This window comes from Pieris brassicae, chromosome 8 (assembly GCF_905147105.1).
Source record: "Pieris brassicae chromosome 8, ilPieBrab1.1, whole genome shotgun sequence".
Classification (NCBI taxonomy): Eukaryota; Metazoa; Arthropoda; class Insecta; order Lepidoptera; family Pieridae; genus Pieris; species Pieris brassicae.
The window spans coordinates 19,152,630-19,274,525 of NC_059672.1; the positions used below are offsets into that span (position 1 = coordinate 19,152,630).

General features: G+C 33.2%; 1 protein-coding gene and 1 long non-coding RNA gene across 2 annotated transcripts; both read left to right on the forward strand.

The window, feature by feature from the left end:
- The first annotated feature begins 7,555 nt into the window (after positions 1-7,555).
- Positions 7,556-8,503, forward strand: LOC123713510. Its single transcript, XR_006754201.1, has 3 exons — positions 7,556-7,663; positions 7,739-7,964; positions 8,039-8,503. It is a non-coding gene; the product is annotated as an uncharacterized LOC123713510 (long non-coding RNA).
- A 7,828-nt stretch (positions 8,504-16,331) lies between these two features.
- Positions 16,332-121,600, forward strand: LOC123713450 (toll-like receptor 6). The gene is made up of 2 exons (XM_045667118.1): positions 16,332-20,586; positions 121,563-121,600. The coding sequence occupies exon 1, from the start codon at positions 16,718-16,720 to the stop codon at positions 20,567-20,569; it is 3,852 nt and encodes a 1,283-aa protein (XP_045523074.1). The 5' UTR covers positions 16,332-16,717; the 3' UTR covers positions 20,570-20,586; positions 121,563-121,600.
- The last annotated feature ends 296 nt before the right edge of the window (positions 121,601-121,896 follow it).

A 121,896-nucleotide genomic window follows, 5' to 3' on the forward strand; every position in this document is an offset into this window, starting at 1 on the left:
ACCCTCATGTTTATGTAACATCCTTTATATAAAGAGTAAACCATGTATATGTATAGATTTATTTGAATTTCGAATGTCAGAAGGATATGTAATGACGCGTTATATTCACATACACGAGTAGTGTGGCTAAAGTCTTACAACCCTGAGGTCGGGCGTTCAAATCACGGCTGTAGAATGGATTTTTCTATATATGTGTGTTTCTACTACTGGTTCATTCGGTAAAATCCAACTTACACACAAAAATTTACATTCATTACTTAAAAAAATTACTAAAGTGGCCAAGATATGACGCCACTGAATTATTATTATTCTATATTCACAGACTATCTAGAATATATAGATAACGATAAAATCACATTACATATCAAAGATCAATTCCAAGAAGTTTGCAATACCAAGGAGTTTTTATTTATTTGCTAGGAAGCGCGCAATGTTTAAGTCTAAATTTTATTTTGTGGGTAAGTTCTATTTAGTCTATCATTTAAATTTATGAATATAGATAATTTACTATATACAATGATCATAACTAGATATTAATATATTACATAAACGTTTTTATACGATGGTATTATAATCTATGGTCAATACAGCTTGAAGCCTGGTTGTATGTACAAAACAAGTTAACGATTTTAAAACAAAAAGTGACTTTCATCAGTATCATACCCGAAACAGAACTAATTTAAGCGTACGATCATACTCCAGAAGATAATTCCACTTCTAATATGGAAATTGTATTCGTATTTACAAAAAAATACCACTAAATAAATTCAAAGCTCTCGTTAAACGTAAATTAATTAATAAATCTTTTTATAAATTTGACGAATATTAATCCTAATTGGGATTGATTTGCTCCAGTTCAAACAATTTGTATGACTCAAAACTTAGCGTTTAAAAAGAGTGGCGGATTGTTTCTTGCCAGTTCTTCTTGCCCGCTCTACGCCCTTGACTTGCGAACTGGTAGTAAATGTAAATTTAGAATGAATTTATCTTCTTTTCTGAAGTTCATAAGTATACTTGCTTACCTATATAAATAAAGTTATTTTAAGTTTGATATATAATCTATGTAGCATGTAAGGCACTAGTCCTCGTTAATTTGTACAATTAGGTAAGTATGTCGAAAATATAGTAGGAACGCTGACCCCTAAGAAGAGTGATCACGAGCAAGTGTATTCATAACGATACCCTGTTTGTCCATCTGCCATTGTGTAAACACTTGTAGATTTAATTAGGTAGGTTAGGTCGGAGTTAACATTTATTCAAACCCGAAAACGTAAAAAAATCATATGCGTAAAACATTTATGAAAGTTTAACGTATTAATACATACATTTTATTACGTAAATAATACGATAATAATTTTCTAATCGAGCATAGTTTAACTTAGTCGTGCGAAATATTGTGAAATCAAGTGAACGTGATTTGTCGAAAACAGGAAAGGTTGGAGCGCTAGAAGATTTATTCCCGGATATAGTGAGGGACAAAGCTGGATTAGTAAAAGTAGTATTTGGCAGAGTTTGTTGGCAAATAACCCCAGGCATGTATGCCTTGGGAAACCCAAACATTTAATTAATATGCATTATTAACGTTGCAAAAGGTATAAAGGGTAAGCTGTGACTATTTTGTTAAACAGTTTACAATTAAGAAAACACTTTTTAAACGGATTGAAGCTATTTATTATTATTAAAAACTTATAATTATTTACATAATTTTAAATTTTTATTTCTGTCACCGTGACCACGCTGTTAAGCACGCGAAACGTCGGAATTTTTTTAAAATTATGCAAATAATTATAAGTTTTTAATAATAATACATAGCTTCAATCCGCTTAAAAAGTGTTTTCTTAATGTGTAAAAGCTATGTTAACAAAAGACAATGCTATGTGTACGGAGTTTACAATTAATTTAGTTCTATTTGTTAATTACGATTTTTTTTTCAAATACAATCATAAGCTTTGAAACCTTCATACAACTTAGCGTAATTAGTTATATGTATTAAATATATTTTATATTTTTCTTTTCGTAAATCTTTGAACCTTTTTATATATACATATTATGTATTCCATGTGTGGCTATATCTATATATATTTATTAATTTATACGCGAAATCCGTGTTCCATATTTTATATTGCAAACAATATATGAAGGTATAATAGTTCAGTTTGTCGTATACCCTCAGTAACAGAATTTAAAATATACAGGCATGTTTGGAATGCTAGCATAAAAAAATATCACTAAATTTTATCAAAAGTAAAATCACAATTTTTACTAAAAACAATGCTTTTTATTCTATACATTTTTAGTCGTGGCAAATATTTATTATGCTTGATGCATTTTTTATTTTATATGAACAATGCAATGTTATATATCATATATATATTGCGTGGTCGTAATATATAAGCGTTCTAGGTTTATTTCAATTTTTTCAGAATGATATGGTATATTACGTTTGAAAATCACTGTGGTTTGTAATAATGTAACGATGGCCATCTTGTTAGGAGTGCGACAAATGCATAAAAAATATTCTTCATCTCGATTTTTATGTTGCTTAACAGTAGGCAATCTAATATAAGCCGCAGATAAAACGTTAATCTATCTTATTGACAACAGTAAAAATTTGCTATGTAAGTGTGTATACGTAATATGTGTACGTATAGTGTGTGAGTCCGTCTCGTTTATGAGTCTTAAGATATTTTATAAGCCTTACCAGCATAGCTAATTTCACAAACAATGTATAGCAATGGTTTCCGTAATCTTGTAATACAAATGAAATCTGTCGTCGTCTGCTTTCAAACGCGATCTCACGCAAGATTGATTTCATCCACTTACCTGCCTTTTGTAATTTTAACAAGTTTCTCAAACAAAAGTGAAAGATCTAATTAGCTATTGGGATCAATGTCTGTAAGCCGCAAGTTCTTTATTTAACTTTGAAAGTTAATTTGACAGGTTTACTTTGAATAGAAATTACATCGATATTGTATCTGTCTTCGGTTAAGGATAATAATTTTCAAAAGACTTCGAAAAAATTATAATGATTACCCTATTAATAAATATATTCTTATTTCTTATTAGGTTTCTTATATCATTACTATGTATATATAATTATGACGTCAACTCTCTATCCATACAAATACGTATATATAAAGCTCTTCAGTATAACGTAGCTTAATGATAGTATATGTTACCATATGGAACTAGCGGAAATAAAAAAAAAACGTGGTTTCAAAGTGCGACTATCATTCGGTCTTAGGTTCGATCCCCGGCTGTGCACCAATGGACTTTCTATGTGAGCATATAACACTAGTTGTAACCTGTAACAAAAGTTGCAGGTGTGTGACAGTTACAGAAGGTACTTTAGCCTATTAGAAATGATCACGGAAATGATCTGAGGCCCTGACCTATAAGCTTGTAGCGCCTTTGGTGTATTATATATGTTTATGAAAAAGCCTTTTTCACTCAAGGATGTAGCATTCTAACGGTAAAATATTTTTGAAATCGATACCGTATTGTTTGTTTAAATCTCTCAGGACTTCGTAATATTTTTATAGATAATGCGTGTCACAAGACTGTGACACGTATTATTACAATTTCATACAAAATACAATAATTTAAAATCAATAATTTTTCAATTATCTGTATTTATATTACAAAATAGAATGTTAAAAAATTCGTTTAGTAAACGTCGATAAATCGTTAAGTGACTCGAAGAAATTCGATATATCGCGTCAAACGCTCGTGTCCCGCTGTGACTAGTATAATTTGCCTACACCGAGCCGGTGAAGGAACCATGCAGGGAGTTAAAGGTATGTCTACACTGGTGATCCTCTTAAGTTCTTGTTCTCGTATCTCGAAATATTGCCTTATTAATATAAGTTAAACATTACCTACCTGCCAGTTGACCGCATAATTTATTGATTTAAACTTCGTTACATTAAAAATAAAATAAATTATTAGGGATGCAACAGGCGGCCTTTTCGCTATCAAGCGATCTCTTCCAGACAACTCTTGTAAGGAAGAAAGAAGAAATACTAAGGGTAAAGTGCAAGAAATGCATAACCAAATCAACAAAAATATAGTTACAAGTAACAAATAAAAAATCAGTAACAAATAAAAAATAAGTAACAAATAAAAAAATCAGTAATAAATAAAAAATCAGTAACAAATAAAAAATAAGTAACAAATAAAAAATCAGTAACAAATAAAAAATAAGTAACAAATAAAAAATCAGTAACAAATAAAAAATAAGTAACAAATAAAAAAATCTGTAACAAATAAAAAATCTGTAACAAATAAAAAATAAGTAACAAGTAAAAAATATTATAATCAAGGAAGGGATAATTCTCCGTTATTTACATCCAGATAAAGGAATCTAATTAAATTGTACAATTTATTTCGAATTTAACAAAAATAAAGAATAACGGGATACCATACATCAATTAATAAATCTTTCACTAATAATAAAACCAAGAAACCTTATAGTGTACAAATAGCCTTACTCGTCCCGCGGCTCGTTGAAAAGGCCCGTGTGCCTATTAGTAACGAGTTAGAGCGAAGGCTAAATAATTGCCTCGTCGTGCCATACAGCCTTAAATATCCTTCCAATTATTTACTTCAACATTTAAAGGAATCTTGATTCTCTTATAGTTCTAGTAGTAGACTGTCAATATGACACCAGTAACGATTTTAATGACGCACCGGTGATGGTGCTGTCCGGTGAAGCTTTAGAAGCTGTCGAAGGACTAGCGAGTTTTTAGTTTTCCAACTTCATGGAGACATTGCGGTAATATTACTCATTTTAACAGAATACTCATAACGTCAAAGAGGCAGTCTCTAGCTAACCGCGATTTGTGAAAAGCACACGATAACTTGAGCTATAAAATTATAATTATCCTTTTATACAAAAAAATAAATTCGAAAGTTTAAAGAAATCGTTGTTAAAATTTTAAGACAATAGAAACAATTCTATTTAAAGAAATCTTCGGTCTGCATGTCCTCGATGTTAGGCATACATGTCGATGTTTTCCTTTACCGTACGGGCGGGAGTCCATTGGTGCACAGCCGGAGATCACACCTTCGACATCAGGGATGAGAGTCGAACGCTGAAGTGAGTAGGTCAACACTGTTTTTAATTTTAATTAATTACTTATTTAATTATAATTCGTAAATCACCATGCCGATCGCTGTGAACATTTTAAAATTAAGGTTTTTCAACATAATTTAATTAGTTGCCAAGAAGAGATCGCTCGAAAGCGATAAGTCCGCCAGTTGCCCTCCTTTTTATTTAATTAAGTCTACTATATCATATTTATGTATGCAACCAGTGTAAATAAATAAATATATATATATAAGTAAGGGGGTTGGGTTTGGATCTATGCTTCTACGGTTTCCAGCACGACATGCTTGCATTAGCATGGTAGCATAGGTGCAAACCCACCCTACCACATCCTTCTGATGGGTAGGGAGGCGTGGTCTTGGGGGTAGCGCAGGTCGCTGTGATCCCCAAGGCAAGTTTGGTGGACTAACCTTCCCGAGGTTGCCAACCCTGTTTTTGGTCTAATACCCTATGTATTAGACGTAACTAAAACCACCAAGCGAACTTTTGCAGGGATGTAGAGGTCATGTCCTTGCGAGTTCATCATCCAAAATAAAAGGACGGTGGACAGTAAATGACCTCCCGCGTGTTTGTGCCGTGCGCGGGGACCCGTACGGGGGGATGAAGGAGTCCTGGAGGTTGAGTGGAGTAGTGCGCCGGTACAGTTGTGCGCTGCACACAACACACCTCTTTGGTCTGGATTTCCCCTCACACGGGAGGCCGTGGATTAGCTGACCACGGTCAACCGGCTGTGGTATCCCGTAAGAGGGCTACCAAGCGAGAGTCGGGGTGTGGGTGGGGGGGGCGTCGGCGTGGCACGGGACTCGGGGTGAGTTTGCGTCATCGTCTCGGGATGCGAACAGCTCCGTACTCTCTTGCGGCATGCGGACGCGCCTGCCCCTCTACACGCTGACTCTATACCGAAGGAGTAGCTCTGACGTCGCTTGCTGAGCAAGGGACGTCCCCGACTTGAGGGCTCCGTGGCGGGTGGAGAGCTCCGACGGTGAATCTATTTCATACCACCACATGGATAGAGAGACAAAACACACAAACCAACAAAAGGCTGCATCCACAGATGCGCCTAAAACTAACATAAACAGGGTTGCGTCGCAGGACGTGTTGAGGTGCAAGTCACCAGTGACACGATACTCTGATGCCCCTATCTCGCAAACGGATGCACCCAATAGGGCAGCGTCCGAGGCACCAAAGGAGAGGGCAGCGGCTGAGGAAGCGCCAAACCGGGATGCACCCTTAACCGTGCTCACTCCAATGGTATCTCATACACCACCACACAAGGATGCGTCCACTGTTGCGGCCAGGCTAACTGCGTCGGTCGAGCAGAAGATAGCAACTCCGAAGGATGATACAGCAATGTCTGCGTCCATAGGGGGGGGCATCCGAAGCAAGATCGATGCGGAAGACCGAGGCTGCGACGATGAGCACGTCCAGTGCACAAACCTCGACCATGGACATGTCGGCCCTGAAATCAGCGATTCAGGAATCGACTCCCAGGATGGTCCTAAGCTCCTCAAAAAGGCGACGGCTCAGGAAGGCCAAAAGAGCGACGGAACAGCAACAGCTGATTACCGGCTCTCAGAGGATACCTGAGAACCCTGGAACTGCCCCCGCGGTTACCACAACTGCAGGACGCGGGAAAAGGCCACCGAAGCCGACTGGGTCCTCTGCCGCGCTCAAGCCTATTGGCTCTAGGTGCGGTAAAGGACCTAGAGGGGGGTACCAAACCAAAAACCCAAACCAAACCAAACAACAAACAAAGGGCCAGAAACGCGATCGGCCAGAGGAAACCGTGACACCGACTGGGGAGAGTAAAAGGGTTAAACCTAACAAACTCCGGCTGGAGTCAGGGACCTCGGCCAGTTACGCGGAAGCGGCAGCATCCTACAAAGCCAACGAGCTTTGTGTTGCCGTGATGACTGAGCCCTTTATAGACATGACACAAGAACAGGCAGATAACATCCGCCTACAAATCGAGGGTAAAATCCAAGATGAGCTCATGGCGGATCTTGAAGCTACCCTAGCAACTGAACCCAACGACATCAGATTCCGGGGAAGAGCCCACTTCTCAGATGGTGTCCTCAAAACTTGGTGCGAGGATACCTACACGCTGGGATGGCTTACCGGAGCATGCGATGTCATCAACAATCCGATACCGGACACCAAACTGGTGGTACGGCCTCAGTCAGACATTCCGAAGAAGGTGCCGTGCTTACTGCATGTTCCAGAGTTCACTGGTAGCACGGAAACTTTACGGAAACTGATCACCAGGCAAAACTGCCACCTAAACATCAGATCTTGGACCCTGACTCACGAACGTAGAACACAGGACCCGACAGGCGTATCTTTGTTCCTTCGTGTTCCGGAATATGAGATCTCAAAGATCAAGGCACACGAACGTCGCATCTACTATCTGATGGGGAACATCTATATCCGAATTCTGGAAAAGATGAACCCTCAGTGGTAGCTGCCGCCACAGTAACTACTGCCAGTACATCGGGGACGGGATCCTCGGGGCCAAAGCCGCCCTCGTCAACGACGGAGATAGCCGCGGTTGCCGAGGTAAACGTCCCCATGGAGACAGTTCAACAACCACCCTCACCGGTGCAACTAACCTCGGATGACGAGTTTTTTCAGGAGACAGGGGGGAGTGAATTCAGCGACAGCTGTTTGCGCTCCTCCCCCTAACCGGACTGACCTTATCCAGACCAACCTCCAGCACAGCCAAACAGCGTCGGCTTCACTACGCAGACTGCTGGAGACCAACCCGAAGACCATTGCCGCGATCCAGGAGCCGTGGATCAGGAATGGCAAGGTATGCGGCCTGGGTAACACCGGTGGTAAACTTTTGCTGGATACCTCAGTAAGTAACCCAAGAACCTGCATTATCATACCTAAACATGTACCAGCATACCTAATTAACGAACTGTGTTCAAGGGACCTTACAACCATTAGGTTACCTAGGGACGCACATCCAGACATCGTCCTGGCGTCCGCCTACCTACCGGGTGACGAGGACGTGCCCACTCCAGAACTCGGCCTTCTGGCTGACTACTGTGAGAGGGAGAAACTGGAGCTTATAATCGCAGCAGACTCCAACGCGCACCACACGCTATGGGGTAATGCAAATACCAACGCTCGAGGTGAGAATATGCTTAACTTCATTCTTAGCAATAATCTTATCTTAGCAAACAGCGGCTCTGAACCAACCTTTATCAACGCACGCTCGCAAACCATAATCGATCTAACAATGGTGACCTCTGGTCTGTCAGATCACATACAGGATTGGCATGTCTCCAGAGAGCTATCATGCTCAGATCACAGGTGGATCCGCTTTACAATCAAAGGGGAGCTACCTAAACCACAACCACGACGCATACCTCGGAGAACTGATTCAGTAAAATTTTACAATATAATCGGCTCAGAGGTAAGCAAACTAACAATACCAACCACCATTGATGTACAAGACATAGACAAACATGTAAATAACCTAACGTCCCTACTCCAGACCAGCTTTGAACGGTCGTGTCCCCTTACCATGCCTAGGTGGGGGAGTAGACATAACTGGTGGTGCCCCGAACTGGAGAGACACCGAAAGAAGGTCAGGAAGCTGTTCAATAGAGCAGGAAATACCCGTTTACCTGCCGACTGGGACAAGTACACAATCGCGAGAAGACGATTCAAAAAACTTTTACGCTCTAGGAAGCAAGAGTGCTGGAGACACTTCTGCACCAGCATTGAAAGCAACAACCAGGCAACCAGAGTGAAATCATGCCTCTCTAGTGAGCCTTATCACTCAATTGGTTGTCTTAAAAAACCTGATAAATCATTTACAAAAACCGATGCAGAAACATGTGAACTACTGATGGAAACACACTTTCCAGGCTGCATAATTGCCAACGACCAAGCATGGCAACCCTACTCAGAAAGTGCCACCACCGACTCAGACTGGAATGTAGCTCACAAAATAATCACAAATGAAAAAGTAACATGGGCAATCAACTCCTTCCTACCATTCAAAGCGGCTGGCCTGGATGGCATCTTCCCAGGCCTACTAAGATGGAGTGGAAACCTCTTGGTGGACTATCTTGTCTCAATCTTCCAAGCATGTATAGCCCACCGCTACATACCCTTGAAATGGAGGGAAGTGAAAATAATATTCATCCCAAAACCAGGCAGAGAGGACTATACCCAGGCAAAATCCTTCAGACCCATAAGCCTCACATCTTTCCTGTTAAAAACAATGGAGAGGCTTGGAGATCTGGAAATACGTAGCCAGGTATCGCTATCCAAATTCCTGCACCCAAATCAGCATGCCTACAGCCCAGGCAAGTCAACGGATTCATCACTCCACAACGTTGTGTCTCGCATTGGCGACTCCCTGAAGTTAAAACAGTCAACCCTTGGTGCATTTATTGACATCGAAGGCGCTTTTGACAAAACAAACTTCACGAGCATTACCAGAGCACTCGTTACATGTGGAGTATCATCAACCCTGATAGGGTGGATAAACAACATGCTAAAACAACGAGCTATACAGTTCACTGTTAATTCCACGACACGGGGCATTGTCAGCAGAGGCTGCCCGCAAGGTGGTGTCTTATCGCCGCTACTGTGGAACCTCGTAGTTAACGAGCTCATCACAGAACTCAACGCTGGCAACCTCTACACAGTGGGTTATGCGGACGACATAGCTATCTTGATATCGGGAAGCTTGAAAGTACCCTATGCGATCTCATGGGAAGGGCTTTCAAAGTAATTGAGAGATGGTGCAACAAGCACGAGCTATCTGTCAACCCATCAAAACAGAGCTAATACTCTTTACAAACCGGAGGGTTCTGGGACCACACAGGCTTCCAAAACTCTTCAACACACAACTCAAACTCAAAAATGAAATAAAGTACTTGGGTGTGATTCTGGACAGTAAACTGCTCTGGAACAAACACCTAGAACACAAACTGAGCAAAGCAACGATCGCCTTCTATCAATGCAAAAAGATGCTAGGCGTGAAATGGGGCTTATCGCCTAAAATAACATTATGGCTATACACTGCCATAATCAGGCCAATGCTGGCCTATGGAGCCCTGGTTTGGTGGCCAAGATCTGAACTTCAAATGGCGATCACGAAACTGGGACGCTTCCAAAGGCTTGCCTTGTCCGCTGCTAGTGGTTGTATGAGAACAACTCCGACCGCAGCAATGGAGATAGCCCTGCAAATCTTACCTCTAGACCTACACATACAGCAGGAGGCGGCACTTGCGGCCATCAGGCTTATGGTATTGGACCTATGGGGAAAAAACCACTACAGTTCACACACAGTGATTCTCAACAGGGCAATAGAGTACCAACCTCTTATAGCTGCGCCATGTGACAGAATCACTAATCAATTAATATTCAACAAGAAATATCTTATACAACTGAGAGAAGAGGAGCAAGATCAGTCGCCCCTGAATGAGCTACGTATATACACTGATGGCTCAAAAACAGGGTGTGGCTCAGGCGCTGGTATTTTCTCCTTTGATCTCAACATCAACATACACCTACCTCTGGGCACACAAAGCACAATCTTCCAATGTGAATGTGTCGCTCTAACCGAAGCAGCCAGAGCCGTACAGCGGATGGGAGTCAACGACTTTTACATTAAGCTCATATCGGACAGTGCATCCGTGCTGATGGCGCTCGGTAACGAAAACACAAACAGCAAACTAATACTGGAGTGTCACGAAGCACTGGAGGCAATAGCTCTAACAAATAGAGTTACCTTACAGTGGATTAAGGGACACAGTGGCTCTCTCGGCAACGATGCAGCCGACGAGCTTGCGAGAAGAGGCTCTGGTATGATACCTGCTGGCCCGCATCCGCTCCTCCCCTTGCCCTTCTCGCTAGTTCGAACCTGGATTCGCCAGAGATCCACTGTACTCCAGAATCAACGATGGTCGCGAAGTGTAGATTGCAAACAGTCCAAAATGGCTCTGCCGGCTGTGAACCCGCAACTTACTAAGCGACTTCTAAACCTGAACAGAACCAATCTCAAAACAATCATAGGGACAATCACGGGCCATTGTCTCCTTAACAAACATCTTTTCGTCCTAGGCGCAACAGACAGCCCCTTGTGCAGAGGCTGTTTCAGCGCAGAGGAATCAGTCACCCACGTAGTCCTGGAATGCGAGGCTGTGGCTAATCAACGTACAAAAATCCTCGGAACAGTGAGGTCGCTCCGCGAAGCCTGTGAAGTGCCCGGGAGACTTCTGTGCTTCTGGAAGGAGTTGGGCTGGCTAAATTAGCCAGGGCTTCTACGCACAACGGACCGACTACGTGTCTAAGTGCGGAAATTGAGTCCACCTACCTAAACCTAAACCTATATAAGTAATTATAAATAAATAAGGTTTTCAAAAGTATTTATTTTTCGATAAAATTATTCGGAGAAAATAAATATTATTTCCTAGCATTATAAGGTATACTGATACAATCTTTAAGTCGTCGAAAAGTTAATCATGACCAAACCAGTCTAAATATTTAATTCTGGCATTTCGAGACCGAGATCTGTTCACAAATTCCCACCTCGGTGACTTCGAATAAAAAATCGGTACACTTTTATAATTGGCACAAAAGATCGCCTATCGAAGAATGAATCGTCTACAAAATATCGCCTTATCTCTTTCGGAGATTAATATTTTTGTTCGATGCTTTTTTGCAGTCCGAGACCTTGCTTTTTTATCACTACGGACTATAGAGATGAATAGAGTACGAAAAATAACGTCGAAATTTTAGCTTAAAAGTTCGTAAAAATATGATGTGCATTCAACATTCTTGTTTTGTTACTGTTCATTATTTTACATAATGTTTTATGTTGTCTAGCTCAGGGCGTTTTTTAAATATCAACCAACGACATCGTTTCATAATAATTAAGTTACCACTTCATTGTGTATATACCTTATAACAGGGCCTAGATATAGTAGTAGTAGACCTCCTTCGATTGTTTGTTCTTTGTTTTCCATTACTAAAGCCTTTCAAGCAAGATATGTGTCTGAGTAACCCACAGTGGCGGTATCAACCACATTCTTATTAAAAACACTATCATAATTCACTTTAGTTCCAAACATTTTTACGGAACCTTTTTAACTGCTCCTTTGGTGTTAATCTTTGCTACCTGAGCGTGGGTGCACACGTGAAATATTGCTATCCAACCCCTGTCACATAAAATGAGATGATAATACAAAATCTCCCAAAGTGTGAAAGAGACAAAAATCGCGAAGTTAATTGCGACGATTGGATTTCAAGGGTATTAATTTAGTGATTCCCATAGGCCTCATATTTTTCGATTTTATACGGTTTGAGAAATGCCAAGTTATATTCACGTTTTGGTTAGGGCGTATTGTTATTGGCCTGAATGTCAACAAAGTTAAGACGGAAGTATATATTAATTCCTTCCTATATTGGAACGATATTTTAGGATTTATATGCGCTTAATTCAATTATGTAGGGGATCGCACATCTCCGGAACGTTAAAAAGTACAAAACACGCAAATAATAGATCAAAAAAATAAGGTAATAATAAAAAGGCTGCATCTGTCTTTTTCATCATACTTCTAAAGAGGCAAGTAGACCTTCAGCGCTTGTCACAGTTATACCGGTTTTGGTTCGAAGTTTTGGTTCACAATACAATAAAAGGGTTACTTCCAACACAAACGCATAGCCAGGACTCGAACCAACTGTACTCATAGACCTCTAGATTGATAATTGCATTGAAAATATAGGTACCTCTGAAAATGAAAGCAATTCTTCCATATAAGACAAGGACTTAAAACTGCTATATATCATAAGACGAAGTCCGTATTCCACGCTTCCCTTTGACGTAAGTCTCTGATTATTCATATATACGTAAAGGAAAAACACAATTTCAATAGCCACTAACACATGCATGATGATTTATTTATCATTAAATTTATTGCCGAACCTTTTTATCAATAGTTTTACACGAAAATACGCCTTTTATCTTTACGTAGTAAAATGTAATTTCTATGCAAACAAGTTTCTCGTTTTATCCATATCGGTTATCCTGCAACACATGGGGTGAATATATTTTACCGTGTTCTTACTTTTAAGTGTTTATAAATGTATCACAAATATGACTAGATAACATTGTAGTCGGAGTTATCTTTTATCCAAAGTTTGCGAACACTATAGTATTATAGATTACAAGTATTGATTGGTCCAAGCCAACCGCAAAGCCACGGAGGCAGGACACTCAATTCATATAACGATTGCTGGAATAAGGCTAACTTTAGATACAAGTGAGAACTGCCCCACCCACTTGTCAAATGGTAATAGGATTTTGACAGGTACAGTTCCCGCTATGACGATGAAACCTTACTCAGAGTCGCATTAAATTATTACTAAAGTTACATTAAACTAAAGAACTTAACTACGATATTAAACACGATTTGTTAACAAATTATTTATGGAAAAACATGAAATTAAAAAAACAACAAGTTTTTTTTTAATTTCTGTAGATCTGTGATGAACTTATCAAATCTGTACTAAATGGCTTAATGTAAACCACCCAACGAGTTTAAAGTATGATATTGGATAAATAGTACTTACATATAAACTGAGTGTTTTTTCTTTTATAAATACTGTAAGTAGTGTTATTGAACACTCACTTATGTTAAATAACCTAACCTGATTAGTAAATTAGGTAAGTTCTAATCACCTAATTACTACTGTGTGTTTATTTGTAGAGATAATTTATTAAAAAAAGTCTCTGGTCTAGTGACAGTTAAATGCGCGTTAATAGAATATTACTTAAGCAATTTTAAGAGTAAGAAATAAAATAAGAACGGCCTTAAATCATATATAGGACCCTAAGATAACCTTGAGGCAAAGTTGAGCGAAGAGATCGATCATTTTTCATTTTTACAGCTGACAGTATGATAAGTAAAACACTTCAACGTAATAACTTTAACACTTAGCCGCCGTAATAAATGTTCTTCGTGTAAAATAAAAATGTGGTGAATTTTCGCAATGAATTATCATTTTGTTTTTTGAATTATCATTTATAATATTTTCGTCTTTTTGTTCTTTGATCTATTATTGTATTACACGATAAAACAGCTATAGTACTATTGTTAAATATAAGATGTTATACGTTGTTAGTTTGCTTCCTGCTTGATTGGATTCGAACGCAATTATAAAGAAAGTCTTTCCTGCACATAATAATTTTCAATAATAGATCGTAATTTGTCAGTCACATGACCCATATTGATGGTCTCGAGGTGTTGAGGGAAACTGTAGGCATATATTTTGATTTTGAAATTCAATTTTAAATAAGTTTTACAAAAAAAATATGTTCAAATGTATATCTCCTAAAGGTATAATGGTCTGGTCTAGATGATGACATTTAGTACATTCCTTTAAGAGCGGAACATCCAAAATTATGTAAGGATTTAAAACACTTACGTTGATCAATTAGTGCAGACAATTAACTTTATACATAACTTATTTTAAAATTTTGTACTTTACGCATAACGTTGAAATGAATTTTCTTTATATACATAGACAATCAAATGTTATATAATCAATACTCAGGTGTGCCTCAAAATAAATTAAATGCGAATAATATTTGAATGCTCTGAGATCATTAGCATAAATTACGTATATAAAAATGACATTGACAATACAAATGAAAGCTCTTAGGAAAGCTTATTATATTTTGACAGCTTTTTATGCGTTCATATATTTATTGAATTACGTGTGCGAAGATACATTCCGTTTACATTTACAATTATTCTGTATTTTTATCTGGATAGCTACTGATACGACACACCGTTAATAAGCTATCATTGCAGGCAATCTATGCAGTAAAAAATCTAGGAACTAGTAATCGAGACGCGTGTTAAAAATATTCATTCTAAAATATCAGGCTTCTCTGTCATCCAAAATTATATATTATTAATTATCTTTCCTGGTTAAACACCATGTACATTCACAAAGCCTTACAGGAAATTTCCACTAGGTTAAAGCCTCATAGATTTTACATACGGGAATTTGTTATCATATTTTCATTTAACAGACAGAAAAATCTTTGATTCACAGTCTGGGAACGAATGCACGACCTTAGTGTCAGAGAGCTGCGCTTGGCTCAATACAGCCTTAAATGTCATCAAAAAACACCGACTTATTCAGTATTCATAGTCAACTTAACTAAAAGGATTAAAATGATTTCCTGACAGCGGGTGTGGTCCGCCAACCGTGAAAACCTTTGTTACCTTAAGCCTTTAATACTTTTATACCATAGTTGCTTTTTAATTTCGCCATTTGTAGTTTAAAAGGGTTGATTTTTAATCTCACTTTCCTTGAGTTGAAAGCGTTATACTCTTTGTTGCGTTCATGGTTCTGTGCATCTGGTGTATAATTCGTTTGGATATCTAAGAAATTCTTTAATGGAAATAGAAATGGTTTATGAGATTTATACAAAATCCTATTACTTGGGATGACATTTTTGATAAAAAGCGCTTGTAAGATTATAAGTTTTAAGAAGTAACTTAGTTCTGGAAGGTTACATTTTTAACCGATTTCAAATAAACAAAACAAAATTACCAATTCGAGGTGTTATCTTTTTTTTATGTATACTCCAGCATAGCACCATCCGTACACCAATCTCAATAATCGAGTTGCAAATGATTAGGGACAGTTTATAGATATTACGACTTATTCAAAATATATTGATATGATTCATATAAATAAATTCACAATAATATAATATATTTTATAATTTTAGTACATTCAATTCAATTTTAATAATCCCTTAATATGTTTTAGCTTTTATTTATTTGACCTTAGACGCAAAATTGATTGATCGATTGGATTGATTTGATCAAATTTCTAATTATTAAGTTACTTAGTTTATATATAGTAACATTATGTTTAAAATTTTTGAAAGTTATCTATATAAAGATACGCAACACTTCTTTAGAATTATACCTTAATTCCATTGTTTTCTCAAGGTCCCAAAGCAGCTAAGTTCTAGTTTCTACATTCATTCAAGCTTGACTACGCGCAACCTATCCTCAAAGCCCAGTAAAAAATAATTTATTGTAATAAGTCCTCGTGAACATTCGCTACCATTCGGCCGATCTCACCCCTCACCCCTCCCCCGGAACGTATACTCAACGACTGCAATGCCTCTAGAGTCTACGAGCATTCAGTTAACTCCCAGCAGTGTCGGGGTACGGTCGCGCCACTCGATGCTGTGATTTAACGCGAGCATTCTGTAAAACACGACTGTCGTTACGTACTCTGTTTACAGACTTTAAAAATTTGTACCGTTAACTTCGTTTTATAATAAAACGATACGTACATGTTATTTTAAATTGTTTTCGATATTAAATTATCCTGGACGTCTATAGTGAAATATGGAATTTGTGAATCAAGTTAGTCAGTGTTCCAGTGCAATTACAAGGACTCCTTATTAAATTAGAACCGATTGGATTATAAATTGATGGATACTTCACATCCGGCAAGGGGACACAGTCAACTAATGCCGACGGAAAAAACATGACACTACGTTTTCTCTCAGTTGATTTTCTTCTATCTTGATGATTGATTTTGATCACTATGGCTTTTCAAGAAATATACTTCAAGAATTCAGTCGTCGCCTACATAATATTTTTATTTATTTTGAGGTTAAATGTCGCCGATCAGAGTGCATTTCCGCTGAAATATGAAGCTCCTGATGATTGTCAATGGTGGCTAAAGGGTCCCAACGACGCCCATGAAGTGTCCCTTACGTGTAAATTACGGACAATTAACAGTGAATTCGATACAACCAACTTTAGTGTCATCCCTTCTGAGCACACAACTTCGCTCAGAATTGAGTGTAACGAAGAGATTATGTACAAAAGCTCTCTCGATGATCGTAGTTTTGCGCATCTAGTGAAGTTACGTGAACTTATATTGGACAATTGTAAAATTGGACGATGGCCTCCGGGTGTGCTCTCTGGACTGAGAGATCTTCGAAATCTTACAGTAAGAACAAAAAATACCGAATGGAGTGCAATGAGTTTAGAAATAGCGTCAGAAAGCTTTACAGCCGTGCGTCAATTAGAAAAACTGGATTTAAGTTTTAACAACATCTGGTCGTTTCCTGAAAATTTGTTTTGCCCATTAACGAATTTAGTTTATCTAAACGTTTCCTCAAATAGACTCCAGGATGTCAGTGATTTGGGATTCAGAGAAAGGGCAATGCATCAAGCTTTAATTAGTGAACACGAGGGACCACCGCCATCGGCATTGACTCCTCATGCATCGTGCTCCTTAGATATTGAAGTGTTAGATGCTTCCTATAATCACTTTGTGTTAATGCCCGAAAATGGATTTCATGCCTTACGCAGATTAAAGGAACTGCACATTCATGATAATGAAATATCGATGGTGGCTGACAAAGCGTTAGCGGGACTTAAACAGTTACAAATAATAGATCTCTCCAACAATAAAATTGTGGCCCTCCCTCAAGACCTTTTCAAAGATTGTAGGCCGGTGATAAAAGAAATATATCTACAAAATAATTCAATAAGTGTGCTTTCTCCTACACTATTCGCCAACCTTGATCAGTTATTGGCGCTAGATTTATCAAATAATCACCTCACGAGTACGTGGATTAATGAAAACACTTTCGCTGGTCTTATAAGAATGGTACTACTTAATTTATCTAACAACCGACTAACAAAACTAGATCCAAAAATCTTCAAGGACTTGTATACACTACAGATATTAAATGTCCAGCGTAATATGCTAGAGAGTATTGCTGCAGATACATTCGCTCCCATGAATAATCTACATACCCTGATTTTGTCATATAATAAGATATCACATATTGATGCCTACGCACTGAATGGTCTGTACGTATTATCTTTATTATCCATTGATAATAATCGTCTTGAAGAATTACATCCGGAAGCGTTTAGAAACACTTCTTCTTTACAAGACCTCAATTTAAATAGTAATCGATTGAAAAAAGTGCCTACAGCGCTGAGAAACATGCGCTTATTACGAACTCTCGACCTTGGTGAAAATCAAATTACCTCATTGGAAGAACCTGGGTTTGTTGGATTGCATAACGTATACGGACTACGTCTGATTGGAAATAAGATAGAAAACATAAGTAAGGATGTATTTAGCGATTTACCATCTTTGCAAATTTTAAATCTAGCGCGTAATAAATTACGCTTTATAGATATGAGTGCATTTGAAAATTTAAAGACGTTACAAGCAATCAGATTAGATGCCAACCAGATTACAGACGTCCAAGGGCTTTTTGTAAATATTCCCTCTCTATTGTGGTTAAACGTCTCGGATAACAAAATAGACTGGTTTGATTACTCTGTCATTCCGACGGGACTTCAATGGCTGGATCTCCATAGTAACAATATTAAAGAATTGGGAAATAACTACCGCTTAGATAAGGAATTACGATTACAGACATTAGATGCTAGCTTCAACAAAATGACAAAAATATTTACCTACTCTATTCCCAGTAGTATCGAGCTCCTCTTCTTGAACGATAATCAAATTACACAAGTTGAGGCTCAAACTTTCGTTGGGAAAACCAATTTAACGAGAGTCGATTTGTATGCAAATCAGATCACTAGTATGGATCTCAATGCGCTTCGCCTAACTCCAGTTGATCCGGGGAGGCCTCTGCCCGAATTTTATATTGGTGGAAATCCTTTTCAGTGTGATTGTACTATGGAGTGGTTACAACGTATAAATAAACTAGATCACCTCCGACAACACCCTAGAGTAATGGACCTGGAAAGTATTTATTGCAAACTGTTATATAATCGCGAAAGGACCTATATACCTCTAGTGGAAGCTGAGTCATCGCAGTTTTTGTGTACATATAAAACACATTGTTTTACGTTATGTCATTGTTGTGATTTTGACGCGTGTGATTGTGAAATGACGTGCCCATCGAACTGTACCTGTTATCATGACCAACCGTGGTCGGCAAATATAGTAGACTGTTCAGCTGCTGGGTATTCTGAAATACCTAACAGTATACCCATGGACGCTACGGAACTGTATCTAGACGGTAATAACTTTGGCAGCTTAACAAGCCACGCTTTTATAGGTCGTAAGAATTTAAAAATATTGTACGCAAATAACTCGAATATTGACGCTCTGTATAATAATACATTTAGTGGACTAAAACGCTTGACTGTATTGCATTTAGAAAAGAACAACATAAAGGAGCTGTTAGGATTTGAATTATCGCCCTTAGAGAATTTACGGGAATTGCATCTCCAAGACAATAAAATACATTATATCGATAATCGAACGTTCATCGAACTTATGCATTTAGAAGTTTTACGGCTCGAGGGAAACAACATTTATAGCTTCGCCGTGTGGCAATTCACGATGAATCCATATTTGGTAGAGATAAGTCTTTCACGCAATCCCTGGTCCTGTGATTGTCTATACATACATAAATTCCGAAATTGGTTTCGAAATAATCTCGGTAAAGTTGAAGATGCCAAGAAAATTACCTGTATCTTTGACAATATTACTAACGCAGTTGGACCTCACATGTCCGACTTTAACTCAACGATTTGTACAAGTCACGTCGGTGGAGTTTCATCGATTATCGAGAACCAAGTAATAAATGATTACCTACCATTATTGTTGATATCACTATGTGTATTTGTGATAAGCTCTGTCCTCATATGCGGCGTATTTTACTGGAGACGTGAATTGAGAGTATGGATATATTACCATTGTGGATTTAGAATGTGCTATAAAAGCACATCGTTCGATGACGAAGCTGATAAAGACAGATTATTTGACGCCTACATAAGTTATAGCGTGAAAGACGAGGCCTTTGTAGCTCAAATGCTTGCTCCGGGCTTAGAATCTACAGATCCTAGTTTTCGGTTGTGTTTACACTACCGCGACTTCAACGCGTCGGCCTACGTAGCAGACACAATTATCGAGGCCGTTGAATCCTCGAAACGAACAATTATAGTGTTATCTAAAAACTTTATAAATAACGAATGGTGTAGATTCGAGTTTAAAACGGCTCTCCATGAAGTATTAAAAGAAAGGCGAAGAAGACTGATAATAATATTGTTAGGTGATTTACCGAATAGAGACATTGATCCCGAGTTGAGGTTGTGTTTAAAAGCGAATACGTGTATAGAGTGGGGTGATAGACAGTTTTGGCAAAAGTTAAGGTTCGCAATGCCGGACTTGCGGAAGTGTCAATATCACCGATCGACGGTGAATATTTACGCGTCGGTGTCACCTCTGGGGGCAGGGCGGGCGCCGGCGCCGCCCCCGCCCCCGCCGCCTGGCAAGCTGCCCCCCTTGCTGGGTGATGGCCTGGCGGACCGGCTCGCTGTCTCCACGAGCGTCCATGCGCGTGACGCACACCCCCACCGCATACCGCCGCACGCGCAGCTGTGGGCGTAGCGTATGCTTCAACGCAGGTAATTTACATACGCTTAAGCGTTTTTAGTCCAAAACAGTGATAATTATAATAAGTAGATTAAGTAACCTGCATTTATTTGTACATGTATGATTTGTAAATAATTTATTTTATATGGATGAATTTCCTAATTTCTGCGATAGTAATTTTAAGTTCAACTTTTTATTGTAAATAGAATACGTTCAATTCAGTCTATAAATTAATTCTATTAAATTATTAAATGCCAAAGTTTAAAACTTATCATGTACCTTCAAACGCATTTAAAATATATTAATTTTATGTTTATAATCTATTCACAAAAGACTGTAAATAATTTCTTTATGTTTTATTTGTATTTTTTGTAAATAATGAGTCCGGATGAGAAGAGAAAAGTCGAAATATATATTATGAATTTTATTTGTTTTTGTTTCATTTCTTTTTGCACTATTTTATTAAAAAGAACATTGAAGAAGTGACAGATTATGAGCAAAATCTATAATGCATACGAATTAATAATTAAGGAATTTGCCAAGATTGTAATATTACAATAAAATATATTCTTCAATCACACTTATCTCAAGTAGACAATGAACATTCAACAAATTTGAAATAACGTCCATTACACAAATACAACACACAGTTCCGATAATCTTTCCCGAGCTATCCCAATTAGATTTAGCAAACCCTTCAAACAAAATTAATTTATCAAAGTAGATTGATAACATTAATCACTTCGAAAACTTTTCTCTGAAATAATAGGATCTAACGTCAAGATGGAGGGCAAATGTTTATAATTTTATAGTATTTCAGTGCCTTTTCATTAAGCAATACAAAATATATTACCACAGAAATAAAAATCTTAATTTTAAGTAAGATTCAGAAACGAGATAACGTAAACTGTGACTCCCGTAAATCAAATGTCAATTCGTTTATAACATAGGTAGGGAATTTTCTTAATAACACTGTAAGCGACTATTAAATAAATAAAAGAAATATTTGAGGTCACCACCATTTTTACATCACTTTTCACATCATGTTCTAAGTTGTTGTTGCTTTTATTTCAAGAAAATGCTAGCAATGTACTTTATATTGAAAAAGATCGCAAATACGTTGTTTTGATGCATGTAAACATCATACAGTCGACTGAACTTTCCTGTTAAAATTGATTAGTACTACTAAGTTGAAGCTAGACTTACGATTCATGAAGTGTAATTGTAAGCACTAAAAGCACCCTTAAATTTTAAGTTGCCTGCTACCAAAACTAATATAAACAATTTAGTTACAAAATACGAACAAATATGACAAGTTGTCTTAATTTTCTTGTTATAATCGTATAATTGAATAGTATAAAATACTAATTAACTGCATAGTGATAGTTAAGGTCTACCAAAACACGGACAGATGCAGAAAAAAAGTGAATCTTCAATTTACGATTCCGTTCATAATCAAATGTAAAAAGCAATCGTTGTCAAACTCTAATTAAGAAAAATTGTAAAATATTTTATGGTATATTTCTTGTAATTAAATAAAATGGAAACATAAAAATCACTTTGATTACAGTTTAACGTACTAAGAAAATAAATGAAATTAATTACTGGGGATATCATAAGTGTCCTATGTTTTTATTTTTGAACGTAACGTAACGAGCAACAAAAATCCATACGGCATGTGACAGTCAGTGTAAACTTGGCTTGTACAATTAAAAACACACAACTCAAATCTCCATTATCTATTTTGGACAAATCAAAACGAAATCAACATTGGTTATTCGGCGCTAGGACCCATATCAAAACGACAGTCGGGGTCAGCTGAGAAATAATGGGGAAACTTGTTTTTACGGTCGAGCTAAGGGATATGTCACGTGATATTATCAGTTCGTATTTATGTTTGTGTATAGAGATTAAAATTGTTTGGATCTTGTTAGTTTCTTGGTAATGGCCGAATCGTTAGGATTCGTTAATAGCTCTTGTACTTTTAGTTGGTTAATTCTTTATTTTAATTCTTAATTCTAAAGGAATACAATATTATTTATTTATTTATTCAATGACTCATTACAAATATATATAAAATAATAGAAGGGTCTTTCACAGATAAGTATATTATATAAGTAAGACTCAACTAAAATATAAACAGCAATTTAGAATACATACATAAATACATGACAATTATAACAAGATTTTAAATTTCGCTCAAAATCGGAATAATAATAATAATAAAATCGTTTATTTGCTAAGATAGTGGTACAATCGATCCACAAGTAACTATAAAAATCCGCACAATCAGCCATTTATAAATAGGCATGCAAATGTCATATTATTTTTTATAAGGAGCACGCTAATATAAAATAATAAACCTTATCATGGATATTTCGTGAACGTTCTGTGACACGAAAAACATTTTATTTGGCTATAATCGTAGGACAAAGACTTACTTGACTTGACATAAGTGATAAAGTATACTTACATATCCAATTCTCAAAAAGCCGGCAACGCGAGACCTCTGGCATTGAGAGTGGCCATGGGCGGCGGAATCTCCAGGTGAGCCTCCTGCCCGTTTACCCTAGCCCCTGTTCTATAAAAAGAACATGTAGATAAAACCAAGTTCGTAAACATTGATCTACAATGGGGATATTAACATTTAATTAACATTTATTAAAATTAAATAAGGATAAACAAATTAAAATTATGTATTTATCCATTTTTGAAACAAAATTTTCAGAAATCCCAATAGTTCGACAACTTGTATTAGTTTTAAATTAATCCCTGTTGGATAGACCTTTATTAACAGTTATGTTAGATCAGAAATTCCAAAACAAATTGTAACATGGAATATTTAGGCAACTCAATTAATATTGCTTGGCTTTTGGATTAATTAATGACTATTTAAGACTAAAGTATATATATAAATTTGCGTTTATATATATAGAAGTATCATTTAAATAGAATCGCATAAATAAAAGACAATATTAAAAAAAATACGGGAGTTTGTTTAGCCAACCAATGGCTGCTATATAGTTAGACCGTTTCTTTATTGAATTAGTATGACATCTTATTGATTAAATTATTATGCAGGCTGCCTTAATAGGTGATATACTTTATGCATTCTATTATTTTTATTAAATACATTTAGTTTTTTTAAATAGATTATAACCCTTTGACCTATGTAAGTTTAATTTGCTATATTTGTTTTAAAATAAGTATCGTTTGCCATTTTGTATGATGATTTTTTAAAAGGGAGTTTTTTATTCCGGCTTTTTCTATCGGCCTACACCCTCTGTCTTCTTTGCCGATGAGTAGGTATGTCTGCGATACAAATTTAATGACGTGGAATAATTGATACCTGTATCTTATATTCAATAATAAACATATTTTATTGAAGTGAAACTTCGTTATCGGCGTTGGAAACTTTTTTTTCACACGGACGTCACATTTTTCGGTTACGCGCCATTATTTTCTTGTCCCTACCACGGTTGATTTGAAGAGATTCGAGGCCATTAATAACAACAATATATAATAACGATAATAATGATAGTAATAATTCTATTACAATTAATGAAATTCTGTAGTAAACTTAGTAGTAATAAGGTAAAATGAATGAATTACATTATTTGTACTCATGTTTATGATAATAAAAGCCTTTTGTGAAACTTTAACTTTATGTAAAGTTGCATGTAGTAGATCATTTTTCGAAAAATAAATTCATAAAGGAGTGAATCTGCACACATTTTTTTTATTATAAGTATTACACCATTTCAATTTTAATAAATCTTAGATGATATGTATCATTTAGAGTTCACCTAACTTGAACAGTTTTTTAAAACTAATATTATACTAATAATATCGAAATAGATGAATAAAATGTGAAGGAGCTTCTATGAAAATACAAAATCAATTCCCGCTGCATAAAACTCATCCACCGTTTTGTCGATAGAGCTCTCATTAAAACGTCCTTAAGCATATTACTTTAAAACGGGAGGCCCAACAATGAAGCCATCTGGAAAATGCCATATGGTGCCACAAAAGACGTATGCGCAATTTAATAGCATCCTAGTCTCAAAGCAGTGCCGATTCAATGCCGTCTCCAAATACGAACATTATACGGAAAAAATGCGTATTGTCATTCGATAAGCCTTTACGAAGATGTCACCAAAAGAGATCAGCTTTCGCCTAGGCAACGGTATGGGGTTTGCGTAACTCAATATAAATGTTATTGCGTTATACCGTTCAAAACCCTATACGTTATGATTTAGGGGTGATTATTGCGTTCATAAGTCAAACATTCCAGCCGCAGACCGCAAAACAAGGACAATCGGGGACAAAAGCGACAGATAATGTGCCGTCCCTTAATCACATGCACCGTTGCTCTTGAAAATATTTTGTAGTAATGGAGAATCATTGAACGCATTACGATTCTATTTGCGGATGGGCTTAAATCGAATTTGTTGATATAACGATAGTCTAAATCGGGACAAAGAATGTTGTCGAACACGGATCGCTGGTAATTTAGGGATTACGTTACTCCCCGTTATTTGTGACTGTCGCACAAGGCCTGACCTACGTTCTGATATGCATTCCATGTTGAATGTACCTGATACATTAGCTTGGTATGATTTCCGATCTACTTCATTTAGTGCCGCTCCATTACTGGAGGTTAGCCGTGAGTCTCTTGTAATAAATAAATAAATAAATAATTTTCATAAATGTGTGTCCTGTCCTGTGCCAGATGCAGCAACTCTTCCGGAGTCGCAATACACGTAACGCCTAATGTTAACTATATGTAAACGTATATCAAGACAGAATACTTGGTCTAAATAATTGTTGTTTTAGTTTAGTACAATAAGTCATTAATACATAAGAAACATTAATAGTATAGTGTCTACAAAAGTAATAAATAAAGCCTTAAATCTGATAACAAAATTCCTGCAACTTTGAATAGAAGACCCGATCATATCAGTCCTATATATATCCAAATAATTAACATCTAGATAGTATGTCTATTTATTCCTACCCCAAGAATGTTTGGTAAATTTTAGGCAACTCTAAATAGCTTTATACTCCCGTCATTAGACTCGGGGCGGGTTCATGAACAAATAGTTGTATGTCATTTTACCTTCCTTTCTCCAATAAATCTCTTCTCTAATTAAACAATCTGACGTAAATCATTCTACGAATTAATTAAAGAAGTATTTACACCGTTTTCTTCTTATTTATACAATTTTAATGGCTTCATTACTAGAGACGTTTCGATACATAAATATAAATAGTATGTACGCTAATTAATCATTTTTGTGGTATATACGGATCTTGTATGGTATAGTTATCCAGGGCATCACATAGAAAGGATGTATCCTTATGTGTATGTAGCCTTAACTTCATGAATTTATATTTATTATATTAAGCGGATTTATGATACAAAGAATGATCGTAAAAAACGATTATATTGATGTCAACTAGTTTATGGTTACTTAGATTTTTACAGATTCGATTTGAGTATAATTTCCTGCATATCCGATTTGCTATATAATTTTTAAAATATTGAAATATCGCCACAGCTCACAGTTTTTAATACTTTTAGATTATTTTGACATGACAACATTATATATTATAATTTATAATTATCTGTTTCTACATTTAACGTAATATTATGTAAAACGCGATTATAAAACATTAACATTACATTTTGATTTTTAACAACGGTAACACTAATTAAATATTGAGGAAGCCGTCATAATTTACAATAAGCCCATGCTTAAACCGAGTTATGAAATTTTAATCAAAAACCTTACCCCTCGTGTATTGTAATGTAGCGAATACTTCAACAAAACAATTTTTAATACATAGTTCTTTTATGTTTTCTCCTGATTCTTTTTGGTAGTGTATGTAACTATAAAAACTATATTATTCTTTATTTGAGTTAATTAAATAATTAGTTCAAAAAACCAGTTTTGGTAGTTACATTGTATCTCTGCAAAATATCTTAGTCTCGACTATCTGTATTTTTTTCTTTTTAATTCTTCAATAGTAAAGAAAATAACTTCAATGTATTGCCATATCAAAAAAATACTTAGACGTACCAGTGACAACACAACTGATTCGACTTAAAATCTGGGTACATATAAGTTCCGGAAAATTTTAGGTCAAAACTTAGTACGTATGCTTGAAAGCCTAAATCATATACATATTCATACTGCTAACTACCCTTTTGTAGTTGGTTATAATCACATCATCGTGGCTGTATCGCTTATTACCAAAAAACACGAAATGCTCACATTGAGTCAACATTCCCGAAATAGTGCGTCAGTTTCAGTAGCTGTCGCGTTGACACGTATTCAATCATTAGGGACGAAGTCAGCGCCCATAAAAAACACCCCACCAAGAAATTCATTAATTTAAGTTTGTCATACGCCACTAATTTGTAAAATTTACAGCTACTAATGTCGTCTCTTCCGGCTACATATCACACTAATATTAAAGTTTTATTGGCTTCAGTACCTGCGAACATATTTATGTGTCAGTTAACAACCATTTTAGCTGGAAAAATCATCGGAGGAGCGCTTATATATTAAAATGTATACTTATAAGCGCTTAAGTGATGAATTAGATAATGGTTTTGGCGGATTTAGAAATTATATGTATGCGCCGATACATACAATTTCTCCTATACAGAGTAAATGCTACCCTGCTGAGGAGTATTATGAATGGTATTTAGAAATGAGACATAGTGCCAAGTGTGTTTTTCGTATCAGTCAAGTCTTTGCATATCAGCAGCTTGTAGTTACATATGTATTAAAGGTCGCTCCATGAAGCCTGAGAAGTACTTAGGAAACTTCTGAGCAGTTAGAAGAAGCTGGGTTTATTAGCCAGAACTTTACGCACAACGGACTAAATGGGCGTCTAAGTGCGGAAACTGAGTCTACACTTCATACATACACACATACATTTCGTCGGAAAGGAAGGGTACCTTTAGGTACCTTTATGTACTAAAATTTGTTTTGAAAGTGAAGTCTAAATCAATCTCATTATGATAGTACATAAACAGTACGATTTTGATTTATCACGATAGGAAAGGCATTTAGAAGCAAGATCAGAGACACAAATATTAATATAAATCTGAAAACAAATTAGAATTTCATAATTTTTTATTTGAATACAACAATTATATATTTCGTTCACAAAAGTCCCAAGTGCATAATTTGTTTCATAAAAAAAAATTCAATTTCAAAATTTGTTTCATAAAAAACAATTCTCTTAAAGCTTCTATCAACAGCTTGACGCTGATAAATTTTATAATACGCTAACAAATAAATAATCCCTTTAACCACAGCCTACAACAGCACCCGGTGTTTAATGTGTCAAGTAAAATTCTGTGTTAGCCATAAACACATCCTCTATATCATTGGTTATCTTTAATTATCATATGAGCGTAGAATTTGTATAGTTTCAATAACTATCCTTATAATAGTTATTTAGGCAAAACACCTATAGAATATTTTATTTGGGTAAAATGAGCTTAAGTTTTTTTATTAAAACCAAGGTTTTTTATAGGTTTATTTTGGTAACAAAGGCGATGTAAAGGTAAACAAAAAATCTATTTGTTTACGTTTACGTGTAATATATATAGAATATTAGAAATGTTTATTTAGTAACTGTTGACGACATTGAGTCGTCCTCGGTATATGATGCATCATGTTTGTTCCCTTCCAGTCTTTATCATCATGAGATCAGATGGTTCAAACTATGTAATATATTTTTAGTATATTTTGTATAAGTATCTATACATTTCTGTTTTTTTATGAAAAGAACTATATATATTCTTGAACTATTTAAACATAAAAAATGATTTAAAATTCCAATCTTTGGTTTACAATAAAAATAAAGGCACTAAGGTTTTAAGTTTACGGATCCAATTTTATTACAATATACGTTGTATTAGGGACGTTAAATAAAGAATAATGGAGATACTCCAAATATCATTGAGCGTTTAATTCATTGAGTTTTGTAGTCAGCTATAAAAAGAGAAATAATAAAAGTTTCATGGTCTCGGGTCTCCACGACTCCATTTTGTGTATTTGTTTCTTTCTATAGTAATTAAGCTAGGAATGGTTCGTCTCAGCTGGGACAATGCCTCAAGTAGACGTATTACTTGTGCGAGTAATTTAAAGAATTAAAACGGATTTAATTATTGAAATTTTGATTCGCGGGCTTCGTATGTTTGGTTAATGTTTCAAAATAACACAATTTATTTCTGTTAAATGTATTTTCTAGCAACGCTTTGTATCATTTAAATCAATTAAGAAACAGAATACCATTTATTCATATATGTAACACAACGTACACTTGTGAAGTACTAACTTCTTAGTTTTACTTACATAACATAACATTCTGTGGCCAGTGCCAGTTTTCTCATTTTATTTAATGATGTCAATTGTATTATATTTCTGCAATGAACTGTTATTAAATAAATAATAGTAAATAGAACGGACGAGAAGAATGAGTCAGTATGTAATAATTAATATCATATTTATATAACTATATTAATAAGATCAAACAACAATTTTTAACGATATTAAAGTTTTTATCTAAATAAAACTTGAGGATCTGGGGAATAATACGCTAGCTACGTGTACACTACAGTAATAATTATCATGCTCAGCTTCCTTGTAGCACTTACATAAAATTAATTAGTGTCTCTGAAAATATTATACAACACATGACGGAACTTTAATAGGAAATATGGTTTTAAATATCCTAGAACTTGGTCATAAATATAATGTAATACATTCGTTATGTATTAGCTGCATTCTATTTACACATATTAAATGTACTAAGGAATGTAAGGTATAGTTAAAACCGGCACCTGTTACTATTATTTATAATTAAAGGCAAATTGGCAAGTCTATTTACAATAACAATAACATGAATCATATATAACTACACTATAACAAGCCCTTTAGCACTGAATGTTTATAAGAAGCATTCAAAGCATCAATTTTTTTTATAGAACGCCCCTGTTCTATAAAAAAAACTACTACCAAGTGCAATTTTACTTTAAGAGCCAACCCGAGGAATGAACTCAAGACCTGCTCTTGGAATCTTGCATACCTCTACACCCAATAGAACAACAATAAAAAAAATATTTAAAAGATACTAGACGTTGAAATATAAAAAATGCTATCAAATTTTTATGGTCGTATTGCTAAAATGATGTGTGTGTAGGTCATTAACCTCATATTATTAAATTACTCAACGTCACTTCGTCACGATTGGGCCATGATGACTCGGTCACAAATGGCTTTTTTAGTTTCAATCATGAGCGCATTATATAAATTAAGAGAATTTTATGGTGTTACAGAATAATATGATTTTAACAGAAAAAAGAAAATTAGTATTGTGTTGTAGAAGTGTTACGTGTAACTTTTTTGTTAATTTACTGAAATTGTACTTTAATCTCAGTAAGTATTTTTATTTTATTTCTCCTTACTAGGGTTGCCTGGAAGATATCGCTGTATGGCGATACAGCCGTAGCTGTTTATTGACGTAAGTTTAACTTCGGTAACGAATTATAAAAAAAATAGCTGTTTAATCTGTCCAGCTAGATAAGGTTTTTATTGTATTCATCATTCATCATCAACATCATTTTTTTCGTTATTCTTCACTTATTAATTTGTCTCGTACGTGAATCTAAGAAACAAACATGTATTGATTGCAATATAATTTAATGAACTTGTCTCATTACAAAAAAATGTATTTACTTGAGAACCTTAATATATACGAACGAGATGCACCTCGCCATCCGCCGACCCGATTTTACTCTTCTGGGCTCATTCTGATATGTTCTTTAGTGACCTTTTGAATCAATTAAATATCATACTAAAAAGTGAATTTAACATCTCAACCAAAATCAGTATACACAGAACGTTTGTTTAAAAATGAGTCGTGTTGCGGTTCGGTTAAATAGTTTGCTAGTATTTAGTGGCTTTCATTAATGAAGTCCTTTTGCTTCCAAAAATTATTGTTTGAATATTTGCATACATATATTAAATATTTTGTAACGCGTTTGTAAAATGTTATTCTTCTAATGTTTTAGTGAATTGAGCGCTGTTTACATATTAACCAAAAGACTTTTGTTCTATGTCATAAAAGTGTATGCACGCGATAAACTTCAAAATAACTTGGTCAACAAATTAGTGTGGATACTTAGGAAGGTTGTTATTAATGTTGAACTATTTCAATCTATATACATTATTGTCGCAAAACGTCTTTCCAAAATACACGAAGGCGGAAGCTTTTAATTAAAAACACTTTTGTACTAAAATATTCACTTTTATTTCATAAATTTTCACCTACACGTTTTATTTTACATATGATGCGATGTGTATCTTGTATGTCAATTGTCATCAAATTATTTGTTCAGAAAAAAAATTGAACAAGTATTTCCACCAGATATTAAACTTCTACGGAATGCCTTTGGCAGCATCTGTTTGCTTGTATTGTTCGATAGAAGCCTTAATATCATAATGGTACCTGAAAAAATAACAAATGATTGGTGAAATTATGTCATTACTTAATTTAGTTTCATTTATTAACGGAGAGCAGTGTCGGCCTGTTGGCTTCAGCGAATGACACTCATCCCTGAAGTCGTAGGATTCCGACTGCGCACAATAGACTTTCTTTCTATGTGAGCATTTAACATTCGCTCTAACGGTGAAGGATAATATCTAGTGAGGAAACCAACATGTCTTAGACCCAAGAAGTTGCCTATTAGACTTACAAATGATCATGAAACAGATTCAGAAATCTGAGACCCAAATATAAAGAGTTTGTAGCGCCATTGCTTTATTCATTAACACTATTAATACTAGGTTATTTTTCTGTGAAACCAATCCAGAACGGTTAAACGTCTTATAAAGGCAAAGAGGAATTTTATACTGGCGACGAAGATTTTTAAAGGTGATTAAAATGATGATTTACATTAAGAACCTCACGCCTCTAATCAATTTTTACGGCCTCTCTAATGAGATTTGTTGGCATTCCTCAATTTATTGGTAAAACAATGGTAATTTTATATCCTCGTTATTTTTACATTACAGAATTACGTTTGGTTAAAGCTCTTATAATGTGGTATTGTATACTTTAAAATGTTGATGTTTTAAGCCTCTAATTTTGTTTGTAATAAAACATAATAATAAGGATAGCCTTATAGCTATTTCCAACACACAAATGTACAGTATATACAATATTCTTAACCTACATAGTAATAATAATAATAAATATTTTATGAATAAAAAATAAAACAAATTTAAAAAGTGTGGTCCCTGTGGTAGTGTACCTTTAATGCTGGCAATATTTCCTCGCTGTATTGCGATACTTAGTGTTTATTCTATTATCAAGAAAGTATAATCATGGTTAGTTAGCATTCTATTTTAATGGACTAGAAAGTGAAATTTTATGTCTAAATTCGCAATTACCTCTTGCTGGAGCGGAGAAGATAACGTCTTAATGAAATCGGTATTTAGACTCAAAAGCTCGTGTTAATCCGCTCCTTTTCTGGGGCGGACATCAGCCAGTTCGGGTAGAGCCTCCGCTGGTGTGGTGTTCACGGCCTGTCTATAGTTGGGCAGGACTCATCTCAATCGTTGTCTTGGTTCATCCCTTGTGAGGGCCGTCGGGCAGATTAACGACTCGCAGTCCAGGCCCGCGAGATGACCTGAGAAAAATAAAGCTGTATTATCTTTCCTTGCCGCGATGTCTTGTCCGGTGGTGGTACGGAAGTCTCGTTTCCGAAGGCCTACATCAGACCGAGTGCCACGGTGCGAGGTACTGACCAAAAGTGATAACGTTTGTATATCAACAAGAACCAATGAATCAGAGCCCATAAAATAGATTGAAGAGTACTTTCAGATCTTTTCATAAAATATTAAAGTAGGGCCAAAATATTGGTCCTGATATAAGTAGAAGGCACAAACAGGCGCGTGCGATTCTGTATGATTATTTCTTTGAAACTGGTTAGGCACGAGAGACCTGAGTACATTCTCATAATATCTCTGCATAAAAAGCGGACGCCAATTGAATGTTCCCATCGTTAAACACAATTTTATGTCGGCTCGCTTTGTGTTCGAGCTTTTGAATTCCTATCTTTTTACCTATTCTACAACTGTTATTATATATGTTTTTTTTTACATTGAGGAAACATATCTAATAATCTAAACTTGCACTCACTTGCGCGAATATATTGACAAGTAATGTAAGATATCTAATCTAGATAAATATAAATTTATCGAAATAAAATGCTAAACGAACGCATGAACGCGCGTACGAATGTTTGGTTTTCGTTAATATTATACATAACAAACCAGGCTGTAGGTATAAAATAATACAACTCTTCGGAAGTATTTTATTGGGTGGCAAATGTTGAGGCAGAATACGAAATTTCACCCGTATCACCTCTGTCGTTCGACAACTGAGCGTTTCCTTAGGGAGTTTTTGCCGTGCAGGATCACCTGCCTACTGAAGTATTTCCGAACCAATTCTTAAAAGACCAGCAACGCATGGCATTGAGAGTGTCCATGGGCGGCGGTGTAATTTAACTCATTCCCATTTGCCCACAGTTCTATAATTTAAAAAAAATGTCAGACGAATATTACTCCCATATTCTTGCAAATATCAGCGATAACATATGAAATTATTACCGCAAAATCGATTCCAGCCATTCATAAACATGTTTTATCTAAAACTATTAATTATGTAAGACATAATGTTTTTTTAAGCGCAACATAATAATAAAAAAATATTGATTGTAAAAAATTAAAGCATATTAAAAAGAATTTCGAGCAAATAGTGGTATCAGATGCGCAACATCCCTGCGCCCTATGCAGCTTTCTTCGCTGTGCAAAATCTGCCAATTACGTGCCGAGACTAATAGTAAACTAAGGAATTCTCTACACATAGTAAAATCGTGGTATAAAATACAAAAACCTAAAAAAAATACCCAAACAGCTCATTTACAGTCCCCAATTATTGTGAATTTTTTCGAACGCTCGTCCTCACAATGATAATTTGTGCTTCTGAGAAGGGTTCACGCGTTTTGAAATATTTACGATACTTGAGTCAGAAAGCGAAAGTCAAAATTGGGCCAATTTGCATACAAAGAGATGAAGACACATAATGGAAGACTTTTGATTGAGTTTGCGTTCCAGGTGACGCATTTAGGTGAAAAAATCTTGCCTTTCAAATTAAAAACTATTGTTTTCGTCTGAAGAATACTACTCAGTACTTTACTTTTCCAAATACCAGACAATATTATTGAACTATTATAGCTGTTTCCTAACTTAGAATATCTCAATTTGTAGTAATCAAACTTTACTTAAGGAAAGGTGGACAAACATACAAACACTTACGAAATTAAGCACATCCGCAAGCATAAATAGTTCAACATTTTCAAACTCTAATAAATTTCATCAATACTCAGGCCATAAATATTATTTTACCTACATTTATCTAAGTAGTTTTAACATATTAAATTGAAATCTAAAATACATAATACTAGAATCGAAAGAAAGATTATAATAATAATAATCTACAATCATACATTTTAGATTGCATTTGTCTTTTTATCAGTTTTCTTTTTATAGTCATTATAGCATGCCTGCTATTAAAATATTCTGAATTACTTTCGACCCAATAAAGACTGATAATATTGTGATACATATTGTTTTTATGTTTATTCATACGTTTTTGCATGAATTAAATAATAAATTTAAATAAACAAAAACATGGTGCAACATGCGGCCTTATCGCTTCTAAGCCATCTTTGACGATTTACAAATAAATTTGACTTAGATTACTTCTTCTAAATTAAGGAGGATAATTTAATGATATGTCTCAGTAAATAGACAAGACAAAAAAAATATAGTTAAGTAACTATAACACAAATATAGAACTTAAATATTGGAGGGTGGAGATAAATTGTAGCACGTGTCTGCATACATTTATGCCTCTATTTGTATTTATTGTAATCTTTACTCTATAATTACAGATAAGTAGTTGCTCATACACTGAAATACATCGTATCCAACCCTTTTAAGACTCCAAAATCGGCGTGTCAGAAGGCTGTTCACACATAAAAAATTAACAACAAGATATACCCAGAAATGTAGTGTATTATTCAAACAAATAATTTCTCTTTAAAATTACAAAGCAACTTTCACTATTATTAAAAGTAATTGTTTCCTTTTCGGCACATTTGTCTCATAACCCATTCGTTTTTGAATATTATTTATTGCCGCAATGCGTTAAAAATAGTTTTGTGCCGGCCACCCGTTAAATGGCATAACAAGACGTTTACGACTGGATTACAGTATTATCTTCGGGGGTTCTGTGCAGGTAATAAAATTCTGTATTTATGTATAGTTTAAACACAATTAACTTGTTTTCAGGGGCGGTCTTTTGTTTATACAAGTGAAAGTACTGGGCACAATAAATAAGTTGTTAAAACTAATTCGGTACATCTTGGTTTGTGTGACGCTATTGAAGTGTGCGCATACACAGATGACATAATATATCTCATATTCTGATAGACATTTGTCCAAAGCGAAATCAGGCGCAGATTAACAGGCTTATGGAGTTTTTCTACCTAACTTCCGAAGTTAATTAATGCTAAATCGCAATAACGATTTTATATCATTCTAGTACATTTTTTTAAAATATTTAATTGACAATCTAATTAGGCTTTTATTTATCCCAATACCAACGTACACGTATAAGTATAGGAAAATAATGATTAACTAATTAGATCGCAGTGTACAAAATAGCTTATTTAGCACGTAATTACCAAATACTATATTTTTCTTCACGAAATAAGGAAGACTGTTATAGAAAATAATTGCCGCCAGTCTAACTACATTAATTTATTAGATATTTGTTAACACGAACCTGTAGTGGCGTGGTGTATATGCCAAACCGTACCAAAAACAAAGGGAGCCCTGGCGGTGCATGCTGGCGATAGTGGGAAGGCTGGATTCCTCTTACATTTTGGATTGAAATGGACAGCATTTGCCCTTTATTATTTTATGATTGAATATACTTTAAATAAGTATACTGAAAATACTAATATATTAATTAGGACAATATTGTAACTAACATAATAATAACCATATCAAGTTATGATTGTCTTAATAAATAAATATTAATTATTACAGAAAGGTCACTTAAAACATTAATCGCGACTTATACCTGTGATCGCACTGGTTGTGTCAAGTGAACTCTGCAATGGTCAACGCTTGTAAATCCCGAAAGGTTTAAAATTTTTACAGAAATATAAGTAGTTTTTGTAGTTAAACGGGGTAATGTGTAGCGATTAGATACTTTGAACGTGCAATTATTACTGTAGTAGAATAAATAACTAGTAGGCTAACTTACTTCGTAGTAGTAGTAAAAGATATTCAGCAGTACGCAATTTTCCTCTATTATGATTAACTAAAGCTTACCTTTTTTCATACTTAACTTATTTAATTCACTTGCGTCCCAGAGTCCCAATGCTTAATCCCTTTACATGTGTAAACAGAAGAAAAACGGCGAATTTAAGATATTTACGAGTTAGTTGAAAACCTATTTTGTATACGAAAGTAATTCTCATAAATTAAAGACTCACGCAAAAGAAATCTAAACAATAAAAGTTTGATAACAAGACGAGAATTTGGACGTATCAGTGAATTTATCGCAGCGTAATTTTGAAAACTTTTGAAGAACGCTATCTCTAAGTAACAAAGTAACATTTTTACGATGCTTGAAGTTTACCGTTTTATTTTGACTATAATGCATCACAGGATGCCAATCCAAAATACGAATTCGTTTCTACGCATACCTAACCCATTTGGTTGAAACCGCTGATCGATGAGAGCTTTGTTAGAATTGGAGTTTAATGTCTCAAATTGTTTTATGTTAATTCACGTGTAAACTTTCAGTATTTTTTTATTAGTCGTATTATAAACATAATTAATTCGTCTTATCTTATATAGTCATTGGAGTTAGACATCTGTGATAGCTAATACAAAACTGTTTTGTTTGTCAGCTTTCTTTCAGTTTTGTATCGCACAGCCCAGACATAACCAATATTTCAGCCTTGACTTGTTTGAGCTTTCGCGGAATATCCCCAGCGCTTCATGAGTACACCTTACTTACACAACCCTTACATTCACACATCCTAGCCGAATTTGATATTATTTAGTTAAATTTATTTAATATTTTTTCCTTCTGTAAATATATTATCTTTGACTATATCTTAATTGTTTTGTTTTTTGTTATATATAATTTATGTTACAAATAAATTGATACAAAGAGTTATCAACTGATACAAGAATGCACCACATATTGTGCGTTACCTAACAGACCATAAAGAAGATATATATTCATTTAATAAATTAAATTGACCAAAACCACCACCTAACTTAATACAGCCCCAAGCAAAAGGGAATGAATCATTACCATCACATAACCACTTACGCACGGCGCGGTGTAATCTTTTCAAAAAATATTACTAGCCATTACAGAGTTTGCGTCGTAAATAATAGTGTGTAAATAAATAAGTATGGTTGGTTCGTGCTAGGCCGCTATCTGATTCGAGCCTGTGGAAGTGTTTAGCGAAGATAGGGAATAATGTTGGATGGGTACGCGGTGTTAAAAGTTATCGGATGCGCTTGAGAAAATTGCGTACTTAACGTTCGAGCCTTTTTAATGGAGTAGAGCGGATTTTTATATGGATATACAATTTTATGTGCGAGATTATGTTTGCACGTATACCGAAATAGTATGGAGCTTTTATGTTTGCTTTTAGAGCGCCTTCTGCTTGATGGATTGTCTTGTGATATTTTATTTTTTGAGTGCTATACATTCGTCATACTATATCGGTTTTGGCTTCAGATTGCATTTTTTAACATGACTTATTATAGACTAGATGTAACTGGCCTTATCAGCCTGGTATACGACGTTGATTCTTTGGTCTGAACTGTCTCAGGATGCTTACGTTTACCGTTTACATAAAGAATAATACCTAAGGATTTTAATGCATGAACTCTGTTTTGAAAAGCGCCTTTAAACTGTTAAAGCATTATTTCACTTAGGTATTTTTTTAGGCACTTTACTTAAAAAGGTTCCCAAATCTTACACATTTTAATGCATATACTTATTATAAAGAAATACATTTTTTTTCTTATCATTGCATTTTCATATCATTAAGTGTCTTTCTGATCTTAGTGCTTAAAATCAATTTAAATATATCTGTTATTACGACATCAAAGGGACTCATAATTGGTGGTAAATCCGATAGTTAGCCGATGACCTTCGATTTTGGTCAATAACCGGTATGATGTTCTAAAGGATGTCGTCTTAAACGGTTTTGACTGTAATTGTAATCTCACGGGTTTTAACTTAGCATCAGGAAATATTGACATTAAATTTACTCAGGTCAAAGTTTACAAATAATACTGTACAATTTTGAGTTGTAATATGTTTGTAACTGATTTTTATGGAGATTATACAAATATTTGGTTAATTAAACAAGACTGAGACCATTAACAAGCAAGATTACTTAAATTCTTCTCGTACACCCATATAGAGTGTAATCAGGAATGTTAACGCACTTAGAAATAACTCTTTATTCGCGATTTATGTTCAGGGTCTAAACGAAGATTTATCTTAGTCTAAGAGATACCGGAGATACTACAAGTTATGTAAATAGAAAAACACTTTAGTATTCTTTTAGTAAGGTCCATGTGCCCCAACACTCGGTTGAACACCGATTTTCGAATAGATAGACTGTACTTGGCTCGGGACGTTAAAAAAAGAATTTTAGTTGTAATTATTAAAAAACATTATCAGTATTCAATATCTAATTATTAACAGCTAATCTACGTTTCTGGAAGAGATATTTTTCGAATTGTGCTTTTATTCAAGAGTAAAATAACTTTTACGAACTTTAACGTCGGATTTAAGTTAAAGTTACGTGTATGCGATGTACTTAAGATGCTTGGCGTATGTTAAAGGTTAGAGTTTGTTGATTATAAAGTACTTTGGTGTCGAGTTTTGATCGTTTACGCCTAAGAAACTTTGCCGATACCATATTTTATGGCTCCAAGTTGAGAGTACCATCACAGAAAGTAAATGCGTCGAAATAGCTTTCAGACTAAGAATAATTGAGATATAATATCAACATATTCGTAACTTTATTTAACACGGATGTTGTTGGCATCATATTTATAATTACGCTAAAGGAATTTCAAATACATTCTTGATAAGTTTTTGTGCGCACTATTGTGGGTTCGGACATGGGGAAGCCAAAGTAAACAGGTAAAATAAAAAAAACACTTTCACCTCATGTTGGAACACCTAAGGAATTAGGGACTTTCAATATATACGCGGAACAATTCTTAAAAGGCAGGCGTCGCACTCACAATCCGTGTCCATGGGTGGCAACATCACATGAGCCATCTGCCTGTTTGTCTTGTTCTAAAAAATCTCTTGAAAACTATCTAAAACATGCTCTGGTCTGAAAAGAACCAAACGAAAAGCTCAGCGCAGGTTTTTTTATATAGAACAGAGGCCAAATGACCCTGATGGTAAGTGATACCGCCGCCCATGGACACTGTCAATGCCAGAGGTCTCGCGAGTGTGTTGCCTTTAAGAATTGACGCTAATTTCTTGAAACAAAGACGTGAAAGAAATTGTTTTTTATTTTATCACTTTAGGCTTTAGAACCCACAATCGTATCTAGAATATTTTTTAAAGTCCTATTGTATAATTATAAAGGTGATGCCAACAACTTTCATGTTTAAAAGAAACTCACGCGGACACGTGCGTTGCCTGCCTTTTAAGAAATTTCTTGTATGAGGTATGTCAATTTTCTAAGTAATAGAAGTCTTGAAAATAAATTAAAATTCTTATCTTAACGTTTAAAGCGAAACGGGTATGAACTATTTTAAGGATATCTTTCAAAGAAACTGGGTTGACTTGAAATCCCAATTAATTGAGTCGCATTAAGATAACTTAATGTGAATTTTAAGATCGTCAGTACAATTAAGTGTAAAATGAATATTCAAGATATTTAGATGAGGCTTTATGCGTGTTATTGATAAATAAGGTCAATATTGATGTCAGACCTGTTTTATCTGCAAAACAGGTTTAAAATGTATATCAAAATGAGATAAACTTTTGGTGATGTGAGACAATATCGTGGGCCTAGTGGCTAGGCACGTGACTCTCAACCCGAAGGAGTCGGTTCACACTATGGCTGTGTAGGGAACCGGCACAACTTAGATTCAAAACAGAAGTCTGATCTTGCCAATGAGGCAAAATCTATCATGAACAGGTACAGAAAAACGTTAATTAATTTCCCTTAACGAATATTTTGTAGTGCAAGTCTTACATAAGCTCGCGAGCGTAAGCTCTTAAAGGCAATTCACGTAGGCAACGTTTATTTACAAAGATTTTCTATTCCCAGCACGCTTAAACAATACTGTCCATAATGACATACAAAAAGTGCTCATTAAGCCGTATTTTCCGTTTAAAACAGTAGAAGGAAACAGCACAGTTGTAATTTTGAACGATCAATCAACGTCGAAGAAACGTATTCAATTAAAAAGTCGACGCTATCCGCGTTACAGAGTGTGATGGACTGTCTTGTCTTTAATGAGAACGCCTACATTGAACAAACACTAACAAAAACAAACGTGTGTTTGACAATGCGGTGGGTGGCGTTGAGTTGACATGTAGCGGATGTGTTATGGAGGCTTCATGCCAACTAATACTTTGCAATACATACAGTATTGTTCGTGATCCATTTAAGGGAATTCATAGCTATTGGAGTATATATATATATCTCACTGTTCTAACGTAATGAATAGTTAATCAGGTGTAATGTCATTGAATATAGAATATAATAAAAAAAGCGTTGTTAAGCGCGTAAATTTTTAGTTGGAATTTTTATTTTTTTGAAAATTTATGTTTATCTTAATTGTCATATATTTTAATATAGATAGACTGTATCCTATACTGTAGAAAATGCAATACATATGATGTGGTAAGTTTTACATCTATTTATATCTTAAAAATCTAATTCTATTTCTTACAAATCGCTTAGATCGTCTCAAAAGTCTAACTGAATCCGATTTATTCTCGAAATCGATTCAAACACCGTTATTGTGATACGATCTCGTGGGTCGATCGTGTATGGGCTCGATGCATCACAGCTTCCGTGCCACCGATCTTGATTTCTTCTTAATGTGCCACCCACGGACGTTTAGCTCTTATGTGAGTGCTATATCTTATATGTACTACGTAATGAACTATAAATTTATAAACTTGGAAAGAAGACTATCAATATGAGTTAATGTTCTACCTGAAATTAGGCTCATTGGAAAAAAAGTGTTGCTGGTAACAGCAACTTAAATCTACGCCATTTTTGATTAAATGCATTAACAATTCTGTTCAACAGTATGTTAACTAATGGTTTTCTAAATAAATAACATTTTTATTGACAATTTATAAGTAAAATCAAAAATTACAAAAAGCTCTTCAATAAATAAACAAATAATCGATAAAGAAAGAGTTTCTAATAAAAATATCTTTCTTAGTCAATAAGTTTTGAACGAGAAAAGCGTCCGGAATAAAAATAAATGTATAAAAAATTTATTCAAACCGAAATTGTCTAACGGCCAAAACTAATATTCAATCTCAATCCAATTTTAGCCTACTTAGATCGACAATTCAATCCATTTCTACAGAAAAGCATACCAATATTCATATCATAGATTGAGTTACCAATCTATTTTTTCAACCAATCCTTCAGAGGAACGATCAGAGATTGAAGATTGCCCTCTGTATGAAAATTAGTGTTAACACATGCCAATAACCTATATGTCCATTTTGACAGTTGCTTTGATTGGCCAAATCAATCCCGGATAGATATCGGTGAAATCGGTCGGTTACGGCTTATGGATCGGGATTACGAACATCTCACTTTATATTCATCAGTAAAATGTGTTCATTTTCATTTCAAATAAAGCGAAATATGTTATCTCAATCTTATGATATCGCGTAAGACGTTAATTGGTACATCTTATTTTTTACATTTTCCGTAAAACGATTTAATTTATTACAGATGTTTTGCTTACATTATTTTTCAAAGCGTATTTATACATATTTTATTGCTTCTAAGCTTACTGATCGGCGATAGTACCTCGATAGGATCAGAACCTTCGTCCTGTAACCCTACGCGTGTCTTATCACCGCAAAAATTTACTACTACATCGCATTTACAAATAACCATAAAATATCAGAGTTATATTTGAAATGGCTATGGTTTAACTTATATCGAAGAGAGCATAGGCCATTCTATTTATATGGGAATTGTGCGATTCTGTGCTATACATTTAGTAGTTTTGTGACTGATTTAAATAAAACATAATGAATACGAATTTATTACATTATTACGACCCAATGATGGTCAGCAAAAGCCTTCAATGTCAAGTTGACAGATAAGGTTTTGATTACAATTAGATAATAGTTATTGAGGGATTATGTGAAGTTCATACGCAATCACAAAACAATTTCTTTGGACTTGGGAATAATATGATAAAAATATCATACAAGTATTTCAAGTTATTATATATTAACTTAATAAGTTCATCTGAATACAGAAATTTTTGAATGCGCTTCTCATATGGGCTATATATAACGTAAATACATATATTATTAATATTTTATATGCTCTATTAACACCACCCGAAACACGACAAACTCACACAAGCGAGTTAAGAAACTTTAAAACACAAATTATTATAATAATGGCATAGGCATAATATTAAATCAATTGTTATTTTCTTATGATTAAAATAATATCATCGATATAACATACCATTGTATGTTGAATTGAAAATGGTAGATTATTTAGCTTCATATATAAGTTTATAAAGAATAAACATGTTTTGCTTATTTTTAGGCGTACTAGAAAAAGCACACTACGTCCCTAATACCGTAATATTTAAATATAACAACAATTTAGATAACAAAAACGATTTGAGCACATCGAAAGGATACTCGGAAGCATTCTCAGCACTGCCAATGATTCAAGATATTAAAGAGACCATTTGGCAAGCGGCTGGATCGTAACTAAATACAAAAAGTTGCTTTTTCGCACCCAACGTTGGCGAATGTTATTTTCATACAATATTTTCTTTAAGATTATACTGTTATAAATTCGATTTTATAAATCTTATTTTGTGCCTGTGCGTTAATTTTAAACCTTCAGCTTTATGAAAGCTTTTATAATTAAAAGTTTAATCAAAATGAAGCTTCTAAAAGCCTATTTAAACGTAACCCAATGATTATTATCAGTAGCGAGTAACGAGATACTATAGAGCCGTAATCGAATAAGCGTCAACTATACATATGACTGCCTGGTCGAACATATTTACTCAATTCATGAGATTAGACAGTATATAGAACAAAGACAGTGAAGAAATGCTTTCAATCACATGTCTTTCTGTTCTCGTAATTTTAATCAGTATGAAAACGGTATACATCAATTTAAACTGAAATTTTGAAGACTCCTCTCCCAGTCGTGTTACAGGAGTTTCTCTGTATAAATGTATTCCATTACAGCATAACGCTGAAAAACTTACTAAAATAGTACAAGCTTTCATAATTGTAATAATATATATAAATCTGTTTTCTCCAACGTGATGACTTTGCAACAATGTCTTTGTTGTCATCACATACGAAATTCATATAAATATAATAACAATATTTTATTTTATTACTGACTGGTAATGTGTTGTGTCGTACTATGTGTATTTTTTTGGATTATAATAAAGTTATGTTGTTATTATGCTTCAAAATAGCATTAAGGGTAGACCATATATACATAGACCAGGTTTTATAAAAAATATTGCCCCCTGTTCTCCAAAAAAAAAAACTTTATTTAGCAGTAGTTGACAACAAGCTAAATAAAACCCCTAAACAAGCTAAAAAAATATACGTAAATATTGTAACATTTCTTTACTAAAAGTGCTTACGCTGTGGAATTGCGTACAAATGGATGAATAGAGCCTACACTGTCGGTATGCGACATTAGGCTCCGGTGGTTTTGAATGTAACCAGCTCTTTTTAAATAGATAACCAAATGAATGGGAAGACTTTGTGTGCCTCTTAAATGACGTGTTCTCTTTTCAAAACTTCGATCGTGTTCTTTAAAGGTATTTATTACTAAACGAGAATGACACGCGAGTATACAATGATTCAAGGTATTAAAGAGACCAAGTGGCAATGTTCTTAGACTGTTATAGTTTTATTATTATTTATCTCTGTGTATTTTTTTTATTTATTTACTTCCCACATAATTATTCATTGTTTGCAGTTACTACTAATACGATACAACTACAGGCAATACCTTTACCGATAATTCTACATTAACATATATAACTAATAACGTAGAACCAGTATTTAGATCATATCCACGTTATACACACGTAAGTATCCTAAATAAGAAATTGCAAGCTCTCTTCTGAGGTGTAGCTGGTGAAAGTATGACGGACATTTGTAATATGAACCTAAGGTTTCTTTATGCCTTTTTGCATATCTTAGCAAAAACACCACCACCACCGTGTGTGTGTGACCATGTGGACCACATTAAAATATGTGATGTCAGCTGTATAGTAATAACATGATTTATTAAATGAAGTCGAAAGCATATCCCTTTGAACATTTCATTAGAAGCAAAGGCACATGGCGTATCGGAGCTCCTTGCTTGGATTGCGAGAAACAATAATTGTTTTGGGCCTAATTGGTATCTGCCCCATGCTCCATCAATAGTTATAGGACTTCAAATATTGTACTTAGAACATTGTCTAGTTAAAATCAAAGTTTGTTTGTAGACAACTGTGATCTCTTCTGAATGTCCCTTGATACTGAGCTTATAAAGCATTCAGCGGGGCATGCAATCTTATATAATGACCACTTAGGAAGATCGATTCTTTGTTTAGTCATAAAGACCTTATTAATACAAGGAATAATCTATGTTACTTTGCATTTTTTTGCCAATACCTTTGATACCAATTAGTAACAAAGGAAGCTTTCACGTCTACGTAAATATCATTCATATTTAGACTAATAATGTCAGGAGTAAGTAAATACGCTTTGTGAAAAGGTTCCTTAGTAAATTAGGTACATGATAATTTATCAAAAGTACATGTATTCGAGACTTGTGAACAGGGAACAAAGGGATCCCGTGTAAACAAACATGTCACCCAATTAACGTACTCCACAACTAACATCATTAAAACGCTAATTAAACGCATCTTAAGGGGATTAAATATAAAATTAGACTCTGTTAAGTCTCGGTGAAAAATTAATTAAAATTTAAGCCCTGTTTCCGGCAGACAGAAAGGGCGCGCACTGTACGGAATCAGTCATTCGAAATATGCATTACAATATGTTCGTAATATGATTATGTTTATTAATTTCACTGTAATTAGAAGTGCATTTCAACATTTTTCATATCTAAGTATCATTAACGAGGTATCATCAAATGAATTTAGTTTCAAACATATATTTAAAAAACAGGACAGATTGTTGAGTATGTGGAATGAACTCATTTTCCGCACTTAGACGCCTATTTGGTCCGTTATGCTAATTAAGCCTGCCCAATTCCTTCCAGAAGTTCAAAAGTTTGCTGCACTCCCTTTTATTCCAACATTTTTCATATCTAAACATCTTTAACGAGGTATCAAATTAATTTAATTTCAAAGTAAGTCATACTCCTGGTATGCTATATTTTTTATAAAACTGGACTAATCTCTGCTGATTGACTTACAGCTTATTGGAGAGCCCATCGAGCGCCTATTTAGTCGCTGTTTATGGCCACTTTTATATCTTTATGGAACATAAAGTTAAAAGTTGAAAAAAAAACATTCTTTTTTTGTTAATAAGAAATGAAGAAACCGTGCAGTATGGCACTTGGCGATGTATATGTCACCGGAATATAACAAAATCCGCAAGTTTATAAATATCTTAGGAAATTCATAATATTTCGTAGAATTCAAAACTAGAGATAATTTGTGTTACGTTTCACCCAGATTTTCGCAATTCGACGAACCGAACTAACGCGTAAAATAATAAGTAAGCGAACGAAACGAACGAACTTGCGGATTTTGTTATATTCCGATGACCTATATAAAGAAAGAATGAAACACTAACGTGCTTCTACGTATGTATGTGCGTTATTTGGCGGGAAATGATGATACTAAGTTGTGGAATTCAAAGAACATTATATGAATAAGATTTATTTTAATTGTTAAGATAGCTAACCTTACTTATTGGTCTTCGAACTTTGATTGACTTTAAAGTCTCTTAATTCTCGTTCATGCATTTTCCTTTATTGCTTAACATTTGCCGTGCTAATCTATATATTTTTAAATGTAAATTAAATACATTAAATCTATAATCGACATCACTGGAATGGTTCAGATTTTAAAAATAATTGGAACTCGTCCATCCAAAGAAAAACAAAATTAATTACACAATCCAGAATTCAGATTATCGAATAATTGCATTGAAAATCGGAGATATGCTGATATGGACTAATTAAGGGCCAACATGCACAGAAGGACAATTAAAATGCGATTGTTGATAAGTGAGCTATCAAGGAGATTCACACCTTATTAAGAACGTATCGTTGCCATCGCAGCCATTTATCGAATTCAAAACCATTCATTAGAGCTAACAGTAGCAAGTTATATATGAAACTGTTATACGGAAAATAATTTGGAATAAATTCTATTTTTAAATAAATTAATCTCCATTTTTGTATATAGAACGATAAATGTTCTCATTAAAATAATTTTGACGAAAACGGGAAACATATCGATTGAAGATTATTATGTACTAATGACTGCAAATTTAAACCGTATCTTAACATCATGTTGAAATATTTAGTGATAAGTTAAGCCATACATGAAGCTTTAAACTGAGCTTTAAGCTTCGAAACTTTCGAAACAGAAAACCTCATATATCGCATATATATAAGTTATAGTGATGATTTAGATACATTTAACAAAAGAACATGTAATTAATTAAAGTTTTAACCCTTATTTGTTTATTACGTTCCTATTACTTAACAATTAAAAATTGATAAAGGGAAAATTATCCCTGTCGGAGTGTACCTTTAATGCTGGCAGCAATTCTTCTATACTTATTACTTACTTACATACTTATTATTTACTTACTTATATACTTCTTCGTTGAGCGAGGAAAGCACTAGCTCTGCGGTCATCGGTACTATGTACCAGTCACCAACTTAAATCTTTAATTAGCGCCTGTGCAATTGAACCGAAGAGCGACGGTCTCTATTCCAAACAAAAAAAAAATTGTATAAGTTTATATTATCGTCATAATTCTTCAATAGTCGGCAATAAAAGTATTTTAATAAACTAAGTATCGAAATACTTTAATTAATTTAACATGCAGATTTATTAAATGCACTATAACCTCATTCGAGGTTTGTCTTCAGTGCTAACTTTGAATTCAGTACTAACATCTACGGTTAAGTTTTCATATAGAACAATGTTAACCCAGATAGCAAGGTGATCGTAGTGTGCTTGGAATTTAATGCAAATTTCTTCAGTAAAACAGCTAAGTTCTTGAAGGGAGGTATATAAAAGGAATTATGTTGAAAATATGTATTTTTATACAGAGGAATTCCAGCTAGTTTTTAATACATTGTTTTTTTGTCTTTAGGCCTTCTTGTAATGTATTATACTGTATACCTTATACAGTGTAAATAACCCAAGGGATGTATGGACTGAGAATCTCGATAGCGTCTACGATATTGTTGCAAACGCTGAATCAATGTCAAATCCATTTTGATCAATTGGGATATGATTGCATGATCGCTCTATCCTAGTCAAATTAAGCGTTTATATCTGTGCGACTACAAATTATATACAAACTCTACATTATGTACATTATTATAAGATTAATCACTAGTATATACCGTTAAGTTCTGTGTGTGTGTGTATGGTTTGTGAATACTTAAATAGATTATTTCGCTACAGTTGTTTTACAATAGCAGCGCCAGAATGTTTGCAAGAGGGTTGCCTTTTTGGGCTTGCGGCATCTTGTCTTTATTACCAAATTATTTTACTATAGTGATATACCGGCTGCCCACTGCAGTATTTCTGAACCAATTCGACATAGGGTCCTTAAAGAAAAGAGCGTACCAAAGCTTAAAAGGCCGGCAACGCTGTTGCGAGCCCTGTGGCGATCTAAGTGTCCACGGGTGCCGATATCACTTAACGTCAGATGAGCCTCTTGCTCTTTTGCCTTCCGTTACATAAAAAAGTGTATGATATAATAGAATGAAAAAAAAGCACCTTTGAAGTAGCTCACGCACTATTGACTGTATGTTAATTATTTCTTTTTTTATAAACAATAATGTAAACTCTACAGTTTACATTGTTCTTATATAGCAATACATACGTGAGCAACATGTATGTACATAATAATTTAGTTATCTGCTGCTTTGTTTTTAATAAAACCATGCGCCTATTGAATTTTAGTATGGTAGTTTTTTTCCAATTCCATATACTTATGAAATCAATGTATACAAAAAATTGTAAAAACCATTTAAAAGAGTAAGTATAAAAGTTCCTATGCATTCTTTGAATATGAAACTTTTATATGAAACTAGTATTTTTTTTATATATTTAACTTGTAATTTTGACTTTCAATAGAGGCGTTTTAATAGGCCTAATTGAAATAAATGATTTGACTTTGACTTGGAATATGTATTTTCCTATTTATTAGCTATTTCTTGTTATTAAATTATGATATATAACTATTTAAATTATCTTTGTTGCTGCTTCTGTATCTCAGTCCATACTCTAGCGGACAGTTTCAAGCTCAGAATTCTTAAAATAACAATGCAATAAGGCTTAGTTCTTGACTAGGCTAATATAGAAATAACGTCAGAGAATGCTAAGTAGTTCATAGTTCCAGAACTGAGAATGCTAGATTCGCTTATAATTCAGAGAAATCCCAACTCAATCTTTGAAACCGTCTTAGTATTATTCACGTATTCAAATTCTCATCTCCAATCTCCCGAGATCCCTAGAGGAACAATCATCTTATAAATTCATACAAGAAATCTGGTCTCTAGTAGGCCGTAGTGGGGCTCAACATAAACTGGTAATGAGTGTTTGCGAAATTCGTATATCAATCTTAAACACGATGTTTGTTAGGAGATTTATGATTTGACGAGATTGTAGGTTTTACCGTTTACAAAACTGCCAGTTTTTAAACGTAATAACATTTTGTTTAAAGTGATCTACGAGTCTAGTACGTTTATTTTGACGAAGGGCAAAATGGAGTCATAGGAGTTGTTTGGATTAATACCTGCAGGATGGGAACCTGGTAGCAGGTAACTAAAGTATTTCCGAATCAATTGGACTTAGACTCCTTCAATAAAAGAGCCTACCAATTTTCAAAAGGCCATCAACGTACTTGCGAGCCCTCTGGGAATGTGAGTGTCTATGGGTGGCAGTATCATTCAACATAAGGTAAGCGCCCCCCATTTATGTATCACAAAAAAAAAATGGAATGAAATTACGTAGATAAAAATTGTTCACATATATAATTTTTTTAGAGATAATTTCGAAAAAAGTATAGGTACTCTTAAAAAATTATATGGACCAGACAGACAGTATCCTTGTCGGTACACACGTCTTAAACACACAGAAAAATCATCGAATCATCTAAACTATTCGATAGTATATATAGTTACGTATATGAATACACACAAAACGTTTGAAGATCGATGCAGCATTTTTAAGGGGAGTTCAATTACAAAGTAAACGAATCTACAAAACATCTTGAAACAATTGAACCATTAATATTTAAAGTATATGTCGGTGATTCAAAACCCCAAAGAGTAAAAACAAATTTAAGTCGAAAGCATTTGACTACAATGATTTTATCTCCCCACTCAAACCGCGATTCCATTTAAAGAGAAAGGTTTTAAGGGATTAACTCTTTTAAGATGTAAAGAAAAGAAAACCCTGAAGCCATGGTTTCCTTCACGGCAATCATTAACGTAAACAATGTCCTTCATTTAACGTAAATATTTTGCCTATTTCACTTTTCCCCGACTTTGCGGTTTCGGTTATATTTAATTATATAAGAATGTCTATTATTGAGAAAAACACTTTTTGAACGGATTAAAGCTATGTATTATTATTCAAAACTTATAATTATTTACATAATTCTAATTTTCTTTTACCGACGTTTCGCGTGCTCGGCAGCGTGCTCGGCAGCGTGCGTGGTCACGGTGACTGAAGACAAAAGGTATTAAATGTCAAAAGTATCACAGCTGCAGAGAAAGTTGTTTTATCTGTATTACACCTGGGATCCAATAATATCCAAATTAAAATCTGAAGACAAACAATCCGCGAAAACAGAGGACACCGTGAGTCATTTTTGCAAAAACCCGTCATCTTTTAGTCGATATCAACTTCGGGGCAATAAATACAGATAAAACAACTTTTTTATATAGATAGTTTGATTATTATGTACATCATACATTGGAAAGTTAACGTTTAGTACCACAATTTGAACCTACTAATCTACGCTGTGCAAGCCAGGAAACCCTTACCAAAACTACTTAAAAAGCTTCTACTAATAAAAACATAGCACAGATTACTTCTTATACGTCTATTTTATAAGAACCAAGTTAACCATCTTTCTGTATCGTGTACTATATTATAATTAAAGGCGTATTATTAACGGTAATATAATCATAAGTTTGGAGCATTCAAATGCTAAACCATCGTAAAATTCATGGACCCTTAAACTTTAATCCATTGGGAAAATACATTTTCCATAAACTGCACAAAACTTTTTCCCGTTTCAATAAAAAATAAGTTTATTGTACTGCCAATTTTATTGTTTAATATAATTTTTGTTAGTTACCGAACGCTGGCCAAATTGTAGATTTTATGGCTAAACGTATTTTAATGTATTTTTTATGTTTATTCTAATGTAAGCTCGTAAAACTTATCCATAAAAATACAAGGTATACAAGTGTCGTTTTAGTTGTTTTTAACATAAAACGTACTAGACTTTCCTTTAAAGCTATCATTTTACGACAACATTCAGAAATTAGATTTTTTAGTCGAGTACCTATTCTTAGCACGCGTCATCATTTGGGTGAAATAATTATATCTCTTAAATAATAATAACTCTTTACCGTACGACCAAAGTTCGAAGATAAAAAAAAAAATATTGTCGGACGGGGACTCGAACCTTCAACTTCACGATTATAAACTGCTAGACTTATTTAACAAGGTTTTATAGCTCAGATTTTATGATTAAACCTGAAACTGTTACGCACGGTGCGTGCGCATCGGTTTAGTAGATTCAAATAGACACCGATCCCATATGTATATAGAGCTTTTTTGCGAATCTAATACTAATTGAAGTATCAAACATTGACTATGTCCACGATCATAGTCAAACTATGTTACAAATACAAAGCGTATATAGATTACATATTACATAAAGGTAATTCAAAACAAACTCAATTCTCTATTTTTATCTTCATTTATAACAAGTCGACAAGCCGCAGCGAGACAATAAAGCCTGCTTTGATGAGATATTTCATAATGATTATTGCTTATGCCCGCTTCTGGGCACCACTGTAATTTGGTTAGGAATGATTTGAATAATTATTCATAATGTTAAGCGTAAAACTTTTCGAAGTACGATGGAATGTTCGTGTAATTTGAGTATAGCTGTTCATATTCAATATGTATATATATTCAATAGGTTATTTTTGAAGTGAAACTTCTTCGGCGTTAAAAAAAAATTGCCGTCAAATTTTTCGCTTACGAGCCATTTTTTTCTTGTCCCTACCACGGATGATTCGAAGAGATTCGATGCCATTAATAACAAAAATATATAATAACGATGACAATGATAGTAATTATTCTATTACAATTAATGAAATTCTGTAATAATCTTAGTAGTAATAAGGTAAAATGAAATAATTGTATTATTTGTAGTCATGTCAATGATAATAAATCCTTTTGTTAAACTTTATCTTATTTTACTTTATTTAACCAGTTTCTGTAAAGTTGCATATTAGTAGATCATTTTTCGAAAAATAAGGTCATAATGAAGCTTTACTTTTTACATGTGTACACTAGTATACGCACACATGTTTTAACTTTAATAACGTAATTATTTTTTTCATAATCCTACAGGTAATATATAGTAGTGGTAGCCAAATATGTAATTTACTAAAGTAAAAAAAATACTAAGACATACCTACTTTATACGGAATATAAAATCTTATAACAAATGAATAAAGTATTCGCACTGCATATATAAATTCCTTAGTAAATACTTCAGAACTACCACGGCACAGAAAAGAGCTGGATCTGCTTTCTGCTGAAAAATTATCTTCGCCTGAAAGTACCTGTCGCCAAACTTGTGCTAGATTCAATCTCTCCTATGTGAAATGATACGTAATAATGAGATAGATGATATTTGTAAGAAAATTAGTAAACAATATCTTTAAATCAAATTTAAAAATATTTATGGTTAAGTCCTCTTCAAAGATAGCAAAGTTTATTAAAACGCTTGTGTCCATAAGTCCATAAGTTTTATTGAAGTCTATGTAATCAAATGATAGGTCAAATCTTGATGGAATTGGTACATATATGTATTTATTTTCTGCAATTTATTTGGCCTCGCAACTATGTAAAGCGTATCTATTATATATATATATTACGTATTATAACAATATTCAGAATGGTACATAACTTAAGGAAACAAACTCCACTTCCAACTTCCAAACATTTCGGTGACCGATTTTCTCAGACTAAAATGAATGATTGATGTCCATCTTCCGGCGTTTTGTCAACTTTATGTTGAGTACTTCCTAAATACACAAAAACTTGTGTGAAACTTTATATAAATACCCGATAAACAATTTTTTTACCTTTTTTCTGTTTATTTATTCTATATCGAAGCCTTTAAATAGCTTAAGTAACCGTTAACATTTAATAAAACTGATCTGAGTATAGTCAGTGCGTTTAAACCAGTCACATAACAGAGGCTTTGTTTTAAAAATTATTGTTTTCATAATCAGGTCAAATGCTGCATTTAAATTATTCGCATAAAAATAATTATAATTATAGTAATCCATAGCAATTTGAGTTCAGTGAAGTTAGACACATTTAGGTCAATACGTGACTAATATCTCACATATTCTATCAGATGAAAGTAGAAAATATGAACTTCAACATCGGTAATGTATGGGAATGAATAATCGTGTTTTTAATGAGCACGCGCTGTTATTGTATACAAATTGAAAAATCGCTATTGTTCAATGTAAATTGTTCGAAATTCGAAGGTTTCATTTCTGTAGCAAAATATTGGTGAAATTTCGATTTATGGGACGAATGTTTTGCCCTATTTACTAATTGATAAGTTACTTATAATTATATAAAAACCAGTGGCTCTATAACTTTTATAGGTCTGGGCCTAAAATGTCTGTATATATTTCATGATTATTTGGAAATGTAGTACTTGGAAATATATACCACCACCAGTCACCAGTCTCCTGTACCTGACACACGGTGTTGACTATTTGGGTCGAAAAAACAAGCCGGATTCCTCACAATGTTTTCCTTCACCGTACGAGCGAGTGTTAAATAAGCACATATAAAGAAAGTCCATTGGTGCACAGCCGGGGATTGAACCTACGACCTGAGGAATGAGAATCGCAACGTGAACCCACTAGGCCAACACTGCTCCAATCGATAATACTCAAACTAAAAAAATAACTAAACCGCATTCAGTTGTTTTTAAATATATGTTTACTTCTACTACTAAATTGTGTAATCAAAAGATAAGATTTCAATCGTTATTAAATTGTAAACTAGGTGTGTTCCAGTGCACATAGTAACTTGCAATACTAATCTTCTTGGTGGTGATTTTATTCGATTTTTTGGCTAACTACCCTAAAAAACCTAAAAGTACTCGAAGTACTACTTCTTTTTAATCCGTTCTATATGATAATGTTTGTTTATATGTGCAAGCGCACCAAAAGAATTCACGATATACCTTAAAGGGGAGCGGGTTTGAATCAATAAAAACGTAAATAATTTGAATAGTCAGTGATGCAAAGTCGACGCTTCACATGCAACACAAAAAAATATCATGGCATTCGTCAGATTATCTCCGAAAAAGTTCTCTCGGATCTTGTAAAACATTATTGCAATAAAACTCATCATGCATTTCGATCCATTATAATTCTGCTCTGGGCTATGCATTCATTTTGTTCCAAGACAAATTCTTCAATTATAAAAATGTATTCGATTAGATTTAATCTAATGGACAATGGCATAAGAAATATGATTTATGAAAATTGAGCTGTTTTGTTGTTGATAACAAAGAATCTAATCGATCGATACAATTTTAAATAGGATATTAATTAAAAGATGCTTATGAATTATTTATTTCTCTTTGTTCGAATGCCTTTAAGATGAATCTTATCTTTGCAATCGAGATGTTTGTTCAGTGGGTCGTTATTTCGATAAGGTTTTGCGGACAAGAATTAAAGTTTCTTTGCTATTATATTTAAAGATTTGGTTTAATGATGTATCGGTGTCTTTGATGATATATTGAGAAAGAAATTGCTTTCACTCGAACTTGGTCACGTGCGGTTATGAATTTTGAAGAAATGCGTTGGAACTATCATAGTATAAAAAACTGACTTAAAAATCAATGAAGATCACAGAAAGTTTAAAAGAATACTAATAAATGTAACGTGTTTAGATCAGTGCCTAGTGACTTCACCACTAGAACCGTGAAGACAAACATCGTGAGGAAACCGGCTTGCGTTAGAAAACCTACTTGTCTATTAGATTGAAAAATTATCATGATGCATATACAGAAATCTGAGGCCCAGACCAAAAAAGGTTGTAGCGCCATTGATTTTATTTGTGTATTTAAAACAGTTACCATACATATATTTGAATCTGCGAACTCATTAATAATTGTTAGTTCACCTCATAATACCTAATATAATTCAAACAATATTAAATAAACATCAAATCGGTGGGGACAGGAAAACAAATATTGTTGTTTATTTTATTGCTAATTATAAACCTAACAGATTATAGAGTGGTCAAATAATATTAATTGTTTTGAATTAGTTCATAAATATGCAAATAAAAGGAACCAATCAAATTAATTAAATGACGGGAATTGATTTGACGTCAATTTGCATAATGTGATAATTTCTGAATTCATGTGATTATTACCATAGTAATTATTATAGAAATACTAGCTTCAATTCGTGGCTTTGAATTTTGTCATTATTTTCACAAACTTGTAAAATTATCCGTCAATTAAGAATACCGGTATATATCAATTTCTGTTTAGATTAGAGTCGTGATTGGATCTGTATTAAATAAGCTGTTATAAATTAACTTATGACATTATAAATCTAAATGCCAAAGGGAGCGTTCAAGTCACACAATTTTTGGAGATTCTTGACCCCCCCCCCCCATGAAACTCATCGTAACGTTTTCTGTATCCAATAGTAAAACGTTGCGTGACCACCCCCATTGACTCTTTATACCTAAAACTTACCATTGCGTGGTGTAAAGTACTGGCAAGTCGAAAATAATATTATCAATATATAATAATTCAATCCCCGCCCCGCCCCACATCGTAAAGCTTTACAAGAGGACCCCCCCCCCCAAAATTCGTTACGTAATACTTGAACGCTCAAAATCTATACTTTCCGAAAAGTTTATAAAAGCAAAACTCCAATGCTTAGATTCGATCTATGGTGAACTTATTTAAATTCTTAATAAATTGCTGTCACAAGCTCTTAATGAATGAAATATTTCATGGGAATATATAACTGGAGACAACGAGTATCTTTTTTGAAAAGATAATACATTGTCACATGGATACTGATATAGAAGTTTTGTTAATATCATAGCAAAACAAACAGCTGGTCTATTTATAGGTACTGAGTGTAAATAACTGTACTAAAATTTCGCATTGATATACGTGACTTGAGAATCATTAAGCCCCGGAGCTTGTTGCGAATAATTCTTGTCGATATTAAAATTAATTACTCTATTAAGATGGTAGGAACAATTTATTACAAAGTACAAGTTGTAAGCTGTAAAAAATGTTCGGTTCAACCACTTCGTGCTTTTGTTTTGACATTAATATTAACGATACTACTTACCGTTATTAAAGTCTTTGGTCGGATGAATGCTGAACGATACGAGAAACCAGCGTGAGCAACTCCAAATAATAATTATTTCGCCGAGCATCAAACACCATCGAACTTATATACGTTTGATATTTATTTATTTTAAGCCTTAAATTTTCCTGATCCACTAATATCCGGTTATCGGTTGTAACAGTTAGTATGTATCAGGAACCCTCTCTGGTAAGGGCCTCCTCCAAGGCTTGCCATCTTTCTCTATCTCGAGCTATTTTTTATGTCATCATCTCATCGAGCGTAAGGTCTGCCTCTGTACCGTTTGCCTGGTGGGCCTCTCCATGTAGTTACTTCTTTCGTCCACCTATGATCTGTAAGGCGTCCTACATGACCCGCCACTTCCACTTCAGTTTTTTTGGCGTAGCTTAGAGCAGCTTTGGTCTCTGATCTTATTTTTATGTGTCTTATCTTGTCTACCTTTTATAATAATATATCCTAACTTTAAAATACTCGAATATACCGTTAAACATAGGCCACAGTATCGTTTACACAATATACTAACACGGGCATATTACGAAAAAAATAGCTGAAATATATCAAGAAAGCCAGAACTAACAAGAAACTTCTTAAATAAAGTTTCCCATCTTGTCCATGACGTCAAACTATTTGTTAGACCGCCTATAAAGATATTTTTTTCCGCCATGAGAAGTATGATAAATTGCCTCCGAGCACCGGCTGAATGCAGATTTTGCGAAGTGGGTCAGTTTGGTGATATTATTTTTCACGTCAGACCACTGTTGAATGATTGATCTCTCATTGTTCTGTTTTTTACGTTTCGAAGGTTTTGTGCGTCGAGTGCGGTTGTAAAGAATTGTATGAATTGTTGCAGTTCCGGCCATTGATAGATTAATCGATTTAGGGATTTTACTATAGCACGTGTTTTTGGTACTTAGAACGCATATTGGACTTTGATTCACAATAAACGTTTCTGTATAAGGTATTGCAATATATATTTGTGTTAAAAAATCAGCGAAGCTACAACCTTTTTTTAGGGCTGGGCCCTATTCTATATTTAGATAATTTGTCAATTTAATAGGCAAGTAGGTGATTAGACTCATGTGCCTGACACACTCTGCCGACGTGTTTGGTCTAAGGCAAGCCGGTTTCCTCATCATGCTTTCCTTTGCCGTTCGAGTGAAAGTTGATTGCGCACATATACAGAAAGTCCATTGGTGCACAGCCGGGAATTGAACATACAACCTCAGGGATGAGATTCACACTCTAATGCCACTAGGCAAACTGACGACGCTACAGTGTAGACTATTTCATTAATTATTTTATGATGCGATTAGTGCTACGCGACTACAACTAAAATTATATTTGTGTTGTTAAGTTTACAAATTTTCTAAAAATCCAAATGCGTAATATATCGTTGCATTCTTGTAATACTTAGCTAAATTATAACTCCCGTGGGTGATATATTGAGGTTTCGAACCCACAAAATTATACAACAGAACTTGGAAATTATGCGTGAGCGCGAATTATTGCTCAGCACGCGATTAAAATTATTTACGAAATGCCCGGAGACAGAATAACATTATTTCAATAATGCTATTAAAATAACATAACGTGCAGGAATCTTGAAACCGCATAAAATCCTAATAATTCATAAAATCTGGCTTAAACAGAATTATCTTATTGTAGTTGACTAAATATTGAGCATTTTTAAATAGCTTTTTGTAGCAAAAGTTTCATTAACAAACGAGTAACGTGTTTGTTAAAACAGATTTTGATTTCAGAACATTTTAATTTTATATAATGCTGTCAATAAAGTTGAGCTTATTACCTATAAATTTCATAATAGAACGCTACAATATATTTGCTAATTAAATGTCAAGTCGGTCTAACAGCTCAAGTTTAACAAACTCAAAGTTGTATCTGTTAAGATTCAGTATGTGTGGATATGTCTTAGATCGTATTTTGGAATACTGGGACTTTCTAGTCCTATAATCCCAGTAATATTTTACTTAATTTATTGTGAAGATAAATGTTATCAAGAATCCTCGAAACGTCTAATTTAGCTCGCTACATATTAACCTTGATTAACCCTTATTATCTCTCACGAAGATCTCGACGTGCGTAATAATTTAGATTTGAACTAGACGTACTAAGAATTTAACAGGTGTAAAGAACCTGGAATATTTAAAATGAGAAGAAATAATATGTATTTATTTAACGATATTTATAAATTAACACACACACACACACAAGCACAAATCTAAAATCGTGTTGTTCCCACGAGAATGTAAGTGCGTGCTCCTATTTCACCGTGCCTTCTGCTGATGACATGTATAACATGGTGTGATGGTTGCAGCTCCTTACAAACGTTGTGTAATACAAAAAAAAACTTGGTGATTAAAAAGAGTGGCGGAGAGTTTACTGCCAGTTTTTCTCTTCCATTCTGCGCCCTTGATTTGATAACTGGCAGTAAATGTGTAATTAGAAGCATTTAATATATATTACTGTTTTGCCGTTCATGAGTGTACATTGTGTTACCTATATGAATAAATGATTTTTGACTTTGACACGGCGGTTTATAAGGCCAGAATCTTTAGCAGCCCCGTGAGCCGTTAAATAATATTTTAAATAAAATATTTCTACTAGCCCAAAATATTATTCTGATAAATAACCCCATGTTATGATGACCACTTTGTGGCATTAGCAGCAAAACAAACTGTTTATATTAGACAATATAACGTATCAACTCTTGAGAGAAGTTACATAATACCAATATGGAACAGAAGCTAACAATATCAGCTCGCCAAACACTTTGAAAGCTACCTGATATCCTGTTGAAAACAGGGGTTCGATATTTCAGCGAATCTGATATAGTTTGTGCCTTAACGAGTTTAATCAAGACACATTAGTGAACTAAATACTCTGTGTAAGTTAATAATTGTCTATTTAATATGAGTATGTTATATAAGTTTACGTTATGATGTACTTAGAATAATAACTAAAGCACAGAGGTAAGAGTGGAAACCTAGCTATGGCTAATTAACACGTATGAGTAAGTGAGACAGATGATTTATTCTATTGCTATTTTGTTCTATGACTATTTTATTGATGATGAAACAAATGTTTGTCAGTTGGTCTGAGACATATTATTCAAGGGCCAAGTTCGCCGACAGCGCGTAGCGTGTAGATAAAACATATGAATGGGTTGATGATTATTTTCATCGTACACATACCTTAAGATTATTTTCACCGTCATATAAAAATGTGTCTTATGGAACTATGGTGTTTATAAATAATATAATCAACAATATAAAACAGTTATATGACAAATCCAGTTGTTAGAAGTCAAATTTGTCATTCCTTTACACACAAATTAAGCATATAAGTAACTAAGTACTTATTGATTTAATCCTTAATACTAAACCATTGAATAAATATTATACCTAATTTAGCTGTAAATACAATAATTCTGTGACTGTAATTAGTTAAGTACAATGTATATAAATTATAATTCAAAAGTATGAAATATATAGAAAGCATATATACGTAATGCAAAACAGACAACAAACCTATTTTTTATATAACTGTAAAGAGTTATAGATATTTACACTATAAGAAATATAGACACTGTTTCGTCACATCTTGTGTCTTACGCTTTGGATTATTAAAATAAACTAATAGGACATGTGTGTATTATAATAAACGTGACGTTTGGGACCTGCCAGTTAACTTTTGATTACAATCAAGCCATGTATTTGATCTTGTGAATGTTTCTCATGCGAAAATTTAACAAGCTTTTTTGTACAACTATTAATCCTGCCTTTTCTTTTAATGCGCTGGGAAAGGGTTGAACAAAAATTGTTCCATTATTGTTGTTTGGCAATTATACCTAATTTTTTTCGTTTATATAACAGTGGAATCTAGTAATGAAATGATATAATTTACTTCAAAAGGACACGATCGGGTTTAAAAGTACAAAACGTTTATAGAAGGTTATTTTTATATATATTCGTATTACAACGTTACGAGTAATTTCTGAGTTTAATCTTCTAAAATTTCTTTCTGAGAATAAACATTTTAACACATAAGAGTCTTGGTGTCTTCGACTTCAATAATAGTTATCTAGTTTATGTTAGTGGACTTTAGTATTTTATATAATTGACAAATTGAATATTTTTATACTTATTCGATTTAAAAAAACAAACTAAAAAGGACACAATAAGAAAAAGAAAAAGTGAGGTTTAAAGGAAGATGGACCTAAGCGAATAGGGATCGTAAGTGAATTCCTCACTGCAGAGATCTAAAGGAAGAGTTATTGTTATCTAACATTATATTCAACCTACTACTATATGTAGTCGTATATTTTTTATTTTAAATTTTCCTATTGTCCACTTTAAATTAAAATTCTATGCCGGACTGTTTGTTTTAATACAAAGCCCTAATGGATTTTGAATACAATTCTCGCACGCGACGCAGTCACGCATTGTTACAATTTTTATTATATGCAAATATTTGCAAGAAATACCATACCGACTACGTCATTATGGTGTAGGTTTACGGCGCCAATTCATACTAATTATGCTAACCGTTTCATTGTTTGTTTATAAAATTGTTAGATGGTTGTGAAACAATTGCAAGATATTTTCTTCGCCTTAATCATATGCAGTAATTTTTGCTACTATTGTGTTTTTGTTAAGGTTAGAGGGCACCAAAAACCTATAAACTTTCTTAAAAATCAAGTAAGCAGTATCAAACGTGATATAGGGATAAAAGATTTTATCTGTAATTTTTATCAGTCATCCACGTGTTCAAACACGCGTGGCTGTGGCTAACCAACAGAATTCCTTAGTGAGATCGCTCTGAAGCCTGCGAAGTGTTCAGGAAATTTTTGTGCTTCTGAAAGGACCTAGGCTGGCTTACTTAGCTAGGACTTTTCGCACAACGGACTCTAATGAAAGTCTAAGTGCGGCAACTGAGAAAACCAATTAAGGGCAACAAATTAAAGACCTATACGAAAATATTGTATGAATAAATAAACAGTTCTGGTTGTCATCAGCTCATATCCGGGTTTTTTTCGTATAGATAACTACAGTTTCACAGGGGAGAGTTATTTCTCCTAACCCGCTGACTATTTTTATTAGCCTAAAGACCTGCTCAAGTGCAGTCTCAACAACGGGATTATTGATATAAATATCGTGCAAATAACTATTTATACCATAAGGTCGGGATTATATAGTTGGCGGAAGCGAATCATCTAATTTTAGATTTTAATACTACATGTATAACATTTAAAATTGATTATAATGCTTGGAAACGATTTAAATTTCCACAATATAAAAATTAATATACGTAAATACAAAAATCCCCCAGCGTTTTGCGTTTACTACAGCAAGCATTATCTGTTAAGACATAGATATTTCACGCTACACATTAAAGTGCTTGATATTGATGATATAAAGCTAAATATTGACATAAAAATATTTCTTTACGGAATTTACAATTAAGATTGTTATGGAAGAGTTCGGACTTCTGACATAGTTATTTGTTATGTAAAAGCGTTCCCATATCTTACACATTACAGTGAATTATTTCCAATGAATTTTACTTTATAATTTTATTTGTACATGAACTTTATAGACTAAGCAAATAGTGTGTACCAATGCTCAGTCCCGTCCGCGTCCGCTCTCACCAAAACCTATCCCTAACAGTTCAGAGCACGTGTTCATACCATAAGTCTCACTTACGATGCTCTCTTTGTTTGGCTGTCCCACGCTATTTGCATTAATGCCTACTTTATGATCTGCGTTTACGGTGACATGGATGAATTGACATCGGGATTGGCTGGTACTGAACCCTGTTGTTCCTATAAGAAGTCAGAATATACCAAGTAATGATATAACTATTAAAATGTATTATACTGTTCTTCTGATATAATTAGTGCACCGATATTTTTTTAAACTGATGTCAAATAAAGATTTTATAACAATATAAAAAAATATGTATTTATTTTCAAATGAATAATTAAATTACACTAGGGATGCGATGCGCAAAATTATGCACTGCAAAGTTTAAGTTTTAAGAACAACGATTACGACTGCAAGTATTCGTGACATTACAATACTTCTTAGATCTCTAATAAACAGGTTTGTTAAGGCGTTCTTTTCTTATTAAAAATATATTTGATGATTATAAACAAAAAGAAAATACAACACCTAATTTAAATAACTGTTAACTTTGGTTGTTACGTTGGTTTGATCTGTAATTTAGCTGTTCAACTAATACGCTTGTAAGTATTAGGTAGGACGTCTGTTCTATGTGACAAATAAAGCATCGCTGAAAATCACCAGACACCTCTTAACGAGAAACATCAAAGACTAGGATAATAGTGTACGTAGCAACAAATTAATACAAAACATGAGCCAAGTTAAAAATATCCAAATCAAAGGGGCTGGAACGATTATTCTATTTATGTTAATGCCACGGACGTGAGGAAGCGTTTAAGTCCACTCATTTATTATTGTCACGGCAAAGAAATAGATAATGCATGAATTTGTTACGTTAAAGAGCAAAGAGAGATTGATGTAAGAAATGCGTCCTTCAAGGATGCTTACTCGGAGTTAAATGACGGCTGTACACAGGTATTTTTAGTTTAGGAATGGATTTGTAATCTTTATTATATAATTCTACTGTACGTGTTTATGTCACTGAACTTCTCTTAAACGGCTAGACTTTAATGAATGTTTTTGTATGCGTTTGGGTGGCGTTCTGGATGGTTTAGATTCACAAATCAGCCCGGCAGATGGCGCTGTAGTCGGTACTTTTATACATTGATTAATATCCTAGGACATTTTAATGAATAATATGTCTTAACGTGGTTCATTTATGACTTAAACACAAGCTATTTAGGTAACACAGGAATACTGGATACTCACACTGCCATGTGTTGATTTTAGAAACTGGTACGCTCGTATCTTGAAGAACCCTAAGTCGTTGGCATGGAAATACTGCAGTGGGCAGGTTTCACATACGTTAGTAGTGGAAGGCGCCAGTTGTAGAATTGTATCCCGCTCGTATATAGATAATATTAAGTTTCTCATGTAAATAAAATACAATTTCGTAATGAGAAAGTAAAGTTCTTAAAACATTAATCTGCCTCGGCGACTTAACTAGAAATTTAACCTAAATTCTAATCCTGGGTCTAACATCAAAAATCGAAAGCATGTCAGGCACTGAATATGTGCTGATAGACAATATGAAAAATGATTATGGAAACGGATACAGAAATATTACTGTGTAGATTTTTGTCGTTATGTCGTCTTTTCATATTGATGACGTCAACTGACAGCCACTGCTAGGCTGCTTGTCCTATAGGACCAATAGGACCCGTTTCCCGCGCTTTGCATCCAACGCCTTTCCTCCATCCTCACCAGGTCATCTGTCCACCCAGTGGGCCGTCCAACGTTTCGTCGACTGTTCCTCGACCTGGAAAAAGACTATAGAACATCCGTTCTTCTGATCATCAATCTTCCGTATTTTATCTCACCAATCGAAAATTACATTTTGATTGAACATTTTGAAGAGTAGGTACCATTTGAGATGTCTTAAAGTATCCCATATGCGGAGGTCCTTTAAGTCACTCATAAAAGATGAACACGCATTAAAAATCATTTTGTCAACTTTTATAATTTATGGTGCTCTGTCTGGCGATGTGGAGCTATTTACGGATTTAACGACCTTATGGATTATTAGTGTCTATGCATCCGTTAGGGATAAATTATGTTTGGTAATGTTTTAAGAAATATTGAACAATATAAATCGTATCTAACAAAGGGTATTTTTTTAATATTTCATTTGGATTAAAATTTATATAAGGCGGAACTGGGGTAAGATAGTTTCAGTTAAGAACTACGTAATAAGCCGAACTAGTCTAACAAATCATCCGACACACTACATCAACACACAGTTTTTTAGATAAGAGACGATATTGAAATTATGGTAAGACAAACAAAATCTAAGCATATTAGTAGATTTAATTTATCCGTTACTTTGGTTGGCTGTAATAACAAATTTAACAAAACAACAAATTGAAAAATCAATATAAAGTATGACCCAAAAACCCCATATAAAGTGGCAATTGAAAAAAAAAATGTGTTGTAAATTTAATCAAATTTGTACCATCGATTATAAATCGTTTCAGAATACTCAAGTTTGCTTGTTTAAATTCTTAGTACGTGTGCATTTAAATTAAGAACATGGAGACAAAAACAATAAGCATTGTATATATTAATTAGCCGATATCAATATTCATAAGGGCATGTCGAAGTTATTCGATATACAGTACTTTCTTTAATAAAACTCCCCGCAGGGTCTACGCAAAAAACACATTAGTCCAATATCGTACAGTGATTAAGTGTGTCGGGCAGAACAAAAAGTCATACTAACCGACTCGCTAAGATCACGATAAATCTTTCCGCGCTGTATAAGTACAGTCATAAACAGAAGTGTTAAAATTAAACGCGTTTCTTGATTTGGTGTTTTATTCGCAGTATGATGTTAGCTGTATTTAATGTAACAATTATAGACTTTTAAACACATTATTAAGATATATTTGTTTTGTTACAGGTATGAACATTATTACCTAAGAAACTGGTTTAAGATGGAGGTTTGTTAATCACACAGAAGCGAATGACAGATCTGGAATAAAATTTCATTCCAGATCTGTCATTACGATACTGGTAACGTAACTAGAAAGTAGTACTAGTAGTATTCCTTCCATAAAATGGATAACCAGTGCCACTACAACCTTTTTATGTCTGCACCTCAGATTTTTGTATCTTTTTCATGATGATTTGTCAGTCTTATAGGCAAGTAGGTGCCTAATATAATAAGCTTGTTCCTGGCAAACGGCGTCGACCTTTGGGTCTAAGGCAAGCCGGCTTCCTCACGATGTATTTCACCTTTAGCGTTGTTAAATGCGCACATACTAAGAAAGTCCATTGTCGCAGAGCTGGGGATTGAACCTACGACTTCAGGGATGAGAGTCGAGCGCTGAAGCCAACACTGCTCTAGTATTTCTTTTTTATATAAATTATAAAGAGATGTGTAGCAACACGTGGTACTTAACGTTCCTTTGGAACAAAACCATCTCTAAGCGTCTAATAATACGTTTATAAGTTAGGCATGTGCGTGATGCATTACAGTAATATCTGAATGTGATTAATAGAATATTATTTTATGAATGTTATTTATTTCATTTGTATTTAAGAAGTTATGTTTTAAATAGTAATTTCGAATAAAGAATAACCGCTACTTATTTAGACCTTCATATATTCGGCAGTGTGATGATCAGTGTAAAAAAAACGTTGTAAAGCCTACCAAAAAGTCGATGACGTGTGTCAAGCACAGAAAGTTGATCACCTACTTGCCTATAAAATAGACAAATGATCATGAAACAGATACAGAAATCAGCGCCACTTGTTTTTTCATATAAAATTGTTATTTCCTAAAAAACTTGGAACCACGAATTCACAATATCACAGTTTAAATTACAATTAGCATAATGCGGATAACATCACTCCGAGTCACGTAATATTCTTCTAACATAACGAAAGCATTACTCCGCCGTTCTGCACGTGTCTGCCGACATCTGCCGTTTTTGTGGACCGTACTAATTAACTTTGACTACCATACATCGAAGCGATAATTGAAGTTTCATAGTAATTTGTGAACTCAATTCGAGAAATGGATTACAATTAGTTATTCGTCACGTTTTAATATGTTTGCTTTTGCCTTGTGAATTCCATTTAACCGTTATTAATAATACTTGTACGATATTGGAAACGTACCGGAATAAACTATATTTGGGATGAAATTAAATAAGACATTATTGTGTCAATAGAGAACGAATGAAAAGTGAATCACCTGTATTGATGCTTAACAGACTTAAGTCTGTTATTTATTTATATATAATAACAGGTTACATAAATTATAAAGCAACGGGCGGTGTTATAGCTAAAAAGCAATTGAGTCCAGACAACCCTAACATGGAAAAATATCTAAGATCTTTTACTTTCATATAAACACTTATATACTAACTTTTGTCTTTAATTAAAACCCAATTTGATTTCAATTGATTGATACCACGTTCCGACCATTTTGCCACAAATATATTTTGTCTCTATATATAATACAAATATTTTTGACATTGTCATGTAATGAATTATCATACTTAATATGTTCTGTGGATCGATCCACAGAAGGGAAACTATAATCTGGGCAGAAAAATACGAATGTCAATTTGAACCTTGATTTTAAATGTGTAGAAGACGCGTCGTCCATACGTCAAAGTGACCTTTCCGTTTTGCTATACATCATAAAAGTACATTTCTATTGACCGAAGACAGAGCATTGAATAAATTATTTCCTTCCTAAGTGGTGACCGCACGATGACACATAATAGATGACATATCTCTTTGTATTCTCTCCAGAGAATTATTGCTCTCTGTGAATGTATGTATTGTGTACACCTTTAAGAATATTGCGATAGGATCTTATTCGTGTAATTGTGTAAGTTTTAATTTCGACGGTTTTATCAGAATGAGAAAATCTTTTTTACAATTATAAGGATTTAGCTTATAAAAAGTTGCGCGTTTAGACTGCAAAATTCGGTTGTCTGCATCGCTAAGAACTTGTAATATCTTAATATTTATTTTATATCGGTGTGCAAAACAGTGTTAACAAACAATACAGAACTAAGCTCATTCAAGTCTCTTTTAACCAACTTCAAAAAACTAGAAAAAGATATAATTTTGCTTTCCATTTTTTAATCAAATCATATCATTGATTTCGATTTTTAAAAATAAATAAATTTATGGCGCTACAAACTATTTAGGTCTGGGCCTCAGACTCTATCTGTTTTATGATCATTTGTGAATCTAATAGGCCTCCTGTGCCTGACACACGCCGTTGAGATTTCAGATCTAAAGCGAGCCGGTTACATGACGTTTCTGAAGGAAAGTACATTAGTGCATAGCCGGGGATCAAACCTACGACATCAGCGATGAGAGTCGTTCGCTGAAGCCACCAGGACAACACTGCTCTATAACAGTTCAACATTTAAGAATTCATTAATCTCCGAAGAGTTTTTCTAACCGCATTCTTGAACAGTATCGCTTCTTTGAAATTGCGTATGAAAGCAAAATACGAAGCGTGCTAAACCTATAGACACATATCAATACATTCTTGTTTTCATAAGCCTCAAGGGCCGTTACGCTCGGCCACTCTCCAATGGCATAATTACAGTACACTTTACAATTTGCCAAAGATACCTTTTGTAGCTATTGTATTGTAAGTGGATTTGCTACAATGGAACATCTTGACACCGCGTACACTTTCGGCGCATCTGTCAAAGACTCGGTCCGTAATTTTACAGTTTAATCAGCGTTAAATGTACAGAACTGCCGCTTTTTCTAAAAAAGTTGGGGTCGGAATCTGGCTTCATAAATCATGACGTCAGCGGTAAATGTAGAGAATAAGTATAGTGTTATTTGTGTTTTGCAAAATGGTTTATGTTTGGTTAGTTTCTGCGTATAAATAGTAAAATTCTATTATAAATGTCTAGTCTTAATTCGTCTTTTTAAATAGAATCCACTATCGTCATTACGCAAGCAGTATAAAATGTGTCTCTTCAAACAAAAAGTAACAATAAAAACATATTATAATAGCGTAGTTTATAATAAATATTTATTTATTTACACTTCGTTACCATAATATACAAAATCAGACATAAAAAAGCAAATACATAAGTTATTAGGTAACGGGCGGCCTTATCGCTAACAATGTCTTATTAGAAAGTTTTTGATTGTTATTGTAAATACCTTTATTCTATAAAATCTTGCGAAATAATATATTAATAAAAATTTATGTTTATTAGTATTACCAATTAATTCACCTTACGAAATTTGATCCCAGCAATAACGAATAAAACGAGAAGACATAAGAAAAAACGGAAGATATTGTGTTTTATATGTTGAAGCAAAATAAAAATTCGATATAAAGACACCGATACAATATAATCAATTACCAATTCGAATACACCCATTCTTCACCCTGAGTAGTTAATATTGTGAAATATAAGGATCCCATTCAACATTTTTATACGAACTTATTTTTTATAATTTTCTATACGACCCTCCGATTTTTGATTGTTTTGTTCAACTAACACCTGGATGCAAACAAACGGACAAAATGGCGACTGTCATTGTGCGTTGGGTAATTAATAAATGAGGTTTACAATACTATTGAAAGTACAGTTTATTGTTTTAATGTATTGTATTTAATACAAACAAATTATTTATTAATTTGTTTTTCAGAGATTCTATTTATTGCCCTGTGTTTTAACGTCCAGAAACTCTTCTACGTTTTGTCCAACAGCTTTAATGGTTCGGCTAAAGTTATATTATATATTAGCTCTCCCTCCTAATAGCTTCATAAATCTAGATTAATACTATCTTATTTGATCTTACAGTATATAATAAACTCCAAAACAATTCGTATATATATATAAAACATGGTTCCTCTCCTTGACACTATGGCAGGTCAGTAGAAAATAGAATACGTTAACACAATACTTTTTATAATCCCTAATCAGCGATATCAACATTGATAGACTTCAATGAATTACATTTTAAATATTCCCTTGTTTCGAAGCGATGTTTCTGTGCTTATTTATTAGTGAAGCCACTTAAAAAGCTACTAGAATTCTCAATTATACATTCAAGATAGTTATGTTAAAAATACAGCTCGTTTCGTTCTAAATTATTAATTATAATCGGTCTGTTTTACATAATTTTCATATTATGTATGAGTTAAATTATTACTTGGACTCTGTTTTAGCGGCGTCATAAATAATATAGTTACGATACTTTCGGTCGATATGTTTTTAATTAAATCGTGGTTCGTTAGACATTCTCTTGAATTATACTTTTATCATCGTAGTTATGATAATTACATTCGGAAGTTAATGTTAGTTAGGTTAAATATTAGTAAATTACGTCACAGCTTATAAATGCGGATTCGACCTTTTAAAGGCGTGGTAATGTTATTTGTACTAAAACTTAAAATTGTGATCGCTATTGATAAGTTATTTGATAACTTGTAACAATGATAAAATATGATTTGGAACAAATTACTCAGTCCTTTTCGATTAAAGTATATTATATGAAAATCTTTTCAGTTTTTTTTCTATTAAAGTAAGAAAGCATTATGTATTGACAAAGTTTATGAGTCCTCAAAAATCTTAGATTTGTTTCTTTTGGAGGCGGAAAGAACTTCGTGTAGCACATAAAAACTAATAACAATAACAATGGTTGTATGGAATCGTAAAAAATAACGGCATTCGTTTTTCACGTTCACTTTCCTTTAGTATTATAGCTACTTACTGAAACACATTAGTGAAAAATATTGTATACTTAATGTGAATAAATAGCTTTGTCTTTGTGAAAGAAAATTCACGTTCATTCGACCCATTCTATTTCGTATATGCTTAATTTAAAATAACAAATATTTAAAAATAAACACAGCAGATTATATTTTATTATGTAAAATATATGAAATATTTTCAATTGGGATCTCGCAGTAGGTACGAGACCTTCTTTGCCGGAAATAATTAAAACATAATAATCTAGTGACAATGAAAAAAAATATTTTAAACACAGATCCTTTTTCTTAAATCAAATTGCACTCTTTTTAAATGGTACAATTTAACTGTTTTGTTTTTTATCTATAAAAGAGATAATCTTGTCTCATATAAACTGTCTGGGTTGGATAAGTTGGATTAAACTTATTAAGAATAGGTGCTTAGAGTGTTAACTTTTCCAGACACAAGAATATTGACAAACACAGTTAAATAAAAAACAGAAATACAAGGACTAAATACCATATCCAGATAATATATTCATATAAATAAAACTCTGATATACTATATAGTTATATTAATATATTTTTTAAATGTTTTGTATATAGGATAATCGATGTGGGTATTATAGTGTCGTTCTATCGCATTAGTTGTAATTGATAAGATATAATAATAATATAGAATAAATAAATACTTCTGAAAGACTGACCACGTAGACTACCTATTTTCAGTGAGATGCATAAGACGACTTGCTGAACCTTCAATAACTAGAAATTCGGTTTCAATATTGAATCTCGTACATAATTCCAAGTTTGCAGCATTGATTGATTACGGCATAAAATCTGGAATCTTTGAATATTCGACCCATTTTGTATATTTACTTGACTTAACTTAAAGTTCTATGTTCTCTAAGTGGAGTTGACATCCAGCGCAGAGAACCAGCCTGATCGGATCTGGGAAGCTTTGTTAATTTCATTACACGTCATTCCAGATTCTTTTGCCTCTGCAATGATGCTTTCTATCCAGGTGTGTTTTGAGCGACCACATTTCCTTTTGCCTTGAAGATTCCAGTCGAGGGCTTGCCAAATGTGTCTTGATCCCTCCGGAGCGTATGGCCCACCCATTTCGACTTTCGGCCCTTTATAGACCTATCAAATGGCACATCATTATAAATAATTGTGAATTAATTATAAATAAGTACGAAGTATCATCAATACATAATGTCGTTTATATCTGTATATATTTATCTAAAACAAAACTTGGTCTTAACTATAGAAATTTGATACAAGAAATTGGTATTTCTTTAAAGGATATTTTGTGAGCCAGTTATCCCGATACTGTCAAGCCTCCAAGAGGTTTAGAGATAAGATGTATATGGTATATTATAAAACTCGCTCCTCTGAAATGAGATACAGAGGATACAAACAATCTCCGCCATTATCGCTAAATATATGAAAATGATAAGACTTTTTTCCGTAACTCTTTAATGTTTTATTGTGTGGGTATTGCAAAAACAATGTTATGTTTTATAAATACGAAAGTATTGGGACTTTTATTAAGTATTTATCTCATGTAAAAGCTTTACAATGCAACACCAATGGTGACGTAGAATGTATATTTTTCATATTTTATTCCATTCACAACAAATTAAGAGTAAACTGTACATAAGAATAACAAAAATTATATACTATTGAAAAGTAATAAATTAGCTTGTAAATGAGAATTCTTGAGTCTTTAAGATATATACTTTCTGAATTTATGTGTACATATTATCTTATTTCGTATTGATTTTCTTCATCCCCGAGTCCTATCCCCTACTCGCTGGACAGATCAAGTAAAGGTCATTATGAGTATTAACATCACCCAGGCGCAGAGACTTTCCGAAGACAAGGGAGATTGGAGGAAGTTGTGTGGCGCCACTAACACGGCCTTCAGAAATGAAGAGTGCGACTGGAGAAGAAGATACGATAAGATATTGCGATTTCAAAACCCAAATTGAGTCATATCAAGAACTAAACAGAAACAAACTGAAACTAAGTTAGATTCACTAAATACGTACCCATATCTCTTTATATTTTTATCTTTCAACACGTGAGCTTCTTAAATCAATTTGAGTTTAATCTCCTAATAAAGTCGAACGGCTAACATTAGTTCTTTGTTGGGAAGAAATCATGTGTCAATGTTTTGTTTGGATTATTTATACACGTGATAATCCGATGACAGTTATAGTTAGTGTAATTTTAAAAAGAGATTATTGGATTACCATTTTATTATTACTCCAATGTAGCCGTAGTATTTTTATTGATATATAAATGAAGTTTTAAATCATTAACATTATTCAGGTATAACGCAATTATAACCCTACTAAAAGTATAACATTGAATTAAATTAAATTAAAAACGACTTTATTTGACTCAAAAAAACATTAAATTTTGAACTTACATTCTAAAGATTGTAAACATACAATAGGCAACAAAACGTTGAGATACAATATTCATATTGGTTAACCTTAAACATAATATACTTCTATGAGAACTAGATAACTATAGGCTTTGTATCTTAAACGCTAGTTCCTTCCAGTGTCAATTAGAAATTGGTTAAGTTGTTTGTTATTAGGTGTTTATTAATTTTATTGTTTATTAAACTAAATGAGGGTAGAATCTATTTAAGTTATTGCAATGGGTTAGACCTTAGTAAGTGTGGACTTCGATAAAGATTTTTTAAGTCTTGTGGATGAGAAATTTGAATACGAGATATGAATTTAGTGTTTATTTAATGTTTTATCTTTTGGATTATCGTATATATTTAATATCGTCACTAAAGAATTGTTAGTTACAATTGATTAGTTTCTTCACTAAATAACAGTTCCTTACTAGAAGTTTCTAGTAATTATGACTGTTCAATAATGCGTACAGAATGTTGATGAGGATCTCTCGCTAAACTGTAATAGTTTACAATATTGTGTAGGTGTGGACTGGACAAGCGAACTGTATCTCTGTTAAGGCGCGTGTGGGGGTGCCCTAACAGCATGCTGACGGATTATCGCAATCCAGCCTTCGAGCTATTAAGCTAAAAGCCCTAAAAGCCTGATCTATAATTTTAAAGCCTGCTTCCGTACCAGGCACCATTAAATATTAATAAAAAAAACAAAAAAAAACTTCCAAATACAAAAAAAATAAGTTAATTAATTTTACCTTATTATCATTATATACCGCCTATACATGTAATAATTAATTATCTTAGCTTGGAGGCAAATTGTTGAGAGAGTAATTATAGGATATTATATGGACCGTTTAATTAAGACATCGGCACACGTTTAAAATACTTTATTTTTATGTTCATACTACGTACTAACTACTTAGCGAGTTACATCATCGGAGGTCAAATACAAATACCATCCGTATCACCTTGACGGTCGTCGTTCTTAAGCGGTTTCTTAAGGCATTTTTTTAAGCAAGCGTATCACTTACGAGTCTTCTGGCAATGTGAGTATCCCTGGATGGCGGGACTTAACATCAGGTAAATATAAAGGTGATTGCCTAAAATCTTAATACAATGTTTAAGGTTAACGCATTTGTATGGATAAAAATGTATAAAATTAATTCTCAGTATACATAATGAGATTCTTAAAAGCCAACCCTATTATGATATCAAAGGTTGCTTTTTGTAGCTAACAAGCATAAACAATTTCAAATTCTTACATTAGATTATTCTTACTTCAGATTGGATCTGTTTTGATGACAGCAAGTAGGTTCCTTCTTTTCTATTTTTAAATATTTTCGTATTTTTTTATGTAATAGGAGGCAAACGGGCAGGAGCTCACCTGATGTTATGCGATACCGCCGCCCATCGACACTCACATTGCCAGAAGGCTCGCAAGTGCGTTGCCGGCCTTTTATTTTTTGTAGCAATGCAAGCATAACTTATTTACTTGGGAACTAAATTTTAATTGATTCTTTCAACTTTATAACTCTACCGAAAATACCGCATTTACCATGGAGAGTGTTCAGAGGAGTTTCATCATCGGACGTCGAGGCAGAATACAAAATTCCACCCGTATCACCTCGACGTCCGCCGTTCCACGACTGAGCGTTTTTCAAGGCAATTTTTGCCGCGCACCACCGCTATGTGGAACCAGCTGCCCACTGAAGTATTTCCGAACCAATTCGACTTAGGGTCCTTCAAGAAAAGAGCGTACAAATTCTTAAAAGGCCGGCAACGCACTCGCGAGCCCTCTGGCATTGAGAGTGTCCATGGGCGGCGGTATCACTTAACATCAGGTGAGCCTCCTGCCCGTTTGCCCCCTATTTTATAAAAAAAAAATCAAATAAACAAACATACAAAAAACAAAACTGAAGGAAAGGCTCTGATATTTCTTTAAGTCTTCTTACGTCGTTTTAATAAAGATAAAAGGCGAAATTAACGTTATTCAAGTTCACGGAAATCGAATGAAGATAGTTCAATGACCTGACGTTAGCAAGTACCAATCGGCACGCTTTCATCTATGGATAACATTACTTGTCAAAGATAAACAAAAATAATATCATGGATGCGACTCACATAGGCAGTACTGGAATGTAGGATACATTCTGAAGACTATAAGACCATTGCCAACATATTCAAAAATTAATTTATTAATGTATGACTGTAAATTTACATTTACTCCTAGTTAAAGCAAGAGAGGAGAACAAAAACGAACGTAAAAACCTCTTCACCACTCATTTGAATTCCTAAGTCTTCGTTACAAAAGTATTCTTACTACAAACGTACTTCAAGCTCACATACTATGACCCAATAACTCGCGATGTACCAAAATTCGTTCCGGTAACTTGTACAAACTAAGAACACGACAAATATGCATCATAATCATCCATTGTGATTATTAATTCATATTATACGGCTCTTTAAACTTCACAAGTACAATAGAACCGCAGTGGATCGGATACAATATATTATGTATCTTATAAGACGTGGTTTTTGTTCGATTTTCTTTAGAACGTGCACCGCGACAATTTATCACTCCGAGTCGAATGCTTAGGGGTGGAATATCATTATGGACGCGTGTGACCATTCGTGTTTATATCAGACATTTGAGGCATCAAAGAACATATTGTCCTTTACTCAGTATAAAATATTATTTATACGTTATACTGTTATTAAAAGTTTGTAAACTTAATAATAAACTTTACTAAATCGTGCGATTTCGCTATGAAAATTAGCGCTCGATAATTTAACTAGAGATTTAAGGAAATAATAAACAGGAAACACTTGTGATTAATGGTTTCTCATTAAATATTTACTCAATATATCATTCTTAATAAACGATTCTGAATTAATAATGAGTATATGCAAAGAAATATTAATTAGTAACGTGACAAAAAATATTTAATTAACTCTGGCAACCACAAACCGTATAAAATCCCACAAATAATTAAAAGAATTTAAATGTTGCAACACTTTTTTAAACGTTTTTGCTTCTAGCAATATTAACTTAATAGCTCCAGCTAACCCATATTCGCTAATAAACAAGTTTAGTTTTTCCATTTAGTTTATATTGAAATGGCATTAACTAAGAAAAATTATTCTACTTAAAGATAGTCATATCATAAAGTTTTATTACTGTATCAGAAGGAGCGAATATAAAGGAATGCGGTGTAATTGAACAGAAAATATTGTTTGTATAATCTATGTTTGGTTTGATATTTTAATTAACAGGAGGCACACCCGATGTTAAGTGATAAGTTAAGTGATGCCCATGGACAATCACGCTGCCAGAAGGCTCGCAAAAAAATATTGGTTACGGCTAGCCATTTAAGAATTAGTACGCCCTCTTTTTTAAAGAAACTAAGTCGAATTGGTTCGGAAATACGTCATAAAATATATGGGCTACTGTCATTTGCCATTTTCGTTATATGTCACAGAGTTCATCAACAACGTCAAAGTTTAAACCATAAATAATTGTGGTCTATTGGATTCGCTAATATTACTAGTTCTTCAAATAAACGAATATTTAATGTTTAAAGAACTTTATTTCTCATCAGCCGTCCTAATTTTAGTATATATATATGTGTGTATTTTTAATGCCCTTTCATAGTACTATATTTGATAGACCATATACAATATATAAAATACAATGATTACTTTTAAATTCATATCCGAGTCTTACCAATTAAAATATTTACCGTTTATTAAACTGAAGAAACACAAGGTTTTATTGTTTTTGATAAATTTTATCCCATAAACGCGTATGTAATAGATATTGACAACCAATACGTTTCAATAAAATGCAAGTTGGGAAATTCTTAAAGCGTTGAATTATTTCCAGCCGAAGTTCCTTTTGAGCACTTCTGATCTGACACAAATTATAGGAATAAAATTCTGCTCACGACTCAAGAAATTTCCTCAACGTCAATAGCCAACATCAAAGTTTTCTTACGACTCCTTTTCGCTTTACCCTCGTCATTGTCTGATACATAGTGTTTTATACACATATACTGAATTAATAAAATATGTTCCCATATATTTAATGATTTATAGTTAGAGGTATGACCTGCACTTTATTTATATGTAAGTTTCATGAGAATTTCATAACCTAAATGACATCTTTTCAATACAGACTCAAATGTTCAGGTCTGCATACATTGCTTGTTGTTTTTTTCAATTTGAACTATTGTCATAAGTCCGTAGACATTGGACAGATATACTTAGTTAATTAGTAAATAGTTTTAATTAACTTATAAGTAATCAGTTACTACTGCGATAGAAGTCTAGTGATTAATATAATGCCCTGGTATCGGCCAGCCCTCCCAAAGTGTTTATATGAATATATATGAAGTTTAATATCTTCTTAAATAACCAATACTGTGGAATCAGCTTAGAGAAAATTCTCAAACAAATAATAATGTTTATCAGTCACATTCGGTAGAGGCCATAACGACATTCCGAACACCATAATTCACCCCGACACAATAAAGCTGGCCTATTTATTGTCACTCATCAGATAAGACCAATGTTTCAGGTCATTAACACTGTTTGATATCATTTACGACTTGTCTCTGGTTATTATTTGATTTATACACTAACTTTTACTATACATTTACCTAATTTTACGTATATAAAAACAAAAATATAAAAGTTTGTAGAAGAACCTGGCCTGAAGTAATTATTTTTAAAATTTTTGAAAAAAATATGTTTCTAATTAGCATTGAAATGAAATAGAAATCTGAAGTTAACCTTGCATTAGAAAGTGATTTAAATCTTCATCGATCTTTGAAAAAACTGCAACACAAGCACTTCATTTGTTTAGGAGCTATGCACAGACTACATTTACACACGCGAAATATAACACACCATTATTGCGTTGGTTAATAACACTACCACTAACATTCGAAGGAAACCACGTCATACGATAAAAAACAGAAGTTGTATCAAACAAGGTAATTCAATATTACTCATGCATTTGATAACATTAATCACTTTAAGCCTAGATTATGTGTATGGAGATTCCTGGTGGCATTTGATAGTGATGTATACGTCCCTTTTACTTTTTATAAACATGACATATCCATTAAGAAGATTTGGACACATGTGGAGAATAGGAAATGATACTCTTTGTGTTGCTGGTGTAAGAGGAATCTTATTAAAAATCTAAGATTGATTAAAAAATAGTCTATATCTAAAAATTCTATCTTAAAATTCCTTAATTGAATTTAAGTGAAATTTGTTAAACAAAACTTTTCCATTTCGTATTATTATTATTAAATGTTTAATCCAAACATACAACCAGACATACACAAACCAGTTTCTCGCTCTCTTGTCTTAATGTTGATACGTTTAATTCGTTGTTTGTAATACAATTTACACTAATATTATGAAGTAAATGAAAACAAGACTTATTTAAAAGTCTAGTTTTGATTAATATCGCAATACCTTAAAATTCTACCAATAAGTTGCACATTATTTTTTTGGAAAGATTTAAAAAATTATAGTCCGGAATCGAGACTTGCTACTGCATTGCCGTAAGTTTTGAGAACTACTAGAAGATATTATTACTAAAATTTTCTAGTACTCATTCTTACTGTTGAAAAACCTCGAAAATTCTTGTAGTAATTTTACAATAAAAATTCAGTAGCTTTTGAACTTTGGCTTTGATATCTTTATCTCTTTCGTGATAATAACTTTTTCATTGGCAAGTAGGTGATCAGCCTTCTGGTTCTGACACACGCCGACTTATTTGGGTCTAACTAAGGCATGCCTAATTTCCCATGATTTTTTATTTAACCGTCATTACAGATACATAGAAAAGTACATAGAACTCAGGAACCTACGTCCTCAGGGATAAGAGTCGAAGACTCAAGCCACTAGGCCAACAGTGTTTCTTTTCTTTTTCATAATAAATGCCTATATTATAAATCCGCTGATAGTAGTACCACTCATTCAAAGTTTGTAATTGCTGATTCACTGTCGGTAAATTTGTTATAATACACTCGGTTCGACGAATCTTGATAAACTCTCGTTTATCTAGTATTATCGTATTTTAATAACAAAGCCTGTACACTTATTAAACGATTTTAACTATACTAAACGTGAATTTGCATTTAAAACTGAAATGCAATTGATCTGGTGAGTAACACATTAACAAAATTATTTATTAAATTATCTATCTTAAACAAATGTTCAATTTAGGACTAAATTCACTAACTTTAGTGATAAGCAATATCACACACCAATGTCTAATTTAATTTATGTAATATTGATAACACAAAACCTTTGAGAGAGAAAAAGAAAACTTTGTATTTTTGTTAATTTAGTAGCTTTTGGATTGATTTGTAACTTACTGTGAAATTTGGTTAAACATTTTCTAAAAGGTGGTCTGAATTTAACGGGTATTAAAGTTTTTGTTTTAACGGCACGAAGCGTCCCAATTATACGGCGAAGCTATGGTTGTTATTTAGCTCCTAGTCACTTCCTCCCTTCGTTGTATTGTTCTTAAACCTGTCAGTTCCCTACCAATCTCAGTTGTATTTAATGTATAGAAAAGCGTAGGTGTATGTCATATTATTTATTTACAGTCTGAATAAATACGCTACAAATCTCAGACAAAAGCTCAACGAAGCTTTCAGTTATAAATATGAGTGCATAGTATATTTATTATTTATCTCGCATATGAGTAATTTCAAATAAAAAACATGTTTAGTTATAGTAAACAACACTTGCCTATTCGCAAATAGTTAGGTACTTAGAAGTTGTGCTTAAGATACACAAATAATTTAATTTTGCAAGTTCCCTATAACCTTCTGAATTCAAGAAATTATGGTAAGAACTTAAAAGATAAGCCTGTGAATGCGAACGTTATAGGCCTAGCAAATTACTCTCAATATTGCTGTAACGTAATTTAGAATTATCATCTTTATTGCGCGCACACTGGAAGAAATGCGCGGTCGTATTTCAACCGGTTGTATGATGTATCATAATGGCTTTCAAGACGGTCTGTATCTTAGCCTGTTTTTGCGTTTGTTTTCACACTTCACATGTTATCGCCAAGGCCGAAACGACTCATTTAAACGTATTACGAATTAAGTGGGAGGAGTCGCATCGGCCTTCCCACCACGCGCGAACAAGACGGCGATACACATTGAACATAATAAACAAAGAGAGATGGAATCCATAATTTTAAAGTTCACTAGGATAGAAAAATGGGGGCCGTTTGGCTTCCCCTCATTAATAAGCTATTAGATTACGTGTCGAATAGACCGATTGGTAGGCCATAGGGAATCCCAATAAATACTGCCCCACTTCCACTTCGATGCCTGTTCGAGATTCAAAAGAAGCCCTTTTTGGAGCGCTCGAAACAAAAACGGGTGCTACAAAAGGCCCCGCTCTAATTCTCTTTACGATCTCCAATTTCAATTGCTCCTTCAGAAATTTGAATGTGGGGAGGGACAAAGTTTTGTCACGTAGGGTCGCCTAAACCTAACACATAATGCGGGCTTGTAGGTACTATTAACGAGAGTGCCCGTCACGGCGATATCACATTCGAAGATCTGATTGACAAAAAGTTTAGGAATAACTAAACACGGCTGGTTTACGACCACTCTGTTATTAAACATTCAAAATGAATTCTTCACATTCGTTTTTTATATCGGTCGAAACCCTTTGACAACGTTAGCAGAATAGTTTTTGTCGCCCGTAGTATTCAAACATGTATGTTTTAAATACAATTCGGACCCCTCCCAGCGTTTTTTGATACAGATCACTGTTTGTGAGTCCATTATCAACGGCCATTGTGCGAAGGTTTAGATCGGATAGGATCTCGATATGTCACCAACGTGTCTCCCGTATATTTTTTATCGTTAAAAGGAGTAAGCTTTTTCGTGAATTACAAAACACGTCCCAATACAGAAGCAAACAATGGTATTCAAAAGTCTCACGGTTTAAAAAGGTAAAATATTTCAAATCGATAAATAAACTGTTGTATATTGTTGTGATGTTTTATATTTATTACCTATATTAAATATTTTTAAGCCGTTTTAAGAGCTATTAAACACATTCATAAGCCTTCATCCTACTAAGATTAACGGCCTTTATAAAGAAGATCTCTATAAAATATGTTATTATTTAATAGCATATGTAGTCAATTAAAAAATACACAAAGAAAAAATGCTAGTTTTATTGTAAATTACAATCAAAAAACATTTACGTTAAAATTTATTAAACGGCATCCAGGTCTAACTTGTTAAAAATAAATTAACGCAAGTTTTGCCCAAATTGCGTAATCTGAATTTTGTTCTTTTAATTGGATGAACAATTGGCTTCAGTATCTAGAATGTAAACAAATTTTAAGTCAAAGTAAGAGACGGCAATCAATTCTTATATTTCTTAAACGAATTATGAAAAGTATATAGCGTTTATGCTATGAATTTTTATCTATTAAACACTTAAAGACAATTAATTTTACCAGCTCTGTATATATTAAATGAATACCATATTATTAGATTTTCTTTTTTAATTAAATAATATGAGAATGTACGCAAAACCTACGCTCAATCTCCTAATAGACGAGCGTTTAACCAAAATTTGTCATTATTTAAATCAAAATTCGTCAGTTTCATAGCGATTTACACATAATATGTATATAATAAACGTCTTGAGGAGCAACCACAGCCATTCCGTATCCTATTACGCGAAGCTTGAGATACTGGTTGATTGTTTGTCGTTGGTCGACTTGTTTACCCACTCCGACTAATGTTTTCCTCTTTAGAGGACAATCTCGAATTACTAGTAGGAAAGTGTCCTCAGATTTCTGAGTGCTCAACAATCAGTTCATCCGCTTGACTTCCTCTTTTTGGAACTTATTTAAAAAACAGGTTCTATCTTTATCTTCTGAACGTATTCATATTTCTATATATCCTCCGAAACGGCTTGACCGATTCTTATGATTTTTAATGCATATTCATTATTCAGTCTGTCTGAGAATCGGCTACTATCTATCTTTCAAATGCCTAGGCCCACACCAAAATTTTATTTTTAGAAAAAAAAATATTTTTTATTTTTTGATACTTCATAAAAATACATACAACCCTTAATTGTCACCCCTCTACGATTAACCCCTATTTTTATTATAGTAGATAGGTTATTTTTATTGAACTAAAAACAATGTTTCCTGGAAATAATATACATGGCAAAACGATGTTTGCCGGGTCAGCTAGTAATATATAAAACTATCTTATATAATTCGGTTTGTCATAGGCGTGACTGTATTAAAAGTTGACCTTTAAGAAATTTTCTATCACTTAGACATTCATCTCGGACTTAAATCAACTTTAGAAGAAGCTTGTACAAAAATTATATATGGTATATGATAATTTGGAGGTAAAACGAATGACTCTCAAACTTCCAATACAACCCGTGTGATGCGAAAGTAAGCGTAATTCCTATGAGTGAGATATTAAAACAAGCAATTTAATAATCACAATCTGTTCGTTAAAGTTTATCGGCCGTCATCGCAGTGGTATCGAAATTTCATGTAACAGCTGCCGACATCGCATCTAGATTGTGCAAAATTTAATCCTTGTTTCACTTTAGTATTGGATTTCTTGTTAAACTCGCTGACTAATATTTTAGGTCAGTCAAAAATAATAGTGCATTATTGATAGAAGCCTAAATTAGTATCGTATCTGTAATTGAGGAATCAGATTTATACTAAAACTCATTGAATATTTTAATGAATAGTTCAGTATGAAGTGAGGAGTTTTTTTATGCATGCTTAAGTCAGCTTATTGCTTGTGACAGTCCATTTATAAGGCCATATACGATAATATCCTACACGTTGTACTGACCGGATTAAGTCAAGTAGCAGGTTCACTCTATGAGTGTAGCAGGACCTATATAAGCAACGATCAAAGGCTGCAGGTTGGCCCATGTTCTATAAAAAAAAATCACGACCTGCTTAATTAGTGAAGGTCTCCTCCTAATTCTTCAACTTGTCTTCATCGGATTAAAAAAGAGATAAATGCTGTAACATGCAGCAATGTAGGTATTGGGTCCAAACAAATTAAAAATATACTATATGGTACAAATTGAATGTCCGCTAGTGTATTTTTAACTGTCCTGTCTGTCGCCTAAGCATCCTTTCTCAAATTACACGGTAGCAAATTTGCACTGATGTAACCTTAGAGATTCCATTCATATTGGCTTACTGAATGCAATTTTTTATGATTACAAGAAATGTGGTGTTGTAAGGCGTTGTTGGAGGCGGAACAAATATCAACTCCTGCTAAAAGTCAAGTAGCGATCGAATTATTTAAGTTTCAGCTATATTGGAGTTTTATACAACTATCAAGAAATTGAATCGTGTATTGTATTTATTTATTATACTTAGTTATACTCCTCTGTCTTTTTTTAACACAGCGATAAAACAATTTGACAGAAAGAGACGAAAGAGAACTTCAGTTTAAAATAATGAAATTCAGTTTTTATACATCAGGGCAATCAAATATATGTATACAATACAGAAGATTATTATCTTTATTTATTACTTGTACTCTGAAGAAGATTTTAAGGAGAAATTGGCAAAAAGGTTCAGTAAAAATATCATATTAATGGGAAATGAAGTTTGCGTAGGCAGCTAGTATGACATAAATATAATTACATACACGATTAGGCATAACACTAACATACCTTCAAGGAAACCGGAAATGATATAAAGATAAAAACTAATAAGAGATACTATGACACAAATCTAATATATAAAATTGTCGTGACACGGTGTTAGTAATTAAACTCCTCCTAAATGGTTCGACCGATATTCATGAAATTTTTTGTGCATATAGGTTAAATCTACGAATCGGACAACATCTAGTTTTCAACTCCCTAAATGTTAAGGATGGTCCCATCTCTAAATTTCTATTTTATTTTGTAGACATTTTTTTGCTTTTATTTTTTTATGTTACAACATACAAAAATATACCAAATTCTTAATTTTCACCCCTCTACGATCAACCCCAATATTTTTTATTTGGTGATTACATTGTCCATGGGCGGCGGCATCAGGTGAGCTTCCCGCCTGTTTGCCCCAGGTTCTATTTTAATAGAAAAAAGATTAACTACTAAGACTTCCTTATCCACAAGGACCAGCTACTACTTTAAAGCAATAAAAAACAAATGAACGCCACATTAGCCTGCAACTGAAATGCTTTCAACGCAGCTGTAGGTAGAACAACCGAAGCATTCAAAAACAATATTTGCTTTGCAATATACAATAAAAGAATGTTAACTCAAACGGCAATTACTATACTCCTAACATATTTGCTTAGGACAGAAATTGAAGTGTTTTCGAGCGTGCCAAGACATTTCGTTCGTGGTATTCCTACTGCTTCGAAGCCTCATAGTGATTTTAGATTTAAAACCAACCATATCGTCAAACACTAGAGTCTATAATTCAATAACTACATTTGTGTGTAAGCGCGGGTCCTCAGATCGTCTGAGTAAATAATATGAGACAATAATGATTCAGAACAATTCTAGGGTATAATATGTTTGATTTATTATAAGTTGAGGATACGATATCGCTCGTTAGAAATCGAATTGTTTTATTCATGGAAATAAATACACATATATTTTTATCAGATATACTGTGTGTGTATTAATTACATACACAGTATATCTTAAACACAAGTGTCAATAAGATATGAACTTCTACTTGAAAATTAAATTTTTACTTATATTTTGACACACAATCAATAGAGTTGCTGAGGACGTTTGGTGTCCATGACAAACACACTCTTGTGGATGTTTTACTGGTAATGATTCTAAGAAGGTTTTATACACGATACGCTATCTATAAAATAATTATTTACTTGATTATCGAAGCCAGGAACTGTTAGCTAAGCCACGGAGCAAGTTGACGATTGATGAAGACAATTAGTTTGCTGTAACTGTAAAATGTTTTACTCCAATATCACTAACACCGATTATTTAAAATTATTATTTAACCCAAAATTTAAAGTTCATGTAGGAATTGTTCACCACAATTCGGTCTTCGGTCTATACGTTATATATTTATAGCGTAGAGTCAGCAGATTGAAGCCAACAATGTTGCCAAAAGATCTTAAATCCTGCGAGTATACACGTCAAATTTCATACAAATATGCACCGTATCTGCTTTGATTAAAACTGAGATTTCTATGGCGTGGTTATTGTAGAGTACAATGTGTAGATTGTAGGAACTGTGATAGTAGGTGCGCGCCAGATGTTGTGGTTTGCGAATTTCGACGTACTAAAAGCTTCAGAGTTAAGGATCTTTTGCCTAAATACTTTTCATGTATTAACGTTTATTCCAAATTCAAACCTTTGAGGAAAAACTTTATCTTAGAAATAAATATAGCGAAGGTATTTGCTTTGATATCAGTTCGTTACATGTAATAAGTTTTCCTTTGTAATGGCTTGCAATTTCATACGAAGAATTTGTTTAGAGTTACCAGTATTATTTTGTATTGGTATTTTTTATCATATAAGTCAAAAATAATATTATTTATAATACAGAAATGCTTTTCGCAATAAAACAAGTTTTCTATACAGAGCAGCAAACTAAAAAAGGCCAGAAAAGCAAGAAAAAATAAGATGCTTTTATTTAATGTACAAGTAATCCTACATTAACCGTGGAATATTATAATTACTACATGCTATTATTTTCACTTCCGCTCCATTTCATTCTTAATTAACTCTCTGTGTTGCACGTTAGAATAACAGATATGCTATTTTAAAATAATTTTACATAAACGCCTCTTCTAAACATTAAAATTCAAGTGAATTTTTGTATCTGATGATATATATCTATACTTGATTATAATTTAATGGGTTAACATGTACAACTATATATTTAACAGATGTGATATTATATAAACCATATATTTACTGTACATAGAACCAATTGTTATGATGCTTCGGTGTCCATTATTATACTAACTGAGAGAATACTGAGAATTTAAAAGAGAATTCCGATTTATTCCATTATTTGTAGGTAATGAGCTAAGCCCCATGATAATGAGATCTATCAAGTATAGCTCCTTTCATATTTCCTCGAGTCCATCTTCCCGTCTCCTTCATATAAGAAATTTATTTTTGTATTTAAATGATCGTTATAAAACAAGTCTGAGAATCCCAAGTAAAGGGAATAATTTATAGACAAGTCTATAAGAACTTTTTAACTTAACATTAATGAATTCACTTTAATTTCGAGATTTCTATATACTGAACATTATGAGGCACGTAAGCCTAACTTGTTGTAAAAATATAATGAATGAAAAACACGTAAAATTGGAGGTTAATAAAACATTGCTTTTTGTTGTATATTCGAAATACAAGTACTTTAACAGAGGAAGGACCAGAAAAAGTGTCCCCGAAAATGGTCTAAAAAGTGCATTATTCCGCATATTACCTTTCAGTAGGTACTAAAATTATACCGATATTCTTTCGCATTGTTGTTCAACCAGGTCCATTGTCAACTAACCCAGGTACCCAACCCACCAATTACTCCATATTGTATAAAAAATACATCCAGAGACATTTTGAACATGTCATTCACGTATACAACTGCGCGCGTATACGTGCTTTAAACAGATTGGAATAAGAACGTAAGTTGCGTGAAAAATACTTGTGAGGATACTTAAAACTTTTATGCGTTGGTCCTTCGAACTGTCACATGTCGTTTGCATTGTGATTTTATTGAATAGCATCAATTGCTTTACAATACGTTTTTTAGTTTAAGTTCACCTGCTGTAGTTTTTGTTTCACACGAAATATTTATATAACGAAATTTTAAAAACTTCGAAAATGTATACTTACCCCTTTATATATATTTCAGGGAACAATTCTTTATTAGAATATAGTAACAACTTAATCACCTTTATAGTTTTATAATACTGCTTAGTTCACAGTTTGCGAATCAAAACTATAATTATCTTAATTGACCTCATTTCCCCTTTTTTATTTTATGATTTACTTTAAAGCTTTAAACCTACTAATATAATATTGAGGAAAATATTGTAAGTAACACAATAATAATCATATTGTCTGTAATGTGTGTATTTAATTATTATTATTAGGCACCGATGTGTGCCTTACAATTATTATTTTAGACAGAAGCTTCCAAGAAACTTTTGTTAATATTTATATAATATTTAAGGGGTAAAAAATGGATATTGTATTTTATTTCTCTATTAACAACAAAGCCTTTTCCTATAATAATATGAGTGTAGATTATAATATATAACTGATACAGAAACTTAAATACTAAGGGTGAGATTCAGAAATGGAACATAGCGAACATATGTCAAAATTCGATATTTTTTAAGTACCCGAGAAATTTATAGTGAAATTTTGTGAACCGTTATCCAAACGACCATATCCTTACTAGAACAATAGAATAAAAAACATGCAACGTATCAAAATAAAGGAACGAAATCCGTATGTTCATTTGAATATAATACGTCCCTTCCGAATCTCGTTCTGTCTTATGTCCTTCTCAATGTCTATGTCGGAAGCCGAATCATTTATAAACGTCGTATTTATTCCCATACAATGGCCGATACCACTTCAGTTCACATGGACCCCTCACTAATTAAAAAACTCAACGAATAAGACCGGCGATTTTTATCGCTTGCCGAATCGAAGACATACGTAGGCGTATGCTATCATTCCTTTTCACACCATCGATATGATAGACATGCTATCTCATTCTACCGTTTTTCTTCATTCATTAAAGCTGTAATTGTTTATAATTATAATTCATTAAATTTGGAAAGCGCCGCTGCATCTTTGGTAATGAGACTGTGAGAATTTGATACATTTGACTCAAATTATCAAGTATCGCTGACGATTGTAAATTGTCTCTTATTGTTTTATTAATAAGGACTATTTTGGGGTAAAGTTTCAAAGTTGTACTTTGGGTTAGTCGTAAATCGAAATCAAGACCTTCGACAGTGTTTTTGTTAGACGATCAGTGGTTCCATGCCGATAGCATACAATCTTAATTATTGTTATGGCCATTCGATTGTGATGGCGTGATAATAATTGTCTTTTTCTAAGAAATTCTCGGCTTCATGTGAGATAATAAATTCCTGTTTACGTTCTTGTACGGCTATAAAGATAGACGAAATATTGATGATGTTATTAATTTCCATACTAATTCGTTGGAACAAGCTTGTTACAGTGTTTAATTAAATTTTGAATTATAATTAGACGCCTATTATATTTTCTGCGTCAATAATAATTCTGTGGTAATATTATATTTCATTTTATCATCACATTAAATTTCCAGAAAATCAATTTGTGTGAACTAATTGGCAAGGTAGACCAGACCAACAAGAATTGATTTTAAATCTTGTTATAGTAATGATGTAATGTGTTGTATTTTTTGTTGGTAAATTTTATTGCTTTGTTTCCTTCCATTGTAACCCAATTCTGATCTACTCATTTTTATATTATAAATTTTTAATAAATCTTGTGTAGAAGTTAATGAGATTTTAATTCATCCTAAATCGGTTTATTGAACCAACCGTGGTTCAAACCAAGAATACTTACAGATTCAGAGTCGATACTTAGTGCTAATTATGACTCCCGTATATCAAAATCTTACCAACAAACTATTTATCGAAAGCTAAAATTCCTTAACTAAAACCAAAACCCGAGGCGTTCAAGAGTAAAACTAAACGCCTCAAGAGCTTGTGCTAACCAAGCAATCGATCTTCATGAATATTAACCGAATAACTCATACAATAACGAAAACAAGGATCACTATAAAGGGTACTCCGTATAACACATCTAATAACAATCTTATTAATATGCATAACGCTTGTGAGCCATCGAAGTAATTTTACACAAACTTCATAACTAATTCAGAATTTAAGATCGAAATACGGTTCACGTTTCATCTTGATAATTAATACTCCATTCGAGATGTTGCAAATTATGCGAGTTACGGGAAGTTGAAGGGTTAGGGCACCGCAAGCGTGCGGCGAGTATGACGCTTGCCATGATTGTTTAAAGTCAAAATAAAGAAATACAACCATTTTAACCATAATAATAGAAGCCTTTTATTTTAGATTCTTTGTATTTATATTATTATCATCTTATTCAGTCCTAGATAGCCGTGTGTCCTCGAAATCCCGCAATTTCTGTCTGCACTCTCTGCAATGTACCATCCGCTGGTTCCTTTATCTGTTATATCTTCTTACTTTCTCTTATTAGTACAACTCGTGTACAAATATTGAAAAGCTTCCATTTAATTATAATTAGTTTTTTTAGTTTTTAAAACTTCTCTAAATGCCCAAAATGCTCTCGTCTAAGTTTTTGCTATTCTATTTCTTTTACTGTCGCATCGATAGATAGCATATATTGTCCTGTTACACTGTGTTACTGTCCTGAATAAATAATATGTCCAATTGCAATGTTTTAACTAAAATCTGTCTCTTTTCGTCAGAGCGACAGCAACATTTAAAGACATGGAAGTATTCTAGTTAAAATTCTGTAATTAGACTGTAGTTTTTTTTAAACAAAATTTATTAACACGTTAATATTAATAAATATAACGCAGTACTTGCTTGAATATTTAAATCACCTCCATGGCTTAATAACAAAAATACATAACCTGATAGAGCTGAATTTACACTGAAACAATTTTACGCAGGAAAATATGGAAATATGAAAAAAAGTATGAACACTAAAGTTTAGCTGTACATGTTAAATGCTGCTCATTTCCTAATAATGGTGAGGCGATCCTAGACACAACATTAAAGTTGTGTATTAGTAAGGTACGATAAAAAAACAAAAACGAAAAAACACTTAAATATCCACTGACGCTAAAAAAAGTAGTAGCAGCTATCACCATTCAATTAAACACATTAAAACAGTACTTATACAAAAAACTATCACTAATAGAAAAGTATCAATGCTAGAAGCTTACAAACCTTACAAAATACAAATGAAACACGTAAGAGTGCGCTGCTTAAAAAATACTGATATCATGGGCGATGTTTTGTTAATTCTAATTATACTAAGTCGAGATTATACCTCAGCGAATAAAGGAAATATCAAGGTTCTAACAAGCTTGCGGAATAATAACCACCTTCCATATGGCGTCATAACAGACGATACAAAATCATGTTTGTTCTTCATAACTATAATTAGGCTGTTGTTAACGTTCTATCCTGACCAGGCTTCAAATTAAAAGTGAATTGGCGCCTTTGAGCACAGTTTGAAATAACCAATAACAAATCTAATAGAGTCTAGACTTGAGAACGCTGGATTTCTTAATTACTTTTTTTGTTATTTTAACGACGATTTTAATAGTTAGAACGTATGTTGTTGTTTAAAATGAAATAGTATAGCAAATAATAATTATATTAGTATTGGTCTTTTGTTAAAATAGCTTTTACACATTAAGAAAAACACTTTTTGAACGGATACATACATAGCGTTAATCCATTCAAAAAGTGTTTTTCTTAATTGTATTAGTTCCAATAACTCATGCCGGTTCTCATTCCAGACTTTTTATTTGAATGATGAATGTCAAAATGATTTCATTTACACACAATATTGAAAATCACGTTAAATTATCGCCCAAATAATACACATTTTCAATGTTCCTGTCACAGGTCAAAACTCAACCAAGTTTGTCCCAAGGAGTTTTTTTAATATTAGTTTGGTCAGTGTAGACTCCCAACATTATGGATAATTAATCATCTGTTGCTTTCAAGCAAACACATTTTTATCACATACTAACCAACAGTTTGATACTATTGCACGCTGAAAGCAACTGTTATATGGTGGTAGCAACTGTCATCTCTTGCATGGTGTGTCCCAACTGTATTTTCTAAACTGTGCCTATCAGGCTGACCGCAGCGTACAGTTATTAACGATTCCGGTACAGAAAATATTTTACTTCCACCTTTGTAACAAACTTGTTTCGGCCCTTTGTGTTCTAACTTTACGCTCTGTTGCGGACTTAATATGGACATGGTGTTTGAATAATTGGGAAGGTACATTCTATATTATATTTAAATTTAGAGACTCAGTTTCATGATATCAAGTGAAGATGGATTCAAAAAGTATTTTTACTATATCACAAAATGTATGCATCAAATTATCAAATATACACCGTGACCACGCACGCTGTAAAGCACGCGAAACGTCGGAAAATTTAAAATTATGTAAATAATTATAAGTTTATAATAATACAAATAGCTTTAATCCGGTTAAAAAATTGTTTTCTATCAAATATATTTCTTTAAAAAAATAAATATTGTGATCTAATTTTAATCTTGACATATTCATATATATTAATCAGAATTATGAATACTACCGTAAACTGCGTATTGTTTTCATTATTTTTGGGTATGCCAAAAGTATTTGATTTATTTTCAAATTTATAAGCCAATTCAGAATTCTATGTTTTAATTTATGCTTTCAGAAAGGACTTTACATTTTAAAGTCAAAAGTGTATATTATACAACAACTGAAGCAGCCAATACCACACACAAGCTTTGGAAATAAAATGGCAATGGGCTGGTCATGTAACCCGATATTTAGACAACAGTTGGACATTAAAGACAACACAATAGAAGGTATTACACAGGAAAGAAGAGTGGACTGGCCAAAAAGAAGGACTATAGACTTAATAGAAATGTCAAGAAATACTGGCAGACTATTGGCAAAGATAGAGACAACTGGAAAAGCGTAAAAGTGGTATTCACGCAAGAGGAGTCCACCCTGAAGAGCGACTAACATTTTATCTAAATGTTAATTAAGTAAATACTAACAACATTTTAAATGTAACGTGAGGATATGGAAAAAAAGGTGGGTGTTAGGTACACGCGTCTACTTATGTAGACGCGTTAGAAGTTAAACTTCTTTGGCGTAACAAGATAAAAACTTTTCAAAAATTTTAATCTACGTTTGTAGAAAAAATTACAGTAACAATAGAGAAAAAGTCAAGAAAAGATCTAGTTAAATAAAGTTCATTTAAATATCACAAAATAAATATGGATTATACCTAACTTCACGGTGTCAGGTTTTGGCACGGTGTGCGCACGCATTGTTAAAATAGTATACCTTCAAAAGGTTTTATTATTATTATTATAAATGATACACATTCAAATTGTGTTTACGTCTTGAAAATAGACGTAACGACACAATTTGAGGAAAAGAAACGAACGAATAAGAGTTTACGCTTTTACGTTTAGTGTACAATACGGTGATAGTTTTTAAGATGAAAAATGCATCGGCTACGCATCTTAGCCTCATCTAATCCGTGCATACCAGCCATCACGTTCCTAATATATAAAAAAGATCAATTTGACAAGTCAAAACCTATCATCGATTTTTCGGTTTTATAAAACGGACTCTGGTGAGTCCACCTAATTCTTTCGTTAGTAATTTAATTTTTTCCTATCTGGTTAACCCATATTTGTAGGCATCGTTACCTGAGGCGCGGTGTCGGCGCGCAATTATGTAATTACGTGTCAGTATATCTGTTTTTATCACGTCTACCCCTGTCTATTCGACGATAATTTGTTATATTCATAATTTCGCGCTGTTATTATCCATCAATTTTGGAAGCATATGTTTAACGAGCGTGCGACGATCTTCTATATAAAACTTATATTTGGCGGCGTTGGTTCAATCCGTACTTTAAAAAATCTACACAACCGGAAAAGCGTAACTGGACCAACACTCAAAGGACAGTATTTTAACTATTATTTTCTTTTTTAGGACTTATTTTGAAATGTATCGTAGTGGGAATTAAGATGAATTGATATTATAATTATCTTCGGATTTATTTCAATAAATAGTAATTTAATTTATTATTAAAAGGCGTTTTCTTTAGTTTTTCTTTCTATTCAATTCCTTAAGTAACGTATAAAAGACATTACTTACGGAACTGATTTTTATATAAAGGATAAGATGTTAGGTACGATAAGGGGTAACTAAAGAACTTTGTAACCAAGAACGTTCTAGAAGCTTCTTTCTGATTGGGCTCGGATTAAAATATTTTAGAAATAAAAATATCTCTATCACTAAGGGATGTAAAATTCTATAATGAATTTTTGAGATCCGTCCAATACAATAAAGCAAATCTCTTTTCTATAGATAACAAAAACATGAAGCTATACGCGAAGTTATATGACGTTTCCGGAAATTTATGGGATATTTAATGTAATGCCTCAAACATATGGCAATTTGCAAATGAGATTCACATACAATATTGTTTGTGTAAAGTTTTGATGTGAGATAATTTCGGTTACCATATGGCGTTAACAATAGGGCGGGGTCAATAACATGTAAGCATTCCGTGAGTGGGACGTCCACTTGACCATGCTTTGGGATATATATCTAGAGCTGCTAAAATTCGTGTTGTAAAACTAAAAAGAATTCACAAACAAGATTAGTTGAAAGAAGTAGAAAGCAAAAAATAACTCTAATTAATAATTCAGTACCAACCTCGGACGGTTTTCGGTTTGAACTCACATTAGCGAACTCTGTAATTGGCGAAACATGCGAATTATGCTGGGTAAGGTGATTTCGTGGGAGAACTTGATTGGGACATTTACAGTGTACACAGGTACAGTAATACTACGCTTTAAAAATTTACAATTATGCTCACTTTGAGGTTTATTAGGTCCTCTATGCCAACTATTCAGGGACTATAAAAATTAAAAAAAAATGATATTAAATTTCTAACACTTAAAGCGACACTATTTATTATTAAAGGTCCATAGGTTAGAACAACTCTATATCATATCCCTATTACGTTGTGGTCATTATGGCACGTCCAATCAAAAAATCATTTTTTACAATATAATTTCACCGGACACGGTCGTTGCGTACACAAAAGTTATCGAAACTAACTTGGAAATACCAAACATATTCTTCTATATATAATAAGCTGCGAAATGAAAGGAAAATTTATAAAAAAAATATAACTAACAGAAAGGATTCCCTGGCAACAGTTGTAAGGAAAATTATTCATAGATTTTATTCTCTTGAGTCGCTGGTAAAATATGCCCGGGAAGATTTTCCTCAAGGACAGATACGTGACCCACAAAACTATTGCCCATGGGCATTGTTTCAGTTACTTTTTTCGAGTTTAATATATTTCATTAGATTTATATATAATAAATTATTTATTGTTTAACTACACAAAATAGGTCAGCAGATCTCTTTTAAAAGAAACTAAGTTATTTAAAACACAACCAAATGCCTTGCAATTAAATATAACTACCTTTTAAATCTGTTTTCATCAATTCAATTACGCAACCAATTTTGTACAATTCATACGTTATTTTCTCGTTAACTCATTCTTTTAGGCTTATTTCGCTATACAATAACACCTCATCCGAGATTTGGTTGCAAAAAATAATTGAGTAATTTCAAAGGGATATACGCTGAGGCTCCGCGTAACAAATTATGGTTCAAACTCAAGGAAAAATGGAAAAATAATATCTTGTAATTTGCGAATATAAATCTGACAGACGGGGTCAGTGTCTCATTACTTTAACTATACCAAGTTTAGTGTTTTTAATAACTTTAAATTAGATAGAGTAACTTTTGTCGAACTACGGTCTTATAACGATAACTATAAAGCGATAATTACAACACTATACGAAAACTAATATTATTTTTGAGAAAATAAATATTGATCTGTTTTTCATCTTATACAGTATTTTTTACTTGGCTTATAGGTAAAGTTTTACGTTTTACACGCCGTCCACTGAGTTTTTATTACACGAAAATTTTATATTTCTAATAAAAAAATTAGTTGGCACAGCTGATACCATTTTAAACAAATCAACTCAATACCCTAATTACAAGTAATTTGGTGAAACTTCTCGAAACAGAAAGTTCTCAAAATTAAACAGTAAAATACTGATATGTTTTAATAGAAACAATATTGGTAACCAAAACCTAACTAGAATTTTAAAATCAAATTAATTTATACTTCTAACACAACTTTTATGAAACCATCGCTTTAATAACAACTTTAACACAATTTAATACCCAGTGAAACTAAGATTTATTTGCGGAAATTCCAATAATGTTCATCAAAAACCTTGCTTCACTGCAGTCATTGTCTATTTGGTATAACTTCTAGCGAAATGAAATATTTTCTACAAAAGACTCCGTTATTATGAGTTCCCTATTCTTATTAGTTTTGTGCTGGGAATTACTTATGTGAAGATGTATGAACTAGCTTATAACTTAAGTATTGTTTATATAATGTTGTTACAACCTTCATACAAACAAAAATTGTTGTAAAAAAATCGTATTGTACTATATACACATAATGACCATAATCACTTTCCAAATGGCACATTTTCATAGCAACTGAAGCCTAAAATACAAATGAATTTAAGTTTTTAACGGATACAGAATTGCAAATTACGGCCAGGGGTTTTTATCAGTAAATCCCCCTAACATTTCATCCCTTTTGCTGGGGGAGTTCATCGTATCTTGGGAAAAGATGGTTTGTAAATTTGTACGAAGCTTAGTTCGCATTCTCTTGTACCATTTAACAAAAAGGTTCGATTGTTAAACTCGAGTTAAACTTTGAATATTATTTTAATTTTCTTTTTTATGTAATAGTAGGTAAACGGGCAGGAGGCTCAGTTAATATTAAAAGTTTCCTGTTACCGCCGCCCATAAAAACACACATTGCCAGAAGGCTCGTAGGTGATGCGGTCTTTTCTTGAAAACCCCTAAGTCGAATTGTTTCGCAAACACTTCAGTGGGCAGGTGGTTGCACATAGTGTTGGTGCGCAGAAACTGTCCTAAGAAACGCTCAGCTCAAACGATTTTCTCTGTAAGTTAATTTGAATCAGTCGATACTGTATCATTATTTTAACACATAACTATTATACTAATATAACAGTCCAGTTTTCTTAAAATACCCTCATAAATGTTATTATATTAATAAAAGTACTATATAAAGAATTACCCATAAAGTCTTCAAGCAAACACTGTTCGTGCATTCTAATTACGGCACCAGTATCTACATTTGTCCTCTGTCCTTTACCTACGCAAAGGAACTGAGGCCCTTATAGAGTAGTAGCGTCAATTTACTATGATAATGTCTTTAAAAAAATATGTGAGTAGCGCTACAACCATTTTAGATGGGCCTATAGGCAAGTATAGCCGTCGACTTTTTGGGTCGAGGTCAAGCTGGTTTCCTCACGATGTTTTCCTTCACAGTGTGAACGAATGTTAAATACGCACATGGAAAGGAAGTCCATTGGTGCACAGCCGGGGATCAAACCTACGATCAGGCGTGACATTCGCACGTCAAAGCCACTAGGCCAACTCTGCTAAGTCTTAAATAATCGTCCGAAATATGTTCATCAAAATGCCACATGAAAGGATTAAAACCAAATAGCACATTCCATGTTTTGCGGCCAGTTACCCCTAATGGGGGGTAAAATATTCAAAGCCTATGATAAGCATAATCACGATTCAAGGGTTAAGTAGAATGCGTGCCTTTGCATAATTTCGTTTACTAGGCTCCTTTATTGGCTTACCTTTCCCAAAGACATCTATAAATTAGTTTTGTCAACTGGATTACCGGGGAACCCAAATAAAAGGGGATTTCCGTGTTTTAGTATCAACACTATTTTTTATAAGATAATACCAGACAAATGAGCATCTTGGTAATGTAGGTTCTATTCTTGTATGACGTTTTCTGGACTTTATATTACACCTTAGTATTAAAAACTTCTCTAGTCAGCAAAGCCCTTAATAATCATCTCGATGTGTGAGGTTTCACCCAAGAGAGACAATGTGTTGTCGATCCTTTGTATAACCTTTAATATATCTAAGCTAACTAAAGCATAAGAAACTTAATCTCATATATCCAACAATATTAGGCAGTTGGGCAAAATTTGTTGCCTACTAGTGTAAAACATCAACAAACCGTCATGTGGAAATCTTTTTGATTTTTATGAGGTAGCAAAAAAATCGCAAACTCAACCCGCTGGTAAATCCACCACTGACCTTATAAATTAGAATAATTAAATATAAAATGTTCAGAAAAGAACAATAACATTATTGCTTTAAGAGAAACGTAAGAACGTAATATCCATTTTTGTCCCTATACTCGTCCAACATATTGGCTACATCTCACTTTCGTAAATATTGTTTACAACAAATAAGGGTCACACACAAGTTACGAGACAACGACATTCATTTTAGTCCTAGTTTTTGTTACTCTTCATATTCTAGGTAATAAAGGCTCAGATTTTGTTAGCTTATAGACCGTAAGTTGCGTTTAAGTTGCGAAATTCAAGAAGAAATTTTCATTGCTTAGGAACAATGCTAGTAAAAATGTATTTTATTTTTGCTTTACATTTTTATATTGCGCAATAGCGTTAATAAATTAATTTACATAGCCGTTCTTAGAGTTGATTAAAGAGTTAAAGGTTTTAATAATAAAGCCCTTGAAAGAAAACAATTTTTTAACCGGATTAAAGCTATTTGTATTATTAGAAACTTATAATTAATTTTACATCATTTTAAATTTAAATTTTTCCGACGTTTCGCGTGTTTTACAGCGTGCGTGGTCACGGTGACACGGTGACACGGTGTCAAAAATAAATTGTTTTCTTTCAATGTGTAAACGTTATGTTAATCAAAGACAATAATAATAAAGCCCGTTTAATTTCCAATGATGATAAAAACGCTAATATATAGTGTAAAATAATAATTTATATATACCATATATAATACAACATATTTTTTTTTTACATTTTATACATTATTTTATTTATCTTGTTTTCCTATATATCCTGTATCTTAGCTAAATTCAGTACCGTTGATCGGAACCTTCGCGGGTAAAAGCCTCCTCGAGCTTTTTCCAACTGACTCTGTCCATGGCTTTCTTTCTACATCTTTTCTTTTAACGCAAAGTAATTTTAAGAATATCTCACCATTTGGAAGCAAAATGTTTGTCTGCCCCTCAAATCAAGCGTTATATTTTGTTGTTACCTTCGACATTATACATACAAAACTGTCAATTAGACAACGTAAATTATAAGTAAAGTTTTTTAATTCGACGGACACCCGTTGCTTGATGTATAACGTCTTTCATTCGATTCTTACAGGAATCTAATTACCTAAAATACATAAATTTGTTTGTCCCATGCGACATAAAGGGTGATTTAGTGTTTTTTAGTTTTGCTTAATAATATATAATAATATATAATAATATATAATAGACATTACAGTAGTTGTTGACACACAATTTTCTATTACTATCTATGTGGAACCAGAGGCCCACTAATGTATTTTCAAGTCTTTAACAAAAGAGCGTACCAATTCGTTAAAAGCCGGCCACGCATTCTAGCATTGAATGTCCAGCGGCAGCGGTAGCACTTAACATTAGGTGAGCCTCCTGCCTTTTGTTAAAAAAAGGACACACTAAATATGTACGATAAATTTTTTTTACAAAATACTGGCCCAAATCGAAAAATAATATTGTTCGTGTAACAACTGAAGCGTAAAATGTAACAAGATAATCACCGCAATGTTAATTAGTTAACAAAATGGTATGTAGGCGTCGCGTAGGAGTTAACAATAAATTTAAATACGATACAGATTTATACCCAGACTATTACTTTATTATACCTTTACTTTATTTATTACTTGAAGCTTTAATTTCAAGGTATTTGAAAATTTCGTATTGTTATTTATAGCGCATTGTTAAAAACAGCTCTAGGTCTTGTATAGTAGCTATTATCTTAACGATTTCCTGGAATTCATTAGAAAAAGCTCTTAGATTTTTTTATGTTTTAGTTTTTGCAGCGTAATTTTTAAAGACTAAACGAATATTTTAATTAATTGTGTGTGTATATTAAACCGTTACCTGCAAGATATATTACTGACATAATATAATCATTTTTGATCACAATTGAGGCCATTCACAACCAAGAAAATTCAGTTTAAAAAGTATTTCCGGGTACAAAAAAAATATATTTTTTAAATTTAATAGAATATAAGAACTACACTTTTACACTTTAGTCTCATTAAAAACAATAAATTTGAACACGAGGAAGTGGCCCCTTAATGTAATACATCCTGTTACGTGAAAGCAGACCGCTTGAGTATCAAATTTATGAAAATTTAGGTTACTACCGCTATTAAGAGCTTTCTAGTGACATAATATTCATAGGTGGATCCGATAACAAAAATAATATTGTTTACTTAAATTTTTTAGGCTCTTCTTATCTTCGTAATAAATGTAAAAATATGTTTTTATTATTTTTATCTCTGTATATATTGTATGATTATAAATATATACAGGTTAGGTAGATATAGTATAAGATTAGATAAAAATTAATTATAGTATGTTTATTACTTAACATTTAAGAAAACTTAAAATAAAGTTCAAAGTTAAACCGTAATCCATGTACATATAACCATGATTTTAGATTCAACTTTAAGATTTTATAGCTACTACTATGACCACAAACCCAAAAGAATAACTATTACAAATAAATATTTTTAAATTCCAAATTATCCGTTAAAAGCCTGCTTAGCTCTTTAGTATCACTCATTTGCAATCTCCATTTACTCTATGAAAAATAATACTTTTGTCATTCCCCTATACTTTGACATTACAGGACATAATGGGGTTCCATTTATCAATATTAAAATCGTTTATCACGCAACGAGTGCCCGCAGGTCCATTGAGAATCAAAGTATGGCAAATGATGATATTATGTCACTCCGAGGGACATTGATGCTTGATTAGTGGGGACATGAACGAAAATTTTTAATTTTATCCTTAGTGCAGTGGTTTTGTGCCATGCCCCAGTTTAGCCTTACTTAAATAATAATTCTTATACCCCAATTTAATATACATAACGTTTAATAAAAAAAAAATCGTTAAATTAAAGAAACAAATGATACCTATCATATTTTTCGTTTTTAGGAAGAAATTACTAAGTAATTGTTAACGATTTACATTAAGTAAAACATATAACGAAAAAATTTAATAAAAAAAAAAACGAATAGCCCGCATTAATAATCAAATCGTCCCCCTGTGGGGCGTGGGCTCCACGTTGGAAAACACTGGCTTAATGTACCTCTAATATGGTTTAGCTCCATACGTTCATATTTTTTTTGGAGGATTGTGCTCCTGATATGTATTGCGCCAGTCGTGCCAGACCATTTGAAAGATGATATGGATTTTCTGAAATGGCGTACAGTCATCAAGAACCCGCCAAAACTCTTCTCTAGACAAGATGGCGTCCCACCAGTCAAGGGTTTAATGCGTAGTCATTGAAACGTATTATCTATATTCTAAGACCGTTTTCTGTCAACTGTCATATATAAATATCATATGTTTAATAATGGATTTTAGATAGATTGTTTACTTTATAACGCTTTGTTAAACCATGTTTTATACTGATTATATAAAAACATCTTATTTTTAATACTGCTTAACAACATATTATAGTTTTCATAATGGAACACAGGGAATAGTTCAATGTCTATAAAATAAATCATTATGAAAAGCAAATAAAAATTTGGCGACATTTCTATTAATCAATCCATTTGAAATTGTCATAATTCAGACCTCAATTGAGATAATTGTTTTTATTTAAACAACCAATGTAATACCCCTACTATTCCTTTCTTGTTATCTACTTCAAAATAAAACATTTGGTGATCCAATAATGCTTTGATGTGAATCGATTAACAGCCTCTTTGCCGCTGTTTAGAGACATAACAATGCCCTTATTAAAACCCTTGGTAAGACACATGATGCATATTTTTTATTAAATGAATGCATGTAACTGCTATACTATGTGAGGCTAAGCATGTGAATCTAAGCTCTAAAGTATAACTCGGGCACTACATTAATAAAAGGGAATGTAGCAACCATTTTTTTTATTATACTTCAGTGGGTAGCTGGTTCCACATAGTGGTGGTGCGCGACACGACGTGGTGGTGGTCGCGGTGGAATATCGTATTCTACCTCGATTATAGACTATCCGATTAATATTAGATTACCTGATTCCATAACAAAAATATTAATAAGTAAATTGAAATTTTAGGTTTTTGTTTCACAGATTACGGCATTAATTAGTGGTAATAATGTTCTGTGCTCAATTGAACCTTTTAAGTATGTGTCCGCACGGTAAAGAACATAGGAACTATTTTTTCTAATATGTTTTAATCATTACCGTAATTGGACGTCTGTAACAGACGGATTATCAATAAAATACAGCAGGATTATGACGATTACGGGAAAAATTAAATACTCGACAGCGGGAATTTGGAACCAGAGCGCTAAGTGTGTATCAGACACAGAAGGCTGCTCACCAATTTGCTTGTTAAGAAAAATACAATAACAAACAGATACAAAAATCTAAACCTAGATTTTAGTGCCATTGGATTTCTTTGTAGAGTTATAGAAGACAAAAACAAATATTAATATATTATTCAAGCAACTTATCTATTAAATGCGATTATAACTTAAATTACTAATACAATTGTATTTACTGAAACTGGAGTCGAAATATGAAACAATATTTGCCAAATACGAATTCAAACAAACGTTTGTTATAACAAAACACTCTTAGTACAAAGTAAATAAAGCTCGGAATTAGCAGTGTATTTTATCGTTATTAACATACTTAAAGCCACTTCATACCAGCGGCGAATGTTTGTTTTAAATGTACTTATAAATAAGCGTTTATTTTACGATTTTCATTCAGGACATATACGAGGTGTAATTATAAATGTTTCGGAAATATATACTTTCAGCAATTATACATATAAAAACTTTTATAACCATGTCATTGCAGGAACTAGTGCTATCCCTTAAATACAGTTTGCCTGATTACATGTCCATAGTGAAACCAATGTTTCCATCAAAAATGTGTGTTTTTTAATAAAATAGGGGGCAAACGGGCAGGAGGCTCACCTGATGTTAAGTGATACCACCGCCCATGGACACTCTCAATGCCAGAGGGCTCGCGAGTGCGTTGCCGGCCTTTTAAGAATTTGTACGCTCTTTTCTTGAAGGACCCTAAGTCGAATTGGTTCGGAAATACTTCAGTGGGCAGCTGGTTCCACATACCGGTGGTGCGCGGCAAAAATTGCCTTGAAAAACGCTCAGTCGTGGAACGGCGGACGTCGAGGTGATAAGGGTGGAATTTTGTATTCTGCCTCGACGTCCGATGATGAAACTCAGCTGCAGGTATTAATCCGAACAACTCCTCTGAACACTCTCCATGGTAAATGCGGTAGAAGATGCAGAGTGACCCCACATCTCTACGCAACGCCAAAGGATCGTTTATTTGAAAATTTGTTAATCAGCACTTAATTATACTCAAAACGATTTATTATCGAAAAAAAAACATTAAATCGCGATTAACCACAGTAGAGGTTTATTAGTTTAATGATGAATTATTTATTTATTTGAAAACAAAACAGATACAATAAAAAAAGTTAAGTTAAGATATAGAATAAACACATTGGATGCATCCACTAAAAGGTTCACTAATAAAAAAGTGTGATATTACAGAGCAAAGCAAAACAAAACATGACAGCACAACATTTATAAAACCGGACTACGACAAACATACCTGTAGCTATAATAAAGAAGAAAGATACAAAGATTATAATATTAACAGCTGTTCTAAATTATTATTAAATGAAGCAATCGAGGAGTGCGAAAACGGGTCGATGTTATTGACAGAATCTAAAGCAGAACACGTCCTGTGCTGAGGCTCGTGGAACCCAATGTTGGTTCTAGGAGTCGGAAGGTTAAGGTTCTGTGTGACCGTAAGCGTAGAGACCTGGCAGGGACATTGTTGTTGAGTTCAATAAGATCTGAACAAGTTCATGTACGCATATTTTTCTTACAGTGACACAATCTATCAAATTACGCCTAGTACTCAAAGAAAGTAAGTTAAATTTATAAAAAAATATAAATTATATTTTATCAATCACATTATTATCTTGATACATGAAAATAGATCTTAAATTTAATGGAACACACATAAAGACGTGTTACCTAGCCTGTCACTATGTGTAAGGTTTTATAAACCTAGATCCAAGGCCTCACAAATGTAAATTACTCTTAAATTGTCATTAAGGTGAGAGACAAACTCGAATCATTCAAGTGCAAACAATACTCAAACTGTATTCCGAAGTTAATTCGCGGACAACTTTGCAAAGTTCGCGTTTGTATGAAAGAGCTTTAAGTTCCCAATAGTTACAGTTAAGCTTAAGCTGGTTACGTCCCCTGTATTTTGATGGAGATTTATGTTGGGGATCAAAAGTTTGCGCGCACCATGTTATTTATGCGCCTACGAATTTTAATTTGGTGATGCGATATAAAAAAAATCACCTACGACTCAAATCTAATAAAATAATGTGTATTCAATGGAAACAATAATTGTAAAGGTAATTTTAAGTTACAGTAGAACAACACCAAAGACATAGACTGTGTAAAACACACTGTGAAACTCTAGGGTTGTATTTAAGGATGGCGAAAATACTACGTAATAGTTATGTTTTTGTTGTTTATTTTCTTTTGTTCCGTCGACTTTTTGGGTCGAAGGCAAGCCGGCCTCACGATATATTCCTTCACCGTTCGATTTAATGTTAAATGCGCACATAGAAAGCCCGTTGGTACACAGCTAGGGATCGACTTTAGGATGAGATTCGCACGCTGAAGCAACTAGGCCAATTCTGTTCACCCACAAATAATTACACATAGAAATAAGATTGCGTTATTCATATACTTAATCACGTTACATTCACTTAACTGTGCAAAAAGTAATAAAACGCGGTACTAAAGTCCTATCGTAATAACAGGTGTAATTTATTCTCTCATTAAACATATTATTTTAATGACACTTCACTTGCAGTTTATGAGTGCTAATTTATTACGCTATGAAACTCTCGTGACACTTATATGATGATATATATAACAACAATATAATATTAAGTAACATATCAAAATTTAAAGCTCGAAGCTTTGGAACCATGGTTAATGGATTGGCGTGAAATTATGTAATTTTCTACGAAGATCCTCTCCAAGGCATTGTTTACGTGTCGTATTGATTAAAGGTGTCAATCTCCTGGTGAAACTGTATTGTTTTTTGATGCTTGGAACATAAATCCAGGCTTTCTAGCCTTTAAACAAAAACAGAAACACTATCGTGATTTCTACTGTGGGTGACTATCTTCCAAGTTTGTTAGGTGTCAGAATTTTCATTACATAGATAATAAAATATAACAATATGTAATGAAGAAACACGTTTTATTCACTGCAAGTCAGTCTAAATGAAAATCTCTTGTAAGCTTTTATATCTCAGCCCTATATTTACCAGTTCCTTTTATTTATACGGCATTGTTTAATTATTGGGGTAGCTTTGATTTGTTGAATACGTGTCCCTGATACACACCACATTCACCGTTCGTCAGTCTGTTTTTTGCGCTTAGGAGGGGCGCGTAAAATATTAGAATCATTTGGGCGAGCTTTAGGATCCATGCGGGGCTAAAAGCTATTGGCTTCATTTTTCATTATTGTATACAAAAATAAAGCTGAATATTGTTATTAGTATTTTACCGTTAAAACATACACGGATCACCAATGCAGGTGTCATATTGCAAACACGCTGAAAATAATTATTTAAATTTAGAACACCTCGTTTACGATTTGAAAAAAAAAATCCAAACATTTTCTTCTTTCTGATTACTTAATATCTGTAACAATAAAACGCTTTTTAATATGTTGTTTAGTAAATAGTAATTGATCTATATATATATATATATATATAGATCCTATACATTTCATGTAAAAAATTCTACTTAAAACCTTAATTTAATTTAACGTTATAATAAAGCCTCAAAATGAGTTTGATTTGACTCATTGCCTTACAGTATATACAGTCCCGTCTTCGCGCGGCTGATTATTTTAAAGACAATATAATATACACATAGCTTATGTAACTCAAGGATAATAACATGCTATTGATGACGATTTTGATGATAAAACAAAGACCAGTAGTTTCTGAGTTTATTCGTTACAAACTGAACTCTCCTCTTAATAAAAAGTATAATCAACCTCTTAATACTTAAGATATAGCGTATTCATTTCATAGGATAGATATTTAAAATTTAAAACTCACGTTTCAAAAAATAAATGACACATTCTCTCTTCCTAGTCAAAAATAACTCGCCAACGAAACAGTAAACTGAAATTTGCTAATTCATACACTGACTTTAGTTACAAATAGACTTAAATGTTAGCTGACACTTTGAATAATGTTTTTAAAATGATTTACTGCGGCCTAAATGTATTTGTGATGTAGGAAGAATAGTTTAGCGTTTCCATTGGGGGATACGTTATTAATAATTCGTTACGTTACGAATTTAACGTGTTATCGTAAATTTGAATTGAAAAATGACAAGTAAGCTTTACAGCAACGACATTCCCGGCTTGACAAGTGTCAAATGTCAGACAGTCGATGCAGTGACAGCTGGTGTTCGAATGTACAATCGATTCAAGTAGGTTTGATTTCATTTGCACTAAATTGAGATATCGTACCTAATATAGACTACGCAATTAATTAGATACCTTTGACACAGCGACACGTACTATTCAAGTGACAGTTGACAGATAGAGGTCATTGACGTTCGTATTCTTTTTTATAGCAGTTTACTCTACTGTAATTCCTATTTAATCCAATTACTATTATCTTTGATATTTGTTTTGAGTAGATTTTTTAAATGCGACACATGTCTTCATACAAATAATCTGTATACAATAGCTATTTTAGAATATAATGAATTATTATATTTTATAGAAGCAACCTAATAGTTGTGTTATGGAAACGATAAAGTACTTTGAATAACTAATGTAGCTACTTGTGGAACAATAAATTTATTAGGTCAACTAACTTGAATTTGTGGCATTACGTGGACTATGACATCATTGCCTAAGTTCCTAGATGAGAATGAACTGGGTGAGAAATTAATTCTATGCAATATTTTGAATTCCTTAACCGATTATATTAAGTGTGTCATCTATGTGATTGTTTGTGTAAATGTTAGATCTGTTACAATTTATTATCTGATGAAAACATCTATTTCGTAGTCAGTTTTCAGCTATAATATAATAAGATTATATAATGTTTGTTCGTAATCAGTATTTTTTTTATTTTGTTGAGGGTAGTACTAAATTTTGACAAAAACAATCGCTGATTCATGCTCTTTGGCTTATTTAGCCAATGTTAATTTTAATTATTACTCCCCCAATAATATATTATTTCGTTAGTGTATTATGCGGGCTTTTATGTGTGTACTGAAAAGCGAAGGTATATTTATTATCAGTCCAACCTCTCCCGTTGTTCCTGTATCAATTGTTGCCTTATCAATACGAGTGACAATTGTGTGCCTGTTTTTATCAACTGATTAATACAAGGAGATATCGAGGTATGTTCTCAGTGCTTTTTGTACATTGTTAATAGACATTTTGTACTGCTAAGACTGACACAAAAATACTTTAATCGTCATAAATTATTTCCAACATCTCACTGTAAAAAAGGTTTGTATGAAGTCATTCAACCGCATAACATCGAACTCTACCCTTTGTCATTGTTAACTATGATTGTTAACTACATTTGTAAATTAACATAACTGTCCCATAAACCAGTTTGTCATGTTAGATCACAATGACAGGTCCGCTCCGGTGAACTGGAATAAAGCTTTGAATATTATGTCGCATTCTATACATTGATACCAAAGCTAGGTAACGTTCATAAATTGCTATACAGAATACGTCATAATAATATAATAACTCCAACAACTAGGTATCGGAAAAACAATGATAGCAATTAATTATTTATTTGCAGCAGAATAATTCATTTTGACTTTCGTTTTAAGTTTCGTTAATACGTAAAATATACAGCATATACAGTGTAAAATACAGATTTGTTTACCATTAGTTCTAAGTTACTTTAATAATATCTACCTACCCCAAAATCAAAATACTTAATATAATTCGGTAAACAAATGACACGACAAAATCAACCACCGAAAGAGTTTTATTGCTTCTCAGTATGTGCAAGTTGGGATTGAATAAAAAAGCCCCCCACTCGACCGTGACGAATGAAAATTTGGATAATAAAATTAGCATAATCGATACATCGAAGTCATTGATGCACCCTTCCTATATCGAGGAAAGTTTATTGGCAAAGATTTTTCGTATATTAAAATCTACCATTTTTGAAAAGACAGAGTGCATACAATACACAAAATATATTCGTATTCGTTTAAGGTTTGTTTAATAGGTTATAATTTTAAGTTAAGTTTATTTTACTGTAAAAATGGAAGAAAAAAACATATTTATTTAGTTTTTATTAAATGAAGGCGTTAGAATTCGTCTTCGTTAGCTTTTATGTCTAAATATCCAAAAATATTCCTGGGCATAAAAAATGTGTGCCTAGCGAACCAATTAGTAAACTTGAGAAGTGAAGTCATCATTAATGGGTGGCCATGTTTATCCGGAAATCACACCAACACTCCCAAGGAAGTGATTACCAGAAAGCTCGACAATCCAAATTTATATGGATTACAAACACTTTTATTAACTCATTATTGCCAAACAAAATTCCATTTCACGTGAATGTAAACAGAATTATCCGTTTTCATTAGGGGAAGACTTTTCCCTTCGATTTTGATAAACAAACTTATATCGGTATTGAATAAACAACATCGTAAATTTTAATATAGAGTATAAACGTATCAGTAAAATAATTTCATTATAATGCTTGCTCTTTATAACTCATAAAAATGTTTTATTAATATTATTTATAAAGATTTTTTATAAATATTAAAAGTATTAAAATAAAAGTAGTTATAATTCAGATTTGGGTGAGAAACGAGCTTTCGTTTCTGAATCCAACCATTAACTAATCATTTCGCAGTAGTTAGTATTTTGTATTAATTTCGTTCTTTAAACGAATGTGAATATAGCACGAATATAATATATACTTTTTAAAATTCTATGCATATAATACAACATTTCACTTTAAAGCCTTTTTATAAATAAATAATTTAAAACTTTAATAATGGCAAAAATATGTTTTTTGTTCTTTGAAAATGAAATGATTATATGTATTCGAATACGTTTGCCGTACTTTTCTTGGCCTCAGTATTGTTGTTTGATTATGGTAACAAATTAAACTGTAAAATGTACCATAAATTGATAAGTTGTAGTTACATTCTGTATGTTATTTTTTCAAAAGATTTTAATTTATCTACTATTACGAAATATTGTAATACTGTTTATTGTTACTGTGCCATAACGTGGTCGACGTAGAATTAATATTTTCGCTACTTTTACGGCTTGTTTCGTTATGTTTGACTTCAGAAGTTGTGTTTGAATTTCAGTTTTATGTACATTGTAAAATGTTTATTATACCACTGTTTGGTCTAGAAATTAATTACGATGTTTGATGAGGTTTTGAAATGAAATTTCATACTAATTACATGTGAAGTATTTTGCATTGTACTTTCAGTTTCTTACTACTTTAAACTAGCCATTTATAAACCTAAGTACTAGGTTAGGTAGTTAGGTAGGTACTTATAAATGGCGTATATGGATATGAAATTAAGTAGTGTTAGAAGTCTCATAGATGTGGCAAAATCAGACACATCTTCATGTCTCTTTAATTATCGTACCGAACATATATAAGCGTTCACCTGGACGCGAAGCGTCCGGTTGCTGCGTCGCAGTAGTTAGATCAGAGAATTAATGGAATATCTAGACAGTTACTTGTATGTCGATATTCAATCAAGTCGCTAAAGTTCCGTCAGTTTCCTAAACGTTCCTAGGCAACAAGACAAACCTAACCTAACCATTTACAATTAAGCAAAACACGGAATTTCCAAGCTCTCAGTTCTTCACGAGCATACCGAAATAACAATAACAAATGAAATAATCATGGCGGAGTCTTGTTTTACATTGTTAATCAACACGCTGGCTTTCGGTCAGACAGATAGTTAAACGTTTTCGACGCTGCTTTATTTAAATCAAAATGCTTGATTGAATATCGATATTTAATTAACTCTCTAGAGTCTAGTCTAGAGATTCAATTAACTCTCTGATTTAATTACTTTACTGCGGAAGAACACAGTGTGCGTTAAGCAAGCGTCAGGAGTCTGCTGAAGGACCATAAACCATTTATTACTTGCTATAAACATTATTAGTATTAATTCTATATTTTTAATTACTATCTCGAAAAGAATTTCCTTAAGGAAGCATGACCCCTTAAATTTGTATTAAGTCATCCAATCGTTTACCACAAGACTTACCCATGGTCAAGGGGTGCGTCGCCCCCGTAATCCTTTTTAAACGTATCTATTGTTTTGTTTTGCAAATCATGATTTTAATTATATAAATATTTGTTTTTGTTTTGATCCTTATAAGCTTATTTACTAGGATTTTACGCACTCGTAAATTATTAATCATGTGTAAAGACCAGAGTGAAAACGGATTTTTCTCGAAAGTACTTTCGAAATATTGAAAAAAATTGTAACACATTTTGTAATTTAGAAAACGATAAAAAAAATATGAATATGATTGTTAAAATTAAAATATATAATAGTTTTTCTACTTTTCAGCCTGAGCTGAATAATGGTTGAAGAAGTTTCCTTGACTATCATTCGTTATAGGGAAGTAGGTGATCATCCTGCTGGACCTAACATACGCCTCAGATGTGCCAATTTATTCACGACGGTTGGAACACACGCAAGGTTGAATATCAAGCATCTAGGCACTAGTCCAACACGGCTTAATAAATTTAAATCACACAATATCGATTACAAGATCAAATTGACTTCCGGTCGAAAACGTTGCGCAACAAAATATTAGTAAAATGAATGTTATTTTGAAATGAAGTTACGAAATGATGAAGATAAATTTGTCGTCACAAGCCCGGACGTTGATTTTGAGGCCCGCTCCTTAATCTGCCCATTAACAGTGATCATTAATCATAGTTTTAATAACAGTTTAACCCCAACTAGATTAATATATCTTCATACAGCGGTTTGGATCAATTCTTTGAATAGCGTTTTCGTGTTTGTATCGAGAATGAAAACTAAATTATAACAGCTTTTATATTGAGTAATTATTACAAATTAATATGACCGTCAAATGTAGATTTGCTTTCAGTGTTTATTTCTGAATGTTGTCCTTCACCTGTGTTAGTATTAATTTCAGACATAGTTTGTTAGCTACATATAATTGAACCTAATCGTATAAAAGGTTTGATATAAAAAAATATAGTCCTACGTAGTCCGCTAACGCTGGAGAGCATTTCGTAGATGTATTGCGATACTTATTCATTCAACGAACAATGCACCAGCTTTGAGGTTAGTATTCTTAAATAAATATTATTACATAAATAAAATCAATATATAATATATAAACAAATAGAAATTAAAAGTGCGTAATACATAATAACAATGTTTTATTTATTAAATTAAATTATAACATCTAGTACATTTGTAACCAATTCATCCCATTGTACAATCAAATGTGGGAAGATCTCTTTGTATTTTTTAACCATGTGGGGTCACAATAAATAATTTTTGCGTTTACTTTTGTCCTTTATTATTATTTTAAACGTAGGGTTGTACATACATTAAATGTGCCTCGTGTTAAATTCGGGGTGTATTATTTATTACTATAATATTTTGTAGCTAGCCACCATTAATGGTGCTTTATGAATTATTTTTTTATTATTAGAATTGTCTAATGGGGTGCTTGTTTTTACTTCTCACGGGTTTTATAGATTCATTTATTTTTAAAAAATAGCTATTTAGGGGTACACTAAATCTTTAATTGATGTATGCCAATTACGCGATAATAGAAAGGGAAAAATAACTAATTATAAACACAAACAAAACCAAGTTTTAGCCAAGATTTCCATCCTAATATCTGTAAATGGAACAAATTATTTTTTGCATCTGTTTTCACGTGTGTGTCAATATTGCAAAATAAAAAACCAATTCGCCAGAATCGAATTCATTACCTTCTTAGTATACCTTTTGCTACCACTAAGTCATAAAGACATAAAACAAACCTATAATAATGACAAACTGTGCGGTTGCTACAAGCACTGCAGTATACCTTAACGAAAAGCCACTTGATTATGTAAACTAAGAAAAAAAAATGTAGAACTTGAGGTAGACCGGGAAATTAACATGAGCTGGATAAAGTTTTGGTCTATGAAGGATCTTGATAGGTCAATTTCCCCTTCACCTAAAGAAAATTGTCTTGGACACTTGTTTCTTACCTACTCTGACATACGGCTGCAAAATGTTGTCATACAACATAAGAAAAATAAAAACTAGTAGCATGCCAGAAATCACTGAAAAGATGCACACACAGATAAAAGGTTAACTTTTAAGACAAGGGGATCAAGGGGAAGAAGGAGAAGAGAGAAGAGGGTACCCCAAAAAAAGGTGGAAATGTGAAATAGCAGTAGAAGTTCCTCCGGTAGAGGTTCCGATCGACGATACTAAAGGATAGAGAATAACACGATAAAAAAAGGAGAAAATGTAAAACATTAGATGTATATCCTTTTTTGTAATGATTGTAATGAAGGATTTTCTGTAAATTAAACGGACTTTTATTATTATTATTATTATTCAGTCATGGAAAAAGATTTATCATTGTATAAAATTGTATTGTTACGCTTATATTGCCTTCCGGCGAATGCAAATATTTCTCAATAACATACTAACCGTAAAAAAAATCGGCCAAAACCCAGAAATCAAATAAAACCAGTAATTACATTCCCCGCTGTCAAATGTGTTTCTAAATTGGTCGAACTACAATTATTTAAAATTACTATAACGTATACAGTTAAATCACAGCATGGAAATCGATTGAGATTGTCCCAATAACCTCTCGCAGGGGATTCGAAACTAAAATTATCGGTTTGGCCCGGGGCTATTTAAGGGATAGATTTGTTAATAAGCCGTTTATGTTGAATGAATATTATAACGCCACATGGTCCTATAGAATTTTTATCGTATAATAACGTTTTGCAATTGTTCTGATCAATGGTTACAGTTATTTCGATTTTTGAGTACCTAGTCTGTGGTTAAAAAAAATTATAGATGTAAGATACACACACAGATAGAACTCGCATTAAACGCCTCCAATCTGAATATTTTGACTTTTAAAGAAATCTTAAAATCTCCAATGAAATCTTAAATGGTTTTTTGTTCAACTGCTAAATGTACCGAGATCATCACGTTTAACTTTTCAGCTTTATAATATTAAAATACATAACATAGTCTCCGTTTTGCATATGTCTTATACTGTTAAGAAACCTGCAGCTGAGTTCCAGCATCGGACGTTGAGGCAGAATATCGCTTCGACATCCGTCGTTCCACAACAGTTTTTACCACAATAAGGAACCAGCTGCCCACTGAAGTATTTCCGAACCAATTCGATTTAGGGTCCTTCAAGAGTGTCCATGAGCGGTATCACTTAACATCAGGTGAGCTTCCAGACCGTTTGCCCTGTTGCACTAAACAATATCGAATACTAAAAAAAAACTACATATTAACAGTTGAGAAATTTAAATATATAAACTTTTCTATGGATTATAAGTAAGAGTTCAGTAATAATATTCTGAGTATAATATAAATGCTAGTGCGGCCCCTCGGCGCACCCTCGCGTTTCATTTAATATGTTTCCGCATATCATGCATTATGTCATTTCCCCTATAGGGTTGTAAGAATATCGACTATCGATAAACGTGAATATTTGTGCGGGTAATTGAACACTTACATTATTTATTTAAAAAGCCCATAGCATTGGAACACTTATACAAAGCCATCATATAATCTAATAATGAGAAATTCTGTAACAACTTGTATTATTATTACATTGTTTAAGCCTTTTTCTTCGTAAAAGTTTAATTGCATTCGATTATTATGTCAACTATCGACTGGAACATCAATTTTCACGGTTATGGGAAGCTATTTGCGGATTGAATCAAATTCACAGTATGAAACTTGTGATTGAAATAAGTTTGAATCGATACGGGACATAATTATCAACTAATTTATAGCCGTTATAGAGGTGTGTCTTTAGGTTTTTATTTTTATCATATATAAAGATCTTATATGGAAAGAATTTGGTTACCGTATGCATCAAGCACGGTTATGCAAAAAAAACCCTTTTCGGTCTGGGCCTCAGATTTATGTACCTGTTTCATGATTATTTATCCATTTAATAGGAAAGTAGGTGATCAGACTCCCATGCCTAACACCTTTTGGGCCTAAAGCAAGCCGGTTTCCTCGCGATGTTTTCCTTCACCGTGTAAGCGGATGATATATTGCACCAATTGATCGAGTCTAGCTTCTATCGCGATCTAACTTCAGAGATGAGAGTCGCACGCTGAAGCTACTAGGCCAACTTGCTCTCGGTTATGCATCAAATGATTTTCTTTCTATGTGCGCAATTAGTACTTGGTCGTAAACTGACCTATTTGTTAATTAAAAAAGAAAATGATCAAAGCTGTAATCTGAGACCAAAATAGGCAATTGAGAGGGTTGTTACGCTACGGCATTATTATGAGAATGGAAAGTTGTTAATTTTGTATGCCTTTAATAGCCCGTGATTATGATATTTAAAAACCATGTTCAGTTTTACAGGATTTTATATAAAATCAATTAACATCAGTAGAGCCAGGAGGCTGGCGCATCTGATGTAGATTAAGTTAGATAATGTAACTGAAACAAGTGTTTATATATACCATACTGGGTGCCAGCAATTAAGGCTTATATAATAGAATAATAATAGTTACGATATTATTAGTAGTAGTAACAACGTTAGTTGTGAGCTTTTAAAAGCCTGAACAACGCTGGCCAAGGTCTTATAGCAGATGAAACAACAATACACAAGTAAGTCTTCGACATTGTATATTTCTTTTGTTTTTATTTTCATTCCAGACTTAATCGCATCATTAACTAAATATAGCCGTAAAAAAGCCTTACAAAAACTGAATATTTCTCCGTAACAATTTTAATTAAATACACCAATTTATAAAACAAACATCGTTAAATTCTAACATCAAATTTTGTGGTTTACTCGCTCTATTATACTCACGCAAGTTCTACGTGAATTTTAGTAGTTATTGACGTTGTCTTTATAATAAAAGCAGGTTGTATGCAATCACCATCTTCGTATATAATTTATCACAGTGCTGTAATCTAAGCGTAAGATTCGAGTTTATCACATCATGAAATTTCCTTAAGTTTCGTAAATCATGATTATTTTACAGCTCAAACGAAGGTTTGTCCATATTTTGTTTAATTTACTAATAAACATACACGTACCTAGTTTTAACTAAGCGTCTTTATAAATAATAAGGTTAATTGTGTTTTTCGAAAACTAATAGAACGGATGCTTAATTATAAATAAACACTGCATCGAACATGACCGGGGCCGTGTAGAAAAAATTACGTGTTACAGATACCGGCAGACTTCTTGAGCATTAAACAAGGGAGTGGGGGAAAGTTTGCGCACCGTAGACGGCGCGGGACACAAACATCAACTGATTTACCAATCACACGAACGACACGACACTCTACCGCCACTCCCAGTGTTACCTTAAAATCGCTTCTGCGCAGGCAAGGACATTTGTTCAAGATATTTGCCGGTATCTGTAAATTTCATTGCAGTGACGGTGACAAAAATGTCATTGAACAGGGATATAACAAATAGTCTTTAAAAAGAGAAACGGGGAGGCAATATAATGCAACGCATCATTAGATTTTTTCGCAAACAATTTTTTCATAATAACATGATATATTTACGCTGTTTTTCGGAAGGGGTGGCAGAGACAACGGAACCCCACACGCTTAATCACCATGCTTGTTGATAAAAAAAGGTAATTTATGACTGCAGAAGACACTATAATCAAGGAATACTGTAGATGGTATAAACAATTGATAAACGCTCAGTCAGTCAGACGAAATATGGGTGATAATGAAAATGAACAAACCAGTTTGTTGAGCAAACTCCAAAATATAAATATCCGATAAAACGCTGAATCAACCTTTGGGATATATCTGTTAAGTCCGTTGCCATAGGGATTTCATCCAAACATCATTATCATCCCTCTATCTCACAATTAACGGGGGTTGATCGGATTTTACAACAGCAATATCGTAACCAAATTGGCAGTTATGCGTATTGGTAATTGTTTAAACTTTTGTTCCCAGCCACATTTATTGCACGGCCCCTTATTATTGGTTGCGTGAGTTGATGGATAAAATATTACAAATAAATAGATTTTTTTAAATACGTACGTGTCATAAACACAATTTATTTGATAAACCAATGCTTAAAGAATTTTATTTCTCATTACAAAAATATTTTTTGACATGAGAAACTTAATACTAATGAGATGCACGTCGCTATCAGACAGCCGTCTTAATTTTGTCTAGTAGGCTACTACTAAAATAAAAATTTGATTTATGACTAAGGAACTTATATACGTAAGTAGACTGATATTATAAACAGGAAAATTTTGGTAATTTTGTAACGAATAAATCTCAATAATTGGACTAATTTTAAAATTAAAATAGTAATTTAAAGTATAATAGATCTAACCATAACATAACAAATTGACAAACGCGTATTTGAAATAAAATAAAATATGTGTTTATCAATTTTAAGTACAATTGCATTACAATGTGTAAGATTTGGGAACCCTTTTAAGTAAAAAATAGCTGTGTCAAGGTTTCCAGCTCTTTCATAACAAACTTAATTATACATTCCTCATAATTTTTACATACACATTTATTCTCATAATTTTTTAACCGCCAGTATATCCACTTCATACTACTAAATTCAAAGCACGATTCAAATGTTTATAAAGTAAAAATAAACATTAATATAATCCCTTACAATCTACAGAATGTTTAAAAATAGTGAATTTTAATCCATTTTATTTTGTCAAAGTCACGTCCTCCGTTGATCAAAATGGACCACCGAAGACGTTAATTTCCGATTGTTAATTCGATTTAACAAAACCACCTTACATCCGGAAAAGTTGTGAAACACGGACCGGTCTTTAGTAACGTGATAATTTCTCTAGAACAAACATTTGTTAGACTTAACAGAATCATGTTCAACCGATGTATGTTCATTATACTTAGGATGCCACTCTATACATGTCTCATTACATTTCTCCGTGATTCATGAATCATTTTATTTATAGACAAGTAGGTAACACTCGTTGTTTTAAAGTCTAAGATTACGTGGACATAAAAAGGAATTATATGTGTACACATTTAGGACTTAGATACAATATCGTAGGTTCCAAATACTTAACATATCATCTGTGGGTACAGTACTGTCTAAACAAACACTCTAATTTTATAAATATTTAAAAAAAAATTGATAAAATGAGTTTCTACCATACGATAGCCAATTCAAGACATTTATTTAAAACATAAAAGATTTTTGATAATGTTATGGTCAATATTAGATTTTTTTATGTAAGCTCATTACATAATAAATTAAGACAGTTGACTACTTTCAATAGGGACTAAGTAAATTAACTGACTTGATATTACATGGATCTCACAACATTACGGTAGAAGAACTGACTTGTGAAAGAGACAAGATGACTTTCAGTTAATTTAATCTCTTTGTAGTAATTATAATTTAATAAAAAAAAGGTTACATTTTTTAAACATTTATGACCGTTTCATCATAATTTTGTAATAATCCCTAACACGTTATATTAATACGGTAATTACCATTTCGATACGGCATCAATAATCTTCACGAAATAAAATCAAATGCTATATTGTGTGGGTATACTGATGGTACAAATTAGTATCATAAATGCAGTTTTATTGTTGTGTTAATGACTTTATATTTTATAAAAGATATCAGTGTATGTTTAGCATTTACATACACGCTTAAATTAAATAGATTTTAGGCAAATGTAGGCAAGAGTCTAACTGCTTAAACACTTTTTAGACTTGCACTTATTTACTTTTTAAACTTATTTGCTGGCTTATTTTTTTTAATAGAGTTACAAAAATTCCGCTACAGGCTTTGATCTTACTTTTAAAGTGTGTCTGTAAATAATATTTTGTCTTTTATACGCAAGTATGTTGAAAGTTAAGCTTTCTGTCACCTTGGTTTGGTGATTTTTGGGTTTAAGACGGCCGCCACATAATGCTTTGTTTCACCATACTCGTAGGTCTTAATTGTTCAGACTAACAAAAAAACATTAGTGTATAGCCTAGACTCTAAATCACAACCAAAAAAACCATGATAGTCCACACTTATTATTTTCATATCAAATGCTCCAGAACTAACCTAATAATCAATGTATATATACTTCCCACTTTAATATTGTACCCTCTGTAATTTAACATAGTAAAGTACATTTACAATACAGTTATTTATAATCAAATAGTCAGGAAAGAGTTATGAGTCAAACCATCGTAAATATCCAAGAAAGTTAACACAAAACAAGTTTCAGTCAATATTGAACCGTACAAATGAATACATTCTGGCACAATGAGACTTCCATTTGACCGTCTGTGTTTGCTCAGACAATTCTGGTGCCACCGCGGGAGCTACGAATTTATGACTACCTGGTAACCAAATATGAAACTGCGGTATTACCTTAGTTAATCTTTGAAATATTAATAATAATTATAAGCCCGTTTAATTTCCAATGATGACAAAAAAAATAATATACAAGCTTAGACTTTTTTTACATTATTTTTATCATGTTATCCTGTATCCTAGCTACCTTCAGTAGGTACCATCGATCGGAGCCCCTTCCCGGGTAAAGGCCACCTCCAGCTTCTTCCAAGTGACTCTGTCTAAGGCTTTCTTTCTCCATTCGCTTCCTGTTACCGCTTCTATTTCTTCTATCCACCTTGTTTGGGGCGCCCTCTTTTCTGTCTTCCCTTGGTTCTTTCCAAACATTTACCTTTAAAGTCCAGCTTTTAGCTGTGTATCTTGCTATATGCCCCGCTCATTACAACTTCTATTACTTTTGCAAAAATAAGACATTTTTCCATTTTTAATTTTATGTATTTTTCTTATATAATAAAATATAGAAATGCTAAAACTTAATACTTATAATAATTATGGTAATAACATCATATACCTTAATTAAAACATAACAGAACTCACTCCTGGTATTTGTATACTAAATACATGATAGGGTTGAAAGTACGTGAGTATCAATAACTCAAATAAGTCTGAAAATAGAAAACTGGACCAAAGAAGTCAAACAAAAATAATATCCAATGTAACAGCTCAATAAAACAGCTAAACCAATTATAAAGTTAGGAGTAATAACTCAGTATCGAAGCACAAATATTCAGGGAAGCGTAAATAAGCGCTAAGTGAACTAGTTGAAAGTTTAAAACAAACTTGTTGATACAAGTTATTAGAGTGTGTCAGGACAATTACAGCTTCGATGTATCTGAAGCTCAGCTAATTAAGAGAACTTATCTAGTTTACTGTTTGATCGTAAAGAGAATTCAGAGTGTTCAGAGGATATGTTCGGGTTAACCTGCAGCTCAGTTTCATCATCGGGTGTCGAGGCAGAATACAAAACTCCACCCGTATCACCTCGACGTCCGTCGTTCCAGAACTGAGTTTTTTAAGACTTTTGCCGCGTACCAACACTATGTGGAACTAGCTGCCCACAGAAGTGTTTCCGAACGAATTTGACTTAGGGTGCAAGAAAAAAGCGTATCATTTTTTTTTCAGATTGGTAACACACTTTTTAGCCCTCCATATTAAAAAGAATGCTGTTAAATAAAATAAATAAATATATACTCATTTGAGATACTAGCCTGATGCGATTTGATGTACGTGTATTAGTACGACCATTGTACGTACATTTTTGTTACTGTACGTTCACCATAGTTCCAGACGAAAGCTACATAAAAGCTTACTCAGTAACCTTCCATATATTAGTCACTATATAGCATTTAATTTTGTAATGGAACAGGATATATTATTAAAAAGTAATACAAATATGTAACTTCAATGGCAGATTATTTAATTCATTACAAATAGACAAATTACAACTTTGATTACGAATGATAGACATTTGAATTTCAAAGATTAATCTCTTGACAAATGTATTACTATATGGCTACCTCTTAAAGAGTAAATTACATCACCATATGGTTGCATTTGCATTAACTGGCAATTTAAATGTTCCTAATAATATATATAGTGTAGAACTACTACAATGTAAAACCATTACATATACCAAACATTATCAATAGTTTTTATTTTACTTTAACTTTTGTTTAGTACAATACAATTATTATATCACCAACAGACATCACATACAACTTTAAATTAAAACATGGTATGCAAATTTAGGTATAAACAGACTGTATCTGTACAAGCCAACAGAAACTGATTTAAACATTTTCAACTGAAATGTCAATGTAAAAATGTCAGTTTTAAGGATTCTCTTTGAGTAAAAAAGACATAATTGGCGCTAAAGACGACTCGAGGTGGACACTATCAAAGGAAACGCGAAGATGGCGAGCGCTTCAGTCGCTCGAAATCCAATTTGATATAAGTGCCTTCTGAATTAATCCGGGCACTTTGCAGCGGGTGAAAATTCTGGTATTTTTCACATTCAGCAATAAAAACGAGCCCTCAGAAAGATGAGTAATAGCACACCCTAAGCTGTGAGACTGAAGGGAATAATAATTTTATGGCCACGATGGAAAACATACGTTTTGTCATAATTGTCAACTAATACTTGTCAACAAAAACGTTTTTTGGTAAATTAATGCAAGGTCTCATTATAGTGACCGTTGTTTTTGTTTCGTAACTATGCTAGGTCATTTGGATTGATTCTAGTTGGAGACTAGTCAAGGGTTAAAATGTTAAATAATTTGGTTTTCAGAGTCGTTTATTAATTTATTATACTTTTCAATAAATTTAGAATAGTATCAAATATAACTTAGCTTTATTGTGATTTCTCTGCTCATACTCGGAAAATCTATATAACCTACCATAAGAATACGTTTGAAAAACACTACAGTATAAAAATCCTTGGAATAAGTTACCAACTACGCATTTAGTGGTAATTTTAATACATAGTTTTTAATGCAATTAAAACTATCGCGGACAAATTTAAACCAAAATGATACAGCTTAGACAAACTTTGTGCAGTTATCAAAGCAATTAAATGTAAATGGTTATGCGGACTGTAATTTTAGAATCAAGTAATTAAACATTCAGAACTTGTGTGATTAGCATTCAATTGAAATTGTTGCCAAGTTGCTGTAAGCTATTACGAATTCTCCTGGTTTATTTATGCATGAATACAACTGTATTTTGAGGCTGGGATGTGTTTAACCACGCATTTGGTACATTTAACATCTCTGGCTTGTTGTTATTTATTAGCTATGAAAATATTCAGCCAAGGGATATGAGAGACACAAGCTGACATCAAACCAGAGAAGCTGGATTTTTTTATTAAATAAAAATAGAAAAGAACGATTATTATGGACTTATAATGTCGTAAAGTTTATTTTTATTGTTGATTCTTATAATCTCTGAATTATAGACGGATATTTGGATTTTTAAATAGATCTTTAATGTTTTGTATTTTCATTAGTTTTGACCTGTTAAACGTAGATAGTTTAATTACGATTCTATTAGTTTCGACTGAGTGCCATACCTCGTAATGATAAACTGTCGTACGTCACCGTGTGACTTTGACATATGACGTTACATTACAATTTGACAGTTCAACGGAGGTATTGCTATGACAATCTAGCCTTTATTATAAATATCAAACACAGGCACAAAGCTCTTTTCTCGTTTAACATGACCGTGTCTTGAGTATCGTTAGAATAGTAGGACGACCGGCACCTACAAACACTGCAAACTTTCCAACTTTTTTATCATCAAAAATGTTCATATAAATATATATGTGTTTAAACCTGCTAACTTTAAGACAATGACATCTTGTACTAAAAAAAATTAACGCCACCTGGGTTGTGAAACCCGCGATCTGACTAGACCAATGGGGCATGACGTGAATAATTCATAAACATTCCTTATAGTTAAGAACAAACTAGCAAGGTGTTAAGTAATGGCATTACTGCATTGCCTATTCCGCCTTTGTATTGTTCAAGCATGTTCCAATTGTACTTATTCTCATGTAAATACAACGATTACCATTTTAAACGTTAGCGTAGTTGTATCTAATTGGATACAGTTCCATTTACCGGTATTGGTAGGATAAATAAAAACATACATTTACACACACAAATAATTGTTGTTTAACGGAATTACTTGAACTACATTATTCACTGCTTCTGGCTTGGCTTGGAGGTTGGCTTAGTTAGCCAGAACTTAACGCACAACAGGCGTAGTGATAGTCAAAGTGAAGGAAATAAGTCCACAAATTTTTAACCTTTTTACATTATTCCCATTTTACGTGTCTAATGCTTTTTGACAATCATGATCAACAAGATACTAATGAGTTCACTTGAAAAGCTACAAAATATTAATTTGATTAATTCCACAAAAACAGAAACACAATAAAATCATTTTAACTGCTATACGGAGCAACACAGTTTAAGCTGATTTTCAGTTGGCCCTTTGATCTTATGATCGTAGTAGTTGGATTAAGTGCCAACTTCGCGACAGTGAAAGCTGTTACAGAACATTTTATTTTAATTAATAAGAACATTTCAAGCTATGACATAAGGGTTGTAATGATATAAATAGGGAATTACATTACATCATGTATTCAACCTATTTTGACGTTGTAAACCTATTGCTAAGGAAAAGGAACATGTATGTATAGTGTACAATACAGAATTTTAGAACTTTATTTAAGATTATACAGCCTTTTAGTTGATACAAGAATAATATCTTTATCATGATTTTAAAGATACCATACATTTCGAATAGCGTATAGCCTAACCTAACCTCTGAATTCTCTTGGATCTTCTTTTAATAAATTATTGCATCGAGTGTTTCATTTACAGTACAAGTAACACCACTTCTCAATCTACGGCAAAAATGTATGTTTAAACACAATAAAGCCCAATAAGTATTCAAAGCACAGACCTGGTTGAACTGAGTGTAGAAAGTTTATTACACAGTTAGTGCTTAATGAACACTATTTGTGGATTTAACAAGCTGCAACTAGGTTAGGTTTTGTTCGACTTTTAGTATTTGACTCAACTGAAGTGCAACCTCAGACAGATCGTCGCCACGATCTGTTTCAACGTGCGCAGTATTATTACAATCAAATAAAACTAAATACAATTTATAATTAATTCGTAATTGAGATTTTTATGCATTTTCACCGTTATACATGGGCATGAATACAAGGAGTCAGCGTTCCTAGAACCCTTTATAGAGCATTCTTCATTCGTTACGTCGTATTCTGATGTTTAATATATCAGTGTGTTTGAGCGTAATTTCAATGTTATTTAGATTTAGGTAGAGAGGAGATCTTATACCAAGAGTGTAAGATTTTTTATAGCTTCTTGTCTTTACATTGAAGTTAATTTTACAACGCGTAAAACTTATAATAGTCATGAACCAATCTTGTTTAGACGGTCTCTGTAATCGTAACACCAATCACCAAAGGCATATTATTACTCCATATAATATTTTTGTTTTCTCTTTCCAGTGCCTCATCAGAACGCGCTGCGTACACCTGGCTTCCGGATACCAGGATCGAATTCTCCTCGCCCTACAGTCGCCGTCAGAGCTCCAACTCCACTGTCTACGAGAGTGACTGATGGTGCGACTCCTTCGACCAACTCGAAGAAGCGTTGTTATAAGACAATTTTGTGCGCGATTGTACATCGGCTTGTAGCTTGAATACCAGTGAATTAAGTAACTATTATTTATAGTATACCTGCCCTTACTGCATACGACGAGAGTATTTTGACCTATATAATATTGGAACTGGGAGCAAAATTTATTTGGGGAAATTAAGAGTATACGCCAAAATTTTTCTC

What these genes read in the sequence shown, in the direction of transcription:
- LOC123713450 (XM_045667118.1), top strand. Translation starts at nt 16,718, where the DNA reads ATGGCTTTTCAAGAAATATACTTCAAGAATTCAGTCGTCGCCTACATA.